Raw genomic sequence first — 122979 nt, 5'->3', positions numbered from 1 at the left:
TCTCTCTCTCTCTCTGACCCACCTCTCTCTCTCTCTGACCCACCTCTCTCTCTCTCTCTCTCGTCTCTGACCCACCTCTCTCTCTCTCTCTCTCTCTGACCCACCTCTCTCTCTGACCCACCTCTCTCTCTCTCTCTCTCTGACCCACCTCTCTCTCTGACCCACCTCTCTCTCTCTCTCTCTCTGACCCACCTCTCTCTCTGACCCCACCTCTCTCTCTCTCTCTGACCCACCTCTCTCTCTGACCCACCTCTCTCTCTCTCTCTGACCCACCTCTCTCTCTGACCCACCTCTCTCTCTCTCTCTCTCTGACCCACCTCTCTCTTCTCTGACCCACCCTCTCTCTCTCTCTCTCTCTGACCCACCTCTCTCTCTCTCTCTGACCCACCTCTCTCTCTGACACACTCTCTCTCTCTCTCTCTCTCTGACACACTCTCTCTCTCTCTCTCTCTGACCCACCTCTCTCTCTCTCTGACCCACCTCTCTCTCTGACACACTCTCTCTCTCTCTCTGACCAACCTCTCTCTCTCTCTCTGACCAACCTCTCTCTCTCTCTCTCTCTCTCTCTGACCCACCTCTCTCTGGACCTCTCTCTCCTATCTCCATCTCTCTCTCTCTGACCCACCTCTCTCTCTCTCTCTCTCTGACCAACCTCTCTCTCTCTCTCTCTCTCTCTCTCTCTGACCCACCTCTCTCTGGACTCTCTCTCCTATCTCCATCTCTCTCTCTTTGACCCCCCTCTCTCTTCTCTCTGACCCCGCCTGCGCCCTCTCTCCGAACTTCCTCTCTCTCTGCCCTTGCTCTCTCTCACTCCTCACCCTCTCTCTCTCACTCGCCACAGATTCAGTGACTTGCCAGCACCCACAGAGTAGATGAAATCGAGGACCAGGCCGCACTGCACTCGCTGCTGCTGTGTCTCGGTCACAGCGCTCCTGCGGAGAGCGTGGGGGGGGCAGAGAGTTGGTGGGGGGGAGGGAGAGGGGCGTGGGCAGAGGGGGCTGAGAGCGCTGGGGTGGGTTCGCAGAGAGTGGCAGGCGGGGGGGGGGGGGGGGGGGGGGGGGGGGAGTGAATGTGCGCAGACCGGAAAGACACGGGAATGTTGGTGCAGATACTCACTTCGGTGGGAGGAGGGGAAACTGACGATCGATGAACCAGGTAAACAGGCCGTTGTATAAATGTATATATTAATACACGCAGTGTACATGTCGTTAGGTTTAGAATTACAGGACAATGATTTGATTTCTCGTCACAGACAGACGTTTGAAGAACAGCCGCTATTGTCGGTTCTGGGGAGGGCCCTCAGCCCTCACTCTCCCCCCCATCACCCCCACATCACATCGGCCCGCTCATGGTCACTCCCCGGGGTCACTCTCACCCCCGTCACCCCCACATCACATCGCCCCGCTCATGGTCACTCCCCGGGGTCACTGCCCGGGGTCACTCCCCCAGGGGTCACTCTCACCCCCCCGTCACCCCCACATCACATCGCCCCGCTCATGGTCACTCCCCGGGGTCACTCCCCCAGGGGTCACTCCCCGGGGTCACTCTCCCCCCCGTCACCCCCACATCACATCGCCCCGCTCATGGTCACTCCCCGGGGTCACTGCCCGGGGTCACTCTCACCCCCCCGTCACCCCCACATCACATCGCCCCGCTCATGGTCACTCCCCGGGGTCACTCCCCCAGGGGTCACTCTCCCCCCCGTCACCCCCACATCACATCGCCCCGCTCATGGTCACTCCCCGGGGTCACTCTCCCCCCCCGTCACCCCCACATCACATCGCCCCGCTCATGGTCACTCCCCGGGGTCACTCTCCCCCCCCGTCACCCCCACATCACATCGCCCCGCTCATGGTCACTCCCCGGGGTCACTGCCCGGGGTCACTCTCACCCCCCCGTCACCCCCACATCACATCGCCCCGCTCATGGTCACTCCCCGGGGTCACTCCCCCAGGGGTCACTCTCCCCCCCGTCACCCCCACATCACATCGCCCCGCTCATGGTCACTCCCCGGGGTCACTCTCCCCCCCCGTCACCCCCACATCACATCGCCCCGCTCATGGTCACTCCCCGGGGTCACTCTCCCAGGGGTCACTCTCACCCCCCCGTCACCCCCACATCACATCGCCCCGCTCATGGTCACTCCCCGGGGTCACTGCCCGGGGTCACTCCCAAAGGGGTCACTCCCCCAGGGGTCACTCCCCCAGGGGTCACTCTCACCCCCGTCACCCCCACATCACATCACCCCGCTCATGGTCACTCCCCGGGGTCACTCACCGGGGTCACTCCCCCAGTCACTCACCGGCCCCTCCCCCAGGTGTCACTCTCAGGCCCCTCCCACAGGGTCGCTCCCCGGCCCCTCCCCCAGACACTCCCACCAGCCCCTCCCCTAGACCTCACTAAACGGCCGCTCCCCCAGGGGTCACTCACCGGCCCCTCCCCCGGGGTCACTCCCTCAGCCCCCCCCCCCCCCCGGGGTCACTCCCTCAGCCCCCCCCCCCCCGGGGTCACTCCCTCAGCCCCTCCCCGACCCTTCTCCCTGTCACTCCTGCTCGCCCCTCCCCCAGGGGTCACTCCACGGCCCCTCCCCCGGGGTCACTCCCCGAGCCCTTCTCCCTGTCACTCCTGCTCGCCCCTCCCCCAGGGGTCACTCCACGGCCCCTCCCCCAGGGGTCACTCCCTCAGCCCCTCCCCCGGGGTCACTCCCCGACCCTGCTGGCCCCTCCCCCAGGGGTCACTCCACGGCCCCTCCCCCGGGGTCACTCCCCGAGCCCTTCTCCCTGTCACTTCTGCTCGCCGCTCCCCCAGGGGGTCACTCCCTCAGCCCCTCCCCCGGGGTCACTCCCCGACCCTGCTCGCCCCTATCCCAGGGGTCACTCTCAGGCCCCTCCCACAGGGTCACTCCCCGGCCCCTCCCCCAGACACTCCCACCAGCCCCTCCCCTAGACCTCACTAAACGGCCGCTCCCCCAGACACTCCCCCCCCCCCCCCCCGGGGGTCACTCCCCGGCCCCTCCCCCAGGGGTCACTCCTCCAGGTGGTCACTCCACGGCCCCTCCCCCGGGGTCACTCCCTCAGCCCCTCCCCGACCCTTCTCCCTGTCACTCCTGCTCTCCCCTCCCCCAGGGGTCACTCCACGGCCCCTCCCCCGGGGTCACTCCCCGAGCCCTTCTCCCTGTCACTCCTGCTCTCCCCTCCCCCAGGGGTCACTCCACGGCCCCTCCCCCGGGGTCACTCCCTGAGCCCTTCTCCCTGTCACTTCTGCTCGCCCCTCCCCCGGGGTCACTCCCTCAGCCCCTCCCCGACCCTTCTCCCTGTCACTCCTGCTCTCCCCTCCCCCAGGGGTCACTCCACGGCCCCTCCCCCGGGGTCACTCCCCGAGCCCTTCTCCCTGTCACTCCTGCTCTCCCCTCCCCCAGGGGTCACTCCACGGCCCCTCCCCCGGGGTCACTCCCTGAGCCCTTCTCCCTGTCACTTCTGCTCGCCCCTCCCCCGGGGTCACTCCCTCAGCCCCTCCCCGACCCTTCTCCCTGTCACTCCTGCTCTCCCCTCCCCCAGGGGTCACTCCACGGCCCCTCCCCCGGGGTCACTCCCCGAGCCCTTCTCCCTGTCACTTCTGCTCGCCGCTCCCCCAGGGGGTCACTCCCTCAGCCCCTCCCCCAGGGGTCACTCCCCAGCCCCTCCCCCGGGGTCACTCCCCGAGCCCTTCTCCCTGTCACTTCTGCTCGCCCCTCCCCCAGGGGTCACTCCCCAGCCCCTCCCCCAGGGGTCACTCCCCAGCCCCTCCCCCAGGGGTCACTCCACGGCCCCTCCCCCAGGGGTCACTCCCCAGCCCCTCCCCCGGGGCCACTCCCCGACCCTGCTCGCCCCTCCCCCAGCCCTGCCCCCACCACCGTCACTCCTGCTTCTGCTGGCACGGTTGCCAGGCGCGGTTGAGGTGGACCAGGCGGCGGTAGTTGAGGACAAAGAGCAGCAGGTTGATGCCGTAGGTGGTGACACAGACCAGGCAGAAGTCATGCAGGACGAAGATCAGCACGTAGGCCAGGTACAGCGAGCCCGCCAGTGACACCACGGAGGAGGCCGCCAACACAATGGCCGCCATGGCGCTCCCGGTCAGACCTGGGTGGGGAGACAGGAGTCAGTAACGTCATACGGCACGTGACAAACACAGGCACAAAGAACAGAGTGGTGGGGGGGTACACTGACCGGTGTCTCTCAGTCCCCTCTCCCTCAGGGAGATATCTGTACCCTGACTGGTGTCTCTCAGTCCCCTCTCCCTCAGGGAGATATCTGTACACTGACTGCTGTCTCTCAGTCCCCTCTCCCTCAGGGAGATATCTGTACACTGACTGGTGTCTCTCAGTCCCCTCTCCCTCAGGGAGATATCTGTACACTGACTGGTGTCTCTCAGTCCCCTCTCCCTCAGGGAGATATCTGTACACTGACTGGTGTCTCTCAGTCCCCTCTCCCTCAGGGAGATATCTGTACACTGACTGGTGTCTCTCAGTCCCCTCTCCCTCAGGGAGATATCTGTACACTGACTGGTGTCTCTCAGTCCCTCTCCCTCAGGGAGATATCTGCACACTGACTGGCATCTCTCAGTCCCCTCTCTCCCTCGGAGATATCTGTACACTGACTGGTGTCTCAGTCCCCTCTCCCTCAGGGAGATATCTGTACACTGACTGGTGTCTCTCAGTCTCTCTCCCTCAGGGAGATATCTGAACACTGACTGGTGTCTCTCAGTCCCTCTCCCTCAGGGAGATATCTGTACACTGACTGGTGTCTCTCAGTCCCTCTCCCTCAGGGAGATATCTGAACACTGACTGGTGTCTCAGTCCCCTCTCCCTCAGGGAGATATCTGTACACTGACTGGTGTCTCTCAGTCCCTCTCCCTCAGGGAGATATCTGTACACTGACTGGTGTCTCTCAGTCCCTCTCCCTCAGGGAGATATCTGTACACTGACTGGTGTCTCTCAGTCCCTCTCCCTCAGGGAGATATCTGTACACTGACTGGTGTCTCTCAGTCCCTCTCCCTCAGGGAGATATCTGTACACTGACTGGTGTCTCTCAGTCCCCTCTCCCTCAAGGAGATATCTGTACACTGACTGGTGTCTCTCAGTCCCCTCTCCCTCAGGGAGATATCTGTACACTGACTGGTGTCTCTCAGTCCCCTCTCCCTCAGGGAGATATCTGTACACTGACTGGTGTCTCTCAGTCCCCTCTCCCTGAGGGAGATATCTGTACACTGACTGGTGTCTCAGTCCCCTCTCCCTCAGGGAGATATCTGTACACTGACTGGTGTCTCAGTCCCCTCTCCCTCAGGGAGATATCTGTACACTGACTGGTGTCTCTCAGTCCCTCTCCCTCAGAGAGATATCTGAACACTGACTGGTGTCTCAGTCCCCTCTCCCTCAGGGAGATATCTGTACACTGACTGGTGTCTCTCAGTCCCTCTCCCTCAGGGAGATATCTGTACACTGACTGGTGTCTCTCAGTCCCTCTCCCTCAGGGAGATATCTGTACACTGACTGGTGTCTCTCAGTCCCTCTCCCTCAGGGAGATATCTGTACACTGACTGGTGTCTCTCAGTCCCTCTCCCTCAGGGAGATATCTGTACACTGACTGGTGTCTCTCAGTCCCCTCTCCCTCAGGGAGATTTCTGTACACTGACTGGTGTCTCTCAGTCCCCTCTCCCTCAGGGAGATATCTGTACACTGACTGGTCTCTCTCAGTCCCCTCTCCCTCAGGGAGATATCTGTACACTGACTGGTGTCTCTCTGTCCATCTCTCAGGGAGATATCTGTACACTGACTGGTGTCTCTCAGTCCCCTCTCTCAGGGAGATATCTGGACACTGACTGGTGTCTCTCAGTCCCCTCTCTCAGGGAGATATCTGTACACTGACTGGTGTCTCTCAGTCCCCTCTCTCAGGGAGATATCTGTACACTGACTGGTGTCTCTCAGTCCCTCTCCCTCAGGGAGATATCTGTACACTGACTGGTGTCTCTCAGTCCCTCTCCCTCAGGGAGATATCTGTACATTGACTGGTGTCTCTCAATCCCCTCTCCCTCAGGGAGATATCTGTACACTGACTGGTGTCTCTCAGTCCCCTCTCCCTCAGGGAGATATCTGTACACTGACTGGTGTCTCTCAGTCCCCTCTCCCTCAGGGAGATATCTGCACACTGACTGGTGTCTCTCAGTCCCCTCTCCCTCAGGGAGATATCTGTACACTGACTGGTGTCTCTCAGTCCCCTCTCCCTCAGGGAGATATCTGTACACTGACTGGTGTCTCTCAGTCCCCTCTCCCTCAGGGAGATATCTGTACACTGACTGGTGTCTCTCAGTCCCCTCTCCCTCAGGGAGATATCTGTACACTGACTGGTGTCTCTCAGTCCCCTCTCCCTCAGGGAGATATCTGTACACTGACTGGTGTCTCTCAGTCCCCTCTCCCTCAGGGAGATATCTGTACACTGACTAGTGTCTCTCAGTCCCCTCTCCCTCAGGGAGATATCTGCACAATGACTGGTGTCTCTCAGTCCCCTCTCCCTCAGGGAGATATCTGCAAACTGACCGGTGTCTCTCACTCCCCTCTCCCTCAGGGAGATATCTGTACACTGACTGGTGTCTCTCAGTCCCTATCCCTCAGGGAGATAGCTGTACACTGACTGGTGTCTCTCAGTCCCCTCTCCCTCAGGGAAATATCTGTACACTGCCTGGTGTCTCAGTCCCAATCCCTCAGGGAGATGTCTGTACACTGACTGGTGTCTCTCAGTCCCTCTCCCTCAGGGAGATGTCTGTACACTGACTGGTGTCTCTCAGTCCCCTCTCCCTCTCGGAGATATCTGTACACTGACTGGTGTGTCTCAGTCCCCCCCTCTCTCAGGGAGATATCTGCACACTGACTGGTGTCTCTCAGTCCCTCTCCCTCAGGGAGATGTCTGTACACTGACTGGTGTCTCTCAGTTCATCTCTGTCAGGGAGATGTCTGTACACTGACTGGTGTCTCTCAGTCCCCTCTCCCTCAGGGAGATATCTGTACACTGACTGGTGTGTCGCATTCCCCCCTCTCTCGGAGATATCTGCACACTGACTGGTGTCTCTCAGTCCCCTCTCCCTCAGGGAGATATCTGTACACTGACTGGTGTCTCTCAGTTCCACTCCCTCAGGGAGATATCTGTACACTGACTGGTGTCTCTCAGTTCGACTCCCTCAGGGAGATATCTGTACACTGACTGGTGTCCCTCTGTCCCCTCTCTCTCAGGGAGATATCTGCACACTGACTTTAGTCTCTCAGTCCCCTCTCCCTCAGGGAGATATCTGCACACTGACCGGTGTCTCTCAGTCCCTCTCCCTCAGGAAGATATCTGTACACTGACTGGTGTCTCTCAGTTCCCTCTCCCTCAGGGAGATATCTGTACACTGACAGGTGTCTCTCAGTTCCCTCTCCCTGAGGGAGATATCTGTACACTGACTGGAGTCTCTCAGTCCCCTCTCCCTCAGGGAGATATCTGAATACTGACTAGTGTCTCTCAGTCCCCTCTCCCTCAGGGAGATATCTGTACACTGACTGGTGTCTCTCAGTCCCCTCTCTCTCAGGGCGATATCTGCACACTGACTGGTGTCTCTCAGTTCGACTCGCTCAGGGAGATATCTGTCCACTGAATTGTGTTACTCAGTCGCTCTCCCTCAGGGAGATATCTGCACACTGACTGGAGTCTCTCAGTCCCCTCTCCCTCAGGGAGATATCTGTACACTGACTGGTGTCTCTCAGTTCCTCTCTCTCAGGGAGATATCTGTACAGTGACTGGTGTGTCTCAATCCCTATCCCTCAGGGAGATATCTGTACACTGACTGTTGTCTCTCAGTCCCTCTCCCTCAGGGAGATGTCTGTACACTGATTGGTGTCTCTCAGTCCCCTCTCTTTCAGGGAGATATCTGTACACTGACTGGTGTCTCTCAGTCCCTCTCCCTCAGGGAGATATCTGGACACTGACTGGTGTCTCTCAGTCCCTCTCCCTCAGGGAGATGTCTGTACACTGACTGGTGTCTCTCAGTCCATCTCCGTCAGGGAGATGTCTGTACACTGACTGGTGTCTCTCAGTCCCTCTCCCTCAGGGAGATATCTGTACACTGACTGGTGTGTCTCAGTCCCCCCTCTCTCAGTGAGATATCTGCACACTGACTGGTGTCTCTCAGTCCCCTCTCCCTCAGGGAGATATCTGTACACTGACTGGTGTCTCTCAGTCCCTCTCCCTCAGGGAGATGTCTGTACACTGACTGGTGTCTCTCAGTCCATCTCCGTCAGGGAGATGTCTGTACACTGACTGGTGTCTCTCAGTCCCCTCTCCCTCAGGGAGATACCTGTACACTGACTGGTGTCTCTCAGTCCCCTCTTCCTCAGGGAGATATCTGTACACTGACTGGTGTCTCTCAGTTCCACTCCCTCAGTGAGATATCTGTACACTGACTGGTGTCTCTCAGTTCGACTCCCTCAGGGAGATATCTGTACACTGACTGGTGTCCCTCTGTCCCCTCTCTCTCAGGGAGATATCTGCACACTGACTTTAGTCTCTCAGTCCCCTCTCCCTCAGGGAGATATCTGCACACTGACCGGTGTCTCTCAGTCCCTCTCCCTCAGGGAGATATCTGGACACTGACAGGTGTCTCTCAGTTCCCTCTCCCTGAGGGAGATATCTGTACACTGACTGGAGTCTCTCAGTCCCCTCTCCCTCAGGGAGATATCTGAATACTGACTAGTGTCTCTCAGTCCCCTCTCCCTCAGGGAGATATCTGAACACTGACTGGTGTCTCTCAGTCCCCTCTCCCTCAGGGAGATATCTGTACACTGACTGGTTTCTCTCAGTCCCCTTTCCCTCAGGGAGATATCTGTACACTGACTGGTGTCTCTCAGTCCCCTCTCCCTCAGGGAGATATCTGTACACTGACTGGTGTCTCTCAGTCTCCTCTCTCTCAGGGCGATATCTGTACACTGACTGGTGTCTCTCAGTCCCCTCTCCCTCAGGGAGATATCTGTACACTGACTGGTGTCTCCCAGTCCCCTCTCCCTCAGGGAGATATCTGTACACTGACCAGTGTCTCTCAGTCCCTCTCACTCTGGGAGATATCTGTACGCTGACCGGTGTCTCTCAGTCCCACTCACTCAGGGAGATATCTGTACACTGACTGGTGTCTCTCAGTTCGACTCGCTCAGGGAGATATCTGTCCACTGAATTGTGTTACTCAGTCGCTCTCCCTCAGGGAGATATCTGTACACTGACTGGTGTCTCTCAGTCCCCTCTCCCTCAGGGAGATATCTGTACACTGACTGGTGCCTCTCAGTCCCTCTCCCTCAGGGAGATATCTGTACACTGACTGGTGTCTCTCAGTTCCCTCTCCCTCAGGGAGATATCTGTACACTGACTGGTGTCTCTCAGTTCCCTCTCCCTCAGGGAGATATCTGTACACTGACTGGTGTCTCTCAGTTCCCTCTCCCTCAGGGAGATATCTGCACACTGACTGGTGTCTCTCAGTTCCCTCTCCCTCAGGGAGATATCTGTACACTGACTGGTGTCTCTCAGTTCCCTCTCCCTCAGGGAGATATCTGCACACTGATTGGTGTCTCTCAGTCCCCTCTCTTTCAGGGAGATATCTGTACACTGACTGGTGTCTCTCAGTCCCTCTCCCTCAGGGAGATATCTGGACACTGACTGGTGTCTCTCAGTCCCTCTCCCTCAGGGAGATGTCTGTACACTGACTGGTGTCTCTCAGTCCATCTCCGTCAGGGAGATGTCTGTACACTGACTGGTGTCTCTCAGTCCCCTCTCCCTCAGGGAGATATCTGTACACTGACTGGTGTCTCTCAGTCCCCTCTCTCAGGGAGATATCTGTACACTGACTGGTGTCTCTCAGACCCCTCTCTCAGGGAGATATCTGTACACTGACTGGTGTCTCTCAGTCCCCTCTCTCAGGGAGATATCTGTACACTGACTGGTGTCTCTCAGTCCCCTCTCTCAGGGAGATATCTGGACGCTGACTGGTGTCTCTCAGTCCCCTCTCCCTCAGGGAGATATCTGCACACTGACTGGTGTCTCTCAGTCCCTCTCCCTCAGGGAGATATCTGTACACTGACTGGTGTCTCTCAGTCCCCTCTCCCTCAGGGAGATATCTGTACACTGACTGGTGTCTCTCAGTCCCCTCTCCCTCAGGGAGATATCTGTACACTGACTGGTGTCTCTCAGTCCCCTCTCCCTCAGGGAGATATCTGTACACTGACTGGTGTCTCTCAGTCCCCTCTCCCTCAGGGAGATATCTGTACACTGACTGGTGTCTCAGTCCCCTCTCCCTCAGGGAGATATCTGTACACTGACTGGTGTCTCAGTCCCCTCTCCCTCAGGGAGATATCTGTACACTGACTGGTGTCTCTCAGTCCCTCTCCCTCAGGGAGATATCTGAACACTGACTGGTGTCTCAGTCCCCTCTCCCTCAGGGAGATATCTGTACACTGACTGGTGTCTCTCAGTCCCTCTCCCTCAGGGAGATATCTGTACACTGACTGGTGTCTCTCAGTCCCTCTCCCTCAGGGAGATATCTGTACACTGACTGGTGTCTCTCAGTCCCTCTCCCTCAGGGAGATATCTGTACACTGACTGGTGTCTCTCAGTCCCTCTCCCTCAGGGAGATATCTGTACACTGACTGGTGTCTCTCAGTCCCTCTCCCTCAGGGAGATATCTGTACATTGACTGGTGTCTCTCAATCCCCTCTCCCTCAGGGAGATATCTGTACACTGACTGGTGTCTCTCAGTCCCCTCTCCCTCAGGGAGATATCTGTACACTGACTGGTGTCTCTCAGTCCCCTCTCCCTCAGGGAGATATCTGCACACTGACTGGTGTCTCTCAGTCCCCTCTCCCTCAGGGAGATATCTGTACACTGACTGGTGTCTCTCAGTCCCCTCTCCCTCAGGGAGATATCTGTACACTGACAGGTGTCTCTCAGTCCCCTCTCCCTCAGGGAGATATCTGTACACTGACTGGTGTCTCTCAGTCCCCTCTCCCTCAGGGAGATATCTGTACACTGACTGGTGTCTCTCAGTCCCCTCTCCCTCAGGGAGATATCTGTACACTGACTGGTGTCTCTCAGTCCCCTCTCCCTCAGGGAGATATCTGTACACTGACTGGTGTCTCTCAGTCCCCTCTCCCTCAGGGAGATATCTGCACACTGACTGGTGTCTCTCAGTCCCCTCTCCCTCAGGGAGATATCTGCAAACTGACCGGTGTCTCTCACTCCCCTCTCCCTCAGGGAGATATCTGTACACTGACTGGTGTCTCTCAGTCCCTATCCCTCAGGGAGATAGCTGTACACTGACTGGTGTCTCTCAGTCCCCTCTCCCTCAGGGAAATATCTGTACACTGCCTGGTGTCTCAGTCCCAATCCCTCAGGGAGATGTCTGTACACTGACTGGTGTCTCTCAGTCCCTCTCCCTCAGGGAGATGTCTGTACACTGACTGGTGTCTCTCAGTCCCCTCTCCCTCTCGGAGATATCTGTACACTGACTGGTGTGTCTCAGTCCCCCCCTCTCTCAGGGAGATATCTGCACACTGACTGGTGTCTCTCAGTCCCTCTCCCTCAGGGAGATGTCTGTACACTGACTGGTGTCTCTCAGTTCATCTCCGTCAGGGAGATGTCTGTACACTGACTGGTGTCTCTCAGTCCCCTCTCCCTCAGGGAGATATCTGTACACTGACTGGTGTGTCGCATTCCCCCCTCTCTCGGAGATATCTGCACACTGACTGGTGTCTCTCAGTCCCCTCTCCCTCAGGGAGATATCTGTACACTGACTGGTGTCTCTCAGTTCCACTCCCTCAGGGAGATATCTGTACACTGACTGGTGTCTCTCAGTTCGACTCCCTCAGGGAGATATCTGTACACTGACTGGTGTCCCTCTGTCCCCTCTCTCTCAGGGAGATATCTGCACACTGACTTTAGTCTCTCAGTCCCCTCTCCCTCAGGGAGATATCTGCACACTGACCGGTGTCTCTCAGTCCCTCTCCCTCAGGAAGATATCTGTACACTGACTGGTGTCTCTCAGTTCCCTCTCCCTCAGGGAGATATCTGTACACTGACAGGTGTCTCTCAGTTCCCTCTCCCTGAGGGAGATATCTGTACACTGACTGGAGTCTCTCAGTCCCCTCTCCCTCAGGGAGATATCTGAATACTGACTAGTGTCTCTCAGTCCCCTCTCCCTCAGGGAGATATCTGTACACTGACTGGTGTCTCTCAGTCCCCTCTCTCTCAGGGCGATATCTGCACACTGACTGGTGTCTCTCAGTTCGACTCGCTCAGGGAGATATCTGTCCACTGAATTGTGTTACTCAGTCGCTCTCCCTCAGGGAGATATCTGCACACTGACTGGAGTCTCTCAGTCCCCTCTCCCTCAGGGAGATATCTGTACACTGACTGGTGTCTCTCAGTTCCTCTCTCTCAGGGAGATATCTGTACAGTGACTGGTGTGTCTCAATCCCTATCCCTCAGGGAGATATCTGTACACTGACTGTTGTCTCTCAGTCCCTCTCCCTCAGGGAGATGTCTGTACACTGATTGGTGTCTCTCAGTCCCCTCTCTTTCAGGGAGATATCTGTACACTGACTGGTGTCTCTCAGTCCCTCTCCCTCAGGGAGATATCTGGACACTGACTGGTGTCTCTCAGTCCCTCTCCCTCAGGGAGATGTCTGTACACTGACTGGTGTCTCTCAGTCCATCTCCGTCAGGGAGATGTCTGTACACTGACTGGTGTCTCTCAGTCCCTCTCCCTCAGGGAGATATCTGTACACTGACTGGTGTGTCTCAGTCCCCCCTCTCTCAGTGAGATATCTGCACACTGACTGGTGTCTCTCAGTCCCCTCTCCCTCAGGGAGATATCTGTACACTGACTGGTGTCTCTCAGTCCCTCTCCCTCAGGGAGATGTCTGTACACTGACTGGTGTCTCTCAGTCCATCTCCGTCAGGGAGATGTCTGTACACTGACTGGTGTCTCTCAGTCCCCTCTCCCTCAGGGAGATACCTGTACACTGACTGGTGTCTCTCAGTCCCCTCTTCCTCAGGGAGATATCTGTACACTGACTGGTGTCTCTCAGTTCCACTCCCTCAGTGAGATATCTGTACACTGACTGGTGTCTCTCAGTTCGACTCCCTCAGGGAGATATCTGTACACTGACTGGTGTCCCTCTGTCCCCTCTCTCTCAGGGAGATATCTGCACACTGACTTTAGTCTCTCAGTCCCCTCTCCCTCAGGGAGATATCTGCACACTGACCGGTGTCTCTCAGTCCCTCTCCCTCAGGGAGATATCTGGACACTGACAGGTGTCTCTCAGTTCCCTCTCCCTGAGGGAGATATCTGTACACTGACTGGAGTCTCTCAGTCCCCTCTCCCTCAGGGAGATATCTGAATACTGACTAGTGTCTCTCAGTCCCCTCTCCCTCAGGGAGATATCTGAACACTGACTGGTGTCTCTCAGTCCCCTCTCCCTCAGGGAGATATCTGTACACTGACTGGTTTCTCTCAGTCCCCTTTCCCTCAGGGAGATATCTGTACACTGACTGGTGTCTCTCAGTCCCCTCTCCCTCAGGGAGATATCTGTACACTGACTGGTGTCTCTCAGTCTCCTCTCTCTCAGGGCGATATCTGTACACTGACTGGTGTCTCTCAGTCCCCTCTCCCTCAGGGAGATATCTGTACACTGACTGGTGTCTCCCAGTCCCCTCTCCCTCAGGGAGATATCTGTACACTGACCAGTGTCTCTCAGTCCCTCTCACTCTGGGAGATATCTGTACGCTGACCGGTGTCTCTCAGTCCCACTCACTCAGGGAGATATCTGTACACTGACTGGTGTCTCTCAGTTCGACTCGCTCAGGGAGATATCTGTCCACTGAATTGTGTTACTCAGTCGCTCTCCCTCAGGGAGATATCTGTACACTGACTGGTGTCTCTCAGTCCCCTCTCCCTCAGGGAGATATCTGTACACTGACTGGTGCCTCTCAGTCCCTCTCCCTCAGGGAGATATCTGTACACTGACTGGTGTCTCTCAGTTCCCTCTCCCTCAGGGAGATATCTGTACACTGACTGGTGTCTCTCAGTTCCCTCTCCCTCAGGGAGATATCTGTACACTGACTGGTGTCTCTCAGTTCCCTCTCCCTCAGGGAGATATCTGCACACTGACTGGTGTCTCTCAGTTCCCTCTCCCTCAGGGAGATATCTGTACACTGACTGGTGTCTCTCAGTTCCCTCTCCCTCAGGGAGATATCTGCACACTGATTGGTGTCTCTCAGTCCCCTCTCTTTCAGGGAGATATCTGTACACTGACTGGTGTCTCTCAGTCCCTCTCCCTCAGGGAGATATCTGGACACTGACTGGTGTCTCTCAGTCCCTCTCCCTCAGGGAGATGTCTGTACACTGACTGGTGTCTCTCAGTCCATCTCCGTCAGGGAGATGTCTGTACACTGACTGGTGTCTCTCAGTCCCCTCTCCCTCAGGGAGATATCTGTACACTGACTGGTGTCTCTCAGTCCCCTCTCTCAGGGAGATATCTGTACACTGACTGGTGTCTCTCAGTCCCCTCTCTCAGGGAGATATCTGTACACTGACTGGTGTCTCTCAGTCCCCTCTCTCAGGGAGATATCTGTACACTGACTGGTGTCTCTCAGTCCCCTCTCTCAGGGAGATATCTGGACGCTGACTGGTGTCTCTCAGTCCCCTCTCCCTCAGGGAGATATCTGCACACTGACTGGTGTCTCTCAGTCCCCTCTCCCTCAGGGAGATATTTGTACACTGACCGGTGTCTCTCAGTCCCTCTCCCTCAGGGAGATATCTGTACACTGACTGGTGTCTCTCAGTCCCCTCTCTCTCAGGGAGATATCTGTACACTGACTGGTGTCTCTCAGTCCCCTCTCCCTCAGGGAGATATCTGTACACTGACTGGTGTCTCTCAGTCCCCTCTCCCTCAGGGACATATCTGTACACTGACTGGTGTCTCTCAGTCCCCTCTCTCTCTCAGGGAGATATCTGTACACTGACTGGTGTCTCTCAGTCCACTCTCCCTCAGAGAGATATCTGTACACTGACTGGCGTCTCTCAGTCCCCTCTCCCTCAGGGAGATATCTGTACACTGACTGGTGTCTCTCAGTCCCCTCTCCCTCAGGGAGATATCTGTACACTGACTGGTGTCTCTCAGTCCCCTCTCCCTCAGGGAGATATCTGTACACTGACTGGTGTCTCTCAGTCCCCTCTCCCTCAGGGAGATGTCTGTACACTGACTGGTGTATCTCTGTCCCCTCTCCCTCAGGGAGATATCTGCAAACTGACCGGTGTCTCTCACTCCCCTCTCCCTCAGGGAGATATCTGTACACTGACTGGTGTCTCTCAGTCCCTCTCCCTCAGGGAGTTATCTGTACACTGACTGGTGTCTCTCAGTCCCTATCCCTCAGGGAGATAGCTGTACACTGACTGGTGTCTCTCAGTCCGTCTTCCTCCGGGAAATATCTGTACACTGCCTGGTGTCTCAGTCCCAATCCCTCAGGGAGTTATCTGTACACTGACTGGTGTCTCTCAGTCTCCTCTCCCTCAGGGAGATATCTGTACACTGACTGGTGTCTCTCAGTCCCCTCTCCCTCAGGGAAATATCTGTACACTGCCTGGTGTCTCAGTCCCAATCCCTCAGGGAGATATCTGTGCACTGACTGGTGTCTCTCAGTCCCCTCTCCCTCAGGGAGATATCTGTACACTGACCGGTGTCTCTCAGTCCCTCTCCCTCAGGGAGATATCTGTACACTGACTGGAGTCTCTCAGTCCCCTCTCCCTCAGGGAGACATCTGTACACTGACTGGTGTCTCTCAGTCCCTCTCCCTCAGGGAGATATCTGCACACTGACTGGTGTCTCTCAGTCCCCTCTCCCTCAGGGAGATATCTGTACACTGACCAGTGTCTCTCAGTCCCTCTCACTCTGGGAGATATCTGTACACTGATTGGTGTCTCTCAGTCCCCTCTCCCTCAGGGAGATATCTGTACACTGACTGGTGTGTCTCAGTCCCCCCTCTCTCAGGGAGATATCTGCACACTGACTGGTGTCTCTCAGTCCCCTCTCCCTCAGGGAGATATCTGCACACTGACTGCTGTCTCTCAGTCCCCTCTCCCTCAGGAAGATATCTGTACACTGACTGGTGTCTCTCAGTTCCACTCCCTCAGGGAGATATCTGTACACTGACTGGTGTCTATCAGTTCCACTCCCTCAGGGAGATATCTGTACACTGACTGGTGTCTCTCAGTCCCCTCTCACTCAGGGAGCTATCTGTGCACTGACTGGTGTTTCTCAGTCCCCTCTCCCTCAGGGAGATATCTGTACACTGACTGGTGTCTCTCTGTCCCCTCTCTCTCAGGGAGATATCTGCACACTGACTTTAGTCTCTCAGTCCCCTCTCCCTCAGGGAGATATCTGTACACTGATAGGTGTCCCTCAGTCCCTCTCCCTGAGGGAGATATCTTAACACTGACTGGTATCCCTCAGTCCGTCTCCCTCAGGGAAATATCTGTCCACTGAATTGTGTTACTCAGTCCCCTCTCTCAGGGAGATATCTGTACGCTGACTGGTGTCTCTCAGTCCCCTCTCCCTGAGGGAGATATCTGAACACTGACTGGTGTCCCTCAGTCCGTCTCCCTCAGGGAAATATCTGTCCACTGAATTGTGTTACTTAGTTCCTCTCTCTCAGGGAGATATCTGTACAGTGACTGGTGTGTCTCAATCCCTATCCCTCAGGGAGATGTCTGTACACTGACTGGTGTCTCTCAGTCCATCTCCGTCAGGGAGATGTCTGTCCACTGAATTGTGTTACTCAGTCGCTCTCCCTCAGGGAGATATCTGTACACTGACTGGTGTCTCTCAGTCCCCTCTCCCTCAGGGAGATATCTGTACACTGACTGGTGCCTCTCAGTCCCTCTCCCTCAGGGAGATATCTGCACACTGACTGGTGTCTCTCAGTTCCCTCTCCCTCAGGGAGATATCTGTACACTGACTGGTGTCTCTCAGTTCCCTCTCCCTCAGGGAGATATCTGTACACTGACTGGTGTCTCTCAGTTCCCTCTCCCTCAGGGAGATATCTGCACACTGACTGGTGTCTCTCAGTTCCCTCTCCCTCAGGGAGATATCTGTACACTGACTGGTGTCTCTCAGTTCCCTCTCCCTCAGGGAGATATCTGCACACTGATTGGTGTCTCTCAGTCCCCTCTCTTTCAGGGAGATATCTGTACACTGACTGGTGTCTCTCAGTCCCTCTCCCTCAGGGAGATATCTGGACACTGACTGGTGTCTCTCAGTCCCTCTCCCTCAGGGAGATGTCTGTACACTGACTGGTGTCTCTCAGTCCATCTCCGTCAGGGAGATGTCTGTACACTGACTGGTGTCTCTCAGTCCCCTCTCCCTCAGGGAGATATCTGTACACTGACTGGTGTCTCTCAGTCCCCTCTCTCAGGGAGATATCTGTACACTGACTGGTGTCTCTCAGTCCCCTCTCTCAGGGAGATATCTGTACACTGACTGGTGTCTCTCAGTCCCCTCTCTCAGGGAGATATCTGTACACTGACTGGTGTCTCTCAGTCCCCTCTCTCAGGGAGATATCTGGACGCTGACTGGTGTCTCTCAGTCCCCTCTCCCTCAGGGAGATATCTGCACACTGACTGGTGTCTCTCAGTCCCCTCTCCCTCAGGGAGATATTTGTACACTGACCGGTGTCTCTCAGTCCCTCTCCCTCAGGGAGATATCTGTACACTGACTGGTGTCTCTCAGTATCCTCTCTCTCAGGGCGATATCTGTACACTGACTGGTGTCTCTCAGTCCCCTCTCCCTCAGGGAGATATCTGTACACTGACTGGTGTCTCTCAGTCCCCTCTCCCTCAGGGACATATCTGTACACTGACTGGTGTCTCTCAGTCCCCTCTCTCTCTCAGGGAGATATCTGTACACTGACTGGTGTCTCTCAGTCCACTCTCCCTCAGGGAGATATCTGTACACTGACTGGCGTCTCTCAGTCCCCTCTCCCTCAGGGAGATATCTGTACACTGACTGGTGTCTCTCAGTCCCCTCTCCCTCAGGGAGATATCTGTACACTGACTGGTGTCTCTCAGTCCCCTCTCCCTCAGGGAGATATCTGTACACTGACTGGTGTCTCTCAGTCCCCTCTCCCTCAGGGAGATGTCTGTACACTGACTGGTGTATCTCTGTCCCCTCTCCCTCAGGGAGATATCTGCAAACTGACCGGTGTCTCTCACTCCCCTCTCCCTCAGGGAGATATCTGTACACTGACTGGTGTCTCTCAGTCCCTCTCCCTCAGGGAGTTATCTGCACACTGACTGGTGTCTCTCAGTCCCTATCCCTCAGGGAGATAGCTGTACACTGACTGGTGTCTCTCAGTCCGTCTTCCTCCGGGAAATATCTGTACACTGCCTGGTGTCTCAGTCCCAATCCCTCAGGGAGTTATCTGTACACTGACTGGTGTCTCTCAGTCTCCTCTCCCTCAGGGAGATATCTGTACACTGACTGGTGTCTCTCAGTCCCCTCTCCCTCAGGGAAATATCTGTACACTGCCTGGTGTCTCAGTCCCAATCCCTCAGGGAGATATCTGTGCACTGACTGGTGTCTCTCAGTCCCCTCTCCCTCAGGGAGATATCTGTACACTGACCGGTGTCTCTCAGTCCCTCTCCCTCAGGGAGATATCTGTACACTGACTGGAGTCTCTCAGTCCCCTCTCCCTCAGGGAGACATCTGTACACTGACTGGTGTCTCTCAGTCCCTCTCCCTCAGGGAGATATCTGCACACTGACTGGTGTCTCTCAGTCCCCTCTCCCTCAGGGAGATATCTGTACACTGACCAGTGTCTCTCAGTCCCTCTCACTCTGGGAGATATCTGTACACTGACTGGTGTCTCTCAGTCCCCTCTCCCTCAGGGAGATATCTGTACACTGACTGGTGTGTCTCAGTCCCCCCTCTCTCAGGGAGATATCTGCACACTGACTGGTGTCTCTCAGTCCCCTCTCCCTCAGGGAGATATCTGCACACTGACTGCTGTCTCTCAGTCCCCTCTCCCTCAGGAAGATATCTGTACACTGACTGGTGTCTCTCAGTTCCACTCCCTCAGGGAGATATCTGTACACTGACTGGTGTCTATCAGTTCCACTCCCTCAGGGAGATATCTGTACACTGACTGGTGTCTCTCAGTCCCCTCTCCCTCAGGGAGCTATCTGTGCACTGACTGGTGTTTCTCAGTCCCCTCTCCCTCAGGGAGATATCTGTACACTGACTGGTGTCTCTCTGTCCCCTCTCTCTCAGGGAGATATCTGCACACTGACTTTAGTCTCTCAGTCCCCTCTCCCTCAGGGAGATATCTGTACACTGATAGGTGTCCCTCAGTCCCTCTCCCTGAGGGAGATATCTTAACACTGACTGGTGTCCCTCAGTCCGTCTCCCTCAGGGAAATATCTGTCCACTGAATTGTGTTACTCAGTCCCTCTCTCTCAGGGAGATATCTGTACACTGACTGGTGTCTCTCAGTCCCCTCTCCCTCAGGGAGATATCTGAATACTGACTAGTGTCTCTCAGTCCCCTCTCCCTCAGGGAGATATCTGAACACTGACTGGTGTCTCTCAGTCCCCTCTCCCTCAGGGAGATATCTGTACACTGACTGGTTTCTCTCAGTCCCCTTTCCCTCAGGGAGATATCTGTACACTGACTGGTGTCTCTCAGTCCCCTCTCCCTCAGGGAGATATCTGTACACTGACTGGTGTCTCTCAGTCTCCTCTCTCTCAGGGCGATATCTGTACACTGACTGGTGTCTCTCAGTCCCCTCTCCCTCAGGGAGATATCTGTACACTGACTGGTGTCTCCCAGTCCCCTCTCCCTCAGGGAGATATCTGTACACTGACCAGTGTCTCTCAGTCCCTCTCACTCTGGGAGATATCTGTACGCTGACCGGTGTCTCTCAGTCCCACTCACTCAGGGAGATATCTGTACACTGACTGGTGTCTCTCAGTTCGACTCGCTCAGGGAGATATCTGTCCACTGAATTGTGTTACTCAGTCGCTCTCCCTCAGGGAGATATCTGTACACTGACTGGTGTCTCTCAGTCCCCTCTCCCTCAGGGAGATATCTGTACACTGACTGGTGCCTCTCAGTCCCTCTCCCTCAGGGAGATATCTGTACACTGACTGGTGTCTCTCAGTTCCCTCTCCCTCAGGGAGATATCTGTACACTGACTGGTGTCTCTCAGTTCCCTCTCCCTCAGGGAGATATCTGTACACTGACTGGTGTCTCTCAGTTCCCTCTCCCTCAGGGAGATATCTGCACACTGACTGGTGTCTCTCAGTTCCCTCTCCCTCAGGGAGATATCTGTACACTGACTGGTGTCTCTCAGTTCCCTCTCCCTCAGGGAGATATCTGCACACTGATTGGTGTCTCTCAGTCCCCTCTCTTTCAGGGAGATATCTGTACACTGACTGGTGTCTCTCAGTCCCTCTCCCTCAGGGAGATATCTGGACACTGACTGGTGTCTCTCAGTCCCTCTCCCTCAGGGAGATGTCTGTACACTGACTGGTGTCTCTCAGTCCATCTCCGTCAGGGAGATGTCTGTACACTGACTGGTGTCTCTCAGTCCCCTCTCCCTCAGGGAGATATCTGTACACTGACTGGTGTCTCTCAGTCCCCTCTCTCAGGGAGATATCTGTACACTGACTGGTGTCTCTCAGTCCCCTCTCTCAGGGAGATATCTGTACACTGACTGGTGTCTCTCAGTCCCCTCTCTCAGGGAGATATCTGTACACTGACTGGTGTCTCTCAGTCCCCTCTCTCAGGGAGATATCTGGACGCTGACTGGTGTCTCTCAGTCCCCTCTCCCTCAGGGAGATATCTGCACACTGACTGGTGTCTCTCAGTCCCCTCTCCCTCAGGGAGATATTTGTACACTGACCGGTGTCTCTCAGTCCCTCTCCCTCAGGGAGATATCTGTACACTGACTGGTGTCTCTCAGTCCCCTCTCTCTCAGGGAGATATCTGTACACTGACTGGTGTCTCTCAGTCCCCTCTCCCTCAGGGAGATATCTGTACACTGACTGGTGTCTCTCAGTCCCCTCTCCCTCAGGGACATATCTGTACACTGACTGGTGTCTCTCAGTCCCCTCTCTCTCTCAGGGAGATATCTGTACACTGACTGGTGTCTCTCAGTCCACTCTCCCTCAGAGAGATATCTGTACACTGACTGGCGTCTCTCAGTCCCCTCTCCCTCAGGGAGATATCTGTACACTGACTGGTGTCTCTCAGTCCCCTCTCCCTCAGGGAGATATCTGTACACTGACTGGTGTCTCTCAGTCCCCTCTCCCTCAGGGAGATATCTGTACACTGACTGGTGTCTCTCAGTCCCCTCTCCCTCAGGGAGATGTCTGTACACTGACTGGTGTATCTCTGTCCCCTCTCCCTCAGGGAGATATCTGCAAACTGACCGGTGTCTCTCACTCCCCTCTCCCTCAGGGAGATATCTGTACACTGACTGGTGTCTCTCAGTCCCTCTCCCTCAGGGAGTTATCTGTACACTGACTGGTGTCTCTCAGTCCCTATCCCTCAGGGAGATAGCTGTACACTGACTGGTGTCTCTCAGTCCGTCTTCCTCCGGGAAATATCTGTACACTGCCTGGTGTCTCAGTCCCAATCCCTCAGGGAGTTATCTGTACACTGACTGGTGTCTCTCAGTCTCCTCTCCCTCAGGGAGATATCTGTACACTGACTGGTGTCTCTCAGTCCCCTCTCCCTCAGGGAAATATCTGTACACTGCCTGGTGTCTCAGTCCCAATCCCTCAGGGAGATATCTGTGCACTGACTGGTGTCTCTCAGTCCCCTCTCCCTCAGGGAGATATCTGTACACTGACCGGTGTCTCTCAGTCCCTCTCCCTCAGGGAGATATCTGTACACTGACTGGAGTCTCTCAGTCCCCTCTCCCTCAGGGAGACATCTGTACACTGACTGGTGTCTCTCAGTCCCTCTCCCTCAGGGAGATATCTGCACACTGACTGGTGTCTCTCAGTCCCCTCTCCCTCAGGGAGATATCTGTACACTGACCAGTGTCTCTCAGTCCCTCTCACTCTGGGAGATATCTGTACACTGATTGGTGTCTCTCAGTCCCCTCTCCCTCAGGGAGATATCTGTACACTGACTGGTGTGTCTCAGTCCCCCCTCTCTCAGGGAGATATCTGCACACTGACTGGTGTCTCTCAGTCCCCTCTCCCTCAGGGAGATATCTGCACACTGACTGCTGTCTCTCAGTCCCCTCTCCCTCAGGAAGATATCTGTACACTGACTGGTGTCTCTCAGTTCCACTCCCTCAGGGAGATATCTGTACACTGACTGGTGTCTATCAGTTCCACTCCCTCAGGGAGATATCTGTACACTGACTGGTGTCTCTCAGTCCCCTCTCACTCAGGGAGCTATCTGTGCACTGACTGGTGTTTCTCAGTCCCCTCTCCCTCAGGGAGATATCTGTACACTGACTGGTGTCTCTCTGTCCCCTCTCTCTCAGGGAGATATCTGCACACTGACTTTAGTCTCTCAGTCCCCTCTCCCTCAGGGAGATATCTGTACACTGATAGGTGTCCCTCAGTCCCTCTCCCTGAGGGAGATATCTTAACACTGACTGGTATCCCTCAGTCCGTCTCCCTCAGGGAAATATCTGTCCACTGAATTGTGTTACTCAGTCCCCTCTCTCAGGGAGATATCTGTACGCTGACTGGTGTCTCTCAGTCCCCTCTCCCTGAGGGAGATATCTGAACACTGACTGGTGTCCCTCAGTCCGTCTCCCTCAGGGAAATATCTGTCCACTGAATTGTGTTACTTAGTTCCTCTCTCTCAGGGAGATATCTGTACAGTGACTGGTGTGTCTCAATCCCTATCCCTCAGGGAGATGTCTGTACACTGACTGGTGTCTCTCAGTCCATCTCCGTCAGGGAGATGTCTGTCCACTGAATTGTGTTACTCAGTCGCTCTCCCTCAGGGAGATATCTGTACACTGACTGGTGTCTCTCAGTCCCCTCTCCCTCAGGGAGATATCTGTACACTGACTGGTGCCTCTCAGTCCCTCTCCCTCAGGGAGATATCTGCACACTGACTGGTGTCTCTCAGTTCCCTCTCCCTCAGGGAGATATCTGTACACTGACTGGTGTCTCTCAGTTCCCTCTCCCTCAGGGAGATATCTGTACACTGACTGGTGTCTCTCAGTTCCCTCTCCCTCAGGGAGATATCTGCACACTGACTGGTGTCTCTCAGTTCCCTCTCCCTCAGGGAGATATCTGTACACTGACTGGTGTCTCTCAGTTCCCTCTCCCTCAGGGAGATATCTGCACACTGATTGGTGTCTCTCAGTCCCCTCTCTTTCAGGGAGATATCTGTACACTGACTGGTGTCTCTCAGTCCCTCTCCCTCAGGGAGATATCTGGACACTGACTGGTGTCTCTCAGTCCCTCTCCCTCAGGGAGATGTCTGTACACTGACTGGTGTCTCTCAGTCCATCTCCGTCAGGGAGATGTCTGTACACTGACTGGTGTCTCTCAGTCCCCTCTCCCTCAGGGAGATATCTGTACACTGACTGGTGTCTCTCAGTCCCCTCTCTCAGGGAGATATCTGTACACTGACTGGTGTCTCTCAGTCCCCTCTCTCAGGGAGATATCTGTACACTGACTGGTGTCTCTCAGTCCCCTCTCTCAGGGAGATATCTGTACACTGACTGGTGTCTCTCAGTCCCCTCTCTCAGGGAGATATCTGGACGCTGACTGGTGTCTCTCAGTCCCCTCTCCCTCAGGGAGATATCTGCACACTGACTGGTGTCTCTCAGTCCCCTCTCCCTCAGGGAGATATTTGTACACTGACCGGTGTCTCTCAGTCCCTCTCCCTCAGGGAGATATCTGTACACTGACTGGTGTCTCTCAGTATCCTCTCTCTCAGGGCGATATCTGTACACTGACTGGTGTCTCTCAGTCCCCTCTCCCTCAGGGAGATATCTGTACACTGACTGGTGTCTCTCAGTCCCCTCTCCCTCAGGGACATATCTGTACACTGACTGGTGTCTCTCAGTCCCCTCTCTCTCTCAGGGAGATATCTGTACACTGACTGGTGTCTCTCAGTCCACTCTCCCTCAGGGAGATATCTGTACACTGACTGGCGTCTCTCAGTCCCCTCTCCCTCAGGGAGATATCTGTACACTGACTGGTGTCTCTCAGTCCCCTCTCCCTCAGGGAGATATCTGTACACTGACTGGTGTCTCTCAGTCCCCTCTCCCTCAGGGAGATATCTGTACACTGACTGGTGTCTCTCAGTCCCCTCTCCCTCAGGGAGATGTCTGTACACTGACTGGTGTATCTCTGTCCCCTCTCCCTCAGGGAGATATCTGCAAACTGACCGGTGTCTCTCACTCCCCTCTCCCTCAGGGAGATATCTGTACACTGACTGGTGTCTCTCAGTCCCTCTCCCTCAGGGAGTTATCTGCACACTGACTGGTGTCTCTCAGTCCCTATCCCTCAGGGAGATAGCTGTACACTGACTGGTGTCTCTCAGTCCGTCTTCCTCCGGGAAATATCTGTACACTGCCTGGTGTCTCAGTCCCAATCCCTCAGGGAGTTATCTGTACACTGACTGGTGTCTCTCAGTCTCCTCTCCCTCAGGGAGATATCTGTACACTGACTGGTGTCTCTCAGTCCCCTCTCCCTCAGGGAAATATCTGTACACTGCCTGGTGTCTCAGTCCCAATCCCTCAGGGAGATATCTGTGCACTGACTGGTGTCTCTCAGTCCCCTCTCCCTCAGGGAGATATCTGTACACTGACCGGTGTCTCTCAGTCCCTCTCCCTCAGGGAGATATCTGTACACTGACTGGAGTCTCTCAGTCCCCTCTCCCTCAGGGAGACATCTGTACACTGACTGGTGTCTCTCAGTCCCTCTCCCTCAGGGAGATATCTGCACACTGACTGGTGTCTCTCAGTCCCCTCTCCCTCAGGGAGATATCTGTACACTGACCAGTGTCTCTCAGTCCCTCTCACTCTGGGAGATATCTGTACACTGACTGGTGTCTCTCAGTCCCCTCTCCCTCAGGGAGATATCTGTACACTGACTGGTGTGTCTCAGTCCCCCCTCTCTCAGGGAGATATCTGCACACTGACTGGTGTCTCTCAGTCCCCTCTCCCTCAGGGAGATATCTGCACACTGACTGCTGTCTCTCAGTCCCCTCTCCCTCAGGAAGATATCTGTACACTGACTGGTGTCTCTCAGTTCCACTCCCTCAGGGAGATATCTGTACACTGACTGGTGTCTATCAGTTCCACTCCCTCAGGGAGATATCTGTACACTGACTGGTGTCTCTCAGTCCCCTCTCCCTCAGGGAGCTATCTGTGCACTGACTGGTGTTTCTCAGTCCCCTCTCCCTCAGGGAGATATCTGTACACTGACTGGTGTCTCTCTGTCCCCTCTCTCTCAGGGAGATATCTGCACACTGACTTTAGTCTCTCAGTCCCCTCTCCCTCAGGGAGATATCTGTACACTGATAGGTGTCCCTCAGTCCCTCTCCCTGAGGGAGATATCTTAACACTGACTGGTGTCCCTCAGTCCGTCTCCCTCAGGGAAATATCTGTCCACTGAATTGTGTTACTCAGTCCCTCTCTCTCAGGGAGATATCTGTACGCTGACTGGTGTCTCTCAGTCGCTCTCCCTCAGGGAGATATCTGTACACTGACTGGTGTCTCTCAGTCCCCTCTCCCTGAGGGAGATATCTGAACACTGACTGGTGTCCCTCAGTCCGTCTCCCTCAGGGAAATATCTGTCCACTGAATTGTGTTACTCAGTCGCTCTCCCTGAGGGAGATATCTGTACACTGAATGGTGTCTCTCAGTCCCCTCTCCCTCAGGGAGATATCTGTACACTGACTGGTGTGTCGCAGTCCCCCCTCTCTCAGGGAGATATCTGTACACTGACTGGTGTGTCGCAGTCCCCCCTCTCTCAGGGAGATATCTGTACACTGACTGATGTCTCTCAGTCCCTCTCCCTCAGGGAGATATCTGTACACTGACCGGTGTCTCTCAGTTCCCTCTCCCTCAGGGAGATATCTGTACACTGACTGGAGTCTCTCAGTCCCCTCTCCCTCAGGGAGATATCTGAATAACTGACTAGTGTCTCTCAGTCCCCTCTCCCTCAGGGAGATATCTGCACACTGACCGGTGTCTCTCAGTCCCCTCTCCCTCAGGGAGATATCTGTACACTGACCGGTGTCTCTCAGTCCCCTCTCCCTCAGGGAGATATCTGAACACTGACTGATGTCTCTCAGTTCGACTCCGTCAGGGAGATATCTGTACACTGACTGGTGTCCCTCAGTCCCTCTCCCTCAGGGAGATATCTGTACACTGACTGGCGTCTCTCAGTCCCCTCTCCCTCAGGGAGCTATCTGTACACTGACTGGAGTCTCTCAGTCCCCTCTCCCTCAGGGAGATATCTGTACACTGACTGGTGTCTCTCAGTCCCCTCTCCCTCAGCGAGGTATCTGTACACTGACTGGTGTCTCTCTGTCCCCTCTCTCTCAGGGAGATATCTGCACACTGACTTTAGTCTCTCAGTCCCCTCTCCCTCAGGGAGATATCTGTACACTGACTGGTGTCTCTCAGTCTCCTCTCTCTCAGGGAGATATCTGTACACTGACTGGTGTCTCTCAGTCCCCTCTCTCTCAGGGAGATATCTGCACACTGACTGGTGTCTCTCAGTCCCCTCTCCCTCAGGGAGATACCTGTACACTGACTGGTGCCTCTCAGTCCGTCTTCCTCCGGGAAATATCTGTACACTGCCTGGTGTCTCAGTCCAAATCCCTCAGGGAGATATCTGTACACTGACTGGTGTCTCTCAGTCCCTCTCCCTCAGGGAGATGTCTGTACACTGACTGGTGTCTCTCAGTCCCCTCTCCCTCAGGGAGATATCTGTACACTGACTGCTGTCTCTCAGTCCCTCTCCCTCAGGGAGATATCTGCACACTGACCGGTGTCTCTCAGTCCCTCTCCCTCAGGGAGATATCTGTACACTGACTGGTGTCTCTCAGTTCCCTCTCCCTCAGGGAGATATCTGTACACTGACTGGTGTCTCTCAGTTCCACTCCCTCAGGGAGATATCTGTACACTGACTGGTGTCTCTCAGTTCGACTCCCTCAGGGAGATATCTGTACACTGATAGGTGTCCCTCAGTACCTCTCCCTGAGGGAGATATCTGAACACTGACTTTAGTCTCTCAGTCCCCTCTCCCTCAGGGAGCTATCTGTGCACTGACTGGTGTTTCTCAGTCCCCTCTCCCTCAGGGAGATATCTGTACACTGACTGGTGTCTCTCTGTCCCCTCTCTCTCAGGGAGATATCTGCACACTGACTTTAGTCTCTCAGTCCCCTCTCCCTCAGGGAGATATCTGTACACTGATAGGTGTCCCTCAGTCCCTCTCCCTGAGGGAGATATCTGTCCACTGAATTGTGTTACTCAGTCCCTCTCTCTCAGGGAGATGTCTGTGCACTGACTGGTATCTCTCAGTCCCCTCTCCCTCGGGAAGATATCTGTACACTGACTGGTGTCTCTCAGTTCCCTCTCCCTCAGGGAGATATCTGTACACTGACTGGAGTCTCTCAGGCCCCTCTCCCTCAGGGAGATATCTGTACACTGACTGGTGTCTCTCAGTTCCCTCTCCCTCAGGGAGATATCTGTACACTGACTGGAGTCTCTCAGGCCCCTCTCCCTCAGGGAGATATCTGTACACTGACTGGTGTCTCTCAGTTCCCTCTCCCTCAGGGAGATATCTGTACACTGACTGGAGTCTCTCAGTCCACTTTCCCTCAGGGAGATATCTGAATACTGACTGGTGTCTCTCAGTCCCCTCTCCCTCAGGGAGATATCTGAACACTGACTGGTGTCTCTCAGTCCCCTCTCCCTCAGGGAGATATCTGTACACTGACTGGTGTCCCTCAGTCCCTCTCCCTGAGGGAGATATCTGAACACTGACTGGTGTCCCTCAGTCCGTCTCCCTCAGGGAAATATCTGTCCATTGAATTGTGTTACTCAGTCGCTCTCCCTCAGGGAGATATCTGTACACTGACTGGTGTCTCTCAGTCCCCTCTCCCTCAGGGAGATATCTGTACACTGACCGGTGTCTCTCAGTCCCCTCTCCCTCAGGGAGATATCTGCACACTGACCGGTGTCTCTCAGTCCCTCTCCCTCAGGGAGATATCTGTACACTGACCGGTGTCTCTCAGTTCCCTCTCCCTCAGGGAGATATCTGTACACTGCCTGGTGTCTCAGTCAGAATCCCTCAGGGAGATATCTGTACACTGACTGGTGTCTCTCAGTCCCCTCTCCCACAGGGAGATATCTGTACACTGACTGGTGTCTCTCAGTTCCCTCTCCCTCAGGGAGATATCTGTACACTGACTGGTGTCTCTCAGTCCCTCTCCCTCAGGGAGATGTCTGTACACTGACTGGTGTCTCTCAGTCCATCTCCGTCAGGGAGATGTCTGTACACTGACTGGTGTCTCTCAGTCCCCTCTCCCTCAGGGAGATATCTGTACACTGACTGGTGTGTCGCAGTCCCCCCTCTCTCAGGGAGATATCTGCACACTGACTGGTGTGTCTCAGTCCCCCCTCTCTCAGGGAGATATCTGTACACTGACTGGTGTCTCTCAGTCCCTCTCCCTCAGGGAGATATCTGTACACTGACTGGTATCTCTCAGTCCCCTCTCCCTCAGGGAGATATCTGTACACTGACTGATGTCTCTCAGTTCCACTCCGTCAGGGAGATATCTGTACACTGACTGGTGTCCCTCAGTCCCTCTCCCTGAGGGAGATATCTGAACACTGACTGGTGTCCCTCAGTCCGTCTCCCTCAGGGAAATATCTGTCCACTGAATTGTGTTACTCAGTCGCTCTCCCTGAGGGAGATATCTGAACACTGACTGGTGTCTCTCAGTCCCCTCTCCCTCAGGGAGCTATTTGTACACTGACTGGTGTCTCTCTGTCCCCTCTCCCTCAGGGAGCTATTTGTACACTGACTGGTGTCTCTCTGTCCCCTCTCTCTCAGGGAGATATCTGCACACTGACTTTAGTCTCTCAGTCCCCTCTCCCTCAGGGAGATATCTGCACACTGACCGGTGTCTCTCAGTCCCTCTCCCTCAGGGAGATATCTGTACACTGACTGGAGTCTCTCAGTCCCCTCTCCCTCAGGGAGATATCTGAATAACTGACTAGTGTCTCTCAGTCCCCTCTCCCTCAGGGAGATATCTGCACACTGACTGGTGTCTCTCAGTCCCTCTCCCTCAGGGAGATATCTGTACACTGACCGGTGTCTCTCAGTCCCTCTCCCTCAGGGAGATATCTGTACACTGACCGGTGTCTCTCAGTCCCCTCTCCCTCAGGGAGATATCTGTACACTGACTGGTGTCTCACAGTCCCTCTCCCTCAGGGAGATATCTGTACACTGACTGGTGTCTCTCAGTCCCCTCTCCCTCAGGGAGATATCTGTACACTGACCGGTGTCTCTCAGTCCCCTCTCCCTCAGGGAGCTATTTGTACACTGACTGGTGTCTCTCTGTCCCCTCTCCCTCAGGGAGCTATTTGTACACTGACTGGTGTCTCTCTGTCCCCTCTCTCTCAGGGAGATATCTGCACACTGACTTTAGTCTCTCAGTCCCCTCTCCCTCAGGGAGATATCTGCACACTGACCGGTGTCTCTCAGTCCCTCTCCCTCAGGGAGATATCTGTACACTGACCGGTGTCTCTCAGTTCCCTCTCCCTCAGGGAGATATCTGTACACTGACTGGAGTCTCTCAGTCCCCTCTCCCTCAGGGAGATATCTGAATAACTGACTAGTGTCTCTCAGTCCCCTCTCCCTCAGGGAGATATCTGCACACTGACCGGTGTCTCTCAGTCCCCTCTCCCTCAGGGAGATATCTGTACACTGACCGGTGTCTCTCAGTCCCCTCTCCCTCAGGGAGATATCTGAACACTGACTGATGTCTCTCAGTTCGACTCCGTCAGGGAGATATCTGTACACTGACTGGTGTCCCTCAGTCCCTCTCCCTCAGGGAGATATCTGTACACTGACTGGCGTCTCTCAGTCCCCTCTCCCTCATGGAGCTATCTGTACACTGACTGGAGTCTCTCAGTCCCCTCTCCCTCAGGGAGATATCTGTACACTGACTGGTGTCTCTCAGTCCCCTCTCCCTCAGCGAGGTATCTGTACACTGACTGGTGTCTCTCTGTCCCCTCTCTCTCAGGGAGATATCTGCACACTGACTTTAGTCTCTCAGTCCCCTCTCCCTCAGGGAGATATCTGTACACTGACTGGTGTCTCTCAGTCCCCTCTCTCTCAGGGAGATATCTGTACACTGACTGGTGTCTCTCAGTCCCCTCTCTCTCAGGGAGATATCTGCACACTGACTGGTGTCTCTCAGTCCCCTCTCCCTCAGGGAGATACCTGTACACTGACTGGTGCCTCTCAGTCCGTCTTCCTCCGGGAAATATCTGTACACTGCCTGGTGTCTCAGTCCAAATCCCTCAGGGAGATATCTGTACACTGACTGGTGTCTCTCAGTCCCTCTCCCTCAGGGAGATGTCTGTACACTGACTGGTGTCTCTCAGTCCCCTCTCCCTCAGGGAGATATCTGTACACTGACTGCTGTCTCTCAGTCCCTCTCCCTCAGGGAGATATCTGCACACTGACCGGTGTCTCTCAGTCCCTCTCCCTCAGGGAGATATCTGTACACTGACTGGTGTCTCTCAGTTCCCTCTCCCTCAGGGAGATATCTGTACACTGACTGGTGTCTCTCAGTTCCACTCCCTCAGGGAGATATCTGTACACTGACTGGTGTCTCTCAGTTCGACTCCCTCAGGGAGATATCTGTACACTGATAGGTGTCCCTCAGTACCTCTCCCTGAGGGAGATATCTGAACACTGACTTTAGTCTCTCAGTCCCCTCTCCCTCAGGGAGCTATCTGTGCACTGACTGGTGTTTCTCAGTCCCCTCTCCCTCAGGGAGATATCTGTACACTGACTGGTGTCTCTCTGTCCCCTCTCTCTCAGGGAGATATCTGCACACTGACTTTAGTCTCTCAGTCCCCTCTCCCTCAGGGAGATATCTGTACACTGATAGGTGTCCCTCAGTTCCCTCTCCCTCAGGGAGATATCTGTACACTGACTGGAGTCTCTCAGGCCCCTCTCCCTCAGGGAGATATCTGTACACTGACTGGTGTCTCTCAGTTCCCTCTCCCTCAGGGAGATATCTGTACACTGACTGGAGTCTCTCAGTCCACTTTCCCTCAGGGAGATATCTGAATACTGACTGGTGTCTCTCAGTCCCCTCTCCCTCAGGGAGATATCTGAACACTGACTGGTGTCTCTCAGTCCCCTCTCCCTCAGGGAGATATCTGTACACTGACTGGTGTCCCTCAGTCCCTCTCCCTGAGGGAGATATCTGAACACTGACTGGTGTCCCTCAGTCCGTCTCCCTCAGGGAAATATCTGTCCATTGAATTGTGTTACTCAGTCGCTCTCCCTCAGGGAGATATCTGTACACTGACTGGTGTCTCTCAGTCCCCTCTCCCTCAGGGAGATATCTGTACACTGACCGGTGTCTCTCAGTCCCCTCTCCCTCAGGGAGATATCTGCACACTGACCGGTGTCTCTCAGTCCCTCTCCCTCAGGGAGATATCTGTACACTGACCGGTGTCTCTCAGTTCCCTCTCCCTCAGGGAGATATCTGTACACTGCCTGGTGTCTCAGTCAGAATCCCTCAGGGAGATATCTGTACACTGACTGGTGTCTCTCAGTCCCCTCTCCCACAGGGAGATATCTGTACACTGACTGGTGTCTCTCAGTTCCCTCTCCCTCAGGGAGATATCTGTACACTGTCTGGAGTCTCTCAGTCCCCTCTCCCTCAGGGAGATATCTGTACACTGACTGGTGTCTCTCAGTCCCTCTCCCTCAGGGAGATGTCTGTACACTGACTGGTGTCTCTCAGTCCATCTCCGTCAGGGAGATGTCTGTACACTGACTGGTGTCTCTCAGTCCCCTCTCCCTCAGGGAGATATCTGTACACTGACTGGTGTGTCGCAGTCCCCCCTCTCTCAGGGAGATATCTGCACACTGACTGGTGTGTCTCAGTCCCCCCTCTCTCAGGGAGATATCTGTACACTGACCGGTGTCTCTCAGTCCCTCTCCCTCAGGGAGATATCTGTACACTGACTGGTATCTCTCAGTCCCCTCTCGCTCAGGGAGATATCTGTACACTGACTGATGTCTCTCAGTTCCACTCCGTCAGGGAGATATCTGTACACTGACTGGTGTCCCTCAGTCCCTCTCCCTGAGGGAGATATCTGAACACTGACTGGTGTCCCTCAGTCCGTCTCCCTCAGGGAAATATCTGTCCACTGAATTGTGTTACTCAGTCGCTCTCCCTGAGGGAGATATCTGAACACTGACTGGTGTCTCTCAGTCCCCTCTCCCTCAGGGAGCTATTTGTACACTGCCTGGTGTCTCTCTGTCCCCTCTCCCTCAGGGAGCTATTTGTACACTGACTGGTGTCTCTCTGTCCCCTCTCTCTCAGGGAGATATCTGCACACTGACTTTAGTCTCTCAGTCCCCTCTCCCTCAGGGAGATATCTGCACACTGACCGGTGTCTCTCAGTCCCTCTCCCTCAGGGAGATATCTGTACACTGACTGGAGTCTCTCAGTCCCCTCTCCCTCAGGGAGATATCTGAATAACTGACTAGTGTCTCTCAGTCCCCTCTCCCTCAGGGAGATATCTGCACACTGACTGGTGTCTCTCAGTCCCTCTCCCTCAGGGAGATATCTGTACACTGACCGGTGTCTCTCAGTCCCTCTCCCTCAGGGAGATATCTGTACACTGACCGGTGTCTCTCAGTCCCCTCTCCCTCAGGGAGATATCTGTACACTGACTGGTGTCTCTCAGTCCCTCTCCCTCAGGGAGATATCTGTACACTGACTGGTGTCTCTCAGTCCCCTCTCCCTCAGGGAGATATCTGTACACTGACCGGTGTCTCTCAGTCCCCTCTCCCTCAGGGAGGTATCTGTACACTGACTGGTGTCTCTCAGTCCCCTCTCTCCCTCAGGGAGATATCTGTACACTGACTGGTGTCTCTCAGTCCCTCTCCCTCAGGGAGATATCTGTACACTGACTGGTGTCTCTCAGTCCCTCTCCCTCAGGGAGATATCTGCACACTGACCGGTGTCTCTCAGTCCCTCTCCCTCAGGGAGATATCTGTACACTGACCGGTGTCTCTCAGTTCCCTCTCCCTCAGGGAGATATCTGTACACTGACTGGAGTCTCTCAGTCCCCTCTCCCTCAGGGAGATATCTGAATAACTGACTAGTGTCTCTCAGTCCCCTCTCCCTCAGGGAGATATCTGCACACTGACCGGTGTCTCTCAGTCCCCTCTCCCTCAGGGAGATATCTGTACACTGACCGGTGTCTCTCAGTCCCCTCTCCCTCAGGGAGATATCTGAACACTGACTGATGTCTCTCAGTTCGACTCCGTCAGGGAGATATCTGTACACTGACTGGTGTCCCTCAGTCCCTCTCCCTCAGGGAGATATCTGTACACTGACTGGCGTCTCTCAGTCCCCTCTCCCTCAGGGAGCTATCTGTACACTGACTGGAGTCTCTCAGTCCCCTCTCCCTCAGGGAGATATCTGTACACTGACTGGTGTCTCTCAGTCCCCTCTACCTCAGCGAGGTATCTGTACACTGACTGGTGTCTCTCTGTCCCCTCTCTCTCAGGGAGATATCTGCACACTGACTTTAGTCTCTCAGTCCCCTCTCCCTCAGGGAGATATCTGTACACTGACTGGTGTCTCTCAGTCTCCTCTCTCTCAGGGAGATATCTGTACACTGACTGGTGTCTCTCAGTCCCCTCTCTCTCAGGGAGATATCTGCACACTGACTGGTGTCTCTCAGTCCCCTCTCCCTCAGGGAGATACCTGTACACTGACTGGTGCCTCTCAGTCCGTCTTCCTCCGGGAAATATCTGTACACTGCCTGGTGTCTCAGTCCAAATCCCTCAGGGAGATATCTGTACACTGACTGGTGTCTCTCAGTCCCTCTCCCTCAGGGAGATGTCTGTACACTGACTGGTGTCTCTCAGTCCCCTCTCCCTCAGGGAGATATCTGTACACTGACTGGTGTCTCTCAGTCCCTCTCCCTCAGGGAGATATCTGCACACTGACCGGTGTCTCTCAGTCCCTCTCCCTCAGGGAGATATCTGTACACTGACTGGTGTCTCTCAGTTCCCTCTCCCTCAGGGAGATATCTGTACACTGACTGGTGTCTCTCAGTTCCACTCCCTCAGGGAGATATCTGTACACTGACTGGTGTCTCTCAGTTCGACTCCCTCAGGGAGATATCTGTACACTGATAGGTGTCCCTCAGTACCTCTCCCTGAGGGAGATATCTGAACACTGACTTTAGTCTCTCAGTCCCCTCTCCCTCAGGGAGCTATCTGTGCACTGACTGGTGTTTCTCAGTCCCCTCTCCCTCAGGGAGATATCTGTACACTGACTGGTGTCTCTCTGTCCCCTCTCTCTCAGGGAGATATCTGCACACTGACTTTAGTCTCTCAGTCCCCTCTCCCTCAGGGAGATATCTGTACACTGATAGGTGTCCCTCAGTCCCTCTCCCTGAGGGAGATATCTGTCCACTGAATTGTGTTACTCAGTCCCTCTCTCTCAGGGAGATGTCTGTGCACTGACTGGTATCTCTCAGTCCCCTCTCCCTCGGGAAGATATCTGTACACTGACTGGTGTCTCTCAGTTCCCTCTCCCTCAGGGAGATATCTGTACACTGACTGGAGTCTCTCAGGCCCCTCTCCCTCAGGGAGATATCTGTACACTGACTGGTGTCTCTCAGTTCCCTCTCCCTCAGGGAGATATCTGTACACTGACTGGAGTCTCTCAGGCCCCTCTCCCTCAGGGAGATATCTGTACACTGACTGGTGTCTCTCAGTTCCCTCTCCCTCAGGGAGATATCTGTACACTGACTGGAGTCTCTCAGTCCACTTTCCCTCAGGGAGATATCTGAATACTGACTGGTGTCTCTCAGTCCCCTCTCCCTCAGGGAGATATCTGAACACTGACTGGTGTCTCTCAGTCCCCTCTCCCTCAGGGAGATATCTGTACACTGACTGGTGTCCCTCAGTCCCTCTCCCTGAGGGAGATATCTGAACACTGACTGGTGTCCCTCAGTCCGTCTCCCTCAGGGAAATATCTGTCCATTGAATTGTGTTACTCAGTCGCTCTCCCTCAGGGAGATATCTGTACACTGACTGGTGTCTCTCAGTCCCCTCTCCCTCAGGGAGATATCTGTACACTGACCGGTGTCTCTCAGTCCCCTCTCCCTCAGGGAGATATCTGCACACTGACCGGTGTCTCTCAGTCCCTCTCCCTCAGGGAGATATCTGTACACTGACCGGTGTCTCTCAGTTCCCTCTCCCTCAGGGAGATATCTGTACACTGCCTGGTGTCTCAGTCAGAATCCCTCAGGGAGATATCTGTACACTGACTGGTGTCTCTCAGTCCCCTCTCCCACAGGGAGATATCTGTACACTGAATGGTGTCTCTCAGTTCCCTCTCCCTCAGGGAGATATCTGTACACTGTCTGGAGTCTCTCAGTCCCCTCTCCCTCAGGGAGATATCTGTACACTGACTGGTGTCTCTCAGTCCCTCTCCCTCAGGGAGATGTCTGTACACTGACTGGTGTCTCTCAGTCCATCTCCGTCAGGGAGATGTCTGTACACTGACTGGTGTCTCTCAGTCCCCTCTCCCTCAGGGAGATATCTGTACACTGACTGGTGTGTCGCAGTCCCCCCTCTCTCAGGGAGATATCTGCACACTGACTGGTGTGTCTCAGTCCCCCCTCTCTCAGGGAGATATCTGTACACTGACTGGTGTCTCTCAGTCCCTCTCCCTCAGGGAGATATCTGTACACTGACTGGTATCTCTCAGTCCCCTCTCCCTCAGGGAGATATCTGTACACTGACTGATGTCTCTCAGTTCCACTCCGTCAGGGAGATATCTGTACACTGACTGGTGTCCCTCAGTCCCTCTCCCTGAGGGAGATATCTGAACACTGACTGGTGTCCCTCAGTCCGTCTCCCTCAGGGAAATATCTGTCCACTGAATTGTGTTACTCAGTCGCTCTCCCTGAGGGAGATATCTGAACACTGACTGGTGTCTCTCAGTCCCCTCTCCCTCAGGGAGCTATTTGTACACTGACTGGTGTCTCTCTGTCCCCTCTCCCTCAGGGAGCTATTTGTACACTGACTGGTGTCTCTCTGTCCCCTCTCCCTCAGGGAGCTATTTGTACACTGACTTTAGTCTCTCAGTCCCCTCTCCCTCAGGGAGATATCTGCACACTGACCGGTGTCTCTCAGTCCCTCTCCCTCAGGGAGATATCTGTACACTGACTGGAGTCTCTCAGTCCCCTCTCCCTCAGGGAGATATCTGAATAACTGACTAGTGTCTCTCAGTCCCCTCTCCCTCAGGGAGATATCTGCACACTGACTGTGTCTCTCAGTCCCTCTCCCTCAGGGAGATATCTGTACACTGACCGGTGTCTCTCAGTCCCTCTCCCTCAGGGAGATATCTGTACACTGACCGGTGTCTCTCAGTCCCCTCTCCCTCAGGGAGATATCTGTACACTGACTGGTGTCTCTCAGTCCCTCTCCCTCAGGGAGATATCTGTACACTGACTGGTGTCTCTCAGTCCCCTCTCCCTCAGGGAGATATCTGTACACTGACCGGTGTCTCTCAGTCCCCTCTCCCTCAGGGAGCTATTTGTACACTGACTGGTGTCTCTCTGTCCCCTCTCCCTCAGGGAGCTATTTGTACACTGACTGGTGTCTCTCTGTCCCCTCTCTCTCAGGGAGATATCTGCACACTGACTTTAGTCTCTCAGTCCCCTCTCCCTCAGGGAGATATCTGCACACTGACCGGTGTCTCTCAGTCCCTCTCCCTCAGGGAGATATCTGTACACTGACCGGTGTCTCTCAGTTCCCTCTCCCTCAGGGAGATATCTGTACACTGACTGGAGTCTCTCAGTCCCCTCTCCCTCAGGGAGATATCTGAATAACTGACTAGTGTCTCTCAGTCCCCTCTCCCTCAGGGAGATATCTGCACACTGACCGGTGTCTCTCAGTCCCCTCTCCCTCAGGGAGATATCTGTACACTGACCGGTGTCTCTCAGTCCCCTCTCCCTCAGGGAGATATCTGAACACTGACTGATGTCTCTCAGTTCGACTCCGTCAGGGAGATATCTGTACACTGACTGGTGTCCCTCAGTCCCTCTCCCTCAGGGAGATATCTGTACACTGACTGGCGTCTCTCAGTCCCCTCTCCCTCATGGAGCTATCTGTACACTGACTGGAGTCTCTCAGTCCCCTCTCCCTCAGGGAGATATCTGTACACTGACTGGTGTCTCTCAGTCCCCTCTCCCTCAGCGAGGTATCTGTACACTGACTGGTGTCTCTCTGTCCCCTCTCTCTCAGGGAGATATCTGCACACTGACTTTAGTCTCTCAGTCCCCTCTCCCTCAGGGAGATATCTGTACACTGATTGGTGTCTCTCAGTCCCCTCTCTCTCAGGGAGATATCTGTACACTGACTGGTGTCTCTCAGTCCCCTCTCTCTCAGGGAGATATCTGCACACTGACTGGTGTCTCTCAGTCCCCTCTCCCTCAGGGAGATACCTGTACACTGACTGGTGCCTCTCAGTCCGTCTTCCTCCGGGAAATATCTGTACACTGCCTGGTGTCTCAGTCCAAATCCCTCAGGGAGATATCTGTACACTGACTGGTGTCTCTCAGTCCCTCTCCCTCAGGGAGATGTCTGTACACTGACTGGTGTCTCTCAGTCCCCTCTCCCTCAGGGAGATATCTGTACACTGACTGCTGTCTCTCAGTCCCTCTCCCTCAGGGAGATATCTGCACACTGACCGGTGTCTCTCAGTCCCTCTCCCTCAGGGAGATATCTGTACACTGACTGGTGTCTCTCAGTTCCCTCTCCCTCAGGGAGATATCTGTACACTGACTGGTGTCTCTCAGTTCCACTCCCTCAGGGAGATATCTGTACACTGACTGGTGTCTCTCAGTTCGACTCCCTCAGGGAGATATCTGTACACTGATAGGTGTCCCTCAGTACCTCTCCCTGAGGGAGATATCTGAACACTGACTTTAGTCTCTCAGTCCCCTCTCCCTCAGGGAGCTATCTGTGCACTGACTGGTGTTTCTCAGTCCCCTCTCCCTCAGGGAGATATCTGTACACTGACTGGTGTCTCTCTGTCCCCTCTCTCTCAGGGAGATATCTGCACACTGACTTTAGTCTCTCAGTCCCCTCTCCCTCAGGGAGATATCTGTACACTGATAGGTGTCCCTCAGTTCCCTCTCCCTCAGGGAGATATCTGTACACTGACTGGAGTCTCTCAGGCCCCTCTCCCTCAGGGAGATATCTGTACACTGACTGGTGTCTCTCAGTTCCCTCTCCCTCAGGGAGATATCTGTACACTGACTGGAGTCTCTCAGTCCACTTTCCCTCAGGGAGATATCTGAATACTGACTGGTGTCTCTCAGTCCCCTCTCCCTCAGGGAGATATCTGAACACTGACTGGTGTCTCTCAGTCCCCTCTCCCTCAGGGAGATATCTGTACACTGACTGGTGTCCCTCAGTCCCTCTCCCTGAGGGAGATATCTGAACACTGACTGGTGTCCCTCAGTCCGTCTCCCTCAGGGAAATATCTGTCCATTGAATTGTGTTACTCAGTCGCTCTCCCTCAGGGAGATATCTGTACACTGACTGGTGTCTCTCAGTCCCCTCTCCCTCAGGGAGATATCTGCACACTGACCGGTGTCTCTCAGTCCCTCTCCCTCAGGGAGATATCTGTACACTGACCGGTGTCTCTCAGTTCCCTCTCCCTCAGGGAGATATCTGTACACTGCCTGGTGTCTCAGTCAGAATCCCTCAGGGAGATATCTGTACACTGACTGGTGTCTCTCAGTCCCCTCTCCCACAGGGAGATATCTGTACACTGACTGGTGTCTCTCAGTTCCCTCTCCCTCAGGGAGATATCTGTACACTGTCTGGAGTCTCTCAGTCCCCTCTCCCTCAGGGAGATATCTGTACACTGACTGGTGTCTCTCAGTCCCTCTCCCTCAGGGAGATGTCTGTACACTGACTGGTGTCTCTCAGTCCATCTCCGTCAGGGAGATGTCTGTACACTGACTGGTGTCTCTCAGTCCCCTCTCCCTCAGGGAGATATCTGTACACTGACTGGTGTGTCGCAGTCCCCCCTCTCTCAGGGAGATATCTGCACACTGACTGGTGTGTCTCAGTCCCCCCTCTCTCAGGGAGATATCTGTACACTGACCGGTGTCTCTCAGTCCCTCTCCCTCAGGGAGATATCTGTACACTGACTGGTATCTCTCAGTCCCCTCTCCCTCAGGGAGATATCTGTACACTGACTGATGTCTCTCAGTTCCACTCCGTCAGGGAGATATCTGTACACTGACTGGTGTCCCTCAGTCCCTCTCCCTGAGGGAGATATCTGAACACTGACTGGTGTCCCTCAGTCCGTCTCCCTCAGGGAAATATCTGTCCACTGAATTGTGTTACTCAGTCGCTCTCCCTGAGGGAGATATCTGAACACTGACTGGTGTCTCTCAGTCCCCTCTCCCTCAGGGAGCTATTTGTACACTGACTGGTGTCTCTCTGTCCCCTCTCCCTCAGGGAGCTATTTGTACACTGACTGGTGTCTCTCTGTCCCCTCTCTCTCAGGGAGATATCTGCACACTGACTTTAGTCTCTCAGTCCCCTCTCCCTCAGGGAGATATCTGCACACTGACCGGTGTCTCTCAGTCCCTCTCCCTCAGGGAGATATCTGTACACTGACTGGAGTCTCTCAGTCCCCTCTCCCTCAGGGAGATATCTGAATAACTGACTAGTGTCTCTCAGTCCCCTCTCCCTCAGGGAGATATCTGCACACTGACTGGTGTCTCTCAGTCCCTCTCCCTCAGGGAGATATCTGTACACTGACCGGTGTCTCTCAGTCCCTCTCCCTCAGGGAGATATCTGTACACTGACCGGTGTCTCTCAGTCCCCTCTCCCTCAGGGAGATATCTGTACACTGACTGGTGTCTCTCAGTCCCTCTCCCTCAGGGAGATATCTGTACACTGACTGGTGTCTCTCAGTCCCCTCTCCCTCAGGGAGATATCTGTACACTGACCGGTGTCTCTCAGTCCCCTCTCCCTCAGGGAGGTATCTGTACACTGACTGGTGTCTCTCAGTCCCCTCTCTCCCTCAGGGAGATATCTGTACACTGACTGGTGTCTCTCAGTCCCTCTCCCTCAGGGAGATATCTGTACACTGACTGGTGTCTCTCAGTCCCTCTCCCTCAGGGAGATATCTGTACACTGACTGTTGTCTCTCAGACCCTCTCCCTCAGGGAGATATCTGTACACTGACTGGTGTCTCTCAGTCCCTCTCTCTCAGGGAGATATCTGTACACTGACTGGTGTCTCTCAGTTCCCTCTCCCTCAGGGAGATATCTGTACACTGACTGGTGTCTCTCAGTTCCCTCTCCCTCAGGGAGATATCTGTACACTGACTGGTGTCTCTCAGTTCCCTCTCCCTCAGGGAGATATCTGTACACTGACTGGTGTCTCTCAGTTCCCTCTCCCTCAGGGAGATATCTGTACACTGACTGGTGTCTCTCAGACCCTCTCCCTCAGGGAGATATCTGTACACTGACTGTTGTCTCTCAGACCCTCTCCCTCACTGACTGGTGTCTCCCCGTACCCCCTTTCTGTCTCCCTGTCAGTACCAGCCTGCCTTTCCTCCACTCCCAACTGAGTCAGACTGAAGCGCAGCGCCGAGGAGATGTTCCTTACTTAGCATCAGCTGCAAGAGGTAGAAGAGTAGTCCGTAGACACTGTTGGGCTGGTTTAAGATGCTGTCATGCCCCAGCACACCGCCCAGTAGCCCAAACCCGCGGCCCCACCTGCAACACAAAGAGCCATCAGTTGAGAAGGAGGTTATGGCGTCATTGAATGGTTGTAGCACAGGAGGCCATTCGGCCCCGTCGAGCCCGTGCCGGCTCTCTGCCAGAGCACTCCAGCTCGTCCCACTCCCCGTAACCCCGACAATGCTTTTCCCTCAGGAACGGACTCCATTCCCCTTTGAAAGCCACGAGCAGAGAGTTCCCGATCCTCACCACTCGCTGCGTAAAAATGTTTTTCCCTCGTGTCGCCAATCACCTTGAATCTGTGGCCTCTGGTTTTTGACCCTTCCGCCAATGGGAACCGTTGCTCTCGAGTGATGTCTCGACCCCTCATGATTTTAAACACCTCTTATCAAATCTCCTGCACCAAGCAGAACCACCCCAGCTTCTCCAGGTAACTGAACTTCCCCCATCCCCAGAACCATTCTGGTCAATCTCCTCTGCACCCTCTCCAAGGCCTGCACACCCTTCCTCAAGTGCGTGGCCCAGAATTGGACACAATACTCCAGTTGAGGTTGAACCAGTGCTTTATACAGGTCCATCATACCGTCCTTGTTTTTGTATTCTACGCCTCTGTTTATGAAGCCCCGTATCCTGCAAGCGTTCTTCACCGACTTCTCAACCTGCCCTGCCACCTTCAACGATTTATGCACGTACACCCCCAGGTCTCTCTGTTCATGCACCCACTTTGGAATCGTACCCTTTAGTTTATAATACCGCTCCTTGTTCTTCCCACCAAAATGTATCATTTCGCACTTTTCGGCATTAAACTTCATCTGCCACGTGCCCGCCCATTCCAGCCGCCTGTCTGTGTCTATTTGGCAGTACAAAGCTTTGTGATGCCCTGCGTTCCTCAAAGGTGCCAGAGACGTGCGAATCCCGCCACCGGTTTCCCGAGGGTCAACGAGGTACGGACAGGAGATGCCGGACTCGCCGGCGACCACAGAACGAATACTTATGTAAAACATTATTGATGTTTCTCTCTCAGCTGTAGCTCAGTGGATACCGCACTCGTCTTGGAGTCAGAAGGTTGAAGGTTCAAGACCCACTCCAGGAACTTAAGCACAAAAATCTAGGCTGACACTCCTGTGCAGTACTGAGGGAGCGCCGCACTGTGGGAGGGGCAGTACTGAGGGAGTGCCGCACTGTCGGAGGGGCAGTACTGAGGGAGTGCCGCACTGTCGGAGGGGCAGTACTGAGGGAGCGCCGCACTGTCGGAGGGGCAGTACTGAGGGAGCGCCGCACTGTCGGAGGGGCAGTACTGAGGGAGCGCCGCACTGTCGGAGGGGCAGTACTGAGGGAGCGCCGCACTGTCGGAGGGGCAGTACTGAGGGAGCGCCGCACTGTCGGAGGGGCAGTACTGAGGGAGGGCCGCACTGTCGGAGGGGCAGTACTGAGGGAGCGCTGCACTGTTGGAGGGCGGTACTGAGGGAGCGCCGCACTGTTGGAGGGCGGTACTGAGGGAGTGCCGCACTGTCGGAGGGGCAGTACTGAGGGAGTGCCGCACTGTCGGAGGGGCAGTACTGAGGGAGCGCCGCACTGTCGGAGGGGCAGTACTGAGGGAGTGCTGCACTGTCGGAGGGGCAGTACTGAGGGAGCGCCGCACTGTCGGAGGGGCGGTACTGAGGGAGCGCCGCACTGTCGGAGGGACGGTGCTGAGGGAATATTTATCCCTCAACCAACATAACAAAAACAGATTATCCGGTCATTATCACATTGCTGTGTGTGGGAGCTTGCTGTGCGCAGGTTGGCTCCCACGTATCCCACATTACAACAGTGACTACACTCCAAAAGTACTTCATTGGCTGGAAAGCGCTTTGGGACATCCGGTGGTCGTGAAAGGCGCTATCTAAATGCAAGTCCTTCTTACTTTCTGTTGGTGCGTGTGTGCACATGCCTGGATCTGATCAGTGTTAACTGGAGCAGTCTCCGCTCATTAACTTGGACCCATTCTGTGTCGGCCCGCTTGATATCCACCGCCCCTCCTCCAGCGAAACATCTGGCAGCCAGAACATCTGTCGCCAGATCTCGCTCTTGACGCCAACCCCCCGAGACAGCTATGTCCCCTCCAGGTAACAGACGGAGACAGGATTTCTATTCTAGATAGCCCTCTCCTGCCACTACACCTCTCTCCCCACACCCACTCCCCCCCCCCACCATCACCATTTTGTTCGCTCTGCGCCGGGCACAAATATAAAAATGGGAAAGTTATTTTATGGCTCAACCTGTGTATTCAAAGCAGCCTTGGACTTCAGACCGAACTGATTCTCGAAGTAAACATCACCATCGAACTCTGATCCAGAGGGAAAGGGAGAGATAAGGAGAGCGAGAAAGAGAGGGGGACACGGAGGCAGGGAGGGGGACAGAGGGAGGGGGACAGAGGGAGGGGTACGGAGGGAGGGAGGGGGACGGAGGGAGGGGCGGAGGGAGGGGGACGGAGGGAGGGGATGGAGGGAGACGGACGGGGAGGAGGGAGGGAGACGGACGGAGGGAGGACGGACGGAGGAAGGGAGACCGGCGGAGGGAGGGACACGGAGGGAGAGAGTGAGACGGAGGCAGAGGGAGGGAGGGAGTGAGACGGAGGGAGTGAGACGGAGGGAGGGAGGGAGGGAGGGAGACGGAGGGAGGGAGGGAGGGAGACGGAGCGAGGGAAGGAGGGAGACGGAGCGAGGGAAGGAGGGAGACGGAGCGAGGGAAGGAGGGAGACGGAGCGAGGGACGGAGGGAGACGGAGCGAGGGACGGAGGGAGACGGAGCGAGGGAAGGAGGGAGACGGAGCGAGGGACGGAGGGAGACGGAGCGAGGGACGGAGGGAGACGGAGCGAGGGACGGAGGGAGACGGAGCGAGGGACGGAGGGAGTGTTCTTCACAATCCGCACCTTGCGCCCTGCAGCACTCTGGGATTATTTAAAGTGTCAGCTCCGGCTCACTGGGTTTCACTCTCTCCCCCCCGAGTCAGTCGGTTGTGGGTTCACGCCCCACACGCACTCCGGAGACTCGAGCCCCATCACCTCGGCCAATACTCCTTCTGCCAGTACTGAGGAAGTGCCGCACCGTCGGAGGGGCAGTACTGAGGGAGCGCCGCACTGTCGGAGGGGCAGTACTGAGGGAGCGCCGCACTGTCGGAGGGGCAGTACTGAGGGAGCGCCGCACTGTCGGAGGGGCAGTACTGAGGGAGCTCCGCACTGTCGGAGGGGCAGTACTGAGGGAGCTCCGCACTGTCGGAGGGGCAGTACTGAAGGAGCGCCGCACTGTCGGAGGGGCGGTACTGAGGGAGCGCCGCACTGTCGGAGGGGCAGTACTGAGGGAGCGCCGCACTGTCGGAGGGGCAGTACTGAGGGAGCTCCGCACTGTCGGAGGGGCAGTACTGAGGGAGCGCCGCACTGTCGGAGGGGCAGTACTGAGGGAGCGCTGCACTGTCGGAGGGGCAGTACTGAGGGAGTGCCGCACTGTCGGAGGGGCAGTACTGAGGGAGCGCTGCACTGTCGGAGGGGCAGTACTGAGGGAGCACTGCACTGTCGGAGGGGCAGTCCTGAGGGAGCTCCGCACTGTCGGAGGGGCAGTACTGAGGGAGCGCCGCACTGTCGGAGGGGCAGTACTGAGGGAGCGCCGCACTGTCGGAGGGGCAGTACTGAGGGAGCGCTGCACTGTCGGAGGGTCAGTACTGAGGGAGTGCCGCACTTTCGGAGGGGCAGTACTGAGGGAGCGCCGCACTGTTGGAGAGGCAGTACTGAGGGAGCTCCGCACTGTCGGAGGGGCAGTACTGAGGGAGCGCCGCACTGTCGGAGGGGCAGTACTGAGGGAGCGCTGCACTGTCGGAGGGGCAGTACTGAGGGAGTGCCGCACTTTCGGAGGGGCAGTACTGAGGGAGCGCCGCACTGTCGGAGAGGCAGTACTGAGGGAGCTCCGCACTGTCGGAGGGGCAGTACTGAGGGAGCGCTGCACTGTCGGAGGGGCAGTACTGAGGGAGCTCCGCACTGTCGGAGGGGCAGTACTGAGGGAGCGCTGCACTGTCGGAGGGGCAGTACTGAGGGAGCGCTGCACTGTCGGAGGGGCAGTACTGAGGGAGCTCCGCACTGTCGGAGGGGCAGTACTGAGGGAGCGCTGCACTGTCGGAGGGGCAGTACTGAGGGAGCTCCGCACTGTCGGAGGGGCAGTACTGAGGGAGCGCCGCACTGTCGGAGAGGCAGTACTGAGGGAGCGCCGCACTGTCATCTTTCAGGTGGGACGTTAAATCGAGGCATGTCTGCCCTCTCAGGAGAGACAGAAAAAGAATCCACGGCCACAATCGGAAGAAAAGCAGAGGTTGGTTATCCCCGGTGTCCTGGGGCCAATATTCATTCCACAACCAACATCACCAATTAAACAGATCATCCCACTGCTGTTTGTGGGAGCTTGCTGTGCGCCAACTGGCTGCCCCCGTTCCTGCATTCCAACTACACGTCAATAAGTGCTTTGTTGGCTGTACAGCACGTCGAGCCGTCCCGCGGTCTGAAAGTCGCTATATAAATGTAAGTTTTATCTTTACTGGGCGGACCTTGATTTTATCTTACGATTCATAGTTCAGCAGTAAAACTTACAGCAGGTTTAGGAGGTAGAGGTGGGTGTGAGGGAGTCCAGGCTGATGAGTGGGGTGATGTGCAGTAGCCCCTCGACTGGCTGGGGAGGGCAATTGCAACGTGGCACTGCCACGGACATGTTCCGTTAGGAATGAAGAGGCAGGAGGCGATAGCAAGACAGAAGCAAGGAAGTCAGCATCTGTAGAATCGTAGACAGAAGATTTGAGACGTTACACCGAGCGAGCAGCGAGAACATTGCGATGTACAAATCGGACCGCACAATCGAGGGGTGCTGGCTGGGATTGATTGTTAAGATTGAGGGTTAGTGGTTAGAGTTAGCTCAGGACAGAAACACGCCCTTCAGCCCAGCAGATCCATGCCGGCGTTTACGCCCGGCATTCGCCTCCTCCCACCGTTCAGTGTCAGCTGTGGCTCAGTGGGTAACACACTCGCCTGCGAATCAGAAGGTTCTGGGTTCAAGTCCCACTCCAGGGACAGGAGCACAAAAAAAAATCTTGGCCGACAGTCCCAGTGCAATAGTGAGGGAGTGCCGCACTGTCGGAGGGGCAGTAGTGAGGGAGTGCCGCACTGTCGGAGGGGCAGTAGTGAGGGAGTGCCGCACTGTCGGAGGGGCAGTAGTGAGGGAGTGCTGCACTGTCGGAGGGGCAGTAGTGAGGGAGTGCTGCACTGTCGGAGGGGCAGTAGTGAGGGAGTGCCGCACTGTCGGAGGGGCAGTAGTGAGGGAGTGCCGCACTGTCGGAGGGGCAGTAGTGAGGGAGTGCCGCACTGTCGGAGGGGCAGTAATGTGGGAGTGCCGCACTGTCGGAGGGGCAGTAATGTGGGAGTGCCGCACTGTCAGAGGGGCAGTAGTGAGGGAGTGTCGGAGGGGCAGTACTGAGGGAGTGCCGGACTGTCGGAGGGGCAGTACTGAGGGAGTGCTGCACTGTCGGAGGGGCAGTACTGAGGGAGTGCTGCACTGTCGGAGGGGCAGTACTGAGGGAGTGCCGCACTGTCGGAGGGGCAGTAGTGAGGGAGTGCAGCACTGTCGGAGAGGCAGTATTGAGGGAGTGTCGGAGGGGCAGGACTGAGTGAGAGGCGCATTGTGGGAGGGGCAGTACTGAGGGAGTGCTGCACTGAGGGAACGCCGCACTGTTTTTGGATGAGACGTTAAACCAAGGCCCCGTCTGTTCCCTCAGGTGGACATAAAGATATCATGACACTGTTTCGGAGCACAGGAGTTCTCCTGGGGCTAATATTTAACCCTCAATCAACAATCCTAAAAAAAACAGATTATCTGGTCATTTATCTCATAGATGTTTGATGTCTGCAAAGTGTCGCAATTCTTACATTACAACAGCGGCTATATTTCAAAATGTACTTGAAATGCAGATTGTGAAAGACGCTTTATATAAATGCAAGTTCGTTTGCAAAAGGTTATGTCAAAAAAATGTCACTGAGATTTATCTTTCAAAAATTAATTCATAGGATGTGGGCGTCGCTGGCAAGGCCCAGCATTTATCGCCCGTTCCTCGTCCCCGTTGAGAAGGTGGTGGTGAGCCCCCTTCTTGAACCGCTGCAGTCCGTGTGGTGAAGGTGCTCCCACAGTGCTGTTAGGGAGGGAGTTCCAGGATTGTGACCCAGCGACGATGAAGGAACGGCCGATATATTTCCAAGTGGGGATGGTGTGTGACTGGGAGGGGAACGTGGAGGGGGTGGTGTTCCCATGGACCTGCTGCCCTTGTCCTTCTGGGCGGTAGAGGTCGCGGGTTTGCTGCCGGAGAAGCCTTGGCCAGTTGCCGCGGTGCATCTTGTGGATGGTACACACTGCAGCCAGGGGGCGCCGGTGGTGGAGGGAGTGAGTGTTGAAGGTGGTGGGGAGCGTGTCGATCGAGCGGGGCTGCTTTGTCCTGGATGGTGTCGAGCTTCTCGAGTGTTTGTTGGAGCTGCAACTCATCCAGGCAAGTGGGGAGTGTTCCCTCACACTCCTGACTTGTGCCTTGTAGATGGTGGGAAGGCTTTGGGGAGTCAGGAGGTGAGACACTGGCCACAGAATACCCAGCCTCTGACCCGCTCTTGTGCCCCACAGTGTTTGTGTGTCTGGTCCAGTTCGGTTTCTAGACAACGGTGACTCCACCCCCGCCCCAGGACATTGATGGTAGGGGTTCAGCGCTGATAATGCCATTGAATACTAAGGAGTGGTTGTTAGACTCTTGCTTTTGCCAGTCACTTGTGTGGTGCAAATGGCACTTGAAGCAGAAACATAGAAAATAGATGCAGGAGCAGGCCATTCGGCCCTTCGAGCCTGCACCACCATTCAATATGATCATGGCTCATCATGCAACCTCAGTACCCCATTCCTGCTTTCTCTCCATACCCCTTGATCCTTTTAGCCATAAGGGCCACATCTAACTCCCTTTTGATTATATCTAACGAACTGGCCTCAACAACTCTCTGTGGTAGAGAATTCCACAGGTTCACCACTCTCTGGGTGAAGAAGTTTCTCCTCATCTCGGTCCTAAATGGCTTACCCCTTATCCTTAGACTGTGACCCCTGGTTCTGGACTTCCCCAACATCGGGAACATTCTTCCTGCATCTAACCTGTCCAATCCCGTCAGAATTTTATATGTTTCTAGGAGGTCCCCTCTCATTCTTTTAAATTCCAGTGAATACAGGCCTAGTTGATGCAGTCTTTGTCAGTGCTGCCATCCCGGGAATCAGTCTGGTGAACCTTCGCTGCACTCCCTCAATAGCAAGAATGTCCTTCCTCAGATTAGGAGACCAAAACTGAACACAATATTCCAGGTGTGGTCTCACCAAGGCCCTGTACAACTGCAGTCCGACCTCCCTGCTGCTGTTCTTAAATCCCCTGGCTATGAAGGCCAACATGCCATTTGCCTTCTTCACCGCCTGCTGAACTCCGCAAGATCCTGCAAATCCCCCGGGAGGGCAGGCGCACTGACGTCAGCGTCCAGGCCCAACATCCCCAGCGTCGAAGCGCTGACCGCGCTCGGTCGGCTCCTTCACGGCAAACGAGCCAAAGGTGGGGCAGCGGCAGCGTTACGAGGGCCAACCCTCAAAAGGCCTCCCTGGCAAAGCGCGGCATCCCCACCGACACCCGGGAGACCCTGGCCGCAGACCGCCCGAGGTGGAGGAAGCGCGGCAAACCGGTCCCACCTCGAACAGGGTCAGTGGCTCCCCTATCGGGCTGTTCAGCCACCAAAGGACTCACTTTGGGAGTGGAAGCAAGTCTCCCTGGATTCCCAGGGACTGGCGGTGATGATGATGTGGATAACGTGACAGTGCTGTTTACAGTTAAAAAAGAAAGTGTTTTTATCTGCCCTGTAAATATAACTCAACTCCAGATTGTTTCTGAAAATGGGGCACTCTGGCCTTGGATCAGCTGTTGGGCTCTCGGTGCAGCTGGCCAGCGAGGGGGCGGGACCTGGACAAAGGCAACGTGGCTGCAGCTGCCTGCAATGGGGCGTGGGCGTGCGGCGCCGTGCCGTCCAATCACAAGACGGGCTTGCTTGACGAGCAGGCGCGCCGACCAGTCAGAGCGCGCGGTCACGGTAGGCAAGTGGATATGCGCCCTCCAATCAGCGGTCAGCCATGGGGCGGGAGGCGGCAGGCGCACGGACCAATCAGCGCCCGCCGAGTGAGCCGAAGCCATTGACGGGCAGGCTCGCTGTCCAATCAGCGGTCAGCCATGGGACGGGAGGCGGCAGGCGCACGGACCACTCAGCGCCCGCCGAGTGAGCCATTGACGGGCAGACGCGCCGTCCAATCAGCGGTCAGCCATGGGGCGGGAGGTGGTTGAGCGGCAGGCGCGGGGACCAATCAGCGCGCAGCCTTTCCCGGGTTCCATGCCGGCTGGCGGCGAGCGGCGAGCGGCGGTGTCCGAGCGCTGTTTGTTTTTGTACCGGGAGGTGAAGACCTTGGAGCAGCTGATGGAGTCGCTGATGTCGCACATGGCCCGGTACGCCGCGTCCCGCTCCCTCGACGTCTCGACGTGGTAGGCGTAGAGCGACAGCGCGAGGCCCAGGCCGCAGGCCAGCCAGCGGGAGGACGTCTCCCACCTCGGTGCCGCCGCCGCCGCCATCATCTTACCCAGCGGGGCGGCGGGGGGGGGGCGGGGCAGGACGCCGGCGTCCTTGCGTCACCACCGGCGAGCATTCCCATTGGCCGAGGGGATTGGCATCTTAGCGCAATGGTCTCTGGGAGTTGTAGTTTTTTCTTAAAAGCCTTTTTTTTCTGCCCATTGAGTCCAATCAATCCCGGAGTGGATCGAGGAATCAATCCCGGAGTGGATCAAGGAATCAATCCCGGAGTGGATCGAGGAATCAATCCCGGAGTGGATCAAGGAATCAATCCCGGAGTGGATCGAGGAATCAATCCCGGAGTGGATCGAGGAATCAATCCCGGAGTGGATCAAGGAATCAATCCCGGAGTGGATCAAGGAATCAATCCCGGAGTGGATCGAGGAATCAATCCCGGAGTGGATCACGGAATCAATCCCGGAGTGGATCGAGGAATCAATCCCGGAGTGGATCGAGGAATCAATCCCGGAGTGGATCGAGGAATCAATCCCGGAGTGGATCAAGGAATCAATCCCGGAGTGGATCAAGGAATCAATCCCGGAGTGGATCGAGGAATCAATCCCGGAGTGGATCGAGGAATCAATCCCAGAGTGGATCGAGGAATCAATCCCGGAGTGGATCAAGGAATCAATCCCGGAGTGGATCAAGGAATCAATCCCGGAGTGGATCAAGGAATCAATCCCGGAGTGGATCTAGGAATCAATCCCGGAGTGGATCAAGGAATCAATCCCGGAGTGGATCGAGGAATCAATCCCAGAGTGGATCAAGGAACCAATCCCGGAGTGGATCAAGGAATCAATCCCGGAGTGGATCGAGGAATCAATCCCGGAGTGGATCGAGGAATCAATCCCGGAGTGGATCAAGGAATCAATCCCGGAGTGGATCAAGGAATCAATCCCAGAGTGGATCAAGGAATCAATCTCAGAGTGGATCAAGAAATCAATCCCGGAGTGGATCGAGGAATCAATCCCAGAGTGGATCGAGGAATCAATCCCGGAGTGGATCGAGGAATCAATCCCGGAGTGGATCAAGGAATCAATCCCGGAGTGGATCAAGGAATCAATCCTAGAGTGGATCGAGGAATCAATCCCAGAGTGGATCAAGGAATCAATCCCGGAGTGGATCAAGGAATCAATCCTAGAGTGGATCAAGGAATCAATCCCGGAGTGGATCAAGGAATCAATCCTAGAGTGGATCAAGGAATCAATCTCAGAGTGGATCGAGGAATCAATCCCGGAGTGGATCAAGGAATCAATCCCAGAGTGGATCAAGGAATCAATCCCGGAGTGGATCAAGGAATCAATCTCAGAGTGGATCAAGGAATCAATCCCGGAGTGGATCACGGAATCAATCCCAGAGTGGATCAAGGAATCAATCCCAGAGTGGATCAAGGAATCAATCCTAGAGTGGATCGAGGAATCAGGGATCGAGGAATCAATCCCAGAGTGGATCGAGGAATCAATCCCGGAGTGGATCGAGGAATCAATCCCGGAGTGGATCGAGGAATCAATCCCAGAGTGGATCAAGGAATCAATCCCGGAGTGGATCAAGGAATCAATCCCGGAGTGGATCAAGGAATCAATCCTAGAATGGATCACGGAATCAATCCTAGAATGGATCGTGGAATCAATCCCAGAATGGATCAAGGAATCAATCCCGGAGTGGATCAAGGAATCAATCCCGGAGTGGTTCAAGGAATCAATCCCGGAGTGGTTCAAAGAATCAATCCCGGAGTGGATCGAGGAATCAATCCCGGAGTGGATCGAGGAATCAATCCCGGAGTGGATCGAGGAATCAATCCCGGAGTGGATCGAGGAATCAATCCCAGAGTGGATCGAGGAATCAATCCCGGAGTGGATCACGGAATCAATCCCAGAGTGGATCAAGGAATCAATCCCAGAGTGGATCAAGGAATCAATCCCAGAGTGGATCGAGGAATCAATCCCAGAGTGGATCAAGGAATCAATCCCGGAGTGGATCGAGGAATCAATCCCGGAGTGGATCGAGGAATCAATCCCAGAGTGGATCGAGGAATCAATCCCAGAGTGGATCAAGGAATCAATCCCGGAGTGGATCAAGGAATCAATCCCGGAGTGGATCAAGGAATCAATCCTAGAATGGATCACGGAATCAATCCTAGAATGGATCGTGGAATCAATCCCAGAATGGATCAAGGAATCAATCCTAGAATGGATCACGGAAGCAATCCAAGAACGGATCACGGAATCAATCCTAGAGTGGATCGTGGAATCAATCCTAGAATGGATCGTGGAATCAATCCCAGAATGGATCACAGAATCAATCCTAGAATGGATCAAGGAATCAATCCCAGAATGGATCATGGAATCAATCCTAGAATGGATCACGGAATCAATCCTAGAATGGATCACGGAAGCAATCCCACAATGGATCACGGAATCAATCCTAGAATGGATCACAGAATCAATCCGAGAAATCACAGAATCAATCCCAGAATGGATCATGGAATCAATCCCAGAATGGATCGTGGAATCAATCCTAGAATGGATCACGGAATCAATCCTACAATGGATCGTAGAATCAATCCCAGAATGGATCACGGAATCAATCCCATAATGGATCATGGAATCAATCCGAGAAATCACAGAATCAATCCCAGAATGGATTACGGAATCAATCCCAGAATGGATCGTGGAATCAATCCTAGAATGGATCACGGAATCAATCCTAGAATGGATCGTGGAATGGATCACGGAATCAATCCCATAATGGATCAAGGAATCAATCCCAGAGTGGATCAAGGAATCAATCCCAGAATGGATCAAGGAATCAATCCCAGAGTGGATCAAGGAATCAATCCCAGAGTGGATCAAGGAATCAATCCCGGAATGGATCAAGGAATCAATCCCAGAGTGGAACAAGGAATAAATCCCAGAGTGGATCAAGGAATCAATCCCAGAGTGGATCAAGGAATCAATCCCAGAATGGATCAAGGAATCAATCCCAGAGTGGATCAAGGAATCAATCCCAGAATGGATCAAGGGATCAATCCCAGAGTGGATCAAGGGATCAATCCCTGAGTGGATCAAGGAATCAATCCCGGAATGGATCAAGGAATCAATCCCAGAGTGGATCAAGGAATCAATCCCAGAAATGGATCAAGGAATCAATCCCAGAATGGATCAAGGAATCAATCCTAGAGTGGATCAAGGAATCAATCCTAGAGTGGATGAAGGAATCAATCCCAGAAATTGATCAATGAATCAATCCCGGAATGGATCAAGGAATCCATCCCAGAGTGGATCAAGGAATCCATCCCAGAGTAGATCAAGGAATCAATCCCAGAATGGATCAAGGAATCAATCCCAGAGTGGATCAAGGAATCAATCCCAGAATGGATCAAGGAATCAATCCCAGAGTGGATCAAGGAATCAATCCCAGAAATGGATCAAGGAATCAATCCCAGAATGGATCAATGAATCAATCCTAGAGTGGATCAAGGAATCAATCCTAGAGTGGATGAAGGAATCAATCCCAGAAATGGATCAATGAATCAATCCCGGAATGGATCAAGGAATCCATACCAGAGTGGATCAAGGAATCCATCCCAGAGTGGATCAAGGAATCCATCCCAGAGTAGATCAAGGAATCAATCCCAGAATGGATCAAGGAATCAATCCCAGAGTGGATCAAGGAATCAATCCTAGAGTGGATGAAGGAATCAATCCCAGAAATGGATCAATGAATCAATACCGGAATGGATCAAGGAATCAATACCGGAATGGATCAAGGAATCCATCCCAGAGTGGATCAAGGAATCAATCACAGAATGGATCACTGAATCAAACCTAGAATGGATCAAGGAATCAATCCTAGAATGGATCACGGAATCAATCCTAGAATGGATCACGGAATCAATCCCAGAATGGATCACAGAATCAATCCTAGAATGGATCATGGAATCAATCCTAGAATGGATCATGGAATCAATACGAGAAATCATGGAATCAATCCCAGAATGGATCACGGAATCAATCCCAGAATGGATCGTGGAATCAATCCTAGAATGGATCAAGGAATCAATCCTGGAATGGATCACGGAATCAATCCTACAATGGATCGTGGAATCAATCCTAGAATGGATCCAGGAATCAATCCTAGAATGGATCACAGAATCAATCCCAGAATGGATCACGGAATCAATCCTAGAATGGATCACGGAATCAATCCTAGAATGGATCGTGGAATCAATCCCAGAATGGATGAAGGAATCAATCCTAGAATGGATCACGGAATCAATCCTAGAATGGATCACGAAATCAATCCCAGACTGGATCAAGGAATCAATCCTAGAATGGATCACGGAATCAATCCTAGAATGGATCACGGAAGCAATCCAAGAACGGATCACGGAATCAATCCTAGAATGGATCACAGAATCAATCCCAGAATGGATCACGGAATCAATCCTAGAATGGATCACGGAATCAATCCTAGAATGGATCGTGGAATCAATCCCAGAATGGATGAAGGAATCAATCCTAGAATGGATCACGGAATCAATCCTAGAATGGATCACGGAATCAATCCCAGAATGGATCACGAAATCAATCCCAGACTGGATCAAGGAATCAATCCTAGAATGGATCACGGAAGAAATCCCAGAATGGACCACGGAACCAATCCTAGAATGTATCATGGAATCAATCCGAGAAATCACGGAACCAATCCCAGAATGGATCACGGAATCAATCCCAGAATGGATCGTGGAATCAATCCTAGAATGGATCACGGAATTAATCCTACAATGGGTCATGGAATCAATCCCAGAATGGATCACGGAATCAATCCTATAATGGATCATGGAATCAATCCGAGATATCACAGAATCAATCCCAGAATGGATTACGGAATCAATCCCAGAATGGATCGTGGAATCAATCCTAGAATGGATCACGGAATCAATCCTACAATGGATCGTAGAATCAATCCCAGAATGGATCACGGAATCAATCCCATAATGGATCACGGAATCAATCCGAGAAATCACGGAATCAATCCTAGAATGGATCATGGAATCAATCCCATAATGGATCAAGGAATCAATCCCAGAATGAATCAAGGAATCAATCCCAGAGTGGATCAATGAATCAATCCCAGAGTGCATCAAGGAATCAATCCCAGAGTGGATCAAGGAATCAATCCCAGAATGGATCACGGAATCAATCCCAGAGTGGATCAAGGAATCAATCCCAGAATGGATCAAGGAAGTAATCCCAGAGTGGATACAGGAATCAATCCCAGAATGGATCAAGGAATCAATCCCAGAGTGGATCACGGAATCAATCCTAGAATGGATCGTGGAATCAATCCCAGAATGGATCAAGGAATCAATCCCGGAGTGGATCAAGGAATCAATCCCGGAGTGGTTCAAGGAATCAATCCCGGAGTGGTTCAAAGAATCAATCCCGGAGTGGATCGAAGAATCAATCCCGGAGTGGATCGAGGAATCAATCCCGGAGTGGATCGAGGAATCAATCCCGGAGTGGATCGAGGAATCAATCCCGGAGTGGATCGAGGAATCAATCCCAGAGTGGATCAAGGAATCAATCCCGGAGTGGATCACGGAATCAATCCCAGAGTGGATCAAGGAATCAATCCCAGAGTGGATCAAGGAATCAATCCCAGAGTGGATCGAGGAATCAATCCCAGAGTGGATCAAGGAATCAATCCCGGAGTGGATCGAGGAATCAATCCCGGAGTGGATCGAGGAATCAATCCCAGAGTGGATCGAGGAATCAATCCCAGAGTGGATCAAGGAATCAATCCCGGAGTGGATCAAGGAATCAATCCCGGAGTGGATCAAGGAATCAATCCTAGAATGGATCACGGAATCAATCCTAGAATGGATCGTGGAATCAATCCCAGAATGGATCAAGGAATCAATCCTAGAATGGATCACGGAAGCAATCCAAGAACGGATCACGGAATCAATCCTAGAGTGGATCGTGGAATCAATCCTAGAATGGATCGTGGAATCAATCCCAGAATGGATCACAGAATCAATCCTAGAATGGATCAAGGAATCAATCCCAGAATGGATCATGGAATCAATCCTAGAATGGATCACGGAATCAATCCTAGAATGGATCACGGAAGCAATCCCACAATGGATCACGGAATCAATCCTAGAATGGATCACAGAATCAATCCGAGAAATCACAGAATCAATCCCAGAATGGATCATGGAATCAATCCCAGAATGGATCGTGGAATCAATCCTAGAATGGATCACGGAATCAATCCTACAATGGATCGTAGAATCAATCCCAGAATGGATCACGGAATCAATCCCATAATGGATCATGGAATCAATCCGAGAAATCACAGAATCAATCCCAGAATGGATTACGGAATCAATCCCAGAATGGATCGTGGAATCAATCCTAGAATGGATCACGGAATCAATCCTAGAATGGATCGTGGAATGGATCACGGAATCAATCCCATAATGGATCAAGGAATCAATCCCAGAGTGGATCAAGGAATCAATCCCAGAATGGATCAAGGAATCAATCCCAGAGTGGATCAAGGAATCAATCCCAGAGTGGATCAAGGAATCAATCCCGGAATGGATCAAGGAATCAATCCCAGAGTGGAACAAGGAATAAATCCCAGAGTGGATCAAGGAATCAATCCCAGAGTGGATCAAGGAATCAATCCCAGAATGGATCAAGGAATCAATCCCAGAGTGGATCAAGGAATCAATCCCAGAATGGATCAAGGGATCAATCCCAGAGTGGATCAAGGGATCAATCCCTGAGTGGATCAAGGAATCAATCCCGGAATGGATCAAGGAATCAATCCCAGAGTGGATCAAGGAATCAATCCCAGAAATGGATCAAGGAATCAATCCCAGAATGGATCAAGGAATCAATCCCAGAATGGATCAATGAATCAATCCTAGAGTGGATCAAGGAATCAATCCTAGAGTGGATGAAGGAATCAATCCCAGAAATTGATCAATGAATCAATCCCGGAATGGATCAAGGAATCCATCCCAGAGTGGATCAAGGAATCCATCCCAGAGTGGATCAAGGAATCCATCCCAGAGTAGATCAAGGAATCAATCCCAGAATGGATCAAGGAATCAATCCCAGAGTGGATCAAGGAATCAATCCCAGAATGGATCAAGGAATCAATCCCAGAGTGGATCAAGGAATCAATCCCAGAAATGGATCAAGGAATCAATCCCAGAATGGATCAATGAATCAATCCTAGAGTGGATCAAGGAATCAATCCTAGAGTGGATGAAGGAATCAATCCCAGAAATGGATCAATGAATCAATCCCGGAATGGATCAAGGAATCCATACCAGAGTGGATCAAGGAATCCATCCCAGAGTGGATCAAGGAATCCATCCCAGAGTAGATCAAGGAATCAATCCCAGAATGGATCAAGGAATCAATCCCAGAGTGGATCAAGGAATCAATCCTAGAGTGGATGAAGGAATCAATCCCAGAAATGGATCAATGAATCAATACCGGAATGGATCAAGGAATCAATACCGGAATGGATCAAGGAATCCATCCCAGAGTGGATCAAGGAATCAATCACAGAATGGATCACTGAATCAAACCTAGAATGGATCAAGGAATCAATCCTAGAATGGATCACGGAATCAATCCTAGAATGGATCACGGAATCAATCCCAGAATGGATCACAGAATCAATCCTAGAATGGATCATGGAATCAATCCTAGAATGGATCATGGAATCAATACGAGAAATCATGGAATCAATCCCAGAATGGATCACGGAATCAATCCCAGAATGGATCGTGGAATCAATCCTAGAATGGATCAAGGAATCAATCCTGGAATGGATCACGGAATCAATCCTACAATGGATCGTGGAATCAATCCTAGAATGGATCCAGGAATCAATCCTAGAATGGATCACAGAATCAATCCCAGAATGGATCACGGAATCAATCCTAGAATGGATCACGGAATCAATCCTAGAATGGATCGTGGAATCAATCCCAGAATGGATGAAGGAATCAATCCTAGAATGGATCACGGAATCAATCCTAGAATGGATCACGAAATCAATCCCAGACTGGATCAAGGAATCAATCCTAGAATGGATCACGGAATCAATCCTAGAATGGATCACGGAAGCAATCCAAGAACGGATCACGGAATCAATCCTAGAATGGATCACAGAATCAATCCCAGAATGGATCACGGAATCAATCCTAGAATGGATCACGGAATCAATCCTAGAATGGATCGTGGAATCAATCCCAGAATGGATGAAGGAATCAATCCTAGAATGGATCACGGAATCAATCCTAGAATGGATCACGGAATCAATCCCAGAATGGATCACGAAATCAATCCCAGACTGGATCAAGGAATCAATCCTAGAATGGATCACGGAAGAAATCCCAGAATGGATCACGGAACCAATCCTAGAATGTATCATGGAATCAATCCGAGAAATCACGGAACCAATCCCAGAATGGATCACGGAATCAATCCCAGAATGGATCGTGGAATCAATCCTAGAATGGATCACGGAATTAATCCTACAATGGGTCATGGAATCAATCCCAGAATGGATCACGGAATCAATCCTATAATGGATCATGGAATCAATCCGAGATATCACAGAATCAATCCCAGAATGGATTACGGAATCAATCCCAGAATGGATCGTGGAATCAATCCTAGAATGGATCACGGAATCAATCCTACAATGGATCGTAGAATCAATCCCAGAATGGATCACGGAATCAATCCCATAATGGATCACGGAATCAATCCGAGAAATCACGGAATCAATCCTAGAATGGATCATGGAATCAATCCCATAATGGATCAAGGAATCAATCCCAGAATGAATCAAGGAATCAATCCCAGAGTGGATCAATGAATCAATCCCAGAGTGCATCAAGGAATCAATCCCAGAGTGGATCAAGGAATCAATCCCAGAATGGATCACGGAATCAATCCCAGAGTGGATCAAGGAATCAATCCCAGAATGGATCAAGGAAGTAATCCCAGAGTGGATACAGGAATCAATCCCAGAATGGATCAAGGAATCAATCCCAGAGTGGATCAAGGAATCAATCCCAGAATGGATCAAGGAATCAATCCCAGGGTGGATCAAGGGATCAATCCCTGAGTGGATCAATGAATCAATCCCAGAAATGGATCAAGGAATCAATCCCAGAATGGATCACGGAATCAATCCCAGAAATGGATCAAGGAATCAATCCCAGAATGGATCAATGAATCAATCCCGGAATGGATCAAGGAATCAATCCTAGAGTGGATCAAGGAATCAAACCCAGAATGGATCAAGGAATCAATCCCAGAGTGGATCAAGGAATGGATCCTAGAGTGAATCAAGGAATAAATCCCAGAAATTGATCAAGGAATCAATCCTAGAGTGGATCAAGGAATCAATCCTAGAGTGGATCAAGGAATCAATCCCAGAATGTATCATGGAATCAATCCCAGAATGGATCACGGAATCAATCCTAGAATGGATCATGGAATCAATCCGAGAAATCACGGAGTCAATCCCAGAATGGATCACGGAATCAATCCTAGAATGGATCGTGGAATCAATCCCAGAATGGATCACGGAATCAATCCTAGAATGGATCACGGAATCAATCCTAGAATGGATCACGGAATCAATCCCAGAATGGATCACGAAATCAATCCCAGACTGGATCAAGGAATCAATCCTAGAATGGATCACGGAATCAATCCTAGAATGGATCACGGAAGCAATCCAAGAACGGATCACGGAATCAATCCTAGAATGGATCACAGAATCAATCCCAGAATGGATCACGGAATCAATCCTAGAATGGATCACGGAATCAATCCTAGAATGGATCGTGGAATCAATCCCAGAATGGATGAAGGAATCAATCCTAGAATGGATCACGGAATCAATCCTAGAATGGATCACGGAATCAATCCCAGAATGGATCACGAAATCAATCCCAGACTGGATCAAGGAATCAATCCTAGAATGGATCACGGAAGAAATCCCAGAATGGACCACGGAACCAATCCTAGAATGTATCATGGAATCAATCCGAGAAATCACGGAACCAATCCCAGAATGGATCACGGAATCAATCCCAGAATGGATCGTGGAATCAATCCTAGAATGGATCACGGAATTAATCCTACAATGGGTCATGGAATCAATCCCAGAATGGATCACGGAATCAATCCTATAATGGATCATGGAATCAATCCGAGATATCACAGAATCAATCCCAGAATGGATGACGGAATCAATCCCAGAATGGATCGTGGAATCAATCCTAGAATGGATCACGGAATCAATCCTACAATGGATCGTAGAATCAATCCTAGAATGGATCACGGAATCAATCCCATAATGGATCACGGAATCAATCCGAGAAATCACGGAATCAATCCTAGAATGGATCACGGAATCAATCCCATAATGGATCAAGGAATCAATCCCAGAGTGGATCAAGGAATCAATCCCAGAGTGGATCAATGAATCAATCCCAGAGTGCATCAAGGAATCAATCCCAGAGTGGATCAAGGAATCAATCCCAGAATGGATCACGGAATCAATCCCAGAGTGGATCAAGGAATCAATCCCAGAATGGATCAAGGAAGTAATCCCAGAGTGGATACAGGAATCAATCCCAGAATGGATCAAGGAATCAATCCCAGAGTGGATCAAGGAATCAATCCCAGAATGGATCAAGGAATCAATCCCAGGGTGGATCAAGGGATCAATCCCTGAGTGGATCAATGAATCAATCCCAGAAATGGATCAAGGAATCAATCCCAGAATGGATCACGGAATCAATCCCAGAAATGGATCAAGGAATCAATCCCAGAATGGATCAATGAATCAATCCCGGAATGGATCAAGGAATCAATCCTAGAGTGGATCAAGGAATCAATCCCAGAATGGATCAAGGAATCAATCCCAGAGTGGATCAAGGAATGGATCCTAGAGTGAATCAAGGAATAAATCCCATAAATTGATCAAGGAATCAATCCTAGAGTGGATCAAGGAATCAATCCTAGAGTGGATCAAGGAATCAATCCCAGAATGTATCAAGGAATCAATCCCAGAATGGATCAAGGAATTAATCCTAGAGTGGATCAAGGAATCAATCATCGAATGGATCATGGAATCAATCCCAGAATGGATCACGGAATCAATCCTAGAATGGATCATGGAATCAATCCGAGAAATCACGGAGTCAATCCCAGAATGGATCACGGAATCAATCCCAGAATGGATCGTGGAATCAATCCTAGAATGGATCACGGAATCAATGCTAGAATGGATCGTGGAATCAATCCCAGAATGGATCAAGGAATCAATCCTAGAGTGGATCAAGGAATCAATCCCAGAAATGGATCAATGAATCAATCCCGGAATAGATCAAGGAATCCATCCCAAAGTGGATCAAGGAATCCATCCCAGAGTGGATCAAGGAATCAATGCCAGAGTGTATCAAGGAATCAATCCCAGAATGGATCAAGGAATGGATCCTAGAGTGAATCAAGGAATCAATCCCAGAATGGATCAAGGAATCAATCCTAGAATGGATCGTGGAATCAATCCCAGAATGGATGAAGGAATCAATCCTAAAATGGATCACGGAATCAATCCTAGAATGGATCACGAAATCAATCCCAGACTGGATCAAGGAATCAATCCTAGAATGGATCACGGAATCAATCCTAGAATGGATCACGGAAGCAATCCAAGAACGGATCACGGAATCAATCCTAGAATGGATCACAGAATCAATCCCAGAATGGATCACGGAATCAATCCTAGAATGGATCACGGAATCAATCCTAGAATGGATCGTGGAATCAATCCCAGAATGGATGAAGGAATCAATCCTAGAATGGATCACGGAATCAATCCTAGAATGGATCACGGAATCAATCCCAGAATGGATCACGAAATCAATCCCAGACTGGATCAAGGAATCAATCCTAGAATGGATCACGGAAGAAATCCCAGAATGGATCACGGAACCAATCCTAGAATGTATCATGGAATCAATCCGAGAAATCACGGAACCAATCCCAGAATGGATCACGGAATCAATCCCAGAATGGATCGTGGAATCAATCCTAGAATGGATCACGGAATTAATCCTACAATGGGTCATGGAATCAATCCCAGAATGGATCACGGAATCAATCCTATAATGGATCATGGAATCAATCCGAGATATCACAGAATCAATCCCAGAATGGATTACGGAATCAATCCCAGAATGGATCGTGGAATCAATCCTAGAATGGATCACGGAATCAATCCTACAATGGATCGTAGAATCAATCCCAGAATGGATCACGGAATCAATCCCATAATGGATCACGGAATCAATCCGAGAAATCACGGAATCAATCCTAGAATGGATCATGGAATCAATCCCATAATGGATCAAGGAATCAATCCCAGAATGAATCAAGGAATCAATCCCAGAGTGGATCAATGAATCAATCCAAGAGTGCATCAAGGAATCAATCCCAGAGTGGATCAAGGAATCAATCCCAGAATGGATCACGGAATCAATCCCAGAGTGGATCAAGGAATCAATCCCAGAATGGATCAAGGAAGTAATCCCAGAGTGGATACAGGAATCAATCCCAGAATGGATCAAGGAATCAATCCCAGAGTGGATCAAGGAATCAATCCCAGAATGGATCAAGGAATCAATCCCAGGGTGGATCAAGGGATCAATCCCTGAGTGGATCAATGAATCAATCCCAGAAATGGATCAAGGAATCAATCCCAGAATGGATCACGGAATCAATCCCAGAAATGGATCAAGGAATCAATCCCAGAATGGATCAATGAATCAATCCCGGAATGGATCAAGGAATCAATCCTAGAGTGGATCAAGGAATCAATCCCAGAATGGATCAAGGAATCAATCCCAGAGTGGATCAAGGAATGGATCCTAGAGTGAATCAAGGAATAAATCCCATAAATTGATCAAGGAATCAATCCTAGAGTGGATCAAGGAATCAATCCTAGAGTGGATCAAGGAATCAATCCCAGAATGTATCAAGGAATCAATCCCAGAATGGATCAAGGAATTAATCCTAGAGTGGATCAAGGAATCAATCATCGAATGGATCATGGAATCAATCCCAGAATGGATCACGGAATCAATCCTAGAATGGATCATGGAATCAATCCGAGAAATCACGGAGTCAATCCCAGAATGGATCACGGAATCAATCCTAGAATGGATCGTGGAATCAATCCCAGAATGGGTCACGGAATCAATCCTAGAATGGATCACGGAATCAATCCTAGAATGGATCATGGAATCAATCCCAGAATGGATCACGAAATCAATCCTAGAATGGATCACGGAATCAATCCTAGAATGGATCACGGAAGCAATCCAAGAACGGATCACGGAATCAATCCTAGAATGGATCACAGAATCAATCCCAGAATGGATCACGGAATCAATCCTAGAATGGATCACGGAATCAATCCTAGAATGGATCGTGGAATCAATCCCAGAATGGATGAAGGAATCAATCCTAGAATGGATCACGGAATCAATCCTAGAATGGATCACGGAATCAATCCCAGAATGGATCACGAAATCAATCCCAGACTGGATCAAGGAATCAATCCTAGAATGGATCACGGAAGAAATCCCAGAATGGACCACGGAACCAATCCTAGAATGTATCATGGAATCAATCCGAGAAATCACGGAACCGATCCCAGAATGGATCACGGAATCAATCCCAGAATGGATCGTGGAATCAATCCTAGAATGGATCACGGAATTAATCCTACAATGGGTCATGGAATCAATCCCAGAATGGATCACGGAATCAATCCTATAATGGATCATGGAATCAATCCGAGATATCACAGAATCAATCCCAGAATGGATTACGGAATCAATCCCAGAATGGATTGTGGAATCAATCCTAGAATGGATCACGGAATCAATCCTACAATGGATCGTAGAATCAATCCCAGAATGGATCACGGAATCAATCCCATAATGGATCACGGAATCAATCCGAGAAATCACGGAATCAATCCTAGAATGGATCACGGAATCAATCCCAGAGTGGATCAAGGAATCAATCCCAGAGTGGATCAAGGAATCAATCCCAGAGTGGATCAATGAATCAATCCCAGAGTGCATCAAGGAATCAATCCCAGAGTGGATCAAGGAATCAATCCCAGAATGGATCAAGGAAGTAATCCCAGAGTGGATACAGGAATCAATCCCAGAATGGATCAAGGAATCAATCCCAGAGTGGATCAAGGAATCAATCCCAGAATGGATCAAGGAATCAATCCCAGGGTGGATCAAGGGATCAATCCCTGAGTGGATCAATGAATCAATCCCATAATGGATCAAGGAATCAATCCCAGAATGGATCACGGAATCAATCCCAGAAATGGATCAAGGAATCAATCCCAGAATGGATCAATGAATCAATCCCGGAATGGATCAAGGAATCAATCCTAGAGTGGATCAAGGAATCAATCCCAGAATGGATCAAGGAATCAATCCCAGAGTGGATCAAGGAATGGATCCTAGAGTGAATCAAGGAATAAATCCCATAAATTGATCAAGGAATCAATCCTAGAGTGGATCAAGGAATCAATCCTAGAGTGGATCAAGGAATCAATCCCAGAATGTATCAAGGAATCAATCCCAGAATGGATCAAGGAATTAATCCTAGAGTGGATCAAGGAATCAATCATCGAATGGATCATGGAATCAATCCCAGAATGGATCACGGAATCAATCCTAGAATGGATCATGGAATCAATCCGAGAAATCACGGAGTCAATCCCAGAATGGATCACGGAATCAATCCCAGAATGGATCGTGGAATCAATCCTAGAATGGATCACGGAATCAATGCTAGAATGGATCGTGGAATCAATCCCAGAATGGATCAAGGAATCAATCCTAGAGTGGATCAAGGAATCAATCCTAGAGTGGATCAAGGAATCAATCCCAGAAATGGATCAATGAATCAATCCCGGAATAGATCAAGGAATCCATCCCAAAGTGGATCAAGGAATCCATCCCAGAGTGGATCAAGGAATCAATGCCAGAGTGTATCAAGGAATCAATCCCAGAATGGATCAAGGAATGGATCCTAGAGTGAATCAAGGAATGGATCCTAGAGTGAATCAAGGAATCAATCCCAGAATGGATCAAGGAATCAATCCTAGAGTGGATCAAGGAATCAATCCTCGAATGGATCACAGAATCAATCCCAGAATGGATCACGGAAGCAATCCCAGAATGGATCACGGAATCAATCCGAGAATGGATCATGGAATCAATCCGAGAAATCACGGAGTCAATCCCAGAATGGCTCACGGAATCAATCCCAGAATGGATCGTGGAATCATTCCTAGAATGGATCAAGGAATCAATCCTAGAATGGATCACGGAATCAATCCTACAATGGATCCAGGAATCAATCCTAGAATGGATCACAGAATCAATCCCAGAATGGGTCACGGAATCAATCCTAGGATGGATCACGGAATCAATCCTAGAATGGATCGTGGAATCAACCCAGAATGGATCAATGAATCAATCCTAGAATGGATCACGGAATCAATCCTAGAATGGATCACGGAATCAATCCCAGACTGGATCAAGGAATCAATCCTAGAATGGATCACGGAATCAATCCTAGAATGGATCACGGAAGCAATCCAAGATCGGATCACGGAATCAATCCTAGAGTGGATCGTGGAATCAATCCTAGAATGGATCACAGAATCAATCCTAGAATGGATCCTGGAATCAATCCTAGAATGGATCATGGAATCAATCCCAGAATGGTTCGTGGAATCAATCCCAGAATGGATCACGGAAGAAATCCCAGAATGGGTCACGGAACCAATCCTAGAATGTATCAAGGAATCAATCCCAGAATGGATCACGGAATCAATCCCAGAGTGGATCAAGGAATCAATCCCAGAATGGATCAAGGAATCAATCCCAGAGTGGATCAAGGAATCAATCCCAGAGTGCATCAAGGAATCAATCCTAGAGTGGATCAAGGAATCAATCCCAGAGTGCATCAAGGAATTAATCCCAGAGTGGATCAAGGAATCAATCCTAGATTGGATCAAGGAATCAATCCCAGAGTGGATCAAGGAATCAATCCCAGAGTGTATCAAGGAATCAATCCCAGAGTGGATCAAGGAATCAATCGCAGAGTGCATCAAGGAATCAATCCCAGAGTGGATCAAGGAATCAATCCCGGAGTGGATCAAGGAATCAATCCCAGAATAGATCAAGGAATCAATCCCAGAGTGGATCAAGGAATCAATCCCGGAGTGGATCAAGGAATCAATCCCAGAATGGATCAAGGAATCAATCCCAGAGTGGATCAAGGAATCAATCCCAGAATGGATCACAGAATCAATCCCGGAGTGGATCAAGGAATCAATCCCAGAGTGGATCAAGGAATCAATCCCAGAGTGGATCAAGGAATCAATCCCAGAGTGGATCAAGGAATCAATCCCAGAAATGGATCAAGGAATCAATCCCAGAATGGATCAAGAAATCAATCCTAGAGTGGATCAAGGAATCAATCCCAGAATGGATCAAGGAATCAATCCTAGAGTGGATCACGGAATCAATCCCAGAATGGATCAAGGAATCAATCCTAGAGTGGATCAAGGAATTAATCCTAGAGTGGATGAAGGAATCAATCCCAGAAATGGATCAATGAATCAATCCCGGAATGGATCAAGGAATCCATCCCAGGGTGGATCAAGGAATCCATCCCAGAGTGGATCAAGGAATCAATCCCAGGGTGGATGAAGGAATCAATCCCAGAGTGGATCAAGGAATCAATCCCAGAATGGATCAAGGAATGGATCCTAGAGTGAATCAAGGAATCAATCCCTGAATGGATCAAGGAATCAATCCTAGAGTGGATCAAGGAATCAATCCTCGAATGGATCACGGAATCAATCCCAGAATGGATCACGGAAGCAATCCCAGAATGGATCACGGAATCAATCCTAGAATGGATCGTGGAATCAATCCGAGAAATCACGGAATCAATCCCAGAATGGATCACGGAATCAATCCCAGAATGGATCATGGAATCAATCCTAGAATGGATCACGGAATCAATCCTAGAATGGATCGTGGAATCAATCCCAGAATGGGTCACTGAATCAATCCTAGAATGGATCACGGAATCAATCCTACAATGGATCGTGGAATCAATCCTAGAATGGATCCAGGAAGCAATCTGAGAATGGATCACGGAATCAATCCCAGAATGGATCACGGAATCAATCCTAGAATGGATCACAGAATCAATCCCAGAATGGATCGTGGAATCAATCCCAGAATGGATCACGGAATCAATCCTAGAATGGATCAATAAATCAATCCCAGAATGCATCAAGGAATCAATCCTAGAATGGATCACGGAAGCAATCCAAGAATGGATCACGGAATCAATCCTAGAGTGGATCGTGGAATCAATCCTAGAATGTATCATGAATCAATCCGAGAAATCACGGAATCAATCCCAGAATGGATCACGGAATCAATCCCAGAATGGATCGTGTAATAAATCCTAGAATGAATCACGGAATCAATCCAAGAATGGATCGTGGAATCAATCTCAGAATGGATCACAGAATCAATCCTAGAATGGATCATGGAATCAATCCCAGAATGGATCGTGGAATCAATCTCAGAATGGATCACGGAATCAATCCTAGAATGGATCACATAATCAATCCCAGAATGGATCGTGGAATCAATCCCAGAATGGATCACGGAATCAATCCTAGAATGGATCAAGAAATCAATCCTAGAATGGATCACGGAATCAATCCTACAATGGATTGTAGAATCAATCCTAGAATGGATCACGGAATCAATCCCAGAATGGATCACGGAATCAATCCTAGAATGGATCACGGAATCAATCCTAGAATGGATCATGGAATCAATCCCAGAATGCATCAAGGAATCAATCCTAGAATGGATCACGGAAGCAATCCAAGAATGGATCACGGAATCAATCCTAGAGTGGATCGTGGAATCAATCCTAGAATGTATCATGAATCAATCCGAGAAATCACGGAATCAATCCCAGAACGGATCACGGAATCAATCCCAGAATGGATCGTGTAATAAATCCTAGAATGAATCACGGAATCAATCCTAGAATGGATTGTGGAATCAATCTCAGAATGGATCACAGAATCAATCCTAGAATGGATCATGGAATCAATCCCAGAATGGATCGTGGAATCAATCTCAGAATGGATTGTGGAATCAATCTCAGAATGGATCACAGAATCAATCCTAGAATGGATCATGGAATCAATCCCAGAATGGATCGTGGAATCAATCTCAGAATGGATCACAGAATCAATCCTAGAATGGATCATGGAATCAATCCCAGAATGGATCGTGGAATCAATCTCAGAATGGATCACGGAATCAATCCCAGAATGGATCATGGAATCAATCCCAGAATGGATCGTGGAATCAATCCTAGAATGGATCACGGAATCAATCCTAGAATGGATCACGGAAGCAATTCCTGAATGGATCACGGAATCAATCCTAGAATGGGCCACGGAATCAATCCTAGAATGGATCACGGAATCAATCCCAGAATTGAACGTGGAATCAATCCCAGAATGGATCACGGAATCAATCCTACAATGGAGCGTAGAATCAATCCCAGAATGGATCACGGAATCAATCCCATAATGGATCACGGAATCAATCCCATAATGGATCACGGAATCAATCCGAGAAATTACGGAATCAATCCTAGAATGGATCACGGAATCAATCCTAGAGTGGATCAAGGAATCAATCCCAGAATGGATCAAGGAATCAATCCCAGAATGGATCAAGGAATCAATCCTAGAGTGGATCAAGGAATCAATCCTCGAATGGATCACGGAATCAATCCCAGAATGGATCACGGAAGCAATCCCAGAATGGATCACAGAATCAATCCTAGAATGGATCATGGAATCAATCCGAGAAATCATGGAATCAATCCCAGAATGGATCACGGAATCAATCCCAGAATGGATCGTGGAATCAATCCTAGAATGGATCACGGAATCAATCCTAGAATGGATCATGGAATCAATCACAGAATGGATCACTGAATCAATCCTAGAATGGATCACGGAATCAATCCCAGAATGGTTCACGGAATCAATCCCAGAATGGATCACGGAATCAATCCCAGAATGGATCAAGGAATAAATCCTCGAATGGATCACGGAATCAATCCCAGAATGGATCACGGAAGCAATCCAAGAATGGATCACAGAATCAATCCTAGAATGGATCATGGAATCAATCCGAGAAATCATGGAATCAATCCCAGAATGGATCACGGAATCAATCCCAGAATGGATCGTGGAATCAATCCTACAATGGATCGTGGAATCAGTCCTAGAATGGAACCAGAAATCAATCCCAGAATGGATCACGGAATCAATCCTAGCATGGATCACGGAATCAATCCTGGAATGAATCGTGGAATCAATCCCAGAATGGTTCACGGAATCAATCCCAGAATGGATCACGGAATCAATCCTAGAATGGATCACGGAATCAATCCTAGAGTGGATCGTGGAATCAATCCCAGAATGGATCACGGAATCAATCCTAGCATGGATCACGGAATCAATCCTGGAATGAATCGTGGAATCAATCCCAGAATGGTTCACGGAATCAATCCCAGAATGGATCACGGAATCAATCCTAGAATGGATCACGGAATCAATCCTAGAATGGATCGTGGAATCAATCCCAGAATGGATCATGGAATCAATCCCAGAATGGATCAAGGATTCAATCCTCGAATGGTTCGTGGAATCAATCCCAGAATGGATCACGGAATCAATCCTAGAATGGATCATGGAATCAATCCGAGAAATCACGGAATCAATCCCAGAATGGATCAAGGAATCAATCCTAGAATGGATCACGGAATCAATCCTAGAATGGATCACGGAAGCAATCCAAGAACGGATCACGGAATCAATCCTAGAGTGGATCGTGGAATCAATCCTAGAATGGATCACGGAATCAATCCTAGAATGGATCGTGGAATCAATCCCAGAATGGTTCACGGAATCAATCCCAGAATGGATCACGGAATCAATCCCAGAATGGATCGTGGAATCAATCCTAGAATGGATCACGAAATCAATCCTACAATGGATCGTAGAATCAATCCCAGAATGGATCACGGAATCAATCCCATAATGGATCATGGAATCAATCGTAGAATGGATCACTGAATCAATCCCAGAATGGATCACGGAATCAATCCTAGAATGGATCACGGAATCAATCCTAGAGTGGATCGTGGAATCAATCCCAGAATGGATCAAGGAATCAATCCTAGAATGGATCACGGAATCAATTCCAGAATGGATCATGGAATCAATCCCGGAATGGATCAAGGATTCAATCCTCGAATGGTTCGTGGAATCAATCCCAGAATGGATCACGGAATCAATCCTAGAATGGATCGTGGAATCAATCCCAGAATGGTTCACGGAATCAATCCCAGAATGGATCACGGAATCAATCCCAGAATGGATCGTGGAATCAATCCTAGAATGGATCACGAAATCAATCCTACAATGGATCGTAGAATCAATCCCAGAATGGATCACGGAATCAATCCCATAATGGATCATGGAATCAATCGTAGAATGGATCACGGAATCAATCCCAGAATGGATCACGGAATCAATCCTAGAATGGATCACGGAATCAATCCTAGAGTGGATCGTGGAATCAGTCCCAGAATGGATCAAGGAATCAATCCTAGAATGGATCACGGAATCAATCCCAGAATGGATCATGGAATCAATCCCAGAATGGATCAAGGATTCAATCCTCGAATGGTTCGTGGAATCAATCCCAGAATGGATCACGGAATCAATCCTAGAATGGATCATGGAATCAATCCTAGAAATCACGGAATCAATCCCAGAATGGATCACGGAATCAATCCCAGAATGGATCGTGGAATCAATCCTAGAATGGATCACGGAATCAATCCTAGAATGGATCGTGGAATCAATCTCAGAATGGATCACAGAATCAATCCTAGAATGGATCATGGAATCAATCCCAGAATGGATCGTGGAATCAATTCTAGAATGGATCACAGAATCAATCCTAGAATGGATCACGGAAGCAATTCCAGAATGGATCACGGAATTAATCCTAGAATGGATCACGGAACCAATCCGAGAAATCACGGAATCAATCCTAGAATGGATCACGGAATCAATCTTAGAATGGATCACGGAATCAATCCGAGCAATCACGGAATCAATCCCAGAATGGATCGTGGAATCAATCCTAGAATTGATCACGGAATCAATCCTAGAATAGACTGGGTGGATATTAAAGGGTATGGGGAGTGAGGGTGAGAGTGGGATTAGACTGGGTGGGATATTAAAGGGTATGGGGAGTGAGGGGGAGAGTGGGATTAGACTGGGTGGGATATTAAAGGGTATGGGGAGTGAGGGGGAGAGTGGGATTAGACTGGGTGGGATATTAAAGGGTATGGGGAGTGAGGGGAGAGTGGGATTAGACTGGGTGGGATATTAAAGGGTATGGGGAGTGAGGGTGAGAGTGGGATTAGACTGGGTGGGATATTAAAGGGTATGGGGAGTGAGGGGGAGAGTGGGATTAGACTGGGTGGGATATTAAAGGGTATGGGGAGTGAGGGGGAGAGTGGGATTAGCCTGGGTGGAACATAAATAGGAGCAGGAGTAGGCCATTGGCCCCTCGAGCCTGCTTCGCCATTTAATACGTTCATCAGCTCCACTTGCCTGCCCGCTCCCATAACACTTCACTCCCTTATCTTTCAAATATTATCCCACCCTCCCCCTCACTCCCCGTACCCTTTAATATTCCACCCAGTCGAATCCCACCCTCCCCCTCACTCCCCACATCCTTTAATATCCCACCCAGTCTAATCCCACCCTCCCCCTCACTCTGCATACCCTTTAATATTCCACCCAGTCGAATCCCACCCTCCCCCTCACTCCCCACATCCTTTAATATCCCACCCAGTCTAATCCCACCCTCCCCCTCACTCTGCATAACCTTTAATATCCCACCCAGTCTAATCCCACTCTCCCCCTCACTCCCCATACCCTTTAATATCCCACCCAGTCTAATCCCACTCTCCCCCTCACTCCCCATACCCTTTAATATCCCACCCAGTCTAATCCCACTCTCCCCCTCACTCCGCATACCCTTTAATATCCCACCCAGTCTAATCCCACTCTCCCCCTCACTACCTGTACCCTTTAATATCCCACCCAGTCTAATCCCACTCTCCCCCTCACTCCCCATACCCTTTAATATCCCACCCAGTCTAATCCCACTCTCCCCTCACTCCCCGTAGCCTTTAATATCCCACCCAGTCTAATCCCACTCTCGCCCTCACTCCGCATACCCTTTAATATCCCACCCAGTCTAATCCCACTCTCCCCTCACTCCCTGTACCCTTTAATATCCCACCCAGTCTAATCCCACTCTCCCCCTCACTCCCCGTAGCCTTTAATATCCCACCCAGTCTAATCTCCCCCTCCCCCTCACTCCGCATACCCTTTAATATCCCACCCTGTCTAATCCCACTCTCCCCCCCCCCCTCACTCCCTGTACCCTTTAATATCCCACCCAGTCTAATCCCACTTTCCTCTCACTCCTCCCCTTTAATATCCCACCCAGTCTAATCCCACTCTCCCCCTCACTCCCCGTACCCTTTAATATCCCACCCAGTCTAATCCCACTCTCCCCCTCACTCCCCATACCCTTTAATATCCCACCCAGTCTAATCCCACTCTCCCCCTCACTCCCCATACCCTTTAATATCCCACCCAGTCTAATCCCACTCTCCCCCTCACTCCGCATACCCTTTAATATCCCACCCAGTCTAATCCCACTCTCCCCCTCACTACCTGTACCCTTTAATATCCCACCCAGTCTAATCCCACTCTCCCCCTCACTCCCCATACCCTTTAATATCCCACCCAGTCTAATCCCACTCTCCCCTCACTCCCCGTAGCCTTTAATATCCCACCCAGTCTAATCCCACTCTCCCCCTCACTCCGCATACCCTTTAATATCCCACCCAGTCTAATCCCACTCTCCCCTCACTCCCTGTACCCTTTAATATCCCACCCAGTCTAATCCCACTCTCCCCCTCACTCCCCGTAGCCTTTAATATCCCACCCAGTCTAATCTCCCCCTCCCCCTCACTCCGCATACCCTTTAATATCCCACCCTGTCTAATCCCACTCTCCCCCCCCCCCCCCCTCACTCCCTGTACCCTTTAATATCCCACCCAGTCTAATCCCACTTTCCTCTCACTCCTCCCCTTTAATATCCCACCCATTCCAATCCCACTCTCTCGCTCACTCCCCACACCCTTTAATATCCCACCCAGTCTAATCCCACTCTCCCCCTCACTCCCCGTACCCTTTAATATCCCACCCAGTCTAATCCCACTCTCCCCCTCACTCCCCGTACCCTTTAATATCCCACCCAGTCTAATCCCACTCTCCCCTCACTCCCCGTAGCCTTTAATATCCCACCCAGTCTAATCCCACTCTCCCCCTCACTCCGCATACCCTTTAATATCCCACCCAGTCTAATCCCACTCTCCCCTCACTCCCTGTACCCTTTAATATCCCACCCAGTCTAATCCCACTCTCCCCCTCACTCCCCGTAGCCTTTAATATCCCACCCAGTCTAATCTCCCCCTCACTCCGCATACCCTTTAATATCCCACCCTGTCTAATCCCACTCTCCCCCCCCCTCACTCCCTGTACCCTTTAATATCCCACCCAGTCTAATCCCACTTTCCTCTCACTCCTCCCCTTTAATATCCCACCCATTCCAATCCCACTCTCTCGCTCACTCCCCGTACCCTTTAATATCCCACCCAGTCTAATCCCACTCTCCCCCTCACTCCCCGTACCCTTTAATATCCCACCCAGTCTAATCCCTGAACACTGAACACAGTCCGTACACTAAACACAGTCCGTACACTGAACACAGTCTCTCTGTATCCACTCTATCAAAACCTTTCATTATTTTAAAGACCTCTATTAGGTCACCCCTAAGTCTTTTTTCAAGTGACAAGAGGCCCAGCCTGTTCATCCTTTGTTGATAAGTGGGGTAGATGTTTGGAACTCTCTTACACAATTGGCAACTGATGTTGGGTCAATGTTCATTTTAAATCTGAGATTGGTAGATTTTTGTTATCAGAGGTATTAAGGGTTTAGAAACGTAAAAATTTACAGCGCAGAAGGAGGTCACCTCGGCCCATCATGTCCGTGCCGGCCGACAAAGAGCCGCACGGCCCTCGGTCGGCAATGAACAATGACGGAAGGGCAAAGAGCACCCAGCCCAACCAGTCCGCCTCACACAACTGCGACACCCCTTACACCGAAACATTCTGCACTCCACCCCAACCGGAGCCATGTGATCTCCTGGGAGAGGCCAAAAACCAGATTAAAACCCAGGCCAATTTAGGGAGAAAAAATCTGGGAAAATTCCTCTCCGACCCATCCAGCTGATCGAAACTAGTCCAGGAGATCACTCTGGCCGTGTTAGATTCCCTGAAGTACTTACCATCGTATCTGCGCCTCCTGTCAACAAGAGCAGGCATTGATGACGAGATCCAACACCGCCTCCAGTGCGCCAGTGCAGCCTTCGGCTGCCTGAGGAAAAGAGTGTTTGAAGACCAGGCCCTCAAATCTGCCACCAAGCTCATGGTCTACAGGGCTGTAGTGATACCCGCCCTCCTGTATGGGTCAGAGACATGGACCATGTACAGTAGACACCTCAAGTCGCTGGAGAAATATCACCAACGATGTCTCTGCAAGATCCAACAAATCCCCCGGGAGGACAGACGCACAAACATTAGCGTCCTCGACCAGGCCCAACATCCCCAGCATTGAAGCACTGACCACACTCAACCAGCTCCGCTGGGCAGGGCCACATTGTCCGCACGCTCCCCCCAGACACGAGACTCCCAAAGCAAGCGCTGTACTCGGAACTCTTTCACGGCAAACGAGCCAAACGTGGGCAGAGGAAACGTTACAAGGACACCCTCAAAATCTCCCTGATAAAGTGCAACATCCCCACCGACACCTGGGAGTCCCTGGCCATAGACCGCCCTAAGTGGAGGGAGTGCATCCAGGAGGGCGCTGAGCTCGAGTCTCGTCACCGAGAGCGTGCAGAAATCAAGCGCAGGCAGCGGAAGGAGCGTGCGGCAAACCAGTCCCACCCTCCCCTTCCCTCAACGTCTGTCTGTCCCACCTGTGACAGGGACTGTGGTTCTCGTATTGGACTGTTCAACCATCTAAGGGCTCAGGCTAAGAGTGGAAGCAAGTCTTCCTCGATTCCGAGGGACTGCCTATGATGATGATGATCCCACTTACCAGCTCTCGGGCCGTAACCCTGCAGGTCACGGCACTTCAAGTGCCCATCCAAGCACCTTTTAAATGCTCTTAGTCCGCAGCCTCCTCTGTTCCAAAGAAAACAACCCCAGCCTATCACAGATAGATAGATTTTTAACCAATAAGGGAATTAAGGGTTACGGGGAGCGGGCGGGTAAGTGGAGCTGAGTCCACGGCCAGATCAGCCATGATCTTGTTGAATGGCGGAACAGGCTCGAGGGGCTAGATGGCCTACTCCTGTTCCTAATTCTTATGTTCTTATGTTTAACTCTTTCCGCATAGCTAAAATTCTCCAATCCAGGCAGCATCTAAGTAAATCTCCTCTGAACCCTCGTGAATGCAGTCACATCCTTCCTGCAATGTGGTGACCAGAACTGCACGCAGTACTCCAGCTGTGGCCTAACCCAGTGTTTTATACAGTTCAAGCATAACCTCCCTGCTCCTGTATTCCATGCCTCGGCCAATAAAGTCAAGTATTCCTTATGCCTTCTTATCTACCTTGCCTGCTGCCTTCAGGGATCTGAGGAGATGCACTCCCAAGGTGCCTCTGTTCCTCTACACCTCTCAGTGTCCTACCATTTAATGTATATCCCCTCATCTTGTTAGACCTCCCCAAATGCATTGCCTCACACTTCTCCGGATTGAATTCCATTTGCCACTGCTCTGCCCACCTGACCAGTCCATCGATATCTTCCTGCAGTCCACAGCTTTCTTCTTCATTATCAACCCACACGGCAAATTTTTCTCTCACCTGCAAACTTCTTAATCATACCCCCTACATTCAAGTCAAAGAGCTTGACTTTCCCTAAAGGCCCTCGACGCCCAATTGCCCGCTGAGAAGAACTGCTAACGTCCGGCGAGAAAATGGGCATTGCACACTCATTGCCGGCGGTTTTCTTGGCGGGTAAGCGCAAAGTTAGCATCCTGAGCGGCCATTACCGGAATGGACGGTAAGTACTGAAATTTAGTCCGAGGCTGCGGTTGGGCCTAGGGAGGGGAGAAGATTGTTAAAAAAAAATGTTCATTAAAAAAATAAAACCATACAAATCATTCCCAAGACAATTTTAAAGCTAATCGTCGTTTTAAAATTAAAAAAAAAATAATTCAAGAACCATTAACTGACGTTTCTTTGCAGGGTTCCCCCCCCCCGTCCCGCTTACCGCCCTGTATAAGCAGCTTTTACAGGGCAGGTCTCTCACCAATCTGGACGTTGGCGGTTGAGGCCAAACTGACGCCCTGAGTGGATCAAGGAATCAATCCCGGAGTGGATCGAGGAATCAATCCCAGAGTGGATCAAGGAATCAATCCCAGAATGGATCAAGGAATCAATCCTAGAATGGATCACGGAAGCAATCCAAGAACGGATCACGGAATCAATCCTAGAATGGATCGTGGAATCAATCCCAGAATGGATCACAGAATCAATCCTAGAATGGATCAAGGAATCAATTCCAGAATGGATCAAGGAATCAATCCTAGAATGGATCACGGAAGCAATCCAAGAATGGATCACGGAATTAATCCTACAATGGGTCATGGAATCAATCCCAGAATGGATCACGGAATCAATCCCATAATGGATCATGGAATCAATCCGAGAAATCACAGAATCAATCCCAGAATGGATTACGGAATCAATCCCAGAATGGATCGTGGAATCAATCCTAGAATGGATCACGGAATCAATCCTACAATGGATCATAGAATCAATCCCAGAATGGATCACGGAATTAATCCCATAATGGATCACGGAATCAATCCGAGAAATCACGGAATCAATCCTAGAATGGATCACGGAATCAATCCCATAATGGATCAAGGAATCAATCCCAGAATGGATCAAGGAATCAATCCCAGAGTAGATCAAGGAATCAATCACAGAGTGGATCAAGGAATCAATCCCAGAATGGATCACGGAATCAATCCTAGAATGGATCACGGAATCAATCCCATAATGGATCAAGGAATCAATCCCAGAATGGATCAAGGAATCAATCCCAGAGTAGATCAAGGAATCAATCACAGAGTGGATCAAGGAATCAATCCCAGAATGGATCACGGAATCAATCCCAGAGTGGATCAAGGAATCAATCCCAGAATGGATCAAGGAATCAATCCCAGAGTGGATCAAGGAATCAATCCCAGAGTGGATGAAGGGATCAATCCCTGAGTGGATCAAGGAATCAATCCCGGAATGGATCAAGGAATCAATCCCAGAGTGGATCAAGGAATCAATTCCAGAAATGGATCAAGGAATCAATCCCAGAATGGATCAATGAATAAATCCTAGAGTGGATCAAGGAATCAATCCTAGAGTGGATGAAGGAATCAATCCCAGAAATGGATCAATGAATCAATCCCGGAATGGATCAAGGAATCCACACGAGTGGATCAAGGAATCCATCCCAGAGTGGATCAAGGAATCCATCCCAGAGTAGATCAAGGAATCAATCCCAGAATGGATCAAGGAATCAATCCCAGAGTGGATCAAGGAATGGATCCTAGAGTGAATCAAGGAATCAATCCCAGAATGGATCAAGGAATCAATCCTAGAGTGGATGAAGGAATCAATCCCAGAAATGGATCAATGAATCAATCCCGGAATGGATCAAGGAATCTATCCCAGAGTAGATCAAGGAATCAATCACAGAATGGATCACTGAATCAATCCTAGAATGGATCAAGGAATCAATCCTAGAATGGATCAAGGAATCCATCCCAGAGTGGATCAAGGAATCAATCACAGAATGGATCACGGAATCAATCCTAGAATGGATCACGGAATCAATCCCAGAATGGATCACGGAATCAATCCCAGAATGGATCACAGAATCAATCCTAGAATGGATCATGGAATTAATCCGAGAAATCATGGAATCAATCCCAGAATGGATCACGGAATCAATCCCAGAATGGATCGTGGAATCAATCCTAGAATGGATCAAGGAATCAATCCTAGAATGGATCACGGAATCAATCCTACAATGGATCGTGGAATCAATCCTAGAATGGATCCAGGAATCAATCCTAGAATGGATCACAGAATCAATCCCAGAATGGATCACGGAATCAATCCTAGAATGGATCACGGAATCAATCCTAGAATGGATCGTGGAATCAATCCCAGAATGGATGAAGGAATCAATCCTAGAATGGATCACGGAATCAATCCTAGAATGGATCACGGAATCAATCCCAGAATGGATCACGAAATCAATCCCAGACTGGATCAAGGAATCAATCCCAGACTGGATCACGGAAGCAATCCAAGAACGGATCACGGAATAAATCCTAGAGTGGATCGTGGAATCAAGCCTAAAATGGATCACGGAATCAATCCTAGAATGGATCGTGGAATCAATCCTAGAATGGATCATGGAATCAATCCCAGAATGGATCAAGGAATCAATCCTCAAATGGTTCGTGGAATCAATCCCAGAATGGATCACGGAAGAAATCCCAGAATGGATCACGGAACCAATCCTAGAATGGATCACGGAATTAATCCTAGAATGGATGACGGAATTAATCCTACAATGGGTCGTAGAATCAATCCCAGAATGGATCACGGAATCAATCCCATAATGGATCATGGAATCAATCCGAGATATCACAGAATCAATCCCAGAATGGATTACGGAATCAATCCCAGAATGGATCGTTGAATCAATCCTAGAATGGATCACGGAATCAATCCTACAATGGATCGTAGAATCAATCCCAGAATGGATCACGGAATCAATCCCAGAATGGATCACGGAATCAATCCGAGAAATCACGGAATCAATCCTAGAATGGATCACGGAATCAATCCCATAATGGATCAAGGAATCAATCCCAGAGTGGATCAAGGAATCAATCCCAGAGTGGATCAAGGAATCAATCCTAGAGTGCATCAAGGAATCAATCCCAGAATGGATCAAGGAATCAATCCCAGAGTGGATCAAGGAATCAATCCCAGAATGGATCAGGAATCAATCCTAGAGTGGATCAAGGAATCAATCCCAGAATGGATCAAGGAATCAATCCCAGAGTGGATCAAGGAATCAATCCCAGAATGGATCAAGGAATCAATCCCAGAGTGGATCAAGGAATCAATCCCAGAATGGATCAAGGAATCAATCCCAGGGTGGATCAAGGGATCAATCCCAGAGTGGATCAAGGAATCAATCCCAGAAATGGATCAATGAATCAATCCCAGAATGGATCAAGGAATCAATCCCGGAAATGGATCAAGGAATCAATCCCAGAATGGATCAAGGAATCAATCCTCAAATGGTTCGTGGAATCAATCCCAGAATGGATCACGGAAGAAATCCCAGAATGGATCACGGAACCAATCCTAGAATGGATCACGGAATTAATCCTAGAATGTATCACGGAATTAATCCTACAATGGGTCGTAGAATCAATCCCAGAATGGATCACGGAATCAATCCCATAATGGATCATGGAATCAATCCGAGATATCACAGAATCAATCCCAGAATGGATTACGGAATCAATCCCAGAATGGATCGTGGAATCAATCCCAGAATGGATGAAGGAATCAATCCTAGAATGGATCACGGAATCAATCCTAGAATGGATCACGGAATCAATCCCAGAATGGATCACGAAATCAATCCCAGACTGGATCAAGGAATCAATCCCAGACTGGATCACGGAAGCAATCCAAGAACGGATCACGGAATAAATCCTAGAGTGGATCGTGGAATCAAGCCTAAAATGGATCACGGAATCAATCCTAGAATGGATCGTGGAATCAATCCTAGAATGGATCATGGAATCAATCCCAGAATGGATCAAGGAATCAATCCTCAAATGGTTCGTGGAATCAATCCCAGAATGGATCACGGAAGAAATCCCAGAATGGATCACGGAACCAATCCTAGAATGGATCACGGAATTAATCCTAGAATGGATCACGGAATTAATCCTACAATGGGTCGTAGAATCAATCCCAGAATGGATCACGGAATCAATCCCATAATGGATCATGGAATCAATCCGAGATATCACAGAATCAATCCCAGAATGGATTACGGAATCAATCCCAGAATGGATCGTTGAATCAATCCTAGAATGGATCACGGAATCAATCCTACAATGGATCGTAGAATCAATCCCAGAATGGATCACGGAATCAATCCCATAATGGATCACGGAATCAATCCGAGAAATCACGGAATCAATCCTAGAATGGATCACGGAATCAATCCCATAATGGATCAAGGAATCAATCCCAGAGTGGATCAAGGAATCAATCCCGGAGTGGATCACGGAATCAATCCCAGAGTGGATCAAGGAATCAATCCCAGAGTGGATCAAGGAATCAATCCCAGAGTGGATCGAGGAATCAGGGATCGAGGAATCAATCCCAGAGTGGATCGAGGAATCAATCCCGGAGTGGATCGAGGAATCAATCCCGGAGTGGATCGAGGAATCAATCCCAGAGTGGATCAAGGAATCAATCCCGGAGTGGATCAAGGAATCAATCCCGGAGTGGATCAAGGAATCAATCCTAGAATGGATCACGGAATCAATCCTAGAATGGATCGTGGAATCAATCCCAGAATGGATCAAGGAATCAATCCCGGAGTGGATCAAGGAATCAATCCCGGAGTGGTTCAAGGAATCAATCCCGGAGTGGATCAAAGAATCAATCCCAGAGTGGATCAAGGAATCAATCCCGGAGTGGCTCGAAGAATCAATCCCGGAGTGGATCGAGGAATCAATCCCGGAGTGGATCGAGGAATCAATCCCGGAGTGGATCGAGGAATCAATCCAGGAGTGGATCGAGGAATCAATCCCAGAGTGGATCGAGGAATCAATCCCAGAGTGGATCAAGGAATCAATCCCGGAGTGGATCACGGAATCAATCCCAGAGTGGATCAAGGAATCAATCCCAGAGTGGATCAAGGAATCAATCCCAGAGTGGATCGAGGAATCAATCCCAGAGTGGATCAAGGAATCAATCCCGGAGTGGATCGAGGAATCAATCCCGGAGTGGATCGAGGAATCAATCCCAGAGTGGATCGAGGAATCAATCCCAGAGTGGATCAAGGAATCAATCCCGGAGTGGATCAAGGAATCAATCCCGGAGTGGGTCAAGGAATCAATCCTAGAATGGATCACGGAATCAATCCTAGAATGGATCGTGGAATCAATCCCAGAATGGATCAAGGAATCAATCCTAGAATGGATCACGGAAGCAATCCAAGAACGGATCACGGAATCAATCCTAGAGTGGATCGTGGAATCAATCCTAGAATGGATCGTGGAATCAATCCCAGAATGGATCACAGAATCAATCCTAGAATGGATCAAGGAATCAATCCCAGAATGGATCATGGAATCAATCCTAGAATGGATCACGGAATCAATCCTAGAATGGATCACGGAAGCAATCCCACAATGGATCACGGAATCAATCCTAGAATGGATCACAGAATCAATCCGAGAAATCACAGAATCAATCCCAGAATGGATCATGGAATCAATCCCAGAATGGATCGTGGAATCAATCCTAGAATGGATCACGGAATCAATCCTACAATGGATCGTAGAATCAATCCCAGAATGGATCATGGAGTCAATCCCATAATGGATCATGGAATCAATCCGAGAAATCACAGAATCAATCCCAGAATGGATTACGGAATCAATCCCAGAATGGATCGTGGAATCAATCCTAGAATGGATCACGGAATCAATCCTAGAATGGATCGTGGAATGGATCACGGAATCAATCCCATAATGGATCAAGGAATCAATCCCAGAGTGGATCAAGGAATCAATCCCAGAATGGATCAAGGAATCAATCCCAGAGTGGATCAAGGAATCAATCCCAGAGTGGATCAAGGAATCAATCCCGGAATGGATCAAGGAATCAATCCCAGAGTGGAACAAGGAATAAATCCCAGAGTGGATCAAGGAATCAATCCCAGAGTGGATCAAGGAATCAATCCCAGAATGGATCAAGGAATCAATCCCAGAGTGGATCAAGGAATCAATCCCAGAATGGATCAAGGGATCAATCCCAGAGTGGATCAAGGGATCAATCCCTGAGTGGATCAAGGAATCAATCCAGGAATGGATCAAGGAATCAATCCCAGAGTGGATCAAGGAATCAATCCCAGAAATGGATCAAGGAATCAATCCCAGAATGGATCAAGGAATCAATCCCAGAATGGATCAATGAATCAATCCTAGAGTGGATCAAGGAATCAATCCTAGAGTGGATGAAGGAATCAATCCCAGAAATTGATCAATGAATTAATCCCGGAATGGATCAAGGAATCCATCCCAGAGTGGATCAAGGAATCCATCCCAGAGTGGATCAAGGAATCCATCCCAGAGTAGATCAAGGAATCAATCCCAGAATGGATCAAGGAATCAATCCCAGAGTGGATCAAGGAATCAATCCCAGAATGGATCAAGGAATCAATCCCAGAGTGGATCAAGGAATCAATCCCAGAAATGGATCAAGGAATCAATCCCAGAATGGATCAATGAATCAATCCTAGAGTGGATCAAGGAATCAATCCTAGAGTGGATGAAGGAATCAATCCCAGAAATGGATCAATGAATCAATCCCGGAATGGATCAAGGAATCCATACCAGAGTGGATCAAGGAATCCATCCCAGAGTGGATCAAGGAATCCATCCCAGAGTAGATCAAGGAATCAATCCCAGAATGGATCAAGGAATCAATCCCAGAGTGGATCAAGGAATCAATCCTAGAGTGGATGAAGGAATCAATCCCAGAAATGGATCAATGAATCAATACCGGAATGGATCAAGGAATCAATACCGGAATGGATCAAGGAATCCATCCCAGAGTGGATCAAGGAATCAATCACAGAATGGATCACTGAATCAAACCTAGAATGGATCAAGGAATCAATCCTAGAATGGATCACGGAATCAATCCTAGAATGGATCACGGAATCAATCCCAGAATGGATCACAGAATCAATCCTAGAATGGATCATGGAATCAATCCTAGAATGGATCATGGAATCAATACGAGAAATCATGGAATCAATCCCAGAATGGATCACGGAATCAATCCCAGAATGGATCGTGGAATCAATCCTAGAATGGATCAAGGAATCAATCCTGGAATGGATCACGGAATCAATCCTACAATGGATCGTGGAATCAATCCTAGAATGGATCCAGGAATCAATCCTAGAATGGATCACAGAATCAATCCCAGAATGGATCACGGAATCAATCCTAGAATGGATCACGGAATCAATCCTAGAATGGATCGTGGAATCAATCCCAGAATGGATGAAGGAATCAATCCTAGAATGGATCACGGAATCAATCCTAGAATGGATCACGAAATCAATCCCAGACTGGATCAAGGAATCAATCCTAGAATGGATCACGGAATCAATCCTAGAATGGATCACGGAAGCAATCCAAGAACGGATCACGGAATCAATCCTAGAATGGATCACAGAATCAATCCCAGAATGGATCACGGAATCAATCCTAGAATGGATCACGGAATCAATCCTAGAATGGATCGTGGAATCAATCCCAGAATGGATGAAGGAATCAATCCTAGAATGGATCACGGAATCAATCCTAGAATGGATCACGGAATCAATCCCAGAATGGATCACGAAATCAATCCCAGACTGGATCAAGGAATCAATCCTAGAATGGATCACGGAAGAAATCCCAGAATGGATCACGGAACCAATCCTAGAATGTATCATGGAATCAATCTGAGAAATCACGGAACCAATCCCAGAATGGATCACGGAATCAATCCCAGAATGGATCGTGGAATCAATCCTAGAATGGATCACGGAATTAATCCTACAATGGGTCATGGAATCAATCCCAGAATGGATCACGGAATCAATCCTATAATGGATCATGGAATCAATCCGAGATATCACAGAATCAATCCCAGAATGGATTACGGAATCAATCCCAGAATGGATCGTGGAATCAATCCTAGAATGGATCACGGAATCAATCCTACAATGGATCGTAGAATCAATCCCAGAATGGATCACGGAATCAATCCCATAATGGATCACGGAATCAATCCGAGAAATCACGGAATCAATCCTAGAATGGATCATGGAATCAATCCCATAATGGATCAAGGAATCAATCCCAGAATGAATCAAGGAATCAATCCCAGAGTGGATCAATGAATCAATCCCAGAGTGCATCAAGGAATCAATCCCAGAGTGGATCAAGGAATCAATCCCAGAATGGATCACGGAATCAATCCCAGAGTGGATCAAGGAATCAATCCCAGAATGGATCAAGGAAGTAATCCCAGAGTGGATACAGGAATCAATCCCAGAATGGATCAAGGAATCAATCCCAGAGTGGATCAAGGAATCAATCCCAGAATGGATCAAGGAATCAATCCCAGGGTGGATCAAGGGATCAATCCCTGAGTGGATCAATGAATCAATCCCAGAAATGGATCAAGGAATCAATCCCAGAATGGATCACGGAATCAATCCCAGAAATGGATCAAGGAATCAATCCCAGAATGGATCAATGAATCAATCCCGGAATGGATCAAGGAATCAATCCTAGAGTGGATCAAGGAATCAAACCCAGAATGGATCAAGGAATCAATCCCAGAGTGGATCAAGGAATGGATCCTAGAGTGAATCAAGGAATAAATCCCAGAAATTGATCAAGGAATCAATCCTAGAGTGGATCAAGGAATCAATCCTAGAGTGGATCAAGGAATCAATCCCAGAATGTATCAAGGAATCAATCCCAGAATGGATCAAGGAATTAATCCTAGAGTGGATCAAGGAATCAATCATCGAATGGATCATGGAATCAATCCCAGAATGGATCACGGAATCAATCCTAGAATGGATCATGGAATCAATCCGAGAAATCACGGAGTCAATCCCAGAATGGATCACGGAATCAATCCTAGAATGGATCGTGGAATCAATCCCAGAATGGGTCACGGAATCAATCCTAGAATGGATCACGGAATCAATCCTAGAATGGATCACGGAATCAATCCCAGAATGGATCACGAAATCAATCCCAGACTGGATCAAGGAATCAATCCTAGAATGGATCACGGAATCAATCCTAGAATGGATCACGGAAGCAATCCAAGAACGGATCACGGAATCAATCCTAGAATGGATCACAGAATCAATCCCAGAATGGATCATGGAATCAATCCTAGAATGGATCACGGAATCAATCCTAGAATGGATCGTGGAATCAATCCCAGAATGGATGAAGGAATCAATCCTAGAATGGATAACGGAATCAATCCCAGAATGGATCACGGAATCAATCCCAGAATGGATCACGAAATCAATCCCAGACTGGATCAAGGAATCAATCCTAGAATGGATCACGGAAGAAATCCCAGAATGGACCACGGAACCAATCCTAGAATGTATCATGGAATCAATCCGAGAAATCACGGAACCAATCCCAGAATGGATCACGGAATCAATCCCAGAATGGATCGTGGAATCAATCCTAGAATGGATCACGGAATTAATCCTACAATGGGTCATGGAATCAATCCCAGAATGGATCACGGAATCAATCCTATAATGGATCATGGAATCAATCCGAGATATCACAGAATCAATCCCAGAATGGATTACGGAATCAATCCCAGAATGGATCGTGGAATCAATCCTAGAATGGATCACGGAATCAATCCTACAATGGATCGTAGAATCAATCCCAGAATGGATCACGGAATCAATCCCATAATGGATCACGGAATCAATCCGAGAAATCACGGAATCAATCCTAGAATGGATCACGGAATCAATCCCATAATGGATCAAGGAATCAATCCCAGAGTGGATCAAGGAATCAATCCCAGAGTGGATCAAGGAATCAATCCCAGAGTGGATCAATGAATCAATCCCAGAGTGGATCAAGGAATCAATCCCAGAATGGATCACGGAATCAATCCCAGAGTGGATCAAGGAATCAATCCCAGAATGGATCAAGGAAGTAATCCCAGAGTGGATACAGGAATCAATCCCAGAATGGATCAAGGAATCAATCCCAGAGTGGATCAAGGAATCAATCCCAGAATGGATCAAGGAATCAATCCCAGGGTGGATCAAGGGATCAATCCCAGAATGGATCACGGAATCAATCCCAGAAATGGATCAAGGAATCAATCCCAGAATGGATCAATGAATCAATCCCGGAATGGATCAAGGAATCAATCCTAGAGTGGATCAAGGAATCAATCCCAGAATGGATCAAGGAATCAATCCCAGAGTGGATCAAGGAATGGATCCTAGAGTGAATCAAGGAATAAATCCCATAAATTGATCAAGGAATCAATCCTAGAGTGGATCAAGGAATCAATCCCAGAATGTATCAAGGAATCAATCCCAGAATGGATCAAGGAATTAATCCTAGAGTGGATCAAGGAATCAATCATCGAATGGATCATGGAATCAATCCCAGAATGGATCACGGAATCAATCCTAGAATGGATCATGGAATCAATCCGAGAAATCACGGAGTCAATCCCAGAATGGATCACGGAATCAATCCCAGAATGGATCGTGGAATCAATCCTAGAATGGATCACGGAATCAATGCTAGAATGGATCGTGGAATCAATCCCAGAATGGATCAAGGAATCAATCCTAGAGTGGATCAAGGAATCAATCCCAGAAATGGATCAATGAATCAATCCCGGAATAGATCAAGGAATCCATCCCAAAGTGGATCAAGGAATCCATCCCAGAGTGGATCAAGGAATCAATGCCAGAGTGTATCAAGGAATCAATCCCAGAATGGATCAAGGAATGGATCCTAGAGTGAATCAAGGAATCAATCCCAGAATGGATCAAGGAATCAATCCTAGAATGGATCGTGGAATCAATCCCAGAATGGATGAAGGAATCAATCCTAAAATGGATCACGGAATCAATCCTAGAATGGATCACGAAATCAATCCCAGACTGGATCAAGGAATCAATCCTAGAATGGATCACGGAATCAATCCTAGAATGGATCACGGAAGCAATCCAAGAACGGATCACGGAATCAATCCTAGAATGGTTCATGGAATCAATCCGAGAAATCACGGAGTCAATCCCAGAATGGATCACGGAATCAATCCTAGAATGGATCGTGGAATCAATCCCAGAATGGGTCACGGAATCAATCCTAGAATGGATCACGGAATCAATCCTAGAATGGATCATGGAATCAATCCCAGAATGGATCACGAAATCAATCCTAGAATGGATCACGGAATCAATCCTAGAATGGATCACGGAAGCAATCCAAGAACGGATCACGGAATCAATCCTAGAATGGATCACAGAATCAATCCCAGAATGGATCACGGAATCAATCCTAGAATGGATCACGGAATCAATCCTAGAATGGATCGTGGAATCAATCCCAGAATGGATGAAGGAATCAATCCTAGAATGGATCACGGAATCAATCCTAGAATGGATCACGGAATCAATCCCAGAATGGATCACGAAATCAATCCCAGACTGGATCAAGGAATCAATCCTAGAATGGATCACGGAAGAAATCCCAGAATGGATCACGGAACCAATCCTAGAATGTATCATGGAATCAATCCGAGAAATCACGGAACCAATCCCAGAATGGATCACGGAATCAATCCCAGAATGGATCGTGGAATCAATCCTAGAATGGATCACGGAATTAATCCTACAATGGGTCATGGAATCAATCCCAGAATGGATCACGGAATCAATCCTATAATGGATCATGGAATCAATCCGAGATATCACAGAATCAATCCCAGAATGGATTACGGAATCAATCCCAGAATGGATCGTGGAATCAATCCTAGAATGGATCACGGAATCAATCCTACAATGGATCGTAGAATCAATCCCAGAATGGATCACGGAATCAATCCCATAAGGGATCACGGAATCAATCCGAGAAATCACGGAATCAATCCTAGAATGGATCACGGAATCAATCCCATAATGGATCAAGGAATCAATCCCAGAATGAATCAAGGAATCAATCCCAGAGTGGATCAATGAATCAATCCAAGAGTGCATCAAGGAATCAATCCCAGAGTGGATCAAGGAATCAATCCCAGAATGGATCACGGAATCAATCCCAGAGTGGATCAAGGAATCAATCCCAGAATGGATCAAGGAAGTAATCCCAGAGTGGATACAGGAATCAATCCCAGAATGGATCAAGGAATCAATCCCAGAGTGGATCAAGGAATCAATCCCAGAATGGATCAAGGAATCAATCCCAGGGTGGATCAAGGGATCAATCCCTGAGTGGATCAATGAATCAATCCCAGAAATGGATCAAGGAATCAATCCCAGAATGGATCACGGAATCAATCCCAGAAATGGATCAAGGAATCAATCCCAGAATGGATCAATGAATCAATCCCGGAATGGATCAAGGAATCAATCCTAGAGTGGATCAAGGAATCAATCCCAGAATGGATCAAGGAATCAATCCCAGAGTGGATCAAGGAATGGATCCTAGAGTGAATCAAGGAATAAATCCCAGAAATTGATCAAGGAATCAATCCTAGAGTGGATCAAGGAATCAATCCTAGAGTGGATCAAGGAATCAATCCCAGAATGTATCAAGGAATCAATCCCAGAATGGATCAAGGAATTAATCCTAGAGTGGATCAAGGAATCAATCATCGAATGGATCATGGAATCAATCCCAGAATGGATCACGGAATCAATCCTAGAATTGATCATGGAATCAATCCGAGAAATCACGGAGTCAATCCCAGAATGGATCACGGAATCAATCCTAGAATGGATCGTGGAATCAATCCCAGAATGGGTCACGGAATCAATCCTAGAATGGATCACGGAATCAATCCTAGAATGGATCATGGAATCAATCCCAGAATGGATCACGAAATCAATCCTAGAATGGATCACGGAATCAATCCTAGAATGGATCACGGAAGCAATCCAAGAACGGATCACGGAATCAATCCTAGAATGGATCACAGAATCAATCCCAGAATGGATCACGGAATCAATCCTAGAATGGATCACGGAATCAATCCTAGAATGGATCGTGGAATCAATCCCAGAATGGATGAATGAATCAATCCCAGAATGGATCACGGAATCAATCCTAGAATGGATCACGGAATCAATCCCAGAATGGATCACGAAATCAATCCCAGACTGGATCAAGGAATCAATCCTAGAATGGATCACGGAAGAAATCCCAGAATGGACCACGGAACCAATCCTAGAATGTATCATGGAATCAATCCGAGAAATCACGGAACCAATCCCAGAATGGATCACGGAATCAATCCCAGAATGGATCGTGGAATCAATCCTAGAATGGATCACGGAATTAATCCTACAATGGGTCATGGAATCAATCCCAGAATGGATCACGGAATCAATCCTATAATGGATCATGGAATCAATCCGAGATATCACAGAATCAATCCCAGAATGGATTACGGAATCAATCCCAGAATGGATTGTGGAATCAATCCTAGAATGGATCACGGAATCAATCCTACAATGGATCGTAGAATCAATCCCAGAATGGATCACGGAATCAATCCCATAATGGATCACGGAATCAATCCGAGAAATCACGGAATCAATCCTAGAATGGATCACGGAATCAATCCCATAATGGATCAAGGAATCAATCCCAGAGTGGATCAAGGAATCAATCCCAGAGTGGATCAAGGAATCAATCCCAGAGTGGATCAATGAATCAATCCCAGAGTGCATCAAGGAATCAATCCCAGAGTGGATCAAGGAATCAATCCCAGAATGGATCAAGGAAGTAATCCCAGAGTGGATACAGGAATCAATCCCAGAATGGATCAAGGAATCAATCCCAGAGTGGATCAAGGAATCAATCCCAGAATGGATCAAGGAATCAATCCCAGGGTGGATCAAGGGATCAATCCCTGAGTGGATCAATGAATCAATCCCATAATGGATCAAGGAATCAATCCCAGAATGGATCACGGAATCAATCCCAGAAATGGATCAAGGAATCAATCCCAGAATGGATCAATGAATCAATCCCGGAATGGATCAAGGAATCAATCCTAGAGTGGATCAAGGAATCAATCCCAGAATGGATCAAGGAATCAATCCCAGAGTGGATCAAGGAATGGACCCTAGAGTGAATCAAGGAATAAATCCCATAAATTGATCAAGGAATCAATCCTAGAGTGGATCAAGGAATCAATCCTAGAGTGGATCAAGGAATCAATCCCAGAATGTATCAAGCAATCAATCCCAGAATGGATCAAGGAATTAATCCTAGAGTGGATCAAGGAATCAATCATCGAATGGATCATGGAATCAATCCCAGAATGGATCACGGAATCAATCCTAGAATGGATCATGGAATCAATCCGAGAAATCACGGAGTCAATCCCAGAATGGATCACGGAATCAATCCCAGAATGGATCGTGGAATCAATCCTAGAATGGATCACGGAATCAATGCTAGAATGGATCGTGGAATCAATCCCAGAATGGATCAAGGAATCAATCCTAGAGTGGATCAAGGAATCAATCCTAGAGTGGATCAAGGAATCAATCCCAGAAATGGATCAATGAATCAATCCCGGAATAGATCAAGGAATCCATCCCAAAGTGGATCAAGGAATCCATCCCAGAGTGGATCAAGGAATCAATGCCAGAGTGTATCAAGGAATCAATCCCAGAATGGATCAAGGAATGGATCCTAGAGTGAATCAAGGAATCAATCCCAGAATGGATCAAGGAATCAATCCTAGAGTGGATCAAGGAATCAATCCTCGAATGGATCACAGAATCAATCCCAGAATGGATCACGGAAGCAATCCCAGAATGGATCACGGAATCAATCCGAGAATGGATCATGGAATCAATCCGAGAAATCACGGAGTCAATCCCAGAATGGCTCACGGAATCAATCCCAGAATGGATCGTGGAATCATTCCTAGAATGGATCAAGGAATCAATCCTAGAATGGATCACGGAATCAATCCTACAATGGATCCAGGAATCAATCCTAGAATGGATCACAGAATCAATCCCAGAATGGGTCACGGAATCAATCCTAGGATGGATCACGGAATCAATCCTAGAATGGATCGTGGAATCAACCCAGAATGGATCAATGAATCAATCCTAGAATGGATCACGGAATCAATCCTAGAATGGATCACGGAATCAATCCCAGACTGGATCAAGGAATCAATCCTAGAATGGATCACGGAATCAATCCTAGAATGGATCACGGAAGCAATCCAAGATCGGATCACGGAATCAATCCTAGAGTGGATCGTGGAATCAATCCTAGAATGGATCACAGAATCAATCCTAGAATGGATCCTGGAATCAATCCTAGAATGGATCATGGAATCAATCCCAGAATTGTTCGTGGAATCAATCCCAGAATGGATCACGGAAGAAATCCCAGAATGGGTCACGGAACCAATCCTAGAATGTATCAAGGAATCAATCCCAGAATGGATCACGGAATCAATCCCAGAGTGGATCAAGGAATCAATCCCAGAATGGATCAAGGAATCAATCCCAGAGTGGATCAAGGAATCAATCCCAGAGTGCATCAAGGAATCAATCCTAGAGTGGATCAAGGAATCAATCCCAGAGTGCATCAAGGAATTAATCCCAGAGTGGATCAAGGAATCAATCCTAGATTGGATCAAGGAATCAATCCCAGAGTGGATCAAGGAATCAATCCCAGAGTGTATCAAGGAATCAATCCCAGAGTGGATCAAGGAATCAATCGCAGAGTGCATCAAGGAATCAATCCCAGAGTGGATCAAGGAATCAATCCCGGAGTGGATCAAGGAATCAATCCCAGAATAGATCAAGGAATCAATCCCAGAGTGGATCAATGAATCAATCCCGGAGTGGATCAAGGAATCAATCCCAGAATGGATCAAGGAATCAATCCCAGAGTGGATCAAGGAATCAATCCCAGAATGGATCACAGAATCAATCCCGGAGTGGATCAAGGAATCAATCCCAGAGTGGATCAAGGAATCAATCCCAGAGTGGATCAAGGAATCAATCCCAGAAATGGATCAAGGAATAAATCGCAGAATGGATCAAGGATTCAATCCTAGAATGGATCAAGGAATCAATCCCAGAAATGGATCAAGGAATCAATCCCAGAATGGATCAAGAAATCAATCCTAGAGTGGATCAAGGAATCAATCCCAGAATGGATCAAGGAATCAATCCTAGAGTGGATCACGGAATCAATCCCAGAATAGATCAAGGAATCAATCCTAGAGTGGATCAAGGAATTAATCCTAGAGTGGATGAAGGAATCAATCCCAGAAATGGATCAATGAATCAATCCCGGAATGGATCAAGGAATCCATCCCAGGGTGGATCAAGGAATCCATCCCAGAGTGGATCAAGGAATCAATCCCAGGGTGGATGAAGGAATCAATCCCAGAGTGGATCAAGGAATCAATCCCAGAATGGATCAAGGAATGGATCCTAGAGTGAATCAAGGAATCAATCCCTGAATGGATCAAGGAATCAATCCTAGAGTGGATCAAGGAATCAATCCTCGAATGGATCACGGAATCAATCCCAGAATGGATCACGGAAGCAATCCCAGAATGGATCACGGAATCAATCCTAGAATGGATCGTGGAATCAATCCGAGAAATCACGGAATCAATCCCAGAATGGATCACGGAATCAATCCCAGAATGGATCATGGAATCAATCCTAGAATGGATCATGGAATCAATCCTAGAATGGATCGTGGAATCAATCCCAGAATGGGTCACTGAATCAATCCTAGAATGGATCACAGAATCAATCCCAGAATGGATCGTGGAATCAATCCCAGAATGGATCACGGAATCAATCCTAGAATGGATCAATAAATCAATCCCAGAATGCATCAAGGAATCAATCCTAGAATGGATCACGGAAGCAATCCAAGAATGGATCACGGAATCAATCCTAGAGTGGATCGTGGAATCAATCCTAGAATGTATCATGAATCAATCCGAGAAATCACGGAATCAATCCCAGAATGGATCACGGAATCAATCCCAGAATGGATCGTGTAATAAATCCTAGAATGAATCACGGAATCAATCCAGGAATGGATCGTGGAATCAATCTCAGAATGGATCACAGAATCAATCCTAGAATGGATCATGGAATCAATCCCAGAATGGATCGTGGAATCAATCTCAGAATGGATCACGGAATCAATCCTAGAATGGATCACAGAATCAATCCCAGAATGGATCGTGGAATCAATCCCAGAATGGATCACGGAATCAATCCTAGAATGGATCAAGAAATCAATCCTAGAATGGATCACGGAATCAATCCTACAATGGATTGTAGAATCAATCCTAGAATGGATCACGGAATCAATCCCAGAATGGATCACGGAATCAATCCTAGAATGGATCACGGAATCAATCCTAGAATGGATCATGGAATCAATCCCAGAATGCATCAAGGAATCAATCCTAGAATGGATCACGGAATCAATCCAAGAATGGATCACGGAATCAATCCTAGAGTGGATCGTGGAATCAATCCTAGAATGTATCATGAATCAATCCGAGAAATCACGGAATCAATCCCAGAACGGATCACGGAATCAATCCCAGAATGGATCGTGTAATAAATCCTAGAATGAATCACGGAATCAATCCTAGAATGGATTGTGGAATCAATCTCAGAATGGATCACAGAATCAATCCTAGAATGGATCATGGAATCAATCCCAGAATGGATCGTGGAATCAATCTCAGAATGGATTGTGGAATCAATCTCAGAATGGATCACAGAATCAATCCTAGAATGGATCATGGAATCAATCCCAGAATGGATCGTGGAATCAATCTCAGAATGGATCACGGAATCAATCCTAGAATGGATCATGGAATCAATCCCAGAATGGATCGTGGAATCAATCTCAGAATGGATCACGGAATCAATCCCAGAATGGATCATGGAATCAATCCCAGAATGGATCGTGGAATCAATCCTAGAATGGATCACGGAATCAATCCTAGAATGGATCACGGAAGCAATTCCTGAATGGATCACGGAATCAATCCTAGAATGGATCGTGGAATCAATCTCAGAATGGATCACAGAATCAATCCTAGAATGGATCATGGAATCAATCCCAGAATGGATCGTGGAATCAATCTCAGAATGGATCACGGAATCAATCCTAGAATGGATCACAGAATCAATCCCAGAATGGATCGTGGAATCAATCCCAGAATGGATCACGGAATCAATCCTAGAATGGATCAAGAAATCAATCCTAGAATGGATCACGGAATCAATCCTACAATGGATTGTAGAATCAATCCTAGAATGGATCACGGAATCAATCCCAGAATGGATCACGGAATCAATCCTAGAATGGATCACGGAATCAATCCTAGAATGGATCATGGAATCAATCCCAGAATGCATCAAGGAATCAATCCTAGAATGGATCACGGAATCAATCCAAGAATGGATCACGGAATCAATCCTAGAGTGGATCGTGGAATCAATCCTAGAATGTATCATGAATCAATCCGAGAAATCACGGAATCAATCCCAGAACGGATCACGGAATCAATCCCAGAATGGATCGTGTAATAAATCCTAGAATGAATCACGGAATCAATCCTAGAATGGATTGTGGAATCAATCTCAGAATGGATCACAGAATCAATCCTAGAATGGATCATGGAATCAATCCCAGAATGGATCGTGGAATCAATCTCAGAATGGATTGTGGAATCAATCTCAGAATGGATCACAGAATCAATCCTAGAATGGATCATGGAATCAATCCCAGAATGGATCGTGGAATCAATCTCAGAATGGATCACGGAATCAATCCTAGAATGGATCATGGAATCAATCCCAGAATGGATCGTGGAATCAATCTCAGAATGGATCACGGAATCAATCCCAGAATGGATCATGGAATCAATCCCAGAATGGATCGTGGAATCAATCCTAGAATGGATCACGGAATCAATCCTAGAATGGATCACGGAAGCAATTCCTGAATGGATCACGGAATCAATCCTAGAATGGGCCACGGAATCAATCCTAGAATGGATCACGGAATCAATCCCAGAATTGAACGTGGAATCAATCCCAGAATGGATCACGGAATCAATCCTACAATGGAGCGTAGAATCAATCCCAGAATGGATCACGGAATCAATCCCATAATGGATCACGGAATCAATCCCATAATGGATCACGGAATCAATCCGAGAAATTACGGAATCAATCCTAGAATGGATCACGGAATCAATCCTAGAGTGGATCAAGGAATCAATCCCAGAATGGATCAAGGAATCAATCCCAGAATGGATCAAGGAATCAATCCTAGAGTGGATCAAGGAATCAATCCTCGAATGGATCACGGAATCAATCCCAGAATGGATCACGGAAGCAATCCCAGAATGGATCACAGAATCAATCCTAGAATGGATCATGGAATCAATCCGAGAAATCATGGAATCAATCCCAGAATGGATCACGGAATCAATCCCAGAATGGATCGTGGAATCAATCCTAGAATGGATCACGGAATCAATCCTAGAATGGATCATGGAATCAATCACAGAATGGATCACTGAATCAATCCTAGAATGGATCACGGAATCAATCCCAGAATGGTTCACGGAATCAATCCCAGAATGGATCACGGAATCAATCCCAGAATGGATCAAGGAATAAATCCTCGAATGGATCACGGAATCAATCCCAGAATGGATCACGGAAGCAATCCCAGAATGGATCACAGAATCAATCCTAGAATGGATCATGGAATCAATCCGAGAAATCATGGAATCAATCCCAGAATGGATCACGGAATCAATCCCAGAATGGATCGTGGAATCAATCCTACAATGGATCGTGGAATCAGTCCTAGAATGGAACCAGAAATCAATCCCAGAATGGATCACGGAATCAATCCTAGCATGGATCACGGAATCAATCCTGGAATGAATCGTGGAATCAATCCCAGAATGGTTCACGGAATCAATCCCAGAATGGATCACGGAATCAATCCTAGAATGGATCACGGAATCAATCCTAGAGTGGATCGTGGAATCAATCCCAGAATGGATCACGGAATCAATCCTAGCATGGATCACGGAATCAATCCTGGAATGAATCGTGGAATCAATCCCAGAATGGTTCACGGAATCAATCCCAGAATGGATCACGGAATCAATCCTAGAATGGATCACGGAATCAATCCTAGAATGGATCGTGGAATCAATCCCAGAATGGATCATGGAATCAATCCCAGAATGGATCAAGGATTCAATCTTCGAATGGTTCGTGGAATCAATCCCAGAATGGATCACGGAATCAATCCTAGAATGGATCATGGAATCAATCCGAGAAATCACGGAATCAATCCCAGAATGGATCAAGGAATCAATCCTAGAATGGATCACGGAATCAATCCTAGAATGGATCACGGAAGCAATCCAAGAACGGATCACGGAATCAATCCTAGAGTGGATCGTGGAATCAATCCTAGAATGGATCACGGAATCAATCCTAGAATGGATCGTGGAATCAATCCCAGAATGGTTCACGGAATCAATCCCAGAATGGATCACGGAATCAATCCCAGAATGGATCGTGGAATCAATCCTAGAATGGATCACGAAATCAATCCTACAATGGATCGTAGAATCAATCCCAGAATGGATCACGGAATCAATCCCATAATGGATCATGGAATCAATCGTAGAATGGATCACGGAATCAATCCCAGAATGGATCACGGAATCAATCCTAGAATGGATCACGGAATCAATCCTAGAGTGGATCGTGGAATCAATCCCAGAATGGATCAAGGAATCAATCCTAGAATGGATCACGGAATCAATCCCAGAATGGATCATGGAATCAATCCCGGAATGGATCAAGGATTCAATCCTCGAATGGTTCGTGGAATCAATCCCAGAATGGATCACGGAATCAATCCTAGAATGGATCGTGGAATCAATCCCAGAATGGTTCACGGAATCAATCCCAGAATGGATCACGGAATCAATCCCAGAATGGATCGTGGAATCAATCCTAGAATGGATCACGAAATCAATCCTACAATGGATCGTAGAATCAATCCCAGAATGGATCACGGAATCAATCCCATAATGGATCATGGAATCAATCGTAGAATGGATCACGGAATCAATCCCAGAATGGATCACGGAATCAATCCTAGAATGGATCACGGAATCAATCCTAGAGTGGATCGTGGAATCAGTCCCAGAATGGATCAAGGAATCAATCCTAGAATGGATCACGGAATCAATCCCAGAATGGATCATGGAATCAATCCCAGAATGAATCAAGGATTCAATCCTCGAATGGTTCGTGGAATCAATCCCAGAATGGATCACGGAATCAATCCTAGAATGGATCATGGAATCAATCCTAGAAATCACGGAATCAATCCCAGAATGGATCACGGAATCAATCCCAGAATGGATCGTGGAATCAATCCTAGAATGGATCACGGAATCAATCCTAGAATGGATCGTGGAATCAATCTCAGAATGGATCACAGAATCAATCCTAGAATGGATCATGGAATCAATCCCAGAATGGATCGTGGAATCAATTCTAGAATGGATCACGGAATCAATCCTAGAATGGATCACGGAAGCAATTCCAGAATGGATCACGTAATTAATCCTAGAATGGATCACGGAACCAATCCGAGAAATCACGGAATCAATCCTAGAATGGATCACGGAATCAATCCCAGAATGGATCACGGAATCAATCCGAGCAATCACGGAATCAATCCCAGAATGGATCGTGGAATCAATCCTAGAATTGATCACGGAATCAATCCTAGAATAGACTGGGTGGATATTAAAGGGTATGGGGAGTGAGGGTGAGAGTGGGATTAGACTGGGTGGGATATTAAAGGGTATGGGGAGTGAGGGGGAGAGTGGGATTAGACTGGGTGGGATATTAAAGGGTATGGGGAGTGAGGGGGAGAGTGGGATTAGACTGGGTGGGATATTAAAGGGTATGGGGAGTGAGGGGAGAGTGGGATTAGACTGGGTGGGATATTAAAGGGTATGGGGAGTGAGGGTGAGAGTGGGATTAGACTGGGTGGGATATTAAAGGGTATGGGGAGTGAGGGGGAGAGTGGGATTAGACTGGGTGGGATATTAAAGGGTATGGGGAGTGAGGGGGAGAGTGGGATTAGCCTGGGTGGAACATAAATAGGAGCAGGAGTAGGCCATTGGCCCCTCGAGCCTGCTTCGCCATTTAATACGTTCATCAGCTCCACTTGCCTGCCCGCTCCCATAACACTTCACTCCCTTATCTTTCAAATATTATCCCACCCTCCCCCTCACTCCCCGTACCCTTTAATATTCCACCCAGTCGAATCCCACCCTCCCCCTCACTCCCCACATCCTTTAATATCCCACCCAGTCTAATCCCACCCTCCCCCTCACTCTGCATACCCTTTAATATTCCACCCAGTCGAATCCCACCCTCCCCCTCACTCCCCACATCCTTTAATATCCCACCCAGTCTAATCCCACCCTCCCCCTCACTCTGCATACCCTTTAATATCCCACCCAGTCTAATCCCACTCTCCCCCTCACTCCCCATACCCTTTAATATCCCACCCAGTCTAATCCCACTCTCCCCCTCACTCCCCATACCCTTTAATATCCCACCCAGTCTAATCCCACTCTCCCCCTCACTCCGCATACCCTTTAATATCCCACCCAGTCTAATCCCACTCTCCCCCTCACTACCTGTACCCTTTAATATCCCACCCAGTCTAATCCCACTCTCCCCCTCACTCCCCATACCCTTTAATATCCCACCCAGTCTAATCCCACTCTCCCCTCACTCCCCGTAGCCTTTAATATCCCACCCAGTCTAATCCCACTCTCCCCCTCACTCCGCATACCCTTTAATATCCCACCCAGTCTAATCCCACTCTCCCCTCACTCCCTGTACCCTTTAATATCCCACCCAGTCTAATCCCACTCTCCCCCTCACTCCCCGTAGCCTTTAATATCCCACCCAGTCTAATCTCCCCCTCCCCCTCACTCCGCATACCCTTTAATATCCCACCCTGTCTAATCCCACTCTCCCCCCCCCCCCCTCACTCCCTGTACCCTTTAATATCCCACCCAGTCTAATCCCACTTTCCTCTCACTCCTCCCCTTTAATATCCCACCCATTCCAATCCCACTCTCTCGCTCACTCCCCACACCCTTTAATATCCCACCCAGTCTAATCCCACTCTCCCCCTCACTCCCCGTACCCTTTAATATCCCACCCAGTCTAATCCCACTCTCCCCCTCACTCCCCGTACCCTTTAATATCCCACCCAGTCTAATCCCACTCTCCCCTCACTCCCCGTAGCCTTTAATATCCCACCCAGTCTAATCCCACTCTCCCCCTCACTCCGCATACCCTTTAATATCCCACCCAGTCTAATCCCACTCTCCCCTCACTCCCTGTACCCTTTAATATCCCACCCAGTCTAATCCCACTCTCCCCCTCACTCCCCGTAGCCTTTAATATCCCACCCAGTCTAATCTCCCCCTCACTCCGCATACGCTTTAATATCCCACCCTGTCTAATCCCACTCTCCCCCCCCCTCACTCCCTGTACCCTTTAATATCCCACCCAGTCTAATCCCACTTTCCTCTCACTCCTCCCCTTTAATATCCCACCCATTCCAATCCCACTCTCTCGCTCACTCCCCGTACCCTTTAATATCCCACCCAGTCTAATCCCACTCTCCCCCTCACTCCCCGTACCCTTTAATATCCCACCCAGTCTAATCCCTGAACACTGAACACAGTCCGTACACTAAACACAGTCCGTACACTGAACACAGTCTCTCTGTATCCACTCTATCAAAACCTTTCATTATTTTAAAGACCTCTATTAGGTCACCCCTAAGTCTTTTTTCAAGTGACAAGAGGCCCAGCCTGTTCATCCTTTGTTGATAAGTGGGGTAGATGTTTGGAACTCTCTTACACAATTGGCAACTGATGTTGGGTCAATGTTCATTTTAAATCTGAGATTGGTAGATTTTTGTTATCAGAGGTATTAAGGGTTTAGAAACGTAAAAATTTACAGCGCAGAAGGAGGTCACCTCGGCCCATCATGTCCGTGCCGGCCGACAAAGAGCCGCACGGCCCTCGGTCGGCAATGAACAATGACGGAAGGGCAAAGAGCACCCAGCCCAACCAGTCCGCCTCACACAACTGCGACACCCCTTACACCGAAACATTCTGCACTCCACCCCAACCGGAGCCATGTGATCTCCTGGGAGAGGCCAAAAACCAGATTAAAACCCAGGCCAATTTAGGGAGAAAAAATCTGGGAAAATTCCTCTCCGACCCATCCAGCTGATCGAAACTAGTCCAGGAGATCACTCTGGCCGTGTTAGATTCCCTGAAGTACTTACCATCGTATCTGCGCCTCCTGTCAACAAGAGCAGGCATTGATGACGAGATCCAACACCGCCTCCAGTGCGCCAGTGCAGCCTTCGGCCGCCTGAGGAAAAGAGTGTTTGAAGACCAGGCCCTCAAATCTGCCACCAAGCTCATGGTCTACAGGGCTGTAGTGATACCCGCCCTCCTGTATGGGTCAGAGACATGGACCATGTACAGTAGACACCTCAAGTCGCTGGAGAAATATCACCAACGATGTCTCTGCAAGATCCAACAAATCCCCCGGGAGGACAGACGCACAAACATTAGCGTCCTCGACCAGGCCCAACATCCCCAGCATCGAAGCACTGACCACACTCAACCAGCTCCGCTGGGCAGGGCCACATTGTCCGCACGCTCCCCCCAGACACGAGACTCCCAAAGCAAGCGCTGTACTCGGAACTCTTTCACGGCAAACGAGCCAAACGTGGGCAGAGGAAACGTTACAAGGACACCCTCAAAATCTCCCTGATAAAGTGCAACATCCCCACCGACACCTGGGAGTCCCTGGCCATAGACCGCCCTAAGTGGAGGGAGTGCATCCAGGAGGGCGCTGAGCTCGAGTCTCGTCACCGAGAGCGTGCAGAAATCAAGCGCAGGCAGCGGAAGGAGCGTGCGGCAAACCAGTCCCACCCTCCCCTTCCCTCAACGTCTGTCTGTCCCACCTGTGACAGGGACTGTGGTTCTCGTATTGGACTGTTCAACCATCTAAGGGCTCAGGCTAAGAGTGGAAGCAAGTCTTCCTCGATTCCGAGGGACTCCTATGATGATGATGATCCCACTTACCAGCTCTCGGGCCGTAACCCTGCAGGTCACGGCACTTCAAGTGCCCATCCAAGCACCTTTTAAATGCTCTTAGTCCGCAGCCTCCTCTGTTCCAAAGAAAACAACCCCAGCCTATCACAGATAGATAGATTTTTAACCAATAAGGGAATTAAGGGTTACGGGGAGCGGGCGGGTAAGTGGAGCTGAGTCCACGGCCAGATCAGCCATGATCTTGTTGAATGGCGGAACAGGCTCGAGGGGCTAGATGGCCTACTCCTGTTCCTAATTCTTATGTTCTTATGTTTAACTCTTTCCGCATAGCTAAAATTCTCCAATCCAGGCAGCATCTAAGTAAATCTCCTCTGAACCCTCGTGAATGCAGTCACATCCTTCCTGCAATGTGGTGACCAGAACTGCACGCAGTACTCCAGCTGTGGCCTAACCCAGTGTTTTATACAGTTCAAGCATAACCTCCCTGCTCCTGTATTCCATGCCTCGGCCAATAAAGTCAAGTATTCCTTATGCCTTCTTATCTACCTTGCCTGCTGCCTTCAGGGATCTGAGGAGATGCACTCCCAAGGTGCCTCTGTTCCTCTACACCTCTCAGTGTCCTACCATTTAATGTATATCCCCTCATCTTGTTAGACCTCCCCAAATGCATTGCCTCACACTTCTCCGGATTGAATTCCATTTGCCACTGCTCTGCCCACCTGACCAGTCCATCGATATCTTCCTGCAGTCCACAGCTTTCTTCTTCATTATCAACCCACACGGCAAATTTTTCTCTCACCTGCAAACTTCTTAATCATACCCCCTACATTCAAGTCAAAGAGCTTGACTTTCCCTAAAGGCCCTCGACGCCCAATTGCCCGCTGAGAAGAACTGCTAACGTCCGGCGAGAAAATGGGCATTGCACACTCATTGCCGGCGGTTTTCTTGGCGGGTAAGCGCAAAGTTAGCATCCTGAGCGGCCATTACCGGAATGGACGGTAAGTACTGAAATTTAGTCCGAGGCTGCGGTTGGGCCTAGGGAGGGGAGAAGATTGTTAAAAAAAAATGTTCATTAAAAAAATAAAACCATACAAATCATTCCCAAGACAGTTTTAAAGCTAATCGTCGTTTTAAAATTAAAAAAAAAATAATTCAAGAACCATTAACTGACGTTTCTTTGCAGGGTTCCCCCCCCGTCCCGCTTACCGCCCTGTATAAGCAGCTTTTACAGGGCAGGTCTCTCACCAATCTGGACGTTGGCGGTTGAGGCCAAACTGACGCCCTGAGTGGATCAAGGAATCAATCCCGGAGTGGATCGAGGAATCAATCCCAGAGTGGATCAAGGAATCAATCCCAGAATGGATCAAGGAATCAATCCTAGAATGGATCACGGAAGCAATCCAAGAACGGATCACGGAATCAATCCTAGAATGGATCGTGGAATCAATCCCAGAATGGATCACAGAATCAATCCTAGAATGGATCAAGGAATCAATTCCAGAATGGATCAAGGAATCAATCCTAGAATGGATCACGGAAGCAATCCAAGAATGGATCACGGAATTAATCCTACAATGGGTCATGGAATCAATCCCAGAATGGATCAGGGAATCAATCCCATAATGGATCATGGAATCAATCCGAGAAATCACAGAATCAATCCCAGAATGGATTACGGAATCAATCCCAGAATGGATCGTGGAATCAATCCTAGAATGGATCACGGAATCAATCCTACAATGGATCATAGAATCAATCCCAGAATGGATCACGGAATTAATCCCATAATGGATCACGGAATCAATCCGAGAAATCACGGAATCAATCCTAGAATGGATCACGGAATCAATCCCATAATGGATCAAGGAATCAATCCCAGAATGGATCAAGGAATCAATCCCAGAGTAGATCAAGGAATCAATCACAGAGTGGATCAAGGAATCAATCCCAGAATGGATCACGGAATCAATCCTAGAATGGATCACGGAATCAATCCCATAATGGATCAAGGAATCAATCCCAGAATGGATCAAGGAATCAATCCCAGAGTAGATCAAGGAATCAATCACAGAGTGGATCAAGGAATCAATCCCAGAATGGATCACGGAATCAATCCCAGAGTGGATCAAGGAATCAATCCCAGAATGGATCAAGGAATCAATCCCAGAGTGGATCAAGGAATCAATCCCAGAGTGGATGAAGGGATCAATCCCTGAGTGGATCAAGGAATCAATCCCGGAATGGATCAAGGAATCAATCCCAGAGTGGATCAAGGAATCAATTCCAGAAATGGATCAAGGAATCAATCCCAGAATGGATCAATGAATCAATCCTAGAGTGGATCAAGGAATCAATCCTAGAGTGGATGAAGGAATCAATCCCAGAAATGGATCAATGAATCAATCCCGGAATGGATCAAGGAATCCACACGAGTGGATCAAGGAATCCATCCCAGAGTGGATCAAGGAATCCATCCCAGAGTAGATCAAGGAATCAATCCCAGAATGGATCAAGGAATCAATCCCAGAGTGGATCAAGGAATGGATCCTAGAGTGAATCAAGGAATCAATCCCAGAAATGGATCAAGGAATCAATCCTAGAGTGGATCAAGGAATCAATCCTAGAGTGGATCAAGGAATCAATCCCAGAATGTATCAAGGAATCAATCCCAGAATGGATCAAGGAATCAATCCTAGAGTGGATCAAGGAATCAATCCTCGAATTGATCATGGAATCAATCCCAGAATGGATCACGGAATCAATCCTAGAATGGATCATGGAATCAATCCGAGAAATCACGGAGTCAATCCCAGAATGGATCACGGAATCAATCCCAGAATGGATTGTGGAATCAATCCTAGAATGGATCACGGAATCAATCCTAGAATGGATCGTGGAATCAATCCCAGAATGGATCAAGGAATCAATCCTAGAGTGGATGAAGGAATCAATCCCAGAAATGGATCAATGAATCAATCCCGGAATGGATCAAGGAATCTATCCCAGAGTAGATCAAGGAATCAATCACAGAATGGATCACTGAATCAATCCTAGAATGGATCAAGGAATCAATCCTAGAATGGATCAAGGAATCCATCCCAGAGTGGATCAAGGAATCAATCACAGAATGGATCACGGAATCAATCCTAGAATGGATCACGGAATCAATCCTAGAATGGATCACGGAATCAATCCCAGAATGGATCACAGAATCAATCCTAGAATGGATCATGGAATTAATCCGAGAAATCATGGAATCAATCCCAGAATGGATCACGGAATCAATCCCAGAATGGATCGTGGAATCAATCCTAGAATGGATCAAGGAATCAATCCTAGAATGGATCACGGAATCAATCCTACAATGGATCGTGGAATCAATCCTAGAATGGATCCAGGAATCAATCCTAGAATGGATCACAGAATCAATCCCAGAATGGATCACGGAATCAATCCTAGAATGGATCACGGAATCAATCCTAGAATGGATCGTGGAATCAATCCCAGAATGGATGAAGGAATCAATCCTAGAATGGATCACGGAATCAATCCTAGAATGGATCACGGAATCAATCCCAGAATGGATCACGAAATCAATCCCAGACTGGATCAAGGAATCAATCCCAGACTGGATCACGGAAGCAATCCAAGAACGGATCACGGAATAAATCCTAGAGTGGATTGTGGAATCAAGCCTAAAATGGATCACGGAATCAATCCTAGAATGGATCGTGGAATCAATCCTAGAATGGATCATGGAATCAATCCCAGAATGGATCAAGGAATCAATCCTCAAATGGTTCGTGGAATCAATCCCAGAATGGATCACGGAAGAAATCCCAGAATGGATCACGGAACCAATCCTAGAATGGATCACGGAATTAATCCTAGAATGGATCACGGAATTAATCCTACAATGGGTCGTAGAATCAATCCCAGAATGGATCACGGAATCAATCCCATAATGGATCATGGAATCAATCCGAGATATCACAGAATCAATCCCAGAATGGATTACGGAATCAATCCCAGAATGGATCGTTGAATCAATCCTAGAATGGATCACAGAATCAATCCTACAATGGATCGTAGAATCAATCCCAGAATGGATCACGGAATCAATCCCAGAATGGATCACGGAATCAATCCGAGAAATCACGGAATCAATCCTAGAATGGATCACGGAATCAATCCCATAATGGATCAAGGAATCAATCCCAGAGTGGATCAAGGAATCAATCCCAGAGTGGATCAAGGAATCAATCCTAGAGTGCATCAAGGAATCAATCCCAGAATGGATCAAGGAATCAATCCCAGAGTGGATCAAGGAATCAATCCCAGAATGGATCAGGAATCAATCCCAGAGTGGATCAAGGAATCAATCCCAGAATGGATCAAGGAATCAATCCCAGAGTGGATCAAGGAATCAATCCCAGAATGGATCAAGGAATCAATCCCAGAGTGGATCAAGGAATCAATCCCAGAATGGATCAAGGAATCAATCCCAGGGTGGATCAAGGGATCAATCCCAGAGTGGATCAAGGAATCAATCCCAGAAATGGATCAATGAATCAATCCCAGAATGGATCAAGGAATCAATCCCGGAAATGGATCAAGGAATCAATCCCAGAATGGATCAAGGAATCAATCCTCAAATGGTTCGTGGAATCAATCCCAGAATGGATCACGGAAGAAATCCCAGAATGGATCACGGAACCAATCCTAGAATGGATCACGGAATTAATCCTAGAATGGATCACGGAATTAATCCTACAATGGGTCGTAGAATCAATCCCAGAATGGATCACGGAATCAATCCCATAATGGATCATGGAATCAATCCGAGATATCACAGAATCAATCCCAGAATGGATTACGGAATCAATCCCAGAATGGATCGTGGAATCAATCCCAGAATGGATGAAGGAATCAATCCTAGAATGGATCACGGAATCAATCCTAGAATGGATCACGGAATCAATCCCAGAATGGATCACGAAATCAATCCCAGACTGGATCAAGGAATCAATCCCAGACTGGATCACGGAAGCAATCCAAGAACGGATCACGGAATAAATCCTAGAGTGGATCGTGGAATCAAGCCTAAAATGGATCACGGAATCAATCCTAGAATGGATCGTGGAATCAATCCTAGAATGGATCATGGAATCAATCCCAGAATGGATCAAGGAATCAATCCTCAAATGGTTCGTGGAATCAATCCCAGAATGGATCACGGAAGAAATCCCAGAATGGATCACGGAACCAATCCTAGAATGGATCACGGAATTAATCCTAGAATGGATCACGGAATTAATCCTACAATGGGTCGTAGAATCAATCCCAGAATGGATCACGGAATCAATCCCATAATGGATCATGGAATCAATCCGAGATATCACAGAATCAATCCCAGAATGGATTACGGAATCAATCCCAGAATGGATCGTTGAATCAATCCTAGAATGGATCACGGAATCAATCCTACAATGGATCGTAGAATCAATCCCAGAATGGATCACGGAATCAATCCCAGAATGGATCACGGAATCAATCCGAGAAATCACGGAATCAATCCTAGAATGGATCACGGAATCAATCCCAGAGTAGATCAAGGAATCAATCACAGAGTGGATCAAGGAATCAATCCCAGAATGGATCACGGAATCAATCCTAGAATGGATCACGGAATCAATCCCATAATGGATCAAGGAATCAATCCCAGAATGGATCAAGGAATCAATCCCAGAGTAGATCAAGGAATCAATCACAGAGTGGATCAAGGAATCAATCCCAGAATGGATCACGGAATCAATCCCAGAGTGGATCAAGGAATCAATCCCAGAATGGATCAAAGAATCAATCCCAGAGTGGATCAAGGAATCAATCCCAGAGTGGATGAAGGGATCAATCCCTGAGTGGATCAAGGAATCAATCCCGGAATGGATCAAGGAATCAATCCCAGAGTGGATCAAGGAATCAATTCCAGAAATGGATCAAGGAATCAATCCCAGAATGGATCAATGAATCAATCCTAGAGTGGATCAAGGAATCAATCCTAGAGTGGATGAAGGAATCAATCCCAGAAATGGATCAATGAATCAATCCCGGAATGGATCAAGGAATCCACACGAGTGGATCAAGGAATCCATCCCAGAGTGGATCAAGGAATCCATCCCAGAGTAGATCAAGGAATCAATCCCAGAATGGATCAAGGAATCAATCCCAGAGTGGATCAAGGAATGGATCCTAGAGTGAATCAAGGAATCAATCCCAGAAATGGATCAAGGAATCAATCCTAGAGTGGATCAAGGAATCAATCCTAGAGTGGATCAAGGAATCAATCCCAGAATGTATCAAGGAATCAATCCCAGAATGGATCAAGGAATCAATCCTAGAGTGGATCAAGGAATCAATCCTAGAGTGGATCAAGGAATCAAACCTCGAATTGATCATGGAATCAATCCCAGAATGGATCACGGAATCAATCCTAGAATGGATCATGGAATCAATCCGAGAAATCACGGAGTCAATCCCAGAATGGATCACGGAATCAATCCCAGAATGGATTGTGGAATCAATCCTAGAATGGATCACGGAATCAATCCTAGAATGGATCGTGGAATCAATCCCAGAATGGATCAAGGAATCAATCCTAGAGTGGATGAAGGAATCAATCCCAGAAATGGATCAATGAATCAATCCCGGAATGGATCAAGGAATCTATCCCAGAGTAGATCAAGGAATCAATCACAGAATGGATCACTGAATCAATCCTAGAATGGATCAAGGAATCAATCCTAGAATGGATCAAGGAATCCATCCCAGAGTGGATCAAGGAATCAATCACAAAATGGATCACGGAATCAATCCTAGAATGGATCACGGAATCAATCCTAGAATGGATCACGGAATCAATCCCAGAATGGATCACAGAATCAATCCTAGAATGGATCATGGAATTAATCCGAGAAATCATGGAATCAATCCCAGAATGGATCACGGAATCAATCCCAGAATATATCGTGGAATCAATCCTAGAATGGATCACGGAATCAATCCTAGAATGGATCACGGAATCAATCCTACAATGGATCGTGGAATCAATCCTAGAATGGATCCAGGAATCAATCCTAGAATGGATCACAGAATCAATCCCAGAATGGATCACGGAATCAATCCTAGAATGGATCACGGAATCAATCCTAGAATGGATCGTGGAATCAATCCCAGAATGGATGAAGGAATCAATCCTAGAATGGATCACGGAATCAATCCTAGAATGGATCACGGAATCAATCCCAGAATGGATCACGAAATCAATCCCAGACTGGATCAAGGAATCAATCCCAGACTGGATCACGGAAGCAATCCAAGAACGGATCACGGAATAAATCCTAGAGTGGATCGTGGAATCAAGCCTAAAATGGATCACGGAATCAATCCTAGAATGGATCGTGGAATCAATCCTAGAATGGATCATGGAATCAATCCCAGAATGGATCAAGGAATCAATCCTCAAATGGTTCGTGGAATCAATCCCAGAATGGATCACGGAAGAAATCCCAGAATGGATCACGGAACCAATCCTAGAATGGATCACGGAATTAATCCTAGAATGGATCACGGAATTAATCCTACAATGGGTCGTAGAATCAATCCCAGAATGGATCACGGAATCAATCCCATAATGGATCATGGAATCAATCCGAGATATCACAGAATCAATCCCAGAATGGATTACGGAATCAATCCCAGAATGGATCGTTGAATCAATCCTAGAATGGATCACGGAATCAATCCTACAATGGATCGTAGAATCAATCCCAGAATGGATCACGGAATCAATCCCAGAATGGATCACGGAATCAATCCGAGAAATCACGGAATCAATCCTAGAATGGATCACGGAATCAATCCCATAATGGATCAAGGAATCAATCCCAGAGTGGATCAAGGAATCAATCCCAGAGTGGATCAAGGAATCAATCCTAGAGTGCATCAAGGAATCAATCCCAGAATGGATCAAGGAATCAATCCCAGAGTGGATCAAGGAATCAATCCCAGAATGGATCAGGAATCAATCCCAGAGTGGATCAAGGAATCAATCCCAGAATGGATCAAGGAATCAATCCCAGAGTGGATCAAGGAATCAATCCCAGAATGGATCAAGGAATCAATCCCAGAGTGGATCAAGGAATCAATCCCAGAATGGATCAAGGAATCAATCCCAGGGTGGATCAAGGGATCAATCCCAGAGTGGATCAAGGAATCAATCCCAGAAATGGATCAATGAATCAATCCCAGAATGGATCAAGGAATCAATCCCGGAAATGGATCAAGGAATCAATCCCAGAATGGATCAAGGAATCAATCCTCAAATGGTTCGTGGAATCAATCCCAGAATGGATCACGGAAGAAATCCCAGAATGGATCACGGAACCAATCCTAGAATGGGTCACGGAATTAATCCTAGAATGGATCACGGAATTAATCCTACAATGGGTCGTAGAATCAATCCCAGAATGGATCACGGAATCAATCCCATAATGGATCATGGAATCAATCCGAGATATCACAGAATCAATCCCAGAATGGATTACGGAATCAATCCCAGAATGGATCGTGGAATCAATCCCAGAATGGATGAAGGAATCAATCCTAGAATGGATCACGGAATCAATCCTAGAATGGATCACGGAATCAATCCCAGAATGGATCACGAAATCAATCCCAGACTGGATCAAGGAATCAATCCCAGACTGGATCACGGAAGCAATCCAAGAACGGATCACGGAATAAATCCTAGAGTGGATCGTGGAATCAAGCCTAAAATGGATCATGGAATCAATCCTAGAATGGATCGTGGAATCAATCCTAGAATGGATCATGGAATCAATCCCAGAATGGATCAAGGAATCAATCCTCAAATGGTTCGTGGAATCAATCCCAGAATGGATCACGGAAGAAATCCCAGAATGGATCACGGAACCAATCCTAGAATGGATCACGGAATTAATCCTAGAATGGATCACGGAATTAATCCTACAATGGGTCGTAGAATCAATCCCAGAATGGATCACGGAATCAATCCCATAATGGATCATGGAATCAATCCGAGATATCACAGAATCAATCCCAGAATGGATTACGGAATCAATCCCAGAATGGATCGTTGAATCAATCCTAGAATGGATCACGGAATCAATCCTACAATGGATCGTAGAATCAATCCCAGAATGGATCACGGAATCAATCCCAGAATGGATCACGGAATCAATCCGAGAAATCACGGAATCAATCCTAGAATGGATCACGGAATCAATCCCATAATGGATCAAGGAATCAATCCCAGAGTGGATCAAGGAATCAATCCCAGAGTGGATCAAGGAATCAATCCTAGAGTGCATCAAGGAATCAATCCCAGAATGGATCAAGGAATCAATCCCAGAGTGGATCAAGGAATCAATCCCAGAATGGATCAGGAATCAATCCCAGAGTGGATCAAGGAATCAATCCCAGAATGGATCAAGGAATCAATCCCAGAGTGGATCAAGGAATCAATCCCAGAATGGATCAAGGAATCAATCCCAGAGTGGATCAAGGAATCAATCCCAGAATGGATCAAGGAATCAATCCCAGGGTGGATCAAGGGATCAATCCCAGAGTGGATCAAGGAATCAATCCCAGAAATGGATCAATGAATCAATCCCAGAATGGATCAAATAATCAATCCTAGAGTGGATCAAGGAATAAATCCCAGAAATGTATCAATGAATCAATCCCGGAATGGATCAAGGAATCAATCCCAGAGTGGATCACGGAATCAATCCCAGAAATGGATCAAGGAATCAATCCCAGAATGGATCAATGAATCAATCCTAGAGTGGATCAAGGAATCAATCCTAGAGTGGATGAAGGAATCAATCCCAGAAATGGATCAATGAATCAATCCCGGAATGGATCAAGGAATCCATCCCGGAGTGGATCAAGGAATCAATCCCAGAATGGATCAAGGAATCAATCCCAGAGTGAATCAAGGAATGGATCCTAGAGTGAATCAAGGAATAAATCCCAGAAATGGATCAAGGAATCAATCCTAGAGTGGATCAAGGAATCAATCCTAGAGTGGATCAAGGAATCAATCCCAGAGTGTATCAAGGAATCAATCCTAGAGTGGATCAAGGAATCAATCCCAGAATGGATCACGGAATCAATCCTAGAATGGATCATGGAATCAATCCGAGAAATCACGGAGTCAATCCCAGAAAGGATCACGGAATCAATCCCAGAATGGATCGTGGAATCAATCCTAGAATGGATCACGGAATCAATCCTAGAATGGATCATGGAATCAATCCCAGAATGGATCAAGGAATCAATCCTAGAGTGGATCAAGGAATCAATCCTAGAGTGGATCAAGGAATCAATCCCAGAAATGGATCAATGAATCAATCCCGGAATAGATCAAGGAATCCATCCCAGAGTGGATCAAGGAATCCATCCCAGAGTGGATCAAGGAATCAATGCCAGAGTGGATCAAGGAATCAATCCCAGAATGGATCAAGGAATCAATCCTAGAGTGGATCAAGGAATCAATCCTCGAATGGATCACGGAATCAATCCCAGAATGGATCACGGAAGCAATTCCAGAATGGATCACGGAATCAATCCGAGAATGGATCATGGAATCAATCCGAGAAATCACGGAGTCAATCCCAGAATGGCTCACGGAATCAATCCCAGAATGGATGGTGGAATCAATCCTAGAATGGATCAAGGAATCAATCCTAGAATGGATCACGGAATCAATCCTACAATGGATCCAGGAATCAATCCTAGAATGGATCACAGAATCAATCCCAGAATGGATCACGGAATCAATCCTAGAATGGATCTTGGAATCAATCCTAGAAATCACGGAATCAATCCCAGAATGGATCACAGAATCAATCCCAGAATGGATCACAGAATCAATCCCAGAATGGATCATGGAATCAATCCCAGAATGGATCGTGGAATCAATCCTAGAATGGATCACGGAATCAATCCTAGAATGGATCACGGAAGCAATTCCAGAATGGATCACGGAATTAATCCTAGAATGGATCACTGAACCAATCCGAGAAATCACGGAATCAATCCTAGAATGGGTCACGGAATCAATCCTAGAATGGATCACGGAATCAATCCCATAATGGATCACGGAATCAATCCGAGCAATCACGGAATCAATCCTAGAATGGATCACGGAATTAATCCTAGAATGGATCATGGAACCAATCCGAGAAATCATGGAATCAATCCTACAATGGATCACGGAATCAATCCTAGAATGGATCCCGGAATCAATCCTAGAATGGATCCTGGAATCAATCCAAGAATGGATCGTGGAATCAATCCTAGAATTGATCGTGGAATCAATCCTAGAATTGATCACGGAATCAATCCTAGAATAGACTGGGTGGATATTAAAGGGTATGGGGAGTGAGGGTGAGAGTGGGATTAGACTGGGTGGGATATTAAAGGGTATGGGGAGTGAGGGGGAGAGTGGAATTAGACTGGGTGGGATATTAAAGGGTACGGGGAGTGAGGGGGAGAGTGGGATTAGCCTGGGTGGAACATAAATAGGAGCAGGAGTAGGCCATTGGCCCCTCGAGCCTGCTTCGCCATTTAATACGTTCATCAGCTCCACTTGCCTGCCCGCTCCCATAACACTTCACTCCCTTATCTTTCAAATATTATCCCACTCTTCCCCTCACTCCCCGTACCCTTTAATATTCCACCCAGTCGAATCCCACCCTCCCCCTCACTCCCCACATCCTTTAATATCCCACCCAGTCTAATCCCACCCTCCCCCTCACTCTGCATACCCTTTAATATTCCACCCAGTCGAATCCCACCCTCCCCCTCACTCCCCACATCCTTTAATATCCCACCCAGTCTAATCCCACCCTCCCCCTCACTCCCTGTACCCTTTAATATCCCACCCAGTCTAATCCCACTCTCCCCCTCACTCCCCATACCCTTTAATATCCCACCCAGTCTAATCCCACTCTCCCCTCACTCCCTGTACCCTTTAATATCCCACCCAGTCTAATCCCACTCTCCCCCTCACTCCCCATACCCTTTAATATCCCACCCAGTCTAATCCCACTCTCCCCTCACTCCCCGTAGCCTTTAATATCCCACCCAGTCTAATCCCACTCTCCCCCTCACTCCGCATACCCTTTAATATCCCACCCAGTCTAATCCCACTCTCCCCTCACTCCCTGTACCCTTTAATATCCCACCCAGTCTAATCCCACTCTCCCCCTCACTCCCCGTAGCCTTTAATATCCCACCCAGTCTAATCTCCCCCTCACTCCGCATACCCTTTAATATCCCACCCTGTCTAATCCCACTCTCCCCCCCCCTCACTCCCTGTACCCTTTAATATCCCACCCAGTCTAATCCCACTTTCCTCTCACTCCTCCCCTTTAATATCCCACCCATTCCAATCCCACTCTCTCGCTCACTCCCCGTACCCTTTAATATCCCACCCAGTCTAATCCCACTCTCCCCCTCACTCCCCGTACCCTTTAATATCCCACCCAGTCTAATCCCTGAACACTGAACACAGTCCGTACACTAAACACAGTCCGTACACTGAACACAGTCTCTCTGTATCCACTCTATCAAAACCTTTCATTATTTTAAAGACCTCTATTAGGTCACCCCTAAGTCTTTTTTCAAGTGACAAGAGGCCCAGCCTGTTCATCCTTTGTTGATAAGTGGGGTAGACGTTTGGAACTCTCTTACACAATTGGCAACTAATGTTGGGTCAATGTTCATTTTAAATCTGAGATTGGTAGATTTTTGTTATCAGAGGTATTAAGGGTTTAGAAACGTAAAAATTTACAGCGCAGAAGGAGGTCACCTCGGCCCATCATGTCCGTGCCGGCCGACAAAGAGCCGCACGGCCCTCGGTCAGCAATGAACAATGACGGAAGGGCAAAGAGCACCCAGCCCAACCAGTCCGCCTCACACAACTGCGACACCCCTTACACCGAAACATTCTGCACTCCACCCCAACCGGAGCCATGTGATCTCCTGGGAGAGGCCAAAAACCAGATTAAAACCCAGGCCAATTTAGGGAGAAAAAATCTGGGAAAATTCCTCTCCGACCCATCCAGCTGATCGAAACTAGTCCAGGAGATCACTCTGGCCGTGTTAGATTCCCTGAAGTACTTACCATCGTATCTGCGCCTCCTGTCAACAAGAGCAGGCATTGATGACGAGATCCAACACCGCCTCCAGTGCGCCAGTGCAGCCTTCGGCCGCCTGAGGAAAAGAGTGTTTGAAGACCAGGCCCTCAAATCTGCCACCAAGCTCATGGTCTACAGGGCTGTAGTGATACCCGCCCTCCTGTGTGGCTCAGAGACACGGACCATGTACAGTAGACACCTCAAGTCGCTGGAGAAATATCACCAACGATGTCTCTGCAAGATCCAACAAATCCCCTGGGAGGACAGACGCACAAACATTAGCGTCCTCGACCAGGCCCAACATCCCCAGCATCGAAGCACTGACCACAGTCGACCAGCTCCGCTGGGCAGGGCCACATTGTCTGCATGTCCCCAGACACGAGACTCCCAAAGCAAGCGCTCTACTCGGAACTCCTTCACGGCAAACGGGCCAAAGGTGGGCAGAGGAAACGTTACAGGGACACCCTCAAAGTCTCCCTGATATAAAGTGCAACATCCCCACCGACACCTGGGAGTCCCTGGCCATAGACCGCCCTAAGTGGAGGGAGTGCATCCAGGAGGGCGCTGAGCTCGAGTCTCGTCACCGAGAGCGTGCAGAAATCAAGCGCAGGCAGCGGAAGGAGCGTGCGGCAAACCAGTCTCCCCACCCACCCTTGCCCTCTACGACTATCTGTCCCACCTGTGACAGGGACTGTGGTTCTCGTATTGGACTGTTCAACCATCTAAGGGCTCAGGCTAAGAGTGGAAGCAAGTCTTCCTCGATTCCGAGGGACTGCCTATGATGATGATGATCCCACTTACCAGCTCTCGGGCCGTAACCCTGCAGGTCACGGCACTTCAAGTGCCCATCCAAGCACCTTTTAAATGCTCTTAGTCCGCAGCCTCCTCTGTTCCAAAGAAAACAACCCCAGCCTATCACAGATAGATAGATTTTAACCAATAAGGGAATTAAGGGTTACGGGGAGCGGGCGGGTAAGTGGAGCTGAATCCACGGCCAGATCAGCCATGATCTTGTTGAATGGCGGAACAGGCACGAGGGGCTAGATGGCCTACTCCTGTTCCTAATTCTTATGTTCTTATGTTTAACTCTTTCCGCATAGCTAAAATTCTCCGATCCAGGCAGCATCTAAGTAAATCTCCTCTGAACCCTCGTGAATGCAGTCACATCCTTCCTGCAATGTGGTGACCAGAACTGCACGCAGTACTCCAGCTGTGGCCTAACCCAGTGTTTTATACAGTTCAAGCATAACCTCCCTGCTCCTGTATTCCATGCCTCGGCCAATAAAGTCAAGTATTCCTTATGCCTTCTTATCTACCTTGCCTGCTGCCTTCAGGGATCTGAGGAGATGCACTCCCAAGGTGCCTCTGTTCCTCTACACCTCTCAGTGTCCTACCATTTAATGTGTATCCCCTCGTCTTGTTAGACCTCCCCAAATGCATTACCTCACACTTCTCCGGATTGAATTCCATTTGCCACTGCTCTGCCCACCTGACCAGTCCATCGATATCTTCCTGCAGTCCACAGCTTTCTTCTTCATTATCAACCCACACGGCAAATTTTTCTCTCACCTGCAAACTTCTTAATCATACCCCCCCTACATTCAAGTCAAAGAGCTTGACTTTCCCTAAAGGCCCTCGACGCCCAATTGCCCGCTGAGAAGAACTGCTAACGTCCGGCGAGAAAATGGGCATTGCACACTCATTGCCGGCGGTTTTCTTGGCGGGTAAGCGCAAAGTTAGCATCCTGAGCGGCCATTACCGGAATGGACGGTAAGTACTGAAATTTAGTCCGAGGCTGCGGTTGGGCCTAGGGAGGGGGGAAGATTGTTAAAAAAAAATGTTCATTAAAAAAATAAAACCATACAAATCATTCCCAAGACAGTTTTAAAGCTAATCGTCGTTTTAAAATTTAAAAAAAAATAATTCAAGAACCATTAACTGACGTTTCTTTGCAGGGTTCCCCCCCCGTCCCGCTTACCGCCCTGTATAAGCAGCTTTTACAGGGCAGGTCTCTCACCAATCTGGACGTTGGCGGTTGAGGCCAAACTGACGCCCTGGCGATTGTTCTTGGCGTTGCACCTGGGCGGTTTGGTCCCGGTGGGCGACTTCAGATATGGGCGATATCACGAAGGCACTTAAGTGAAAACTTTCGTCGGGCGGAAAAACAGCTGTACCGCCGAGAAAATCGACGACAATGAAGGCGAAAGTCTGGCCCTAAATCATTGATGTATGCCACAAAAGCAAGGGACCTAGTACTGAGCCCTGCGGCACCACACTGGAAACATCCATCCATCATAGAAACATAGAAAATAGGTGCAGGAGTAGGCCATTGGGTCCTTCGAGCCTGCACCGCCATTCAATAAGATCATGGCTGATCATTCACCTCAGTACCCCTTTCCTGCTTTCTCTCCATACCTCTTGACCCCTTTAGCCGTAAGGGCCACATCTAACTCCCTTTTGAATATAGCTAACGAACTGGCCCCAACAACTTTCTGTGGTAGAGAATTCCACAGGTTCACAATTCTCTTGAGTGAAGAAGTTTCTCCTCATCTCGGTCCTAAATGGCTTACCCCTTATCCTTAGACTGTGACCCCTGGTTCTGGACTTCCCCAACATCGGGAACATTCTTCCTGCATCTAACCTGTCCAATCCCATCAGAATTATATATGTTTCTATGAGATCCCCTCTCATCCTTCTAAATTCCAGTGAATACAGGCCCAGTCGATCCAGTCTTTCTTCATATGTTAGTCCTGTCATCCCGGGAATCAGTCTGGTGAACCTTCGCTGCACTCCCTCAATAGCAAGAATGTCCTTCCTCAGATTAGGAGACCAAAACTGCACACAATATTCAAGGTGTGGCCTCACCCTGCTCCTGTACTCAAATCCTCTCGCTATGAAGGCCAGCATGCCATTTGCCTTCTTCACCGCCTGCTGTACCTGCATACCAACTTTCAATGACTGATGTACCATGACACCCAGGTCTCGTTACCCTCTGCTTCCTGCCTCTGAGCCAATTTTGGATCCACCTTGCCACTTTGCCCTGGATCCCATGGGCTTTTAGTTGCATGACCAGTCTGCCATGTGGGACCTTATCAAAAGCCTTGTTAAAATCCACAGAGATTACATTAAACGCACTGCCCTCATTACCTCCTCAAAATTCAATCAAGTTAGTCCGACACAACCTTCCCTTAACAAATCCATGCTGACTGTCCTTGAGTAATCCGCGTCTTTTGAAATGAAGATTTGAATGGCGGAACAGGCTCGAGGGGCTGATTAGCCTCCTCCTGTCCCTATGTATCTATCTGTTTTAGCGATGTTGGTTGAGGAATAAATATTGGCCCCAGGACACAGGGGAACTCCCCTGATCGTCTCCCAATTGTAGCCGCAGGATCCTCTAGAGGGTGTGAGATTAGGTAACCAGGGGAAACAGATTTAAGATCATTGGCAATTGGACTAGCTGGGCGATGAGGGAATTTTTTTTTCCCGCAGGGAGTTGTCGTGTTCTGGAACGCACTGCCTGACAGGGCGGTGGAAGCAGTTTCAATAGTGACTTTGTAAAGGGGACTCAGACAAATACTTGACAAGGAAAATTCTGCAGGGCTCTGGGGAAAGAACAGGGGGGAGTGGGGCGAATGGGATAGCTCTTTCAAAGAGCCGGCACAGGCATGATGGGCTGAATGGCCTCCCTCTCTGCTGTCCGATTCTTACATCAGTCGCAGCAAAGCATTCCTTCAAACCTTCACCAGCTCAATCATTACTCAGATTGGTGTTCCATTTATTAATAAAAAACTGCATGGGAGACACATTTACCCCTTGATTCCAATTACTGTTGTTCTTCATCAGCGGACTGTCCCTTTAGAATGGCCAAGGTGGAGCTGATCCCCACCCGCCCCGTGAGTGCGTGTGTGTGTGATTATTAACTGCAGAATACTCTCCAGCTCCATATAAAGAGCTTCTGCACTCCAGCCGTCTCATCGTGACTCTGAGGGGCACTGTGGAAGATGATGAAGGCACTGCTCTTGTTGTTTGGCGTCCTGCTGTTGGTGCAGCCCACCACTGCTGAAGAGCGACATGGACAACAGCATTCAGTAGCAGGTCAGTACATCTCTGAGTAGCCAATCTGTAGCAGCATTGATAGGAACAGGAGGAGCCCATTCAGCCCCTCGAGTCTGTTCCAGCTTTCAAGGCTGATCTGTATCTTAACTCCATCTACCCGCCTTGGTTCCTTAATCCTTAATAGAAAAAAGAAAGCTGAGGAGGTGACCGAATTGAAGGTTCACCAGACTGATTCCCGGGATGGCAGGACAACACATTTGAGGAGAGACTGGATCGACTGGACCTGTATTCACTGGAATTTAGAAGGATGAGAGGGGATCTCATAGAAACATATAAAATTCTGACGGGACTGGACAGGTTAGATGCAGGAAGAATGTTCCCAATGTTGGGGAAGTCCAGAACCAGGGGTCACAGTCTAAGGATAAAGGGTAAGCCATTTAGGACTGAGATGAGGAGAAACTTCTTCACTCAGAGAGTTGTTAACTTGTGGAATTCTCTACTGCAGAGAGTTGTTGATGCCAGTTCATTGGATATATTCAAGAGGGAGTTAGATATGGCCTTTGTGGCTAAGGGGATCAAGGGGTATGGAGAGAAAGCAGGAAAGGGGTACTGAGGTGAATGATCAGTCATGATCTTATTGAATGGTGGTGCAGGCTCGAAGGGCCGAATGGCCTACTCCTGCACCTTTTTTCTATGTTATTCAAATCATGAAAGGTTTTGATAGAGTGGACACACAGAGAGTGTTTCTACTTGTGCTGAAGAGCATAACTAGAGGCCATTAATATAAAATCATCACCGAGATCCAATAGGGGATGCTAAATATAATCCAGATCTCAAGTAATTTCTTTACATCTAGAATTAAATTGTGAACAAATAAATCAATCATTAAAAACTAGAAATGGCAGCGCAGAGAGAGAGTCGGGACTGCAGAATATGGGAGTTTGTAGACAGTGAGACTGCACCCGATTCCCACACCTGCAGCAAATGTCTCCGCCTTGAGACACTCCGGCTGAGAGTCCGTGAGCTGGCGGTGAGTTAGAGAGACTCTGACACGTAAGGGAGGGGGGAGGGATTTCTGGATGGTTCTAACGGCTTCGGTTTAACGCCTCCTCGGAAAGACAGCATCCACAGCCCTCTGGGGTCAGGAATCGCAAAGAATCCCAACCCTTTGATTGAAGATGTTTCTCTTCATCTCAATCCTAAATGGCCGAGCATTTATCCTGATACCGTGGGCTAGAACCTCCACTTTTGACTTATTACCCAAAAATGGGCGTTATTTCCGGTGTTGGCGGTTAAAAAAAGGGTTTTCGGATCGTTGGCTTCTTGCCCATTCTCAAAACACCTAGTTTACATTTTTGAAAATTGGCGTTACCACGAGCGATATCAAATGGATGGCAGGGTTAAATTTTTCTGACCTTCTGCCGTAAAGTGTGGCCGTTCTTAGCAACGGCATGGCAACACTCGATTCCCGCGATTCAGGAGGACAAGGGTCATCATGACATGCACAGAAGAGGAGAGAGGGAGCTCAGAGGGACTGAAAGCATGTGCGGCTGTGCTGTGTGCTTGTTTGGCTGTTGTGGGAGGCACGACGGAGATTCTACTAAGCACCAAGAACATAGTTGGCACCGAGTTTTTGTCCAACAAATATGATATAACATGGAAGGGATGGAGGAGGCCCTGGAGATGGTAGCTAGGAACACTGGTGGCAGAGGGCTCCCAGTGATCCCGGAGCGCGGCACTGCACCCCAAGGTGACGCACCCCCATTGCCAACCACACATGAGAGCCAGCAGCAACATCTTGCTAATGGCTCGGAGCACGTTCCCACCTCGGGACTGTCCTCTCCCGTATCCGTCCAAGCAGCGCTTTGGCCGTCACCAACCCCCCCCCCCCAAGCAATGAAGCATCACCTGAGAACTCCTTGGCCAGGCGGCTTGGAGTCAGGAGGGCAAGGGGTAGAGGTGAGAAGGAGCGGGGAGGGAGGGGGGGAAGGGTTGGTTTTTACAGAAATACTGATGATTTCAGACATCTGTTCGGTTTAAATGTTTTTTATTTAACAAAACCTTGTTGGCAGCACATTGGCTCAGATAGCTGCACTATTACATGCTGGTGATTCCTAAACATCAAAGGGTATAATCACACTTAACTTCAATCAACTTAAACTTTAACTGTCACCAAGGTGATGCCCACCATTGATGTATATGACCTGCACACCCAGCAGTGTGCCAGCCTTGTAAATAATACCAACATTCTTTCAGGCAAAGCGATCATTGATGAGCTCCTGACGTAAGGCTCTTGCAGCTATCATGCCATGATGGGCCCTTTCATGCAGTCTACAGGGGGACTGGGCCATGGCTTCAGCGTCAGCCTGATTGTCTGGGTTGATATCAGCGTCCACCTCCTCGTCCTCCTCTTCCTCTCTCTGGTCAGGTGGACTGTCAGACTCATCAGGCAATTCTTGTCCCCTCCTGATAGCCAAGTTGTGTAGCATGGAGCACACCACCACGAATTGAGCTACCTGCTCAGGGTGGTATTGAAGCTCGCCTCCTGGGTGGTCCAAGCATCTAAAGTGCTGTTTCAGCACTCCAATGGTTTTCTCCACGATATTGTGAGTTGCTCTGTGGCTCTCATTGTATCGCCTCTCGGCCTCGGTGTGGGTGTCATGCAGGGGGGTCATCAGCCAGGTGGCGAGGCCATATCCTTTGTCCCCAAGCATCCAGCATTGACCTTGTGGCTCATTGTTAAACAAGTCAGATACAGTGCTCTCATGCAGGATGTGAGCATCATGGATGCTGCCCGGAAATTGAGCATTCACTGCCAGTATAATTTGCTGGTGGTCGACAACCAGCTGGACATTCAGGGAGTGGAATCCCTTGCGGTTCCTGAAAACCTCTGCATCCTGAAAAGGTGCCCGCATCGCGATGTGCGTACAGTCTATTGCTCCCTGCATCTTGGGGAAGTTTGCAATTCTGGAGAATCCTAGAGCCCTCTCACTCTGTGCCTCCCTGGTCATAGGGAAGCTGATCAAGTCCCTCCTGCACGCGTACAGGGCTTCAGTGACCTATCTAATGCAGCGATGTGTGGCATGCTGAGACAGACCACAAATGTCACCAGCTGTGGCCTGAAAAGAATCTGAGGCGTAGAACGATAGTGCCGCGGTGACTTTGACCTCAACGGACAGTGCAGTACCGATGGTGCTGGCAGGCTGTAGGTCTGCCCTTATCAGCTGGCATACCTCAGTGATAACCTCTTTGTGGAAGCGCAGTCTCCGAAGGCAGGTGGTGTCAGGCAAGTCGAGGTAAGAATGTTTCTCATTGTACTTGCGGGGGGTGTAACGTCTGGTCCTCCTCATCTGTCTGTCACTTCGTACATTGGGCACATAATGCAGTGCAGCGTTCCTTCGGTGATGTCGAGTCTGCTGCATGTATTTGGTCACCAAGAGAGGGTGAGAAAGGATAGGCATCATTGCAGCAGCTCTGTTTGCCACCGATTGCACACAAACAAGAATGTCCCGACGAATTAGACAAAGGAATTGAGTGTAATATCTCCAAGTTTGCGTATGACACTAAACTGGATGGAAGTGTGAGCTGTGAGGAGGACGCTAAGAGGCTGCAGGGTGACTTGGATAGGTTAGGTGAGTGGGCAAATGCATGGCAGATGCAGTATAATGTGGATAAATGTGAGGTTATCCACTTTGGGGGAAAAAACACGGAGGCAGAATATTATCTGAATGGCGACAGATTAGGAAAAGGGGAGGTGCAACGAGACCTGGGTCTCATGGTTCATCAGTCACTGAAAGTGGGCATGCAGGTACAGCAGGCGGTGAAGAAGGCAAATGGCATGTTGGCCTTCATAGCTAGGGGATTTGAGTATAGGAGCAGGGAGGTCTTACTGCAGTTGTACAGGGCCTTGGTGAGGCCTCACCTGGAATATTGTATTCAGTTTTGGTCTCCTAATCTGAGGAAGAACGTTCTTGCTATTGAGGGAGTGCAGCGAAGGTTCACCAGACTGATTCCAGGGATGGCTGGACTGTC

At 49.2% G+C, this 122979-nt stretch overlaps 1 protein-coding gene across 1 annotated transcript; it reads right to left on the bottom strand.

Moving 5' to 3' along the window:
• Positions 1–3878: 3878 nt before the first annotated feature.
• LOC139242050 (vitamin K epoxide reductase complex subunit 1-like protein 1) lies at positions 3879–49838 on the bottom strand. The gene is made up of 3 exons (XM_070870193.1): positions 49618–49838; positions 41029–41138; positions 3879–4118 (listed from the first exon to the last, which is right to left on the bottom strand). The coding sequence occupies exons 1-3, from the start codon at positions 49797–49799 to the stop codon at positions 3895–3897; spliced, it is 516 nt and encodes a 171-aa protein (XP_070726294.1). The 5' UTR covers positions 49800–49838; the 3' UTR covers positions 3879–3894.
• Positions 49839–122979: the final 73141 nt, after the last annotated feature.

Source organism: Pristiophorus japonicus, unplaced genomic scaffold (assembly GCF_044704955.1).
Source record: "Pristiophorus japonicus isolate sPriJap1 unplaced genomic scaffold, sPriJap1.hap1 HAP1_SCAFFOLD_118, whole genome shotgun sequence".
Lineage (NCBI taxonomy): Eukaryota > Metazoa > Chordata > Chondrichthyes > Pristiophoridae > Pristiophorus > Pristiophorus japonicus.
Note: the sequence above shows the minus strand (reverse complement) of the source record. Positions and strands in the feature narration are given on the sequence as shown.

What these genes read in the sequence shown, in the direction of transcription:
- LOC139242050 (XM_070870193.1), bottom strand. Translation starts at nt 49,799, where the DNA reads ATGATGGCGGCGGCGGCGGCACCGAGGTGGGAGACGTCCTCCCGCTGG. An exon ending in TCCAAGGTCTTCACCTCCCG is followed by an intron (nt 41,139 to 49,617) that starts GTACAAAAACAA and finishes TTTGTGTTGCAG; the next exon opens with GTGGGGCCGCGGGTTTGGGC. An exon ending in CCTCTTGCAGCTGATGCTAA is followed by an intron (nt 4,119 to 41,028) that starts GTAAGGAACATC and finishes CTCCCCACCCAG; the next exon opens with GTCTGACCGGGAGCGCCATG.